The sequence below is a fragment of the Bos taurus genome, chromosome 15 (assembly GCF_002263795.3).
Source record: "Bos taurus isolate L1 Dominette 01449 registration number 42190680 breed Hereford chromosome 15, ARS-UCD2.0, whole genome shotgun sequence".
Taxonomy (NCBI): Eukaryota; Metazoa; Chordata; class Mammalia; order Artiodactyla; family Bovidae; genus Bos; species Bos taurus.
In genome coordinates, this window is record NC_037342.1 from 6,196,180 (window position 1) to 6,340,358 (window position 144,179).

The 144,179-nt window shown below is 40.7% G+C and overlaps 1 protein-coding gene across 1 annotated transcript; it reads left to right on the plus strand.

Annotated features, from left to right (window-relative positions):
• Nucleotides 1-28,607: 28,607 nt before the first annotated feature.
• On the plus strand, nucleotides 28,608-109,566 carry TMEM123 (transmembrane protein 123). The gene is made up of 12 exons (XM_002692936.5): nucleotides 28,608-29,244; nucleotides 34,074-34,130; nucleotides 37,399-37,452; nucleotides 42,741-42,800; nucleotides 46,808-46,864; nucleotides 50,824-50,880; nucleotides 56,236-56,295; nucleotides 58,345-58,401; nucleotides 61,313-61,369; nucleotides 102,586-102,927; nucleotides 104,042-104,195; nucleotides 107,014-109,566. The coding sequence occupies exons 1-12, from the start codon at nucleotides 28,608-28,610 to the stop codon at nucleotides 107,036-107,038; spliced, it is 1,617 nt and encodes a 538-aa protein (XP_002692982.2). The 3' UTR covers nucleotides 107,039-109,566.
• Nucleotides 109,567-144,179: the final 34,613 nt, after the last annotated feature.

Below are 144,179 nucleotides of genomic sequence, written 5' to 3' on the forward strand. Positions count from 1 at the left end.
ACAATCTCCTCTGTTTTCCAGATGAGGAGAGGGGAATCTAATATACTTTGAGTTTCTACTGTATGCTGTTAATTGTCAACATTTAAATATACCCAATTCCCAGGAAGGAATTCTAAATAGATATTAACATCCTGTTTCAAAACCTATTTCACAAAAAATACAAGGACCCCAGGTGTTTATGGTTGAACTTTTTAAAAATCTTTAAGGAACATTATACTGAATGTTATTTAGATAAGAATAAAACAGGACAGGGGCTGCCCTGATAGCTCAGTTGGTAAAGAATCCGCCTTCAATGGTGAAGACCCTGGTTTGATTCCTGCGTCGGGAAGATCCCCTGGAGAAGGGATAGGCTACCCACCCCATTATTCTTGGGCCCCACTTGTGGCTACGCTGGTAAAGAATCTGCCTGCAATTTGGAGACCTGGGTTCAATCCCTGGGTTGGGAAGATCCCCTGGAGAAGGGAAAGGCTACCCACTCCAGTATTCTGGCCTGGAGAATTCCATGGACTATATAATCCATGAGGTCACAAAGAGTCAGACACAACTGAGTGACTTTTACTTTCACCTTTCAAAACAGGACAGGCTTCCTAATTAATTTTTTAGAAGCCAGCATAGTAGGTCTGGAAAATGTCAGTTTTCATTCCAAACCCAAAGAAGGGCAATTTCAAAGAATGTTTAAACTACCAAACAGTTGCACTCATTTCACATGCTAGCAAAGTGATGCTCCAAATCCTTCAAGCTAGACCTCAGCAGAATGGGAACCGGAGAACTTCCAGATGAACAAGCTGGGTTTTGCAAAGGCCGAGGAACCAGAGATCAAATTGGCAACATTCGTTAGATCATAGAGAAAGTAAGAGAATTCCAGAAAAACTTCTACTTCATTGACTACACTAAAGCCTTTGACTGTTTGAATCACAACAAACTATGGAAAATTCTTAAAGTTGGGAATATCAGATCACCTTACATGCCTCCTGAGAAACCTGTATGTTAGACTCTAACCTCAGTTAGACTCAGACATGGAACAACTGACTGGTTCTAAATTGGTAAAGGAATATAACAAGGCTATATACTGTCACCCTGCTTATTTAACTTATATACAGAGTATATCACGTGAAATGCCAGGCTGGATGGAAACCCAACCTGGAATCAAGATTGCCAGGAGAAATATCAACAACCTCATATATGCAGATGATACCACTCGAAAGGCAGAAAGTAAAGAACTAAAAAAGAATCTCTTGATGAAAATGAAAGAGGAGAGTGAAAAAGCTGGCTTGAAACTCAGCATGAAAAAAAAACTTAGATTATGGCATCCAGTCTTTTCACATTATAGCAAATAGAAGGTGAAAAGGTGGAAGCAGTGACAGATTTTATTTCCTTGGGCTCCAAAATCATTGCAGACAGTGACCACAGCCATGAAATTAAAAGACACTTGCTCCTTGGGAGGAAAGCTGTGACAAACCTAGACAGCATATTAAAAAGCTAGAAGCATCATTTTGCCGACAAAGGTCCATCTAGTCAAAGCTATGGTTTTTCCAGTAGTCTTGTATGGATGTGACAGTTGGAACATAAAGAAAGCTGAGTGATAAAAAAAAAAAACGGTGCTTTCAAGTTGTGGTGTTGAAGAAGACTCTTGAGAGTCCCTTGGACTGCAAGAAGAGCAAACCAGTCAATCCTAAAGGAGAACAGTCCTGAACATTCATTGGAAGGACTGATGCTGAAGCTGAAGCTTCAATATTTTGACCACCTGATGCGAAAAGCTGACTCATTGGAAAAGACCCTGGTGCTAGGAAAGAGTGAAGGCAGGAAGAGAAGGGGACGACAGAGGATGAGATGGTTGGATGGCATCACCGACTCAATGGACGTGAATTTGAGAAAACTCAGGGAGATAGTGGAGGACAGGGGAGCCTGGTGTGCTGCAGTCCATGAAGTTGCAAAAAGTCAGACTCGAATTAGCAACTGAAGGACAACAGCAAATAGTAAAAGAAACTTGATCAATATAACATTGAAATTTCTAGTGCAATATTGTTAGTAAATACTGATGCAAAGGTGCTATACTAAACAGTTGTTAAAGTTCGTTCCTGACTTAACATTGATCAAGAACTTACTAAAAGCTGGCACCATTCACGGTCCCTTTGGCAGCCACATTTGTGCCACCTCCCCTTCTTCTGTCATTCTTGGCTCCAGAAGTAGGGAAGAAGCATAAGAAGAGCCAGTGAAAACACCTCGCTCTTCTGGCCTCAATGATGGAACCAGTGGTGTGTTCATTTTCCATGAAGAATAAACCAGTTTTCCCCAGAATTGTGCTAAGTATAGGTAGCAGGGAAGATGCCCTTTATCCTTTGTTGCAAGTCATTAGGACATGGTGCATATTGCCAGTAGCATACTCCCTAGAACATGAGAAAGATCTATCTAAAACGGGGACAAAACAAATCGAAACTTCAGAAAGACACAGAGATAGAGCAAGAATGAGAGCAAGAGTGCAAACGAAACCTCTCAACACCAGAATTCCCTGGACCAAGTCAACCCGACACCTTCTCTTCCCTTTCTCAGGCTTGGTTTCGTAAATCAACAGCTTCGTAACAGGTTTCATAAATCAATCCTTTTCAGGTTAAGGTAGTTTTGAAGCAGGAAACAGACAGACCCTGGGATAAACAGAGTTCATGCCCTGTGGACAGATACTCAAAGAGGAGCAGAGAGAGACGAGCTGACTCCTGCCCAGATAAAAACCACAGATTTCTCATTTTCAAAGTCAAGCAGACCTTCCCAACCACACATATTCAGAAAGGCTCCATAGAGGTCAAAAGAAAGGGAGTGTCACCTCACAGTAACTAATGTCAACCTAGCCACATGTCTCTTCCCTAGATTCCATCTTGGCTAAGAAATGCACATATGGGAGGACCCTGAGATATACCATATCTGAACACAGAACCCACAAAGCAAGATGATTGGCCCAAGGAAACTTGGAAGAAATGCCCCATAACTGTGATTCAAAATAACACAAGGGCGTGGCTCTCTCTCTTGAGCCCGCCTGCATGTCCATCTACATGTAGATTTTTTTCCTCCTAATAAGCACTATATTGTTTCACTACTTTCTGTTTCTGTATAGAAATTCATTTCTACACAGCTGCCAGGCCAGGGTCTTGTCACTGCTCACTGGTCCCTGGTGGTCTGCTGGCTAGGATTCACAACTTTCATTGCTGTGGCCTAACTTCAATCTCTTGCCAGGATCCAAAGCCCTGATTCAAGCCACTGCAGGCTGAAGCCACCTTGAATCAATTTGAGGTCCTTTTCTGTCATTTGCAACCCAAAAGCTTTCACTAACACAAATCTTCAATAAGTAGCTCACGTGATAGAAAGAGCAAGGGCTAAAGACTGAGACAAATATAGTTTTTCCAATTAATAATTATATAACAATTAGCCTCTCTGAACATCATTTGCCTTGTTTGCATCTGAGAATAAATACAGCCCACTCCTAGAGTTGGACTGTAAGCTTTAGAAGGACAGGAAACATGTCTACCTTTCTTCCTATGTCCTTCTCTCATGACCTGCCAAATGGGGGGAGGGCCCCGGGAAGACCAGAGAAATATAGTCATTTTCTCAGATTCCTTCAGCTTAAAATATTCAATATAATAAAATGTCATATTTTAGGATAGCATGTCCTAAACCTGGTCACTTGAAAACCAGAGTTTGATTTGGCAAATGTCCCCACAATTAAACCCAACTCACTGACCTTTTTGTGTTTCCGCTTTCACTTACTTTTTTAGCCTCTAAAATTGCTAATTTCCTCATCCATGTTTCTAAATGTCCTTTTGTTACAAGGAAGAACAAAATATGACACGTTGGGTCTGTTTCTTTTACTTTAGTCTTTGCTTCCTGTTGCCTTTGGATACTGTCTATACATAATTAAAAGATGCTTTCTCCTTGGAAGAAAAGCTATAACAAACCTAGACACCTATTACAATGCAGAGAAATCACTTTGCCAACAAAGGTCCATGTCATCAAAGCTATAGCTTTTCCAGTAGTCATGTACGGATGTGATTGTTGGACCATAAAAAGGCTGAGTGCCAGACAAGTGATGCTTTCAAACTGTGGTGCTGAAGAAGACTCTTTTGAGAGTTCCTTGGACAGCAAGGAGATCAAACCAGTCCATCCTAAAGGAAATCAATTCTGAATATTCATTGGAAGGACTGATGCTGAAGCCGAAGCTCCAATACTTTGGCCACCTGATGCGCAGAACTGACTCCTTGGAAAAGACCCTGATGCTGAGAAAGATTGAAGGTGGGAGAAGGGGACGACAGAGAATGAGATGGTTGGATAACATCACTGACTCGATGGACATGAGTTTGAGCAAACTCCAGGAGATAGAAAGGACGGGGAAGCCTGGCGTGCTGCAGTTCATGGGACTCCAAAGAGTTGGACACCACTAAGTGAATAAGGCAAGGAACAACAATAATACACGATGGGCTTCCTCAGGGAACCCTGCACCTCTGCCTGAATGTTAAACCAAAGTGCTTTGTTCATATCCTGACCCTGCCCACCTGTGAATGGCTGCAACTAAATAGAAATTAACACATTCCCTCCCTGAGGCTGGCCATTCTTGGAGATATTTGTAAGATTAATGGCCTTTTTACTTTACTTCCTCACCCTCTCCCACTCTGTGTTCTACAAAAGAAACTATCATCCAGACCCAGATAAGATGGTTATTTTGAGACACTAATCTCAAAGAAGATTAAGTTCCTCTGCCATCTTCTTGGTCTGCCAGTTTTCAAATAAAATCATTATTCCTTGCCTCAAGTCCCTTCTCCTGAATTATTGGCCTGTCACGCGGTGAGAAGAGTGAGCTTGGACTTGCTAACACTTTTATCCTTTATCCAACATTTTTATTGTAAGCATCAACCAAGATATCTATACTGCCATTTTGCCAGAAACAGAAGTCTCTGATTAGTAGTTCTACTTACTATTCTTATGGAGTTTCACTGTTTTCATTTCAAAAATGTTCCCTGTACTTAGTATTTTCTATATTATTGTAGAATATTTTAACATTTTGTGCACGCTAAGTCACTTCAGTCGTGTCCGACTCTTTGTGACCCTGTGGACTATAGCCCACAGTTTCCTCTGTCCATGGGATTCACTAGGCAAGAATATTGGAGTAGGTTGCCATTTCCTCCTCCAGGGGATCTTTCAGACCCAGGGATCAAACCCAGATCTCCTGCGTCTCCTGCACGGGTAGGTGGGTTCTTAACCACTAGTGCCCCCTGACAAGCTATTTTAATCTTTTAGTCCATATGATTTTCCTCCTCACGTTCATAATTAATTCATCTAAAATTTTGCAGATGTCTTAAAGTTTTCTAACCTTCGATTAAATCAAGTAAGTGGTCAGGAGCACAAGCAATTCTCATAAAATAACCAGTAAAGTAGAGTGGTTAAGAGCATGAATTCTGCACCAAACTTCCTGTGTTCAAATTCTCATTGCCACTTAGCTATGAGTGCTGTACCTTGAACTCCTTACGTGTAAAATGCAGGTGATAATAATGGTACCCTCCTGTTAGTATTAAAAAGAAAACCCACAGTCCCCAAATGGCATCACTTCTGCTAAAGACCATGATACCAAACCTAGATTTAACCTAACCCAACTACAGTTTCAACCTTCCCCTGAAATGTAATCTTAGTCACCCATCCGGGAATTTTCTGGTCAGTATTAAGGAGGTAATCTGTCCTAGTGGGTCCTCTCCATCCTCTCCCCACCCCCAAAAAGAATCTTTTCTTTTCTTGTGCTAACAGCTTCCTCACCCCACACTTCCTTCCATTTAGCACAACCTCTCAGAGTGCCTTTCTGTTTTCTAGATGGGTTGCTGCTGCCTGATCAGGACAGGCTGTCTCTGAGACCAGGATGCTTGTTCTAGCTAGCTAAGTGTCTAAAGGCTTCACTGACCCCAGGAATCTGACATGCTCATCTTCACCTCCGCAGCACCGTGTGTGGCCCTAACGCATAGCGGGTAGGCCATAGCTGTCTTCGGAATGTTGTAAAGGTTAGACAAATGAACATGTCAGTGAGTTAATGGATATGACTATGAAGATCAGGACAGAATTTTTTGACTGTGGCATCTTGCTTATGTGGTTACAGACAAGGTCTATGTGAAAACACCAGAAGATTTAAATCCCTCTCAAACTCAATATAAAACAGTAGCGAGATATGGCTGATAAATAATTATGATATAACCTTAAGTTCAGTTCAATCACTCAGTCGTGTCCAACTCTTTGCAACCCCATGAACCGAAGCACACCAGGCTTCCCTGTCCATCACCAACTCCTGGAGGTTACACAAACCCAGGTCCATCCGGTCGGTGATGCCATCCAACCATCTCATCCTCTGTCGTCCTCTTCTCCTCCCGCCTTCAATCTTTCCCAGCATCAAGGTCTTTTCCAATGAGTCAGTTCTTCGCATCAGGTAGCCTTGCTATTAAGTTAAAAAGAGCATGGTACTCAGAAGAAAAAAAGTTAGTAGGGGATTCTTCACTCCTATGGTCAGTTTCCCAAGCATTCCAAATGCCATTCTCAAATGCAAAGGAAACTGATCTTCCTTTCCAAGACAGACTCACATCCATTTGTCCTGTTTCCTCACGTGGTTTTCTCCCACCCATAAAAAATGCTTTCCTTCTCATCCTTCATTTCTTTATTGTCCTTCCTGGAATTTTCTGCTGTTCTACAATCCCAGGCCCCATGCTCCCAACTTTTCTCTACACCGCCCAAACCTCTGTTACAATGTTATGGTGCTTATCTTTTATAATTTGACATTTTCACTATTTTTGTCCTTGACTTCTTTACCAAAAAAGTATCAGCTGTAAAGCACTGATCAAAGGCAAGCAAATATCATTATTTTTATTGTACTTGCTTCCACGTACATTTCACAGCTATTAGATCATGATCTTTTAAAGGTCAGTAGTGACTGCAGTCATGAAATTAAAAGACGATTACTCCTTGGAAGGAAAGTTATGACCAACCTAGATAGCATATTCAAAAGCAGAGACATTACTTTGCCAACAAAGTTTCGTCTAGTCAAGGCTATGGTTTTTCCTGTGGTCATGTATAGATGTGAGAGTTGGACTGTGAAGAAGGCTGAGTGCCGAAGAATTGATGCTTTTGAAGTGTGGTGTTGGAGAAGACTCTTGAGAGTCCCTTGGACTGCAAAGAGATCCAACCAGTCCATTCTGAAGGAGATCAGCCCTGGGATTTCTCTGGAAGGAATGATGCTGAAGCTGAAACTCCAGTACGTTGGCCACCTCATGCGAAGAGTTGACTCATTGGAAAAGACTCTGATGCTGGGAGGGATTGGGGGCAGGAGGAGAAGGGGACGACAGAGGATGAGATGGCTGGATGGCATCACTGACTGGATGGACGTGAGTCTCAGTGAACTCCGGGAGTTGGTGATGGACAGGGAGGCCTGGGGTGCTGCGATTCATGGGGTCGCAAAGAGTTGGACATGACTGAGCGACTGATCTGATCTGATCTGAAGAGACTCTTGCCATTTACATTATTTTATTTCTCTTTAATTTACACAGTGTACCTAGTTAGTTGTCCTGGACAAGGAACAAATGTTGCTTGTCTGATGGCTGACTCATGTATATCTACAAGCCACAACAGGAGGATGTTAACACACTAGCAAGGAACAAGGGTGTATATATACTCCAAGCCAAGAGCCGGGTTTTTGAAACATCTCTTAGTACATAGACATACAGATATATTTTCTGATTACATATTCTCATGTACATAAATTGAAAGAGTTAACCAACTAAGAATATGAAGAGATAACTTCCAGAAAGGGAAATACAAATGGCTGATAAAATATACAGTGGTATGTCATCTTAGTTAATAAGAAATGCAAATGGAACAAAATGAGACACCATGATTTGCCTACTACATTGGCAAAAGTCAAAGACATAGATAATAATCAGTGTCAGCGACAGCGGGAATGCACATTTTAAAGAGCACTTTACAATACTGATAAAAATTTTGAAACACAGATTCCTTACTAAATAAGCCCACTTCTAAGAGCCTAGTCTTCAGAATAACTTTTTCCATATTGCCAGGATGTTGGCTGAAGAATGTCCTTTGTGTCATTAAATTTATATTAGTAGAAATCAGAGAAAATCAAAATATGTCAAAAATGAGATGTTCAAATAAACTATATTCATACTTCATGCTCTGATGCTTCATAGCCATCACAAAGAATGAAGCATATCTATGTGTGTAGACATGGGGAAATGATCACAGTATATTGTCAAATTAAAAAAGCAAGTTGCAAAGCAATGAATTTGGTATCATCTCTTTTTTTGTGGGAAAAAAATAAACATACGTTCTATGTTTCTATGTTCATATAAGTACCCAAGTTTCTACATAACTATATGCAAAAACAGAAGTAAAAACAAACCTACAAACAAAAACAAAGGTCTGAAATCTGAAAAGGAAAACACCCAGCTGCTAACTGTGGTTACTCCTGGGGAGGAAAAACAGGAAAGGCTTTGCCTTTTATGTATTTCTGTGTATTGTTGAAATTTTCTTTCAACATTAACTTTGGATTTTTTGAAATAAAATAATAAACTCAATTAAAGTAGTTATAAAATGTTTGAAGATTTAAGAAAGTGTTAGCGAGTCCAAGCTCCCTCTGCTTGCTGCACGATAGGCCAATGAATCTGAGAGAGAGGTGTTGAGGTAAGAAAGAGACTAATCAGGGAGCCAGCAGACTGAGAAGACGGCAGGCTAGTGCCTCAAAATAACCACCTTATTGGGGTCTGGATGCCAGGTTCTTTTATAGATCAGAGAGAAAGAAGCAATGAGGAACTAAAGACAAAAGGTAGAATAGAGAGGGAGAGGCAGCGGGAAAGTAAGGTGAAAGCGTCTTCAGTCTTACGAAACATCTCCAAGGGAATGTCCAGCCTTTGGAAGGGGTGTTTTAATCTCTTTCATTCACAAGTGGGCAGGGACAAACCGTCTCTCCTTGAGCTGAACAAAGGCACCTTAGTTTACAGTCAAGCAGAGGGGCGGCATCCTTCTGGCAAGCCACTGAATATGATTATAATAATAAAAACAAGTCAAAGAAACAGTCTCCAACATGGAGTCAGAATTGGCTTCCTCCCTGCAACAGACTATGCTAAAGTCTGACTGTGTGGATCACAACAAACTGTGGAAAATTCTTAAAGAGACGAGAATACGAGACCAGCTTACCTGCTTCCTGAGAAACCTGTATGCAGGTCAGGAAGGAACAGTTGGAACAACAAACTGGTTCCAAATTGGGAAAGGAGTATGTCAAGCCTGCTTTTGTGATGCTGCTTATTTAACTTCTATGCAGAGTACATCATATCCAGCCCAAATGCTGGGCTGGATAAAGCACAAGCTGGAATCAAGATTGCTGGGAGTAAGATCAATAACCTCAGATATGCAGATGACACCACCCTTATGGCAGAAAGTGAAGAAGAACTAAAGAGCTTCTTGATACAAGTGAAAGAGGAGAGTGAAATAGCTGGCTCGGGCTGAGTGAAAAACTCAACATGGAAAAAACTAAGATTATGGCATCTGGTCCCATCACTTTATGGCAAATAGATGGGGAAACAATGGAAACAGTGACAGATTTTATTTTCTTGGGCTCCAAAATCACTGCAGATGGTGACTGAAACCACGAAATTAAAAGACGCTTGCTCCTTGGAAGAAAAGCTATGACCAACCTAGACAGCATATTAAAAAGCAGAGACATTACTTTGCCATATTGTAATATTGCCATATTGCCAAAGGCCATATTGTCAAAGCTATGGTTTTTCCAGTAGTCATGTACGGATGTGAGAGTTGGACTATAAAGAAAGCTGAGTGCTGAAGAATTGATGCTTTTGAACTGTGGTGTTGGAGAAGACTCTTGAGAGTCCCTTGGACTACAAGGAGATCAAAGCAGTCAATCCTAAAGGAAATCAGTCCTGAATATTCATTGGAAGGACTGATGCTGAAGCTGAAGCTCCAATACTTTGGCCACCTGATGTGAAGAACTGACTCCTTGGAAAAGACCTTGATGCTGGGAAAGATTGAAGGCAGGAGGAGAAGGGGATGACAGAGGATGAGATGGTTGGATGGCATCACTGACTTGATGGACATGAGTTTGAGCGGCTCTGGGAGTTGGTGATGGACAGGGAAGCCTCATGTGCTGCAGTCCATGGGGTCACAAAGAGTCGGAGATGCTGAGCAACTGAACTGAACTTGATGACTGCAACAGAAGCAGTGATCAAATCTGCAAGAACTGCGTGCATGAATTATCTCTTTAAGTATTTTTTAGAACTCTGTGTTCAAAAAATTATTCACACATATTCATGTCAGTTGCTGAGACCTTAAGTGGTAGCATAAAAAGTCATTTCCATGTTGTAGAAGAGGTAAGAAAGGAACAAAAAGAATTAAGTTTCTTTCAACACTGTGGATGAAGAATGTCTCCTGTAATATCAGTAAACAAAAAATGCTGCAGTCACCAAGCCATCAGCAACTGCAGACACTCCCAAGTGTGTACTCTGAGGGAACTCAAGATGGGAAAGAACAGGGTACTGGCCCCAGACAGTTAAGATGCATATCAAAGGAATGATTTCAATGAGCCCAAACTCTTGCATCTTCCCCTATGCACATGAATGTGTGCTCAGTTGCTCAGTGTGTCTGACTCTTTGCAGCCCCATGGATGCCTGCCAGGCTCCTCTGTCCCTAGAAAAGTCCTATATTCATCAACTTGAGATGTCCGTGTTTTTTTTTTAATTAATAGTAATCTTCTGATGTTTCAACTACCTGGTTTTTGTAAAACCTCACATATCCTGGCTACTTCCTTACCTCTTCGGACCAATTCCTCAGAGCTATCTGAGAGTCCATCTCTCAGGTTTAAGTCCTCAGTAGGTACACCAAATAAAACATAATTTTCAACTTTTAGATTGTGTCTTTTTTCCTCAGTTGACAATATTTTCTTTAAAGAAATTGACAAACCAAGCGCAGGGCTCTCAGAAAAATTCACCTGATCATTGATTTGTGCTAGAGGCCACAAAATTTCACAGGAAACAGGCAAGTAGCAGAGATCAGTGAGGCCAGCTGGGAATAAGATACTAAAGGCCAGAGGGGCTGTTTGGAGAGCGTGTACTGCTTAAAGGTCATAGTGATTTCAAAACTCCAGCTAGTTAAGAGTTTGTATCTGGTATTACCAGATCTTTTAATATTTCAAAGAAAATCAGAAAACAGAATTTTTCATAGCAATGTTTCAGGAACAGGGGCCCCTTCCAGGGCCCAAGAGTGGGCTCTTGTTTAATACTTGGAAATGAATTGTCTGAATTCATGCTTACAAAGAAAGAGATTTTATTGGAAATGAACGTCCAGGTGCACAGAGCAATAGGGGAAGGGAACACAGGAGAACTGCTCGGCCACCTGGCTCACAGTCTCAGGTTTTGTGGTAGTAGGCTTCGTTTCTAGGTCATCTCTGACTTAGGGTTCTTCCCGGTTGCTTGTCCAGCCAAGATGGATTTCAGCAAGAAGGATTCTGGGAAGTTGGTAGGAAATACAGACTGGTGTTTCATCTCTGCATTTGACCTTTCCCCATTTTTTCCTGGTTGGTGGTAGGTTGTTAATTACAAGTTCCTTACCTGGACCTCCTGTTGTAAGACAACTCCTGTAGATGGTTAGGTAACTATTGTGCCTGGCCAGGGTGAAGGCAATGGCAACCCACTCCAGTACTCTTGCCTGGAAAATCCCATGGACAGAGGAGCCTGGTAGGCTGCAGTCCATGGGGTCCTGAAGAGTTGGACACGACTCAGCGACTTCACTTTCACTTTTCACTTTCCTGCACTGGAGAAGGAAATGGCAACCCACTCCAATGTTCTTGGCTGGAGAACCCCAAGGACAACGGAGCCTGGTGGGCTGCCGTCTGTGGGGTCACACAGAGTCGGACACGACTGAAGCGACTTAGCAGCAGCAGTAGCAGGGTGGGTAGTTTCAGTCAATGGTTCTCCTAACAGTAATAAACTCAACTTGTACATTTTGACAACCAATTCCTTTAAAACCTTAAAGCCTATGTTGGTAGACAGTGCACAAACCAAACAAAACACACCTCCTAGCTGGATTTGGCCGACAGCCTCCCATCTGCCATTTTTGGGTTTTACTGATTTCACAGAGTTCCAGTGGACTAATCCTAACACATCCTTCACCACCCAAATCAGTCCCCTCTTCTCTCACTAGCACTTTGGCCACTGTATTATAGAAAATTAGAGTTCAAAGATTTTTTTTTAAATCTTATTGAAATCTCTCAATTTCTTATGGTAGCAAAATATATACAACATAAAATTTGCCACTTTAACCATTTTATGTGTACAATTTGGTGTCATTAATTACATTCAGAAGGTTGTGCAACCATCATTACTACCTCTTTCCAAAGTTTTTTCATCACCCTAAACAGAAACTCTGTACCCATTAAACAATTAACTCCCCACTTCTTCCTCCCCCAGTCCCTGATAAATTCTAATCCATTCTCTGTCTCTTTGAATTTGCCTATTCTAGGTACCTCACAGAAATGGAATCATACAATATTTTTCCTTTTCTGTCTGTCTTATTTCACTTAGCATAATGTTTTCAAGGTTCATCCACATCACTGCATGTATCAGAATTTCAACTGAGCAATATTCCATTGTATGTTGTGATATTGTGATTTATATCAGGAAATAGGCATTGGGTTGGCCAAAAAGTTCGTTGGAGTTTTTCCATAAGATGTTACAGAAAAACCCCAACAAACTTTTTGGCCAACATGACATTTGATCTTTGTTCCCATTTCTAGCACAGGGGGTTTTAGAAATACTTGGCATCTTCTAAGCGGTGAGAGAAATAGATGCTTCATTTGTCATGTTAAAGAGGTGACTTTTGGAATGCAGGTCAGCTAAGACTGGGTGCTGGTTGCCAGGGCAACCAACCCTGTGATTGGGGGGTTGGCACTTTCAGCCCCTTAGCCTGACCTTCAGCTAGGGGAGAGGGGCTAGATGTTGAGTCATCACCACTGTCTATTGATTTAATCATTCATGACTATTTAATGAGGCCTCCATAAAAATTCAAAAGGACAGAGTTTGGAGAGTTTCAGCTTGGTGACTCTGCCGGAGATTGGTGCATCTGGAGAGGGCGTGAAAGCTCAGTGCCCTTTCCCATACCTTGCCTTGCACCCCTTCTGTCTGTTGTCCCTGGGTTATATCCTTTGATAAGAAAAACCATAATCTGGCACATAAAAGGGTTTCCTGAGTCCTATGAACCACTCAAGCAAATTAACCAAACCCAAAGAGGGGATCATGGGAACCTCTGATTTATAGTCAGTTGGTCACAAGCACAGGTAACAACCTGGACTTCTGATTGGCATCTGAAGGCCAGGGCAGTCTTGCACGACTAAACCCCTGACCTGTGGAATCTGGTTCTATCTCCTGGTAGGAAGTATCAAAACTGAGTTAAAAGACACCTAACTGGTATCAAAGCATTGTTTGTTGGGAAACTCTCTCTTGTCACCATGGAACTGTTTTCAGAACCATTTGTATGCATATAGCACATTTTGTTTACTCATTTCTCTTTGAATGGACACTTGGGTTGTTTCTACCATTTGAATATTGTGAAAAATGTTGCTGTGAACATTGATTTTAAAATATCTGTGTCCAACTTTTATTGTTTTGGGTGTATACCTAGGAGTAGTACTGTTGGGTAATATGAAATTCTATATTTGACTTTTTGAGGACCTGACAATCTGTTTTCCACACCAGTCACATCATTTTACATTCCTACCAACAATGCGTGTAAGTTCCTCATTTTTAAGATGAAGAAATCAAGGGCAAAACTGGTAAGATAGATAGCTTGACCATAGATACAGAAAGTCAACTACAGATCTTGTAGTAGCATGTGGCCATAGGCAGCCCCTGGCACACTGCCTTTGCTGTGTACAGTTAGCTCACTCTCTGTTACCAGGCAACGGTTACCATGAGACCATCAGTGGGCCCATTCAGCCAGCGTGAGTGGTGGCCATCAAGTGGAGAGCGAGGTAAGAGGCAGGTTCGGGCTTTCTCCCCAGGGTCATCCTGCTGGTGAGCTGGGGGCCCAGGGATAGGCTGGGGTCTGTGTTCTTCAGGGTTCCAGAGCCCTTGCCTAGGTCACCCCCTGGCTGGCCCAGGCCTTGAGTGGGTGGTAAACTTCTTCAGCAGCAGCAGTGTGCAAAGGATGTAGACTGTAGGACCTGGCCTGGGCAGGTTGAGAAGCCTGAGTGCCAGCTGAGTTGGGTGATTGACTCCCTCAACAATGACAGCTGGGCAAGGTCTGGGGACCTGGCCCCGAGGGAGCTGCCAACTGAGCTCTGCCTCTTCAGCCAGGGCTCATCCCTTAGAAGGGGAAACGTGTGCCTTGGGACCTTGCCCTTTCTCATCAGAACAGAGAGTAACATTTATTTGGTGGAGATGAATAGAAACACTCTTACCTGACCATGACCTCACCTCAATAAAAAAGGAACTGACACCGAGAACTTTGTTTGTAACAACTACATGCCCCTCCCTCGCCTTTTCTGTAAAAGGGCTTTGCTGAGAGCTTTCGGGGAGCTTGAGGTTTTTAAGGCATGAGCCACCCATCCCCTACAGGGTCCTCAACAAACCTTTCTCTGTTCCAAACTCCAATGTTTTGGTACTGTTCAGCCTCACTGTGCTCAGGCACACAGGCTTGTGCTTTGCTAACAAGCTGACAAGAGAAAGCAAGTATCTTGACTCCTAGTACAATTCTCTTTTAAAGGTTAGCTCCACTAGGATTTAACTCAGATGTTCAGGCTAATGACAGCACTATCTATACAAAGAGTAGGTCACTGGAAACAGATCAGTAGATATATTGGAGGAAACAACAACAATATTGGAGGAAAGAATTTGAATTAAGTTATGGGTTTTCCTCTCCATATGGAGAGAATTTTGTTTTGTTCTTCTTTAGGTCTAAGCTCTGAGAGAAGATAAAGTCATACTTGTCTTTAGCCTGATATCTAATTATAGAATAATGATACAAATATTTTTGTATCATTATTAGTCTTACCATTCTAAACTAAGGGCTTTAAAAAAATTCCTTGAAATGCAATAAATATTTGTTTTAGAGGAGTTGGAAAATTCAGAAAGGAAAAGAAAAGGGCACCTGTTGTTGTTCAGTTGCTAAGTCACGTCTGACTCTTTGCAACTCCATAGACTGTAGCACACCAGGCTTCCCTGTCCTTCAATATTCTCCCTGAGTTTGCGCAAACTCATGCCCATCGAATCAGTAATACCAACTAACCATCTCCTCCTCTGTTGCCCTCCTCTCTTTCTGCCTTCAATCTTTCCAAGCATCGGGGTCTTTTCCAGTGAGTTGGCTCTTTGCATCAGGTGCCCATAGTACTGAATCTTCAGCTTCAGCATCAGTCCTTCCAATGAAAATTCTGGGTTGATTTCCTTTAGAATTGACTGATTTAATCTTCTTGCAGTTTAAGGGACTCTCAAGAATCTTCTCCAGTACCACAACTCAAAAGCTTCAATTTTTTAGTGTTCAGCCTTCTTTATGGTAAAACATATACAGGTATCTGTACAATCTGTACATGACTACTGGAAAAACCATAGCTTTGACTATACAGATCTTTGTTGGCAAAGTGATGTCTCTGCTTTTTAATATGCTGTTTAGATTTTCCATAGCTTTTCTTCCAAGGAGCAAGTGTCTTTTCATTTCATGGCTGCAGTCTCCATCTGCAGTGATTCTGAAGCAGAAGAAAATAAAATCTGTTACTGCTTCTACTTTTTCCCCTTCTATTTGCCATGAATTGATGGTACCAGATGCCATAATCTTAGTTTTTTTCATGTTGAGTTTCAAGCCAGCTTTTTCACTCTCCTCTTTCACCCTCTTCAAGAAGTTCTTTACTTCCTCTTCACTTTCTGCCTTTAGAGTGGTATTACCATCTGCATATCTGAGGTTCTTGATATTTCTCCCAGCTATCTTGATTCCAGCTTGTGCTTCCTCCAGCCCAGCGTTTCTCATGATGTACTCTGCATGTAACTCAAATAAGCAGGGTGATAATATACAGCCTTGTCCTACTCCTTTCTCAATTTTGAACTAGTCAGTTGTTTCATTTCTGGTTGTAACTGTTACTTCTTGACCTGAATATAGCTTTCTCAAGAGACAGGTAAGGTGGTATTCCCATCTCTTTAAGAATTTTCCACAGTTTGTTGTGATCCACACAGTCAATGAAGCAGAAGTATGTATACACAGATATAGATATAGATACATAGATAGATATGTTTGGAATTCCCTTGCTTTCTTCATGATTCAACAAATGTTGGCAATTTGATCTCTAATTTCTCTGCCTTTTGTAAACCCAGCTTGTACACCTGGAATTTCTTGATTCATGTACTGCTGAAGCCTAGCTTGAAGGATTTTGAGTATAACCTTGCTAGCATGTGAAATGAGCAAACTGTATGGTAGTTTGAACATACTTTGGGATTGGAATGAAAACTGACCTTTTCCAGTCCTGTGGTCCTTGCTGAGTAACCTAGAGAGCCAAAAAAATAACTATTAACTTTTTAGTACTTTTTTCCAGGCTTTTCACCCCTAAATATGATGTTTTCGTTTGGTATATATGGTTGAAATCATAGAACCTTAAAGCTTAAGAAGATTATTACAATTTGGGAAGCAAGCTTAAAAACAGAATAAGGATAAATGAAGATTTCAAGGTTTAGAAAAGCACCCAGTATAGAGTCAGGACTCCTTCCTAGCAAGCCATGGCCCTCACTGTCTTAGGATGCTCCTTTTGGTGGTGTGTTCTTATTTACCTGTCCACATGGAAATGTGCCATTCATCTAAATGTATAAGATCCAAGGACATGGCCACACATTATACTATTTGTTTCTTCCTCCATGCCATGTAGAGTGCTACAAACACAGTAGGTCCTTAATAAAGAATTTCTGAATGCTTATTACTGATTTCAGACCATCTTCAAAGTTAACACTCCTCAGACTCTCCATTAAGGGTAATCGAACCCAGGACCTGCGGAGAAGGCAATGGCAACCCACTCCAGTACTCTTGCCTGGAAAATCCCATGGGCAGAGGAGCCTGGTAGGCTGCAGTCCATGGGGTCATAAAGAGTCGGACACGACTGAGCGACTTCACGTTCACTTTTCACTTTCATGCATTGGAGAAGGAAATGGCAACCCACTCCAGTGTTCTTGCCTGGAGAATCCCAGGGACGGGGGAGCCTGGTGGGCTTCCGTCTATGGGGTTGCACAGAGTTGGACACGACTGAAGCAACTTAGCAGCAACCCAGGACCTGCAGGACCCAGTCTTGTCAGGGCTTCACATTCTGTGACCTTTGGTTCAGTAATCAAAGATAATTTAAAGTCATCTGGGAGGCTTCCCTGGTGGCTCAGTGGTGAAGAAACTGCCTGCCAATGTAGGAGACATGGGTTCGATCCCTGGGATGGGAAGATCCCACATGCCTCAGAGCAACTAAGCCGGTGCGCCACAACTAGTGAGCCTGTATTCTGGAGCCCAGCAACGGCAACTACTGAGCACTCATACCATGACACCTGAAGCCCACATGCCCTAGAACTCATCCTCCAGCAACAAAAGAAGCCACCACAGTGAGAATGTACTAGAACTAGAGTGTAGCCCATACTCATGGCAACTAGAGAAAAGCTTATGTAGCAATGAAAACCCAGCACAGCCCATAAATAAAAAAATAATTAATTGATTTAAAATAAAAGTCATCTGAATCTTTACTTCCATTACTTCAATGCTATAGGAAATTCAACGTGTAACCCATAATAACACTTCTTAAAACCTCCTTTGCCCCATTCTCTTCACTTCAGTACATCTCAAGTCCATGGCTGACTTAAAGCCCCCATCTCAAAATCTTCAAAAGTTCTCTCTCAACTTCATCCCCTGTGATTCTTGGTTTCATGTTTCTTCCCCTTTAACTTCAATTTCTTCTTTATTTCAGCCAAAAATTACAGCCATTTATATCGTTTTGGTGTTCTCTTATTTCCTTTCCCTACTCTTATTTCTTCAGCTCAGCCCCTCTCTCCTCAGGCTCTGATTTTGCATCAGGAAAGCTCAGGATTGGAGCTGCACACTCAGCCCTTCTCTTGAAAGGAGACCCAGAAGTTAGGACCTGGGGACAAGGAGGCAGAGAAGGTGGGAGAAGCCATAAGTGTTTATAATGTACTCTCTTTTCTTTTATTCTCATCCCATGATGAAATTCTCATATATTATTTACTTGGGGTGGACTACATGAAAGTTCTTTGGAAAAATATGTGGCAAGTTGTAAAGGGAAAATGATGAAATTTTCTTTGATAAAGGAGGTCACTACCAACTCACCCTCTCCTCTTTAGAATGTCATCTTGAAGGTATATGATAGGCCTGAAAAGTAGGGTCTGATCTTTTGGTCTTAAAAAACAGTCACAGGACTTCTGACCCTTGAAACTGCAAACATTCCTCTGGGATTAGCTCAGAGGTCTCTCATGGGTATAATAAGATAATTACAAGGTATATCATCTTGTCTCTCAGAGATAAGTTTTCATTTTTCTCTTTTCTACTTTCTGCATATACCTGTGTGAAAATCTCTCCAAACTTGGTATTCACTGTTGTGATAGCTGATATGCATGTTATCACTGATAACACTTACTCAGTAGTAAATTTACATTCTCTCTTCTATACTGGTATAGAGCATGGGTTCCCAACCAATGCTAGCCCCTGGCCTGTTAGGAACTAGGTCACACAGAAAGAGGCGAGCGGCAGGCGACTGAGGGAAGCTTCACCCGTGTTTACAGCCACTCCCCACAGCTCCTTACTTGCATTACTGCCTGAGTCCCGCCTCCCTTGAGATCAGCATCATTCTCAGAGGAGTGAACCCTACTGCACTTGAATCATCCCCAAACCAAGACTCACCTCCCCATCTTTCATGGAAAAATTGTCTTTCACAAAACTGGTGCTTGATGCCAAAAAGACTGGGGATTGCTGGTATGAAGGGGTCTTTTGCTGGAGTCTTTGCTAACTTTCCCCAGCACTACGATATGGCCCTCCAAACAACCGTGACATCTATTTAACTATAATTCTTATTTGATCTCTTCCTCCAGTTCAGTTAATACCCAAAGTGCACTCTTGCCAAGTGACAGCAAACCTAGGTAATACCCAACACTACTCGACATGAGTCAACAGGTACCAACAGATAATCACCGAAACTTTTTGTTCTCCCCAGCTATCTCTGCGTGCATTTTTGACGGAGTTTGCTATAAGACTCCAAAGGACAGGAGGACAGTAGAACCGAATCAGAAAGTGTGGGTGAATATTGCAGGATAAGGGATATGGAGCTACCACTCATTTAGTTCTGAGGCCACAAAACTAGGATTCTGCCTTAGTTCTCTTTCCCCTCAAACAAAACATCCGATCGACTCCACACTCAACCCACATGCCCAATGCATTCAGTTCTTCCATTTTCACTACTTCTACCCTCGTTCAAGGCACCATGCACCAGCCTCCTAACTGAACTTCCTGTTTCTACTCTTGCTTGTCTCTATAGCAGCTGGTGTAACCATTTATAAAAATATAAGCCATAACATGCTACTGCTAACTCTTTAATGGTTTACATCATATTTAAATTAACACCCAACTCCTCACCTGAAAAGCCCCAAGCCTCATCTTACATCTCTTTGCTTCAGCCACACTTGCTTGCTTTCTGTTCCCCCAACACACCAAGCTTGTCTAAAATGTACTTCCCCCTGGTTTTCACATGACTGTTTTTAAGGACTCAGTTCAGTTCAGTTCAGTCACTCAGTCGTGTCCGACTCTTTGTGACCCCATGGACTGCAACACACCAGGCCTCCCTGTTTATCACCAACTCCCGGAGTTCACTCTAAGTCATGTCCATCGAGTCAGTGATGCCACCCGACCATCTCACTGAAGGACTCAGTTGAACTTTTACCTACTGAGAGAGGACTTACCTGTTTATTCTAAAGTAACTGCCCAGGTGTTCTCCATCACAATGTTGTGTTTTGTCCGCATGACACTTTTCTAGTTGTTTCTTGAATATATGTGTGTGTTTTCAATTGCTCAAACTTTTGTTGAATGAATGAATGGTGAGCCTTACTCTTCAGTTTCCTAGATGGGAGAGGAAACACTGAGCAAGAATTAAGAGTCTAAGAATTTTATATCAGATTTTTCTTTAACTTCCTCACAACAGCTATTTTATCTACTTCAAATTTTCCATCATTATTAACCCTTACTATAGAATGGCTTGGGGATTTAGGCAACTAACTCCATATGAAGGTTTGAAGAAAGAAAAACACCAAAGAATGGATACGTGGCAGTGACTTTAAACAGGAAAAGAAAGTCTGCCTATTCCTATAGCTTCCTATAAAGAAGAAGCAGTCAAAGTAAGAGCTGATGAACAACTTGGGACTAACATTGGAAATGCCCATGGAACTCTCCGGTGCCCACCACCTGAAGTTTCTGAACTCAGACCTCACCTTCCTACTGCCTCACACAACATAATCCTGCACACACGCATTCTGAACAGTCTCCATCACCACCACTCTCCAAACCAAATCCTTCAGATTCAGACACAGTTCTCCAATTCCTTTTCCTTTCTTTTTTTTCCCCTTTGGTGGGGGGCAGTGGGGCCCTGGGTCTTAGTTACTGCCTATGGGATCTAGCCCCCTGCATTAGGAACTCAGAGTCTTGGCCACTGGACCACCAGGGAAGTCCCTCCAATTCCTTTTTGAGAAGTCAGTCCTTAAAACCTTTAATCCACTAAGAACTTTCTTCTTCTTCTCTGACTTCCTTGTTTCAAAAGGAAAATCCAGTAGGAGTTCATTGGTCTTTCTTTGTTTTTGTTTTTTTTTTTTTTTTAACCATTACTTGTACATTTGGGTTTTGCTTTGCTTTGCTTTATTTTTACTTTTAAATATTTGTTGGAAGAACTGACGCTGAAGCTGAAGTGCCAATATTTTGGCCACCTGATGTGAAGAGCCAATTCGCTGGAAAAATCGTGATGCCGGGAAAGATTGGGGGCAGGAGGAGAAGGGGATGACAGAAGATGAGATGATCAGATAGCATCATCAACTCAATGGACGGGTTTGAGCAAATGCCAGGAGATGGTGAAGGACAGGGAAGCCTGGAGCACTGCAGTCCATGGGATGCAAAGAGTCAGACACAACTCAGTGACTGAACAGCAACAATTTTTACTTTTACTCTTGTCTTAATCTTAGAATTCTATATAGCATCAAACACAAAATACCAGTAAGAGTTTTTGTTTTGGTTAGTTTGGATTAATTGAACAGATTCACACTCTGGCTGCAGTTTGTACTCCGAAGGGAAAAAACACGAAGATAAAACTAAAAGGAGAGGGAAGAAGGAGGTGTGACAAAAAGAGGGGCTCGAATATATAAGGAAAGGAAGCAGGGGTACAAAAGAGGAAAGAGACCCCCAAAATCAGCTTTTATTGTGAAGACTTGATCACAATTTCTAACACGTTGTCAGTCTGCTAAAATGGAAGTTGACAGGAAATAGGCAGAATCAGGGAAAGGGCCACAGGCCAACTGACTCTCTTGTGTTAAATCTTTCCACTGCCTTGCCTTATTTGCAGTTACCTCTCAGTCTTAAAGTCAGGCAGATTCTGATTTGTTCTTCATGCAAGTATGGCTTTCTCCACAGATTTATTTATATATAGGTAGAAAGTAATAATCATCTGTGGACATCGAACCAGATGAGCCTTCCTCTCTCACCTCTTTCTTTTTACAAATAAAAATTTAGTGTGGGATATACATAAGTTTCGGTGGGAAAGCATGAACTCTCAGTAACTTTCACATAGTCATAATAGAAGCAGTTTCTGTCATTCCTCTCCAGAAATTAACTCACTCTGAAACCACTCACTGGATCTATCATTTTATGTGACAGGTAGATCACGATTATTCACTGCTATTTCCTAGAACCTAGCACAGTGTCTGGTACATGTCATGTGTGTAGTAAGTTTTTGTATATTTTCTGACAGAGTGAAAGAATAAATGGTAGTTCTAATCTCTGGTACACCCCTGAGTGATCTTAAATCAAAGATACAGACATATGGGAAATACAGGATGGTGTTTTTGAAAAGGACATAACTGAGGGAGAAGAGTACCAGAGTTTTGCTGCTCTGTTTATCTCTATCTAAAATTCATTCCATGAATAACTGAATGCCTTCTATGTGACAGGAAGTGTGTTATACCTTGAGGTACAAATATAGAGACTCGGACCCTGGCTCCAATGTGTGCTTTTCCATTATCCCATCATAGCCTCTAATCACATGCTCTTAGATACTAGGCTGTAACTGTCACTCTATCTGTCTTGCCAATATACTGAAATTTCTGTTAGGACCCAGCCCATCACACAGCAAGCACTAAATAACAGCTGGTAAAGCATCTAATGGAGATCATAGCCTCCCAAGGGAAGAGGACATATTCAACCATATAAAGTCAGGATTCTTAGTTGTGAGAAAGAAAAGCTGACTCTGGTTGAGACAGCAGAAAAGGAGCATGTTGAAGATACTGGATGGCTCTCAGAATTATTGGAGGGTAAAGAGAATCATCACAGAGGTTAGGCCTGCAGAAATGATGCCCAAAACCAGCAGAACCAGACCAGTGAGGAAACCGTCTCCATTGCAGCTCCCCGCCAATGCCACTTCTGCATCAGAAATTCAGTCTTGCAACCCTTGAGAAACTGCTGCTGTTGCCATGGCTGCCAACAAAGTCAGCCACCTCTAGAGTTACTCTATCAAATGCCAAAGAACCAGAGAGCATCCCTTGTTCACGGAAAGGCAGGCTGAACCCGGATTGTGAAATGCTTGGACAGATGGGCAGACATCAGCACAGCTTATTCCTAAACCAGATTCCCCAATTAAATGGGGGCAGTGCTAGTCACTGTCCTGTCTGACTCTTTGCAACCCCATGGACCATAGAACGCCAGGCTCCTCTGTCCATGGAATTCTCCAGGCAAGAATACTGGAGTGGGTAGCCATTCCCTTCTCCAGATGATCTTCCCCACCCAGAGACTGAACCTGGGTCTCCCACATTGCAGGCAGATTCTTTACCATCTGAACCACTGCTGCTGCAGCTGCTGCTAAGTCGCTTCAGTCGTGTCCAACTCTGTGTGACCCCATAGACGGCAGCCCACCAGGCTCCCCCATCCCTGGGATTCTCCAGGCAAGAACACTGGAGTGGGTTGCCATTTCCTTCTCCAATGCATGGAAGTGAAAAGTGAAAGTGAAGTCGCTCAGTCATGTCCGACTCTTCGGGACTCCATGGACTGCAGCCTACCAGGCTCCTCCGTCCATGGGATTTTTCTAGGCAAAAGTACTGGAGTGGGGTGCCATTGCCTTCTCCATCTGAACCACTAGGGAAAGCTAAATATGCAGTGCTTGCTTTTGGTATTTGCACATATGGTTGAATCAACAGATGAACGTCTGTAAATTCAGAACAGATTGCCCCAGTTAACCTCTATGATTAGTCATGTCTACAGTTCAGTCAGTAGAGTCACTCAATCATGTCCAACTATTTGCGACCGCAGTATGCCAGGCCTCCCTGTCCACCCTGTCCATCACCAACTCCTGGAGTTTACCCCAAATCAGGTCCATTGAGTTGGTGATGCCATCCAACCATCTTATCCTCTGTCATCCCCTTCTCCTCCTTGCCCTCAATCTTTCCCAGCATCAGGGTCTTTTCCAATGAGTCAGCTGTTTGTGTCAGGTCGTCAAAGTTTTGGAGTTTCAGCTTCAACATCAATCCTTCCAATGAACATCCAGGACTGATCTCCTTTAGGATGGACTGGTTGGATCTCCTTGCTGTCCAAGGAACTCTCAAGAGTCTTCTCCAACACCACAATTCAAAAGCATCAGTTCTTCGGAGCTCAGCTTTCTTTATAGTCCAATTCTTACATCCACACATGACTACTGGAAAAACCATAGCCTTGACTAGATGGACCTTTGTTGGCAAAGTAATGCCTCTGCTTTTGAATATGCTATCTAGGTTGACCATAACTTTCTTTCCAAGGAGTAAGTGTCTTTTAATTTCATGGCTGCAGTCACCATCTGCAGTGATTTTGGAGCCCCCCAAAATAAAGTCTGACACTGTTTCCACTGTTTCCCCATCTATTTCCCATGAAGTGATGGGAACGGATGCCATGATCTTCGTTTTCTGAATGTTGAGCTTTAAGCCAACTTTTTCACTCTCCTCTTTCACTTTCATCTAGAGGCTTTTTAGTTCCTCTTCACTTTCTGCCATAAGGATGGTATCATCTGCATATCTGAGGTTATTGATATTTCTCCCAGCAATCTTGATTCCAGCTTGTGCTTCTTCCAGCCCAGTGTTTCTCGTGATGTACTCTGCATATAAGTTAAATAAGCAGGGTGACAATATACAGCCTTGATGTACTCCTTTCGCTATTTGGAACCAGTCTGTTGTTCTATGTCCAGTTCTAACTGTTGCTTCCTGACCTGCATACAGGTTTCTCAAGAGGCAGGTCAGGTGGTCTGGTATTTCCATCTCTTTAAGATTTTCCACAGTGTATTGTGATCCACACAGTCAAAGGCTTTGGCATAGTCAGTAAAACAGAAATAGATGTTTTCTGGAACTCTCTTGCTTTTTTGATGATCTAGTGGATGTTGGCAATTTGATCTCTGATTCCTCTTCCTTTTCTAAACCAGCTTGAACATCTGGAAGTTCATGGTTCACATATTGCTGAAGCCTGGCTTGGAGAATTTTGAGCATTACTTTACTAGTGTGTGAGATGACTGCAACTGTGTGGTCGTTTGAGCATTCTTTGGCATTGCCTTTCTTTGGGATTGGAATGAAAACTGACATTTTCCAATTCTGTGGCCACTGTTGAGTTTTCCAAATGTGCAACATATTGAGGGCAGCACTTTCACAGCATTATCTTTCAGGATTTGAAATAGCTCAATTGGAATTCCATCACCTCCACTAGCTTTGTTCATAGTGATGCTTCCTAAGGCCCACTTGACTTCACATTCCAGGATGTCTGGCTCTAGGTGAGTGATCACACTATCGTGATTATCTGGGTCATGAAGATCTTTTTTGTACCATTCTTCTGTGTATTCTTGCCACCTCTTCTTAATATCTTCTGCTTCTGTTAGGTCCCTACCATTTCTGTCCTTATGTCTAAATTTCTTGAAGAGATCTCTAGTCTTTCCCATTCTATTGTTTTCCTCTATTTCTTTTCCTTTTTTTTTTTTTTTTCTATTTCCTCTCCACATCCAAGGTAAGGAGTGGCGGCTCCACTTTGCTGGAGCAACTGTGAAGAGATACTCCACGTCCAAGGTAAGAAAAACCCAAGTAAGACAGTAGGCACTAACAGCGGGAATCAGAGGGCAGACAGACTGAAACCACAATCACAGAAAACTAGCCAATCTGATCACATGGACCACAGCCTTGTCTAACTCAATGAAACTAAGCCATGCCGTGTGGGGCTACCCAAGACGGATGGGTCATGGTGGAGAGGTCTGACAGGATGTGGTCCACTGGAGAAGGGAATGGCAAACCACTTCAGTATTCTTGCCTTGAGAACCCCATGAACAGTATGAAAAGGCAGAAAGATAGGACACTGAAAGATGAACTCCCCAGGTCGATAGGTGCCCAATATGCTACTGGAGATCAGTGGAGAAATAACTCCAGAAAGAATGAAGGGATGGAGCCAAAGCAAAAACAACACCCAGTTGTGGATGTGACTGATGATAGAAGTAAGATCCGATGCTGTAAAGAGCAATACTACATAGGAACCTGGAATGTTAGGTCCATGAATCAAGGCAAATTGGAAGTGGTCAAACAGGAGATAGCAAGAGTGAACATCGACATTCTAGGAATCAGCAAACTAAAATAGACTGGAATGGGTGAATTTAACACAGATGACCATTATATCTACTACTGTGGGCAGGAATCCCTTAGAAGAAATGGAGTAGCCAGCATGGTCAACAAAAGAGTCCAAAATTCAGTACTTGGATGCAATCTCAAAAATGACAGAATGATCTCTGTCTGCTTCCAAGGCAAACCATTCAGTTCAGTTCAGTTCAGTTCAGTCACTCAGTCATGTCTGACGCTTTGCAACCCCATGAACTGCAGCATGCCAGGCCTCGATGTCCATCACCAACTGCCAGAGTCTACCCAAACCCATGTCCATTAAGTTGGTGATGCCATCCATTCATCTCATCCTCTGTCATCCTCTTCTCCTCCTCCTCTCAATCTTTCCCAGCATCAGGGTCTTTTCCAATGAGTTAGCTCTTTGCATCAGGTGGCCAAAGTATTGGAGTTTCAGCTTCAACATCAATCCTTCCAATGAACACCCAGGACTTATCTCCTTGCTGTCCAAGGGACTCTCAAGAGTCTTCGCCAACACCACGGTTCAAAAGCATCAATTCTTCAGCACTCAACTTTCTTTATAGGCCAACTCTCACATCCATACATGACTACTGGAAAAACCATAGCGTTGACTAGACAGACCTTTGTTGATAAAGTAATGTCTCTGCTTTTTAATATGCTGTCTAGGTTGGTCATACTATCACAGTAATCCAAGTCTATGCCCCAACCAGTAATGCTGAAGAAGCTGAAGTTGAACAGTTCTATGAAGACCTACAAGACCTTTTAGAACTAACACCCCAAAAAGATGTCCTTTTCATTATAGGGAAGTAGGAAGTCAAGAAACACCTGGAGTAACAGGCAAATTTGGCCTTGGATTACAGAATGAAGCAGGGCAAAGGCTAGTAGAGTTTTGCCAGAAGAATGCACTGGTCATAGCAAATACCCTCTTCCAACAATACAAGAGACAACTCTACACATGGACATCACAAAATGGCCAACACCGAAATCAGATTGATTATATTCTTTGCAGCCAAAGATGGAGAAGCTCTATACAGTCAGCAAAAACAAGACCAGGAGCTGACTGTGGCTCAGATCATGAACCCCTTATTGCCAAATTCAGACTTAAATTGAAAAAAGTAGGGAAAACTACTAGACCATTCAGGTATGACCTAAATCAAATCTCTTATGATTATACAGTGGAAGTGAGAAATAGATTTAAGGGACTAGATCTGATAGAGTGCCTGATGAACTATGGACGGAGGTTCGTGACATTGTACAGGAGACAGGGATCAAGACCATCCCCGAGATAAAGAAATGCAAAAAAGAAAAATGGCTGTCTGAGGGGGCCTACAAATAGCTGTGAAAAGAAGAGAACCGAAAAGCAAAGGAGAAATGGAAAGATACACTCATTTGAATGCAGAGTTCCAGAAAATAACAAGGAGAGATAAGAAAGCCTTCCTCAGAGATCAATGCAAAGAAATAGAAGTCATGTCTATAATAAGAGACTGAACCTGAGATCAGAAAGTATACAATCTCTCATAACATATTTTATGCAATTTAACTGCAATATCAAGGCCTTTATGTCATGAAATCTGGGTCAGGTACCAAAAGAACCAACAACATTTAGATCTGCAACATTTATAGTGTTGGGGTTTGGGTGTGGCTGGATCTTATGTGCCCTGGATCCTTCTCAACTGAGGGTTTCCCACCCAAATCAGGACTCAATTTTTGTCATTCTCTTGCATCAGCCACAGGTTACTACAGGTTATTTCACAGTTCTTAGCAGAAACAAAATGCAGACTTTAGGAGTACTGCAAGTCAAGACACGTGAGTAGCACTGGCTCCAAGGGCTGAAGAGACACTTAGGCAAAAACTATGCAGAACAGGTTATTCCATCCCAACTGGGACAGCAGACTCCTTCTCCAAGGAGAGAACAGACTAGGTTAGAAGTGTGCAAACTCGGTCTTGCCGGCTATACTTTCCTCTGAATAGCTACCAATTCTTTCGTGTCCCCTTGCCGCCATCCCCTCCACCCCCCCACCAGAGTCCACTTTAATAACTGCTTTAGGCACGGAAGCTGTCTAGAGAAGCCGGGAATCTGTGAAAGAAGATGCGGTATAATTTGGGGTATAGAGATCATGGATGATTTACGTATAAAGTGAGTGAAGTCGCTCAGTCGTGTCCGACTCTTTGCAACCCTATGGACTGTAGCCCACCAGGCTCCTCCACCCATGGAATTTTCTAGGCAAGAGTCCTGGAGTGGGTTGCCATTTTCTTTTCCAGGGGATATTCCCGACCGGGGGATCGAACCCGGGTCTCCCGCATTGCGGGCAGACGCTTTACCGTCTGAGCCACCAACGAATCACAAACGTAAACGAATTTGTCTTTTCCACCCCCCGCCCCATCTCAGAAAAACAACAACAAAAAAAAACCCTCTGACGGCACAGGACCCCTCAAAGGGGATCCCATCTACTCCAGCTTCTTTCCTGGACCTCCCTTTACGCCTCCCTCGCCCAAGGCTTCTCCCTGTCACTCGAAGCCGCAAGCATCCCCTGCACCCCACCAGAAAACTACTCTTCAAAGACTTCCTTCCGAGCCCAGCAAAGCCCGGCGCGCTCGCTATCCGGAGAGGCAGCAGGTGCTCGCTTTTTTCCAAAAAAAACCGAAACTGCCATTTCCGGGGGAAAAAAAAAAAGGAACTTGATGAAGCGTTCTGGGGCTCGAAGACACGCGCGGGAAGGGGAGGTGGCGAGGAGAGCCCCGCGCGCCCAATCGCAAGCCCCGCCCTGTCCCCGCCCCTCCGCCTCCGCCCCCGCCCCGTCCCTCCGCCTCAGCCCCTCCGCCTCGGCCCCGCCCCCCCGCCTCGGCCCCGCCCCTCCGCCTCGGCCCCTCCGCCTCGGCCCCGCCCCTCCGCCTCGGCCCCGCCGCCTCGGCCCAGTCCCCCCGCCTCAGCCCTCCGCCTCGGCCCCGCCCCGCCCCCACGTCTCGGTCCCGCCCCCTCAGCCCCCCCCCCCGCCCCGCCCCGAGGCCTCGGCCCCGCCCAGCCCCACCTCCTGGGCCGGCACGCGACGCCCCCTCCGGGCCAGGTTCCCGCGCCCGATTTGGTGTTTGGGGGGAGGCGGCGGGAGGGGCGGTGTGCGCGGCGGAAGGGGAAGGGGGAGGGGAAGGGGAGCAGGCTCTCAGCCGTGCCGCAGCCGCTCGGTGAGGACCCGCGAGGCCTCGGCGTCCCGCCTCGGAACAATGGGACTCGGCGCCCGAGGTTTCCTGACGTTGCTGGCCCTGGGGGTCGTGCTGGGGGTGGCGCTGCTGAAGGTTTTCACGGACAGCGCGGACCCCGAGGGTGAGTGGCCGCGGGGTCGCCCACGGCCCGCGAGCCTCCCGGCTGGCTGTGGCCGCGCGGAAAGTTGTGCGAGTGTGGGGACGAGCGCGCGGCGGCCGTGCGCGGGCCTGAGGGCGGCGGGGGGCGGCCGGGCGGCCTCGCGCCCCGCGGGGCCGCCGGCTGACTGGGCGTCTGGCCCTCTCCTCAGCTCCGGGGCTCGCCGCGGTCGCGGCCCGAGGGCGGCGAGTCACCTGTTGCGCTACCGACGACCGGCCTGCAGCGCGGTTGTTACAGCCTTTCCCCGAAGTTAACGTTTCTCGGGGAGGTTAGAGTTCCTCTCAGGCTTCCTTTTGTAAACGGTTAGGGGGACTGGAAAATATGTCTACCGACTCCTGAGCAGACGTGTCTACCAGTTAGTTGTGAACCTTTCAGCGTTTTCTGGCGTCTCATTGCCTCGTGTAAAATCAAACCAATTATGCATATAGTCTTAAGGACCCCAGACGCCTCAAGTTTGCACTTTGGGGCTCATGTGGCAGGTTGGGAGCTTCGGGGGCATGCGGCCAGCCCTCCCGGGCGCAGGTGATGCTCGCGCCCTTGTGGATGGCCGCTCCCGGTCCCTCGTGTACCGTAAACAGCGGTCGAGGCGCATCAGCTCTGCCGCCTTGAACAGCTGCGCGGATGTTAGGAGTTCAGGACACCGCCAGTAGAGTCATGACAGAATGATTTTGACCTTTCGCTCCTGGGGGAAGGGAGGTGTCCCTTTAGGCCCTTGGCCTTTTGGGGACTTTTTCGATAAAGCGGCGAAAGCTGGGATTTCCTGTGTAAATTCTGTTTTCTCTTTGTCAACTCTAATAGAAGTCAGATAACTGGTTAATGATCAGTAAACCACAGTGAGTTAGTTTAAAGACCCAAGCTTTTCATGGCTTTTAAATTCTATCCACTGTATATTTAGCTTTACATTAGTTTTATCCAGCAGTTTGCAAAACCAGGTAATTCAGACACAACGCCTACTTTTGCTAGAATAATCTGGGTGAATCAGACAACGATTTTCGTTTGTTTTGCTGAATTTTTTTTTTGCTTTGCTGAATTGCACATGTGACAGACTAGCTTTGTAGACCACATTTTGAGATCATTTAAGGAAAGAAGATCAGTAAAAGCATGTCCATCGTATTTTCAATATTACGAGGTGTTTGATTGTAAAAGTGAACAGTCTAAAGAGTATAACTTGGTGCTAATTTTATACCAATATTTATGTCAGTAGGTCTCCATTTTTTATGTTACTTTGTGAAAGTATACGTTTTTATTGTTTCTCTGAATTACTGAGTAGAGAAAAAGTGTCCTTGCTTTTCTTTTCCCCTCATAACAGATTTTTTTTGTCCTAATTTAATACTCACTTTTTGACAGTTCTGTTTATTACCTGATATCTCACTAGATGTTAACGCTGTTTGAAAAATTTGGGATGCTCTACTATGTGAGAGCCTTGATTTCATGAACTGGTATAACCAATGTGAGTGGGAATCCATTTCTCCAGACTATAATGTCACCTTGAAACTAAAGGAAGGTTCTATAAAGGAAATCTCAAAAGAACTAAATGTTGTTCTAGTGTTTATAGGTAATCTGTAATCCATTTAAAGTGTCATTATGAAATACAGTGATTTTTGTCATACTAGAGTTCTGTAACTAATTTTTACTAGACACTTTCATCTCACTCTGTGAGCTTCTGTGCTAATTGAGGTCCATACCTCATCCCATTGGATCCTTCCAGTATTATACCCATTTTATAAATGAGGAAATTGAGGCTTAGAAGTTACCTAACTTGTGCAAAGTGAAACAACTAATAGATGTTTGATTTCAGAGGCCAGAATCAATCTTTCAACCATTTTCCACTAAGCTACATTGTGTGATGTTGACTCTTCAAGCAATACTGTCATTGCCCAGAATATTGTGGGAAAAAATAAAAAGATTACTGAAATTCTACTTTTAAGATTTTCTTCAGTCTGCTGCATAATTTCATAAATATTTTCGCTGAAGGAGGAGGGATAGTATGAATAAGTTAGCAAGCCAGCAAACAGGATAGAACGTGGTAGTACAATGAAAGATATAAGGGAGGGGAAAGCTGTTAGTCAGGACTGTTAGCAGTAGCAAGTGACAGAAACCCACCTTAAACAAGCATAGGGGAAAGGAAGGACTTCAATGACCATGAACTGAAAAGTCTAAGGGTTGAGGTAGCTTCAGAAATGCTGCCTTCAAGAGTTCAAAGAGGTTGCTAAGAGATGGCCATTTCTAACACTAGATTACATCTGTCAAACCTTAGGCAAGCCCTAAAGTGTTCTTAGCCTGTAGGGGGAATCCAAATAAGAGGAACTTTCTAAAGTGATTCAGTTCAGTTCAGTTCAGTCACTCAATCGTGTCCGACTGTTTGTGACCACATGGACTGCAGCACGCCAGGCCTCCCTGTCCATCACCAACTCTCGGAGCCTACTCAAACTCATGTCCACCGAGTCAATGATGCCATCCAACCATCTCATCCTCTGTCGTCCCCTTCTCTTCCCACTTTCAATCTTTCCCAGTGTCAAGGTCTTTTCAGATGAGTCAGTTCTTCACATCAGTTGGCCAGAGTATTGGAGTTTAAACTTCAGCATCAGTCCTTCCAATGAATATTCAGGACTGATTTCCTTTAGGATGGACTGGTTGGATCTCCTTGCAGTCCAAGGGACTCTCAAGGGTCTTCTCCAACACTGAAGTTCAAAAGCACCAATTCTTTGGTGCTCAGCTTTCTTTATAGTCCAACTCTCACATCCATAAAGGACTACTGGAAAAACCATAGCTTTGACCAGATGGACCTATGTTGGCAAAGTGATGTCTCTCCTTTTTAATATACTGTCTAAAGTGATTGCCACACTTCAAAAACCACCATAATGGGTAGCCAATTAGGAGATGAAATTAATCTTTAATGATTCTGGGCCACTTTATGAACTTAATTCCATTTAGAGTAGTATTGTGCTATATAATACTTGAGTCTTTTTTTGTCAAGTAAAGCATCTACCTCCTTGTACCTAGATTGTCCAAGACATTCTTTATTTCAGCTTGCACACAGTGGGTACTTAATAAGTATTTTTTGAAAAAAGGTGAAGAGCTTAGAAGATAGTTTCTGCCTTCTTCCTCAAGTCAAAAAAAGAGAAAAAAGTAAAGCACCGGTCATAAGAGTGACAACAGCAGGGAGAGAAAAACAGGAGGCTCTTGTAATCTGGGCAAAAGATGAAGACATGGGGTAATGGGGATAAGTGGGTGGAGTCTAGATCTACTTGGGGTGTGGAACTGAAATCATTGCTAATGGATTGGATGGTGGAGTGAGGAAGAAGGAAGACTCAAAAGATAACTTCCTGGTGTTAGAGTTGAGCAACCAGCAATGCAACAACTGGGAACAACTGCCAACTTCCAGAGGGCAGAAGCAGGTTTATCGTAGAAAATCAACACTTCCAGTTGGCACTCTCATGTACGCACTTTGGAATCAAACAGCCTGGTCCACATCTGAGGCTCCACCGCTTACTGGCTGGGTGGCCAGAATCTGCCTGAAGGCAGGAAACCCTGGTTTGATTCCTGAGTGGGAAAGATCCCCTGGAGAAAGGGATCGGCTACCGACTCCAGTTTTCATGGGCTTCTCTGGTGGCTCAGGTGGTAAAGAATCCACCTGCGGTACAGGAGACCTGGATTCAATCCCTGGGTTGGGAAGATCCCCTAGAAGAGGACTTGGCAACTCACTCCAGTATTCTTACCTGGAGAATCTCCGAGGACAGAGGTGCCTGGTGGGCTACAGTCCATGGGATCACAAAGAGTCAAACACAGTGGAGCAACTAAACACAGCTGGGTGGTCCCCTGTGGGTCTTCCTATGGGTCTTCTGTCACTGCCTAGCTGTGTTCCTGTCGCAGAATTGTTTTGGGGGTTAGATGGGCTAATGCAGGTTACATGCTCCCCACAAGGCCTGGCATGTAGTAAGCCCTTCATAGTATTGTCAGTTATTTGCTACCTGCTGCTAAATACATCTAAATACATAGCCTACTGACCTTGATCTTTTTCAGGTTTAATCTTCACACCATAGTCTTGGGATAAATGCATTATGGTTCCAGCAAAAGGAAGAAATTTGCACACAGAGTAAAGATAGCTCCATCAGAATTGTTATTGCTTACTTTCTTTGTACTTGGGAGGTTTTTGCTGTGGGGAGGGCCTTCTTTGGAAGTACACAATAGCATACTTGCTCGCCTCCCATGTAATATATGTATTTAATCTTCCCTTATACAAAGATCCAAGGTGAATAATGCACCCTGAAAAGTTGCGGAGCATAGAATTCTTCCAAACTTTTTCCAAATTTTAAGTTACTAGTTAAAAATTCAAAGAATTATATCAACAATGCTTCCAATTTTATGTGAAAACCCTAACCCACTTCATCTTCTCTCCATTGTATGAAGTTAGGCATGCTGGTGCACAAGACCTTGGGCACTCATTAGTAGTAAGGGTGATCCACTCTCCTCAGAAGAGCAAAGTTGTCTGTAGTAGAAATTCCTCATAACCACATGGCCTCCTGTCCAAACTATTTTATCAGTGGCTGGCACATAGTAAGTACTAGGTAAATGTGTACATTAGCTATATGTTTTCTGTCTTAAAAAATCTAGTAATATAGATCTAGATTTATGAACAGTATAAGGCACATTTCATAGAAGCAGTGCAAAAGTAGAACTTCCTGCAGAATAATCTACCCTGCCACCCCTCAGGGGCTGAAAGAAACATATTGCCAGTACCCTTATTAAATATTGATGGCCGTTATTCACAGGATATTTCTTTGTTTTTATAGGATCTGTAAGTCAGAAGAATCTTATGTCTGTAGAAAATTCCAATGATAACCAACAAGGTGAGTTTAACAAGGTCAGAAGACGGATTATCTGCCTAGCGTACATAAAGTAATATCAGCTAGTCCAGTGCATGTAAACTGGTACACTGACCTGTCTTAACCATGATTTGTGCGTTTGTGAATACTTAAAGCCTACCATCAAAGGCTTCCCTTAGTAGGCATCAGGAAATGATAGTTCACTGGATTCACCATCTTTCTCAGTTTAGCAAAGTTTTCAGTAAATTTTAGAACTATTAATAAAAAAAATGCTGGAATTTATTACTGAGTTTTCAAGCACATTTTTAGGTATGACATTTTGCACTCTGCCTATGAATACGAACTAGAATTCATAAATCTGCTGATCTTGCTGGTGGAAGAAATCACTTTAAGCTGGTCAGCCATGACAGCCTTAATTTGCCTTGGTGGACTCTAAGGAGACCCTGCTTATATTTCACCCATCAGTTAGATTTCAATCCACACCATTGCTTCCTTATTAAAACAATAGATGAGGCTTTTTTTCTTCTGCTTTTAGTTTAGGACAGATGGATTTCTTCCTTGATTTTCTGTATTAACATGGAAGCATAGGAACCAGACTAATGTTATAATAATAGTACCATCAACGCATGTTTCTTCTAAGTGATATTTAGTTTATCTTCTCACTGCCTTTATTAAGAGTGACAGAGGTAGAAACTTAAAAAAGGTATACAAATCCTATCACTGAACCCATTTTTTCTACTTTTATTCAACAAATATTTATTAAGTGTCTTTAATGTGTGGACACAGTACAAAAGGGACCAAGCTCTGACTTCTTGGAGTTTTTCTTTGTTTTTTGTGTTATTTTATTGTTGAAACATGCACGTAACATAAAATTCACAACGTTAGCCATTTTTAAGTGTACAGGTGGCATTAAATACATTCACAATATTATGCAATTTTTTTTGAAGATATTTTTATTTTATAGCTGTGACTAGATGGACCTTTGTTTGCAAAGTAATGTCTCTGCTCTTTAATATGCTATCTATATGGTGATTGCCAGACTTCAAAAGCCACCATAATGGGTAGCCAATTAGGAGACGAAATTAATCTTTAATGAATCTGTGCCACTTTATGAACTTAATTCCATTTAGTGAAGTATTCTCCTGTAATACTTGGTCTTTTTCTGTCATGTAAAGTATCCGCCTCCTTGTACTTAGATTGTCCAAGACAGTCTTTATTTCAGTGCTTGCACACAGTAGGTACTTCCTAAGTATTTTTTGAAAAAGGTGAAGAGGTCTTAAAACTAGAAAGTGCTTAGAAAGAAGGCAGTTTCTGCCTTCTTCCTCAAGCCAGAAAAAGGAAAAAAGGAAAGTATCCATCATAAGAGTGACAACAGCAGGGAGAGGAAAACATGAGGCTCTTGTAATCTGGGCAAAAGATGAAGACATGGGTAATGGGGATAAGTGGGTGGAGTCTAGATCTACTTGGGGTGTGGAACTGAAATCATTGCTAATGGATTGGATGGTGGAGTAAGGAAGAAGGAAGAATGAAAAGATAACTTCCTGGTGTTAGGGTTGAGCAATCACCAATGCAACAACTGGGAACATGAGGGCAGAAGCAGGTTTATCGTAAATCAGCACTTTGATTTGGCACTCTCATGTACACGCTTTGGAATCAAACAGCCTGGTCCACATCTGAGACTCCACCGCTTACTGGCTGGGTGGCCAGATTCGCCTGCAAGGCAGGAAACCCTGGTTAGATTCCTGAGTGGGAAAGATCCCCCTGGAAAACAGGATCGGCTACCCACTCCAGTATTCATGGGCTTCCATGGTGGCTGAGATGGTAAAGAATCCACCCGCAGTGCAGGAGACCTGGATTCAATCCCTGGGTTGGGAAGATCCCCTGGAGGAGGACATGGCAGCTCACTCCAGTATTCTTGTCTGGAGCATCTCCATGGACAGAGGTGCCTGGTGGGCTACAGTCCACGGGATCGCAAAGTCAGACACAGCGGAGCAAATAAACACAGCTGGGTGGTCTTCTATGGGTCTCCTGTGGGTCTTCCTATGGGTCTTCTGTCACTGCCTAGCTGTGTTCCTGTCGCAGAATTGTTTGGGGGTTAGATGGGCTAATGCAGGTTACATGCTCCCCACAGGTCCTGGCACTTTTAAGCCCTTCATAATATTGCCAGTTATTTGGTACCTGCTGCTAAATACATCTAAATATATGGTCTACTGACCTTGATCTTTTCCAGGTTTAATCTTCACACCATAGCTTTTTGGGAATAATGTACTATGGTTCCAGCAAGAGGAAGAAATTTTCTCACACAGTAACGATAGCTCCATCAGAATTGTTATTGCTTACTTTCTTTTTACTTCAAAGGTTTTTTTTGAGGGGAGGCCTTCTTTGTGAAAAGTACACAATAATACACTTGCTCGCCTCCCATGTAATATGTGTTTTTAATCTTCCATTATGTAAAGATCCAGGGTAAATAATGCACCCTGAAAAGTTGCTTAACTGAAGCGTAGAATTCTTCCAAACTTTTTCCAAATTTTAAGGTACTAGTTAAAAATTCCAGAGAAGACAATGGCACCCCACTCCAGTACTCTTGCCTGGAAAATCCCATGGACAGAGGAGCCTGGTAGGCTGCAGTCCATGGTGTCACGAAGAGTCAGACCTGACTGAGCGACTTCGTTTTCACTTTTCACTTTCCTGCAATGGAGAAGGAAATGGCAGCCCACTCCAGTGTTCTTCCCTGGAGAATCCCAGGGACAGGGGAGCCTGGTGGGCTGCCGTCTTTGGGGTCGCACAGAGTTGGACACAACTGAAGCAAATTAGCAGCAGCAGTTAAAAATTCAAAGAATTATCTTGAGAAGGCTTCCAACTTTACATGAAAACCCTAAGCGACTTCATCTTCTCTCCGTTGTTTTATGTTAGGTGTGCTGGTGTACAAGACCTGGGCACTCGTTAATAGTAAGGGTGGTCCACTCTCCTCAGAAGAGCAGAGTTGTCAGTATTAGAAATACCTCATAACCACATGGCCTCATGTCCAAACTATTTTTCAGTGGCTGGCACATAGTAAGTACCTGGTAAGTGTGTACATTAGCTATATGTTTTCTGTCTTAAGTAATCCAGTAATAGAGATCTAGATTTATGAACAATTTCAAGGCCTGTTTCATAGAAACAGTGCAGAAGTAGAACATCCTGTGGAATAATCTACCCTCCCAACCCACATAGGCTGAAAGAAAAACATTGCCAGTATCCTTAGTTAAATATTGATGTCCTTTCTTCACAGAATATTTCTTTGTTTTTATAGGAACTGCAGACAATGATTCTAAATCTCCAGAAAACTCCAAGGATAACCAAGGAGGTGAGTTTAAAAAGGTCAAAAAACGGATTATCTGCCTAGCATACATGAAATAGTAACAGCTAATCAAGTACATGTAAGCTGGTACACTGACCTGTCTTAACCATGATTTGTGCGTTTGTGAATACTCAGAGCCTACCATCAAAGGCTTCCCTTAGTGGGCATCAGGAAATGATAGTTCACTGGATTCACCACCTTTCTAAGTCTAGCAAAGTTGTGAGTAAATTCTAAAACTCTTAATAAAAACATACAGAAATATATTACTGAATGTAGAAGCACATTTTTAGGTATGACATTTTGGGCTCTGCCTATGAATATGACTAGAATTCATAAATCTGCTGATCTTGCTGGTGGAAGAAATCACTTTAAGCTGGTCAGCCATGGCAGCCTTAATTTGCCTTCAATCCACCCCCTTGCTTCCCTATTGAAACACTAGATGAGGCTCTTTTCTTGTGCCTTTAGTTTGGGACAGATGGATTTCTTCCTTGATTTTCTCAATTAACATGGAAGGATAGGAACAAGACTGATGTTTTATAGTACCATAAACGCATGTTTCTTCTAAGTAATATTTAGTTTATTTTCTCACTGCCTTTATTAAGAGTGACGGGGGTAGAAACTTAAAAAGGTACAAAAATCCTATCACTGGACCCATTTTTTCAACAAATATTTATTGAGTGTCTCTAATGTGTGGGCACAGTACAAAAGGGACCAAGCTCTGACTTCTGGGAGTTTTTGTTTGTTTTTTGTGACATTTTATTGTTGAAACATACGCATAACTTAAAATTCACAGAGTTAGCCATTTTTAAGTGTTCAGTTCAGTCACTCAGTTGTGTCCAACTCTTTGCAACCCCATGGACCACAGCACGCCAGGCCTCCCTGTCCATCACCAACTCTTGGAATCCACCCAAACTCATGTGCATCGAGTCGGTATTGCCATCCAGCCATCTCATCCTCTGTCGTCCCCTTCTCCTCCTGCGCCCAGTCTCTCCCAGCATCAGGGTCTTTTCCAATGAGTCAACTCTTCGCATTAGGTGGCCAAAGTACTGGAGTTTCAGCCTCAGCATCAGTCCTTCAAATGAACACCCAGGACTGATCTCCTTCAAGATGGACTGGTTGGATCTCTTTGCAGTCCAAGGGACTCTCAAGAGTCTTCTCCAACACCACAGTTCAAAAGCATCAGTTCTTTGGTGCTCAGCTTTCTTCATAGTCCAACTCTCACATCCATACATGACCACTGGAAAAACCATAGCCTTGACTAGATGGACCTTTGTTGGCAAAGTAATATCTCTGCTTTTGAATATGCTATCTAGGTTGGTCATAACTTTCTTTCCAAAGAGTAAGCATCTTTTAATTTCATGGCTGCAGTCATCGTCTGCAGTGATTTTGGAGCGCAAAAAAATAAGTCTGTCTCTGTTTCCACTGTTTCCCCATCTATTTCCCATGAAGTGATGGGACCAGATACCACCATCTTAGTTTTCTGAATTTTGAGTTTTAAACCAACTTTTTCACTCTCCTCTTCACTTTCATCAAGAGGCTTTTGAGTTCCTCTTCACTTTCTGCCATAAGGGTGGTGTCATCTGCGTATCTGAGGTTATTGATATTTCTCCCAGCAATCTTGATTCCAGCTTGTGCTTCTTCCAGCCCAGCGTTTCTCATGATGTACTCTGCATAGAAGTTAAATAAGCAGGGTGACAATATACAGCCTTGACGTACTCCTTTTCCTGTTTGGAACCAGTCTGTTGTTCCATGTCCAGTTCTAACTGTTGCTTCCTGACCTGCATATAGGTTTCTCAAGAGGCAGGTCAGGTGCTCTGGTTTTCCCATCTCTTTCAGAATTTTCCACAGTGTATTGTGATCCACACAGTCAAAGGCTTTGGCATAGTCAATAAAGAAGAAATAGATGTTTTTCTGGAACTCTTGCATTTTCAATGATCCAGCGGATGTTGGCAATTTGATCTGTGGTTCCTCTGCCTTTTCTAAAACGAGCTTGAACATCTGGAAGTTCACATTTCACGTACTGCTGAAGCCTGGCTTGGAGAATTTTGAGCATTACTTTACTAGCATGTGAGATGAGTGCAATGGTGCAAGTACTTTAAGCATTCTTTGGCATTGCCTTTCTTTGATAATACACTTTCTTTTTAAGTGTACAGGTGGCATTAAATACATTCACAATGTTGTGCAGTGTCATGGGGATTTTTTATTAAATTTTTATTGAAGTACAGTTAATTTGCAATGTTGTGTTCATTTCTGCTGTACAGCAAAATGACTTAGTTATATGCATGTATACATTCTTTTCATTTTCTTTTCCTTGTGGTTTATTGCAGAATAGTGAACGGAGTTCCCTGAGCACCGTTGTTGTTTCTCAGTTCTGTATGTAACAGTTTGCATCTACTAACCCCAGACTCCTAGTCCCTCCCTCCCAGGCCCAGGCTCCCCCTGGGAAACCCTATGTCTGTTCTGTATGTCTGTGAGTCTGTTTCTACTTCATAGATAGGTTCATTTTTGTCATATTTTAGATTCCACATATAAGTGATTTGTTGTTGTTGAGTTACTAAGTTGTGTCTGACTCTGTGACCCCATGGACTGAAGCATGCCAAGCTTCCCTGTCCTTCATCTCTCCCAGGGTTTGCTCAAACTCATGTCCATTTAATCAGATTACTGATTAATCAGTGATTAACCCATCCAGTCACTTCATCCTCTGTTGCCTCCTTCTGCTTTTGCCTTCAATCTTTCCCAGCATCAGGGTCTTTTCCAATGAGTCAGCTCTTTGCATCAGGTGGCCAAAGTATTGTAGCTTCAACATCAGTCTTTCCAATGAACATTGAGGGTTGTTTACTTTAGGATTGACTGCTTTGATCTCCTTGTAGTCCAAGGGACTTTCAAGAGTCTTCTCGCAACACCACAGTTAAACACCATCAATTCTTTGGCATTCAGCTTTCTTTATAGTCCACCTCTGACACGCATACATGACTACTGCAAAAACCATAGCTTTGACTAGACAGACTATTTTTTGCAAAGTAATGTCTCTGCTTTTTAATATGCTATCTATAAAGTGATTGCCAGACTTCAAAAGCCACCATAATTGGTAGCCAGTTAGGTGATGAAATTAATCTTTAAGGAATCTGTGGCACTTTATGAACTTAACTTAATTCCATTTAGTGAAGTATTCTGCTGTAATACTTGGTCTTTATTTGTCATGTAAAGCACTTGACTCCTTGTACTTAGAAAGTCCAAGACAGTCTTTATTTTAGTGCTTGAACACAGTGGATACTTCATAAGTATTTTTTGAAAAAGGTGAAGAGATCTTAAAACTAGAAGAGCTTAGAAAGAAGGCAGTTTCTGCCTTCTTCCTCAAGCCAAAAAAAGAAAAGGAAAGCATCTGTCATAAGAGGGACGACAGCAGGGAGAGAAAAACAGGAGGCTCTTGTAATCTGGGCAAAAGATGAAGACATGGGGTAGTGGGGATAAGTGGGTAGAGTCTAGATCTACTTGGGGTGGGGAACTGAAATCATTGCTAATGGATTGGATGGTAGAGTGAGGAAGATGGAAGAATGAAAAGATAACTTCCTGGTGTTAGGGTTGAGCAACCAGCAATGCAACAACTGGGAACATGTGGGCAGAAGCAGGTTTATTGTAGAAAATCAGCACTTCAATTTGGCACTCTCATGTGTGCACTTTGGAATCAACAGCCTGGTCCACATCTGAGAATCCACCACTTACTGGCTGGGTGCCCAGAATCTGCCTGCAAGGCAGGAGACCCTGGTTTGATTCCTGGGTGGGAAAGATCCCCTGGAGAACGGGATCGGCTACCCACTCCAGTATTCATGGGCTTCCATGGTGGCTGAAATGGTAAAGAATCCACCTGTAGTGCAGGAGACCTGGAGTCCATCCCTGGGTTGGGAAGATCCCCTGGAGGAGGACATGGCAGCTCACTCCAGTATTCTTGCCTGGAGCATCTCCATGGACAGAGGTGCCTGGTGGGCTACAGTTAACGGGATCACAGAGTCAGACACAGTGGAGCAACTAAACACAGCTTGGTGGTCTCCTATGGGTCTTCTGTCACTGCCTAGCTGTGTTCCTGTCGCAGAATTGTTTGGGGGTTAGATGGGCTAATGCAGGTTACATGCTCCCCACAAGGCGTGGCATGTAGTAAGACCTTCGTAATATTGTCAGTTACTTGCTACCTGCTGCTAAATACATAGTCTACTGACCTTGATCTTTTTCAGGTTTCATCTTCACAGCATAGTCTTTTGGTATAAATGGATTATGGTTCCAGCAAGAGGAAGAAAATGGCAAAAAGAGTAAAGATAGCCTTATCAGAATTGTTATTGCTTACTTTCTTTGTACTTGGGAGTTTTTTGGGTTGGCGGAGGCATACTTTGGTGCTGCTGCTGCTAAGTCGCTTCAGTCGTGTCTGACTCTGTGCAACCCCATAGGCGGCAGCCCACCAGGTTCCCCCGTCCCTGGGATTCTCCAGGCAAGAACACTGGAGCGGGTTGCATTTCCTTCTCCAATGCATGAAAGTGAAAAGTGAAAGTGAAGTCGCTCAGTTGTGTCTGACTCTTAGCGACCCCATGGACTGCAGCCTACCAGGCTCCTCCGTCCATGGGGTTTTCCAGGCAAGAGTACTGGAGTGGGGTGCCATTGCCTTCTCCAGGGCATAGTTTGGGAAAGTACAAAATAACATACTTGCTCGCCTCCCATGTAATATATGTATTTAATCTTCCATTATATAAAGATCCAGGGTGAATATTGTACCCTGAAAAGCTGCTTATCTGGAGCATAGAATTCTTCCATACTTTTTCCAAATTTTAAGTTACTAGTTAAAAATTCAAAAAATTATATCAAGAAGGCTTCCAAGTTTACATGAAAACCCTAAGCCATTTCACCTTCTCTCCATTGTATGAAGTTAGGTGTGCTGGTGCATAAGACCTGGGCACTCGTTAATATTAAAGGTGGTCTGTTCTCCTCAGAAGAGCAGAGTTGTCAGTAGTAGAAATTCCTCATAACCGCATGGCCTCATATCCAATCTATTTTATCAGTGGTTGGCACATAGTAAGTACCTAGTAAGTGTTACATTAGCTACATGTTTTCTGTCTTAAAAAATCCAGTGATGCAGATCTAGATTTATGAACAGTTTCAAGGCATGTTTCATAGAAGCAGTGCAAAAGTAGAACTTCCTGTGGAGTAATCTACCCTGCCACCCCTTGGGGCCAAAAGAAACATATTGCCAGTACCCTTAGTTCAATGTTGATGGCCGTTCTTCACAGGATATTTCTTTGTTTTTATAGGATCTTCAAGCCAGAATAATCCTCAGTCTGAAAGAAACTCCAATGGTAACAACCAAGGAGGTGAGTTTTATAAGGTCAGAAAACAGATTATCTGCCTAGCATATATAAAGTAATATCAGCTAGTCCAGCACATGTAAACTGTACACAGGCCTGTCTTAACCATGATTTGTGCGTTTGTGAATACTTAAAGCCTACCATCAAAGGCTTCCCTTAGTAGGCATCAGGAAATGATAGTTCACTGGATTCATCATCTTTCTCAGTCTAGCAAAGTTGTGAGTAAATTCTAAAACTATTAATAAAAACATACTGGTATTACTGAGTTTTCTAGCGCATTTTTTTGGTATGACATTATGTCCTTTGCCTATGGGTATGAACTAGAATTCATAAATCTGCTGATCTTGCTGGTGGAAGAAATCACTTTAAGCTGGTCAGCCATGGCAACCTTAAGTTGCCTTGGTGGACTCTAAGGAGACCCTGCTTATATTTCACCCATCAGATAAATTTCCATCCACGCTGTTGCTTCCTTATTGAAACAATAGATGAGGCTTTTTTCTTGTGCTTTTAGTTTGGGACAGATGGATTTCTTTGTTGATTTTCTCAATTAACATGTAAAGATAGGAACCAGACTGATGTTACAAATAATGGTACCATCAACGCATGTTTCTTCTAAGTGATATTTAGTTTATCTTCTCACTGCCTTTATTAAGAGTGACAGAGGTAGAAACTTTAAAAAGGTACACAAATCCTATCACTGGACCCATATTTTCTACTTTTATTCGTAAATATTTATTGAGTGTCTTTAATGTGTGGACACAGTACAAAAGGGACCAAGCTATGACTCCTTGGAGTTTTTCTTTGTTTTTTGTGTTATTCTATTGTTGAAACAATCACATAACTAAAAATTCACAAAGTTAGCCGTTTTTCAGTGTAGAGGTAGCATTAAATACATTCACAACGTTGTGCAGTGTCGTGGAGATTTTTTAGTAATTTTTTATTGAAGTGCAGTTAATTTACAATGTTGTGTTCATTTCTGCTGTATAGCAAAATGACTTACTTATATACATGTATACATTGTTTTTTATTTTCTTTTCCATTATGGTTTATTTCAGAAGAGTAAATGGACTTCCCTGTGCACTGTTGTGTTTTCTGAGTTCTGTATGTAACAGTTTGCATCGAGTAATCGCAAACTCTTAGTCCCCTCCTCCCCGACCCCTGCTCCCCCTTGGAAACCCTAAGTCTGTTCTGTATGTCTGTGAGTCTGTTTCTACTTCAAACATAGGTTCATTTGCTCCATTTTTTGATTCCACATATAAGGGATTTGTTGTTGTTTAGTCACTAAATTGTGTTTGACTCTGTGACCACATGGACTGCAGCATGCCAAGCCTCCCTGTTCTTCATGTCTCCTGGAGTTTGTTTAAACTCATGTCCATTTAATCAGATCACTGATTAATCCGTGAGTAATCCATCCAATCACCTCATCCTCTGTTGTCCCCTTCTGCTTTTGCCTTCAATCTTTCCCAGCATCAGGGTCTTTTCCAGTGAGTCAGCTCTTTGCATCAGGTGGCCAAAGTATTGTAGCTTCAGCATCAGTCTTTCCAATGAATATTGAGGGTTGATTTTCTTTAGGATTGACTGGTTTGATCTCATTGCAGTCCAAGAGACTCTTACGAATCTTCTCTTGCACCACATTCAAAAGCATCAATTATTTTGTGTTGAGCCTTCTTTATGGTCCAACTCACATCTGCACATGACTACTGCAAAACCATAGCTTTGACTAGGCGGACCTTCGTTGGACCTTTTTAAAAAGCTAAGTATAAACTGATTGCAGACTGCAAAAGCCACCAGCCACCATAATGGGTAGCCAATTAGGAGATGAAATTAATCTTTAATGAATCTCTGTCACTTTATGAACTCAAGTCCATTTAGTGAAGTATTCTGCTGTAATACTTGGCTTTTTTTGTCAGATAAAGCACTCGCTTCCTTGTACTTAGATTGTCCAAGACACTCTTTATTTCAGTGCTTGCACACAGTAGGTATGTCATAAGTATTTTTGAAAAAGGGTGAAGAGATCTTAAAACTAGAAAGAGGGCAATTTCTGCCTTCTTCCTCAACGCAGAAAAAAGAAAAAAGGAAAACATGCATCATAAGAGTGACAACAGCAGGGAGAGAAAAACATGAGGCTCTTGTAATCTGGGCAAAAGATGAAGACATGGGGTAATGGCAATAAGAGGGTAGAGTCTAGAACTACTTGGGGTGTGGAACTGAAATCATGCTAATGGATTGGATGGTGGAGTGAGGAAGAAGGAAGAATGAAAAGATAACTTCCTGGTGTTCGGGTTGAGCAACCAGCAGTGCAAGAACTGGGAACGTGCGGGCAGAAGCAGGTTTATTGTAGAAAATCAGCACTTCGATTGCCACTCTTATGTGTGCGCTTTGGAATCAAACAGCCTGGTCCACATCTAAGAATCCGCCGCTTACTGATGGGTGGCCAGAATCTGCCTGAAAGGCAGAAGACCCTGGTTCGATTCCTGGGTGGGAAAGATCCCCTGGAGAAAGGGATTGGCTACCCATTCCAGTATTCACGGGCTTCCATGGTGGCTGAGATGGTAAAGAATCCGCCTGCAGTGCAGGAGACCTGGATTTGATCACTGGGTTGGGAAGATCCCCTGGAGGAGGACATGGCAACTCACTCCAGTATTCTTGCCTGGAGCATCTCCATGGACAGAGGTGCCTGGTGGGCTACAGTCCACAGGATTGCAAAGAGTCAGACACAGCGGAGCAACTAAACACAGCTGGGTGGCCTCCTGTGTGTCTCCTGTGGGTCTTCTGTCACTGCCTAGCTGTGTTCCTGTCGCAGAATTGTTTTGGGGGTTAGTTGGGCTAATGTAGGTTACATGCTCCCCACAAGGCCTGGCATGTAGTAAGCCCTTCATAATATTGTCAATTATTTGCTGCTGCTGCTGCTGCTAAGTCGCTTCAGTCGTGTCCAACTCTGTGCGACCCCATAGATGGCAGCACATCAGGCTCCACCGTCCCTGGGATTCTCCAGGCAAGAACACTGGAGTGGGTTGCCATTTCCTTCTCCAATGCATGAAAGTGAAAAGTGAAAGTGAAGTCGCTCAGTCGTGTCCGACTCTTAGCGACCCCATGGACTGCAGCCTACCAGGCTCCTCCGTCCATGGGGTTTTCCAGGCAAGAGTACTGGAGTGGGGTGCCATTGCCTTCTCCTAAATACATCTAAATACATAGTCTGCTGACCTTGATCTGTTTCAGGTTTAATGTTCACACCATAATCTTTTGCGATAAATGCGTTATGGTTCCAGCAAGAGAAAGAAATTTGCACACAGAGTAAGAATAGTACCATCAGAAATCTTATTGCTTGCTTTCTTTGTACTTGGGAGGCTTTTGTGGTGGGGGAGGTCTTTGGGAAAAGTACACAATAACATACTTGCTCGCCTCCCATGTAATATATATATTTAATCTTCCCTTATGCAAAGATCCAGGGTGAATAATGAACCCTGAAAAGTTGCTTAACTGAAGCATAGAATTCTTCCAAAGTTTTTTCCAAATTTTAAGTTACTAGTTAAAAATCCAAAGAATTATATCAAGATAGCTTCCAACTTTACGTGAAAACCCTAAGCCACTTCATCTTCCCTCCATTGTATGAAGTTAGGCGTGCTGGTGTACCAGACCTGGGGCACTCGTTAATCATAAGGGTGGTCCACTCTCCTCAGAAGAGCAGAGTTGTCAGTAGTAGAAATTCCTCATAATCACAAGGCCTCATGTCCAAACTATTTTATCAGTGGCTGGCACATAGTAAGTACCTGATAAGGGTTACATTAGCTATATGTCTTCAGTCTGAAAAAATCGAGCGATGCAGATCTAGATTTATGAAGTTTCAAGGCATGTTTCATAGAAGCAGTGCAAAAGTAGAATTGCCTATGGAATAATCTACCCTCTCGCCCCCAAGAGGCGAAAGAAACAAACAAAAAAAAGAAGCATAATGCCAGTATCGTTAGTCCAATATTGATGGCCGTTCTTCACAGGATATTTCTTTGTATTTATAGGACCTCCAAAACAGCAGAATCTTCAGTCTGCAGGAAACTCCAATGATAACCAAGGAGGTGAGTTTAAAAATTTCAGAAAACAGATTATCTGCCTAGCATACATAAAGTAATATCAGTACATGTCCAGTACATGTAAGCCTGTGCACTGATCTGTGTTAACCATGATTTGTGCATTTGTTAATACTTAAAGCCTACCATCGGGCTGCAGTTCATGGGGCCTCTAAGAGTCGGACATGACTGAGCGACTTCACTTTCACTTTTCACTGTCATGCATTGGAGAAGGAAATGGCAACCCACTCCAGTGTTCTTGCCTGGAGAATCCCAGGGACGGGGGAGCCTGGTGGGCTGCCATCTGTGGGGTCACATAGAGTTGGACACGACTGAAATGACTTAGCAGCAGCAAAGCCTACCATCGGCTTCCCTTAGTAGGCATCAGGAAATGATAGTTCAGTGGATTTACCATCTTTCTCAGTCTAGCAAAGTTGTGAGTAAATTCTAAAACTATTCATAAAAACATACTGGAATTTATTACTGAGTTTTCTAGCACATTTTTTGGTATGACATTGTGCGCTCTGCCTATGGATATGAACTAGAATTCATAAATCTGCTGATCTTGCTGGTGGAAGAAATCACTTTAAGCTGGTCAGCCATGACAGCCTTAATTTGCCTTGGTGGACTAGTTGAAGACCCTTCTTATATTTCACCCATCAATTAGATTTCAATCCACCCACTTGCTTCTTATTGAAACAGTAGATTAGGCTTTTTTGTTATGATTTTAGTTTAGGAGAGATGGATTTCTTCCTTGATTTCCTGAATTAACATGGATAGATAGGAACCTGACTGATGTTATAAATAATAGTACCATTAACGCATGTGTCTTCTAAATTATATTTAGTTTATCTTCTCACTGCCTTTATTAAGAGTGACAGAGGTAGAAACTTTAAAAAGGTACACAAATCCTGTCACTGGACCCATTTTTTCTACTTTATTCAACAAATATTTATTGAGTGTCTCTAATGTGTGGACACAGTACAAAAGGGACCAAGCTCTGACTTCTTGGAGTTTTTCTTTGCTTTTTGTGCTATTTTATTGTTGAAACATACACATAACGTAAAATTCACAATGTAGGCATTTATCAGCATAGAGGTGGCATTAAATACATTCACAACGTTGTGCAGTGTCATGGACATTTTTTAGTAATTTTTTATTGAAGTGCAGTTAATTTGCAGTGTTGTGTTCATTTCTGCTGTACAGCAAACTGACTTAGTTATATACATGTATACATTCTTTTTATTTTCTTTTCCATTGTGGTTTATTCCAGAATAGTAAATGGAGTTCCCTGAGCACCATTGTGGTTTTCAGTTCTATATGTAACAGTTTGCATCTACTAACCCCAGACTCCTAGTCCCTCCCTCCCAGACCCAGGCTCCCCCTTGGAAACCCTATGTCTGTTCTGTATGTCTGTGAGTCTGTTTCTACTTCATAGATAGGTTCATTTGTACCATGTTTTATATTCCACACGTAAGTGATTTGTTGATGTTTAGTCACTAAGTCGTGTCTGTGTCTGTGACCCCATGGACTGCAGCATGCCAAGCTTCCCTGTCCTTCATGTCTCCCAGAGTTTGCTCAAACTCGTCCATTTAATAGATCACTGATTAATTAGTGATTAATCCATCCAGTCACTTCATCCTCTGTTGCCCCCTTCTGTTTCTGCCTTCAATCTTTCCCAGCATCAGGGTCTTTTCCAATGAGTCAGCTCTTTGCATCAGGTGGCCAAAGTATTATAGCTTCAGCATCAGTCTTTCTAATGAATATTGAGGTTGGTGTTCTTTAGGATTGACTGGTTTGATCTCCTTGCTGTCCAAGGGACTCTTAAGAATCTTCTCCGGCACCACATTCAAAAGCATCAATTCTTTGTGTTCAGCCTTCTGTATGTTCTGACTCACATCTGTACCTGACTACTGTAAAAACCATAGATTTGACTAGACGGACTTTTGAAGGCAAAATAATATCTCTGCTTTTTAGTAAGCTATGTATAAAGTGGTTGCCAGACTTCAAAAGCCACCATAGTGGGTAGCCAATTAGGAGATCAAATTAATCTAATGAATCTGTGCCACTTTATGAACTTAATTCCATTTAGTGAAGTATTCTGCTGTAATACTTGGTCTTTTTTTGTCACGTGAAGCACCCACTTCCCTGTACTTTGATATCTAAGACATTCTTTGTTTCAGTGCTTGCACATAGTAGGTACTTCCTAAGTATTTTTTGAAAAAGGTGAAGAGGTCTTAAAACTAGAAACAGCTAGAAGGAGGGCAGTTTCTGCCTTCTTCCTCAATCCAGAGAAAAGAAAAATGGAAAACATCCATCATAAGAGTGACAACAGCACGGAGAGAAAAACAGAAGGCTCTTGTAATCTGGGCAGAAGATGAAGACATGGGGTAGTGGGGATAAGTGGGTAGAGTCTAGATCTACTTGGGGTGTGGAACTGAAATCATTGCTAATGGATTGGATGGTGGAGTGAGGAAGAAGGAAGAATGAAAAGATAACTTCCTGGTGTTCGGGTTGAGCAACCAGCAGTGCAAGAACTGGGAACATGTGGGCAGAAGCAGGATTGTAGAAAATCAGCACTTCGATTTGGCACTCTCATGTATGCGCTTTGGAATCAAACAGCCTGGTCCACATCTGAGACTCCACCACTTACTGGCTGGGTGGCCAGAATCTGCCTGCAAGGCACGAGACCCTGGTTCGATTCCTGGGTGGGAAAGATCCCCTGGAGAAAGGGATCAGCTACCCACTCCAGTTTTCATGAGCTTCCATGGTGGCTCAGATGGTAAAGAATCCGCCTGCAGTGCAGGAGACCTGGATTCGATCGCTAGGTTGGGAAGATCCCCTGGAGAAGAACATGGCAAGTCATTCCAGTATTCTTGCCTGGAGAATTTCCATGGACAGAGGTGCTTGGTGGGCTACATTCCACGGGATTGCAAAGAGTCAGACACAACGGAGCAACTAAACACAGCCGGATGGTCTCCTATGGGTCTCCTGTGGGTCTTCCTGTGGTGTTCTGTCACTGCCTAGCTGTGTTCCTGTCGCAGAATTGTTTTGGGGGTTAGTTGGGCTAATGCAGGTTATATGGTCCCCACAAGGCCTGGCATGTAGTAAGCCCTTCATAATATTGTCAGTTATTTGCTACCTGCTGCTAAATACATCTAAATACATAGTCTACTGACCTTGATCTTTTTCAGGTTTAATCTTCACAGCATAGTCTTTTGGTATAAATGGATTATGGTTCCAGCAAGAGGAAGATTGGCAGACCAAGTAAACATAGCTTCTTCAGAATTGTTTCTGTGTACTTTCCTTGTACTTGGGAGGTTTTTGGTGTGGGGGCGGCCTTCTTTGGGAAAGTACACAATACCATACTTGCTTGCCTCCCATGTAATAATATGTGTTTAATTTTCCATTATATAAAGATCCAGGGTGAATAATGCACCCTAAAAAGTTGCTTAACTGAAGCTTGCATTCCTCCAAATTTTTCCATATTTTAAGTTACTAGTTAAAAATTCAAAGAATTATATCAAGAAGGCTTCCAAGTTTACATGAAAACCCTAAGCCACTTCATCTTCTCTCCATTGTATGAAGTTAGGCATGCTGGTGTACCAGACCTGGGCACTCGTTAATAGTAAGGGTAGTCCACTCTCCTCAGAAGAGCAGAGTTGTCAGTAGAAATTCCTCATAACCACAAGGCCTCATGTCCAAACTATTTTATCAGTGGCTGGCGCATAGTAAATACCTGGTAAGTGTTACATTAGCTACATGTTTTCCGTCTTAAAAAATCCAGTGATGCAGATCTAGATTTATGAACAGTTTCAAGGCATGTTTCATAGAAGCAGTGCAAAAGTAGAATTTCCTGTGGAATAATCTACCCTGTCACCCCTCAGAGGCCAAAAGAAACATATTGCCTGTACCCCTAGTTCAATATTGATGGCCGTTCTTCACAGGATATTTCTTTGTTTTTATAGGATCTCCAAACCAGAATAATGGTCAGTCTGAAGAAAAGCCTGGTGGTCAAAAAGAAGGTGAGTTTAAAAAGGTCAGAAAACGGATTATCTGCCTAGCATACATAAAGTAATATCAGCTAGTCCAGTACATGTAAGCCTGTACACAGGCCTGTCTTAACCATGATTTGTGTGTTTGTGAATACTTAAAGCCTACCATCAAAGGCTTCCCGTAGTAGGCATCAGGAAATGATAGTTCACTGGATTTACCATCTTTCTCAGTCTAGCAAAGTTGTGAGTAAATTCTAAAACTATTAATAAAAACATACTGGAATTTATTACTGAGTTTTCTAGCACATTTTTTGGTATGACATTATGCACTCTCTGCCTGTGGATATGAACTAGAATTCATAAATCTGATCTTGCTGGTGGAAGAAATCACTTTAAGCTGGTCAGCCATGACAGCCTTAATTTGCCTTGGTGGACTAGTTGAAGACCCTTCTTATATTTCACCCATCAATTAGATTTCTATCCACCCACTTGCTTCTTATTGAAACAGTAGATTAGGCTTTTTTGTTATGATTTTAGTTTGGGACAGATGGATTTCTTCCTTGATTTCCTGAATTAACATGGATAGATAGGAACCTGACTGATGTTATAAATAGTACCATCAACGCATGTGTCTTCTAAATTATATTTAGTTTATCTTCTCACTGCCTTTATTAAGAGTGACAGAGGTAGAAACTTTAAAAAGGTACACAAATCCTGTCACTGGACCCATTTTTTCTACTTTATTCAACAAATATTTATTGAGTGTCTCTAATGTGTGGACACAGTACAAAAGGGACCAAGCTCTGTCTTTTGTGTTATTCTATTGTTGAAACACACACATCACTAAAAATTCACAGAGTTAGCCATTTTTCCGTGTTGAGGTGGCATTAAATACATTCACAATGTTGTGCAGTATCATGGAGATTTTTTAGTAGTTTTTTATTGAACTACAGTTAATTTACAATGTTGTGTTCATTTCTGCTGTATAGCAAAATGACTTACTTATATACATGTATACATTGTTTTTTATTTTCTTTTCCATTATGGTTTATTCCAGAAGAGTAAATGGAGTTCCCTGTGCACTGTTGTGGTTTCTCAATTCTATATGTAACAGTTTGCATCGACTCACCCCAAACTCTTAGTCCCCCCCTCCCCAACCCCTGTTCCCCCTTGGAAATCATAAGTCTGTTCTGTATGTCTGTGAGTCTGTTTCTACTTCAAACATAGGTTCATTTGCTCCATTTTTGGGTTCCACATATAAGGGATTTGTTGTTGTTTAGTCACTAAGTTGTGTCTGACTCTGTGACCACATGGACTGCAGCATGCCAAGCCTCCCTGTTCTTCATGTCTCCTGGAGTTTGTTCAAACTCATGTCCATTTAATCAGATCACTGATTAATCCGTGAGTAATCCATCCAATCACCTCATCCTCTGTTGTCCCCTTCTGCTTTTGCTTTCAGTCTTTCCCAGCATCAGGGTCTTTTCCAGCGAGTCAGCTCTTTGCATCAGGTGGCCAAAGTATTGTAGCTTCAGCATCAGTCTTTCCAATGAATATTGAGGGTTGATTTTCTTTAGGATTGACTGGTTTGATCTCACTGCGGTCCAAGAGACTCTTACGAATCTTCTCTTGCACCACATTCAAAAGCATCAATTATTTTGTGTTGAGTCTTTTTATGGTCCAACTCACATCTGCACATGACTACTGCAAAACCATAGCTTTGACTAGGCGGACCTTGGTTGGACCTTTTTAATAAGCTAAGTATAAAGTGATTGCAGTCTTCAAAAGCCACCATAAAGGGTAGCCAATTAGGAGATGAAATTAATCTTTAATGAATCTGTGGCACTTTATGAACTTAAGTCCATTTAGTGAAGTATTCTGCTGTAATACTTGCTCTCTTTTTGTCACGTAAAGCACCCACCTCCCTGTACTTAGATCATCCAAGACATTCTTTGTTTCAGTGCTTGCACACAGTAGGTACTTCCTAAGTATTTTTGAAAAAGGATGAAGAGATCTTAAAACTAGAAAGAGCTTAGAAAGAGGGCAGTTTCTGCCTTCTTCCTCAAGGCAGAAAAAAGAAAAACGGAAAACATCCATCATAAGAACGACGACAGCCGGGAGAGAAAAACAGGAGGCTCTTGTAATCTGGGCAAAAGATGAAGACATGGGGTAATGGGGATAAGAGGGTAGAGTCTAGATCTACTTAGGGTGTGGAACTGAAATCATTGCTAATGGTTTGGATGGTGGAGTGAGGATGAAGGAAAACTCAAAAGATAACTTGTGTTAGGGTTGAGCAATCACCAATGCAACAACTGGGAATATGGGCAGAAGCAGGATTGTAGAAAATCAGCACTTCGATTTGGCACTCTCATGTATGCGCTTTGGACTCAAACAGCCTGGTCCACATCTGAGAATCCACCACTTACTGGCTGCGTGGCCAGAATCTGCCTGCAAGGCACGAGACCCTGGTTCGATTCCTGGGTGGGAAAGATCCCCTGGAGAAAGGGATCGGCTACCCACTCCAGTTTTCATGGGCTTCTCTGGTGGCTCAGATGGTAAAGAATCCGCCTGCAGTGCAGGAGACCTGGATTTGATCACTGGGTTGGGAAGATCCCCTGGAGGAGAACATGGCAACTCACTCCAGTATTCTTGCCTGGAGCATCTCCATGGACAGAGGTGCCTCGTGGGCTACAGTCCACAGGATTGCAAAGAGTCAGACACATTGGAGCAACTAAACACAGCTGGGTGGTCTCCTATGTGTCTCCTGTGGGTCTTCTATCACTGCCCAGCTGTGTTCCTGTCGCAGAATTGTTTTGGGGGCTAGATGGGCTAATGCAGGTTACATGTTCCCCACAAGGTGTGGCATGTAGTAAGCCCTTCATCATTTTCTCTATTATTTGCTCCCTGTTGCTCCAGTTCAGTCACTCAGTCGTGTCTGACTCTTTGTGACTCCATGAATCGCAGCACACCAGGCCTCCCTGTACATCACCAATTCCCGGAGTTCATTCAAACTCATGTCCATCGAGTCGGAGATGCCATCCAGCCATCTCATCCTCTGTCGTCCCCTTCTCCTACTGCCCCCAATCCCTCCCAGCATCAGGGTCTTTTCCAATTAGTCAACTCTTCGCATGAAGTAGCCAACGTATTGGAGTTTCAGCTTTAGCATCAGTCCTTCCAGTGAACCCCCAGGACTGATCTCCTAATTTAGGATGGACTGGTTGGATCTCCTTGCAGTCCAAGGGACTCTCAAGAGTCTTTTCCAACACCACAGTTCAAAAGCATCAATTCTTCAGTGCTCAGCTTTCTTCCTAGTCCAACTCTCACATCTGTACAGGACCACTGCAAAAACCATAGCCTTGACTAGACAGACCTTTGTTGGCAAAGTAATGTCTCTGCTTTTGAATGTCTCTGCTATCTAGGTTGGTCATAACTTTCCTTCCATGGAGTAAGCATCTTTTAATTTCATGGCTGCAGTCACCATCTGTAGTGATTTTGGAGCCCAGAAAAATAAAGTCTGACACTGTTTCCACTGTTTCCCCGTCTATTTGCCATGAAGTGATGGGACCACATGCCATGATCTTCGTTTTTTGAATGTTGAGCTTTAAGCCAACTTTTTCACTCTCCTCTTTCACTTTCATCTAGAGGCTCTTTAGTTCCTCTTCACTTTCTGCCATAAGGTTGATGTCATCTGCATATCTGAGGTTATTGATATTTCTCCCAGCAATCTTGATTCCAGCTTGTGCTTCCTCCAGTCCAGTGTTTCTCATGATGTACTCTGCATAAAAGTTAAATAAGCAGGGTGACAATATACAGCCTTGACGTACTCCTTTTCCTATTTGGAACCAGCCTGTTGTTCCATGTCCAGTTCTAACTGTTGCTTCCTGACCTGCATATAGGTTTCTCAAGAGGCAGGTCAGGTGCTCTGGTATTCCCATCCCTTTCAGAATTTTCCACTGTTTATTGTGATCCACACAGTCAAAGGCTTTGGCATAGTCAATAAAGCAGAAACAGATGTTTTTTCTGGAACTCTCTTGCTTTTTCCTTGATCCAGCGGATGTTGGCAATTTGATCTCTGGTTCCTCTGCCTTTTCTAAAACGAGCTTGGACATCTGGAAGTTCACGGTTCATATACTCTTGAAGCCTGGCTTGGAGAATTTGGGGCATTACTTTACTAGCGTGTAAGATGAGTGCAATTGTGCAGTAGTGTGAGCATTCTTTGGCATTGCCTTTCTGTGGGATTGGAATGAAAACTGACGGTTTTCGGTCCTGTGGCCACTGCTGAGCTTTCCAAATTTGCTGGCATATTGAGTGCAGCACTTTCACAGCATCATCTTTCAGGATTTGAAATAGCTCAACTGGAATTCCATCACCTCCACTAGCTTTGTTCGTAGTGATTTTTTCAAAGGCCCACTTGACTTCACATTCCAGGATGTCTGGCTCTAGGTGAGTGATCACACTATCGTAATTATCTGGGTCATGAAGATCTTCTTTGTACAGATCTTCTGTATATTCTTGCCAACTCTTCTTAATATCATCTGCATCAGTTAGGTCTATACCATTTCTGTCCTTTATCGAGCCCATACTGACCTTGATCTTTTTCAGGTTTAATCTTCACACCATACTCTTTTGGGATAAATCGATTATGGTTCCAGCAAGAGGAAGAAATTTGCACAGAGAGTAAAGCTGCTCCATAAGAATTGTTATTGGTTACTTTCTTTGTACTTGGGAGGTTATGGGGGTTGGGGAGGCCTTCTTTGTGAAAAGTACACAATCACATACTTGCTCGCCACCCGTGTAATATATGTGTTTAATCTTCCCTTATACAAAGATCCAGGGTGAATAATGCACCCTGAAAAGTTGCTTAACTGAAGCATAGAATTATTCCAAAGTTTTTTCCAAATTTTAAGTTACTAGTTAAAAATCCAAAGAGTTATATCAAGAAGGCTTCCAAGTTTACGTGAAAACCCTAAGCCACTTCTTCTCTCCATTGTATGAAGTTAGGCGTGCTGGTGTACCAGACCTGGGCACTCGTTAACAGTAAGGGTGGTCCACTCTCCTCAGAAGAGCAGAGTTGTCAGTAGAAATTCCTCATAACCACAAGGCCTCATGTCCAAACTATTTTATCAGTGGCTGGCACATAGTAAGTACCTGGTAAGTGTTACATTAGCTACATGTTTTCCGTCTGAAAAAATCGAGTGATACACATCTAGATTTATGAACAGTTTCAAGGCATGTTTCATAGAAGCAGTGCAAAAGTAGAATTTCCTGTGGAATAATCTACCCTCTCACCCCCCAGAGGCTGAAAGAAAAAAAAAAGAAGCATAATGCCAGTATCGTTAGTCCAATATTGATGGCCGTTCTTCACAGGATATTTCTTTGTTTTTATAGGATCTCCAAAGCAGAATAATCCTCAGTCTGGAGGAAACTCCAATGGTAACAACCAAGGAGGTGAGTTTTATAAGGTCAGAAAACGGATTATCTGCCTAGCATACATAGAGTAATATCAGCTAGTCCAGTACATGTAAGCCTGTACACAGGCCTATCTTAACCATGATTTGTGCGTTTGTGAATACTTAAAGCCTACCATCAAAGGCTTCCCTTAGTAGGCATCAGGAAATGATAGTTCACTGGATTTACCATCTTTCTCAGTCTAGCAAAGTTGTGAGTAAATTCTAAAACTATTAATAAAAACATACTGGAATGTATTACTGAGTTTTCTAGCACATTTTTTGGTATGGCATTGTGTGCTCTGCCTATGGATATGAACTGAATTTATAAATCTGCTGGTCTTGCTGGTGGAAGAAATCACTTTAAGCTGGTCAGCCATGGCAACCTTAAGTTGCCTTGGTGGACTCTAAGGAGACCCTGCTTGTATTTCACCCATCAGTTAGATTTCAATCCACGCCATTGCTTCCTTATTGAAACAATAGATGAGGCTTTTTTCTTGTGCTTTTAGTTTGGGACAGATGGATTTCTTTGTTGATTTTCTCAATTAACATGTAAAGATAGGAGCAGACTGATGTTATAAATAATAGTACCATCAATGCATGTTTCTTCTAAGTGATATTTAGTTTATCTTCTCACTGCCTTTATTAAGAGTGACAGAGGTAGAAACTTAAAAAAGGTACACAAATCCTATCACTGGACCCATATTTTCTACTTTTATTCAACAAGTATTTATTGAGTGTCTTTAATGTGTGGACACAGTACAAAAGGGAACAAGCTCTGACTTCTTGGAGTTTTTCTTTGTTTTTTGTGTTATTTTATTGTTGAAACATGCACATAACATAAAATTCAAAATGTAGTCATTTATCAGTGTAGAGGTGGCATTAAATACATTCACAGTGTTGTGCAGTGTCATGGAGATTTTTTAGTAATTTTTTATTGAAGTACAGTTAATTTGCAATGTTGTGTTCATTTCTGCTGTACAGCAAAATGACTTAGTTATATACATGTATACATTCTTTTTATCTTCTTTTCCATTGTGGTTTATTGCAGAATAGTAAATGTAGTTCCCTTCTGTCACCGCCTAGCTGTATTGCAGAATTGTTTGAGGGGTTAGATGGGCTAATGCAGGTTACATGCATTAGTACATTACTACAGGCATGGCATGTAGTAAGCCCTTCGTAATATTGTCAATTATTTGGTACCTGCTGCTAAATACATCTAAATACATAGTCTGCTGACCTTGATCTCTTTCAGGTTTAATCTTCACACCATAGTCTTTTGGTATAAATGGATTATGGTTCCAGCAAGAGGAAGAAATTGGCAGACAGAGTAAACATAGCTTCTTCAGAATTGTTTTTGCATACTTTCTTTGTACTTGGGAGGTTTTTGGTGTGGGGGCGGCCTTCTTTGGGAAAGTACACAATAACATACTTTCTCACCTCCCATGTAATAATATGTGTTTAATCTTCCATTATATAAAGATCCAGGGTGAATAATGCACCCTGAAAAGTTGCTTAAGTGGAGCATGAATTCCTCCAAACTTTTTCCAAATTTTAAGTTACTAGTTAAAAATTCAAAGAATTATATCAAGAAGGCTTCCAAGTTTACATGAAAACCCTAAGGCACTTCATCTTCTCTCCATTGTATGACGTTAGGCATGCTGGTGCACAAGAACTGGGCCACTCATTAATAGTAATGAGGTCCACTCTCCTCAGAAGAGCAGAGTTGTCAGTAGTATAAATTCCTCATAACCACATGGCCTCATGTCCAATCTATTTTATCAGTGGCTGGCACATAGTAAGTACCTGGTAAGTGTTACATTAACTGTATGTCTTATGTCTGAAAAAATCCAGTGATGCAGATCTAGATTTATGAACAGTTTCAAGGCATGTTTCATAGAAACAGTACAAAAGTAGAATTTCCTGTGGAATCACCTACCCTCTCACCCACCAGAGGCCAAAAGGGAAAAAAAAAAAAGAAGCACATTACCAATATCGTTAGTTAAATATTGATATCCGTTCTTCACAGAATATTTCTTTGTTTTTATAGGATCTCCAAACCAGAATAATGATCAGTCTAAAGAAAAGTCCGATGGTCACCAAGGAGGTAAGTTTAAAAAGGTCAGAAAACGGATTCTCTGCTTAGGATACATAAAGTAATATCAGCTAGTCCAGTACATGTAAACTGGTACACTGACCTGTCTTGACCATGATTTGTGCGTTTGTGAATACTTAAAGCCTACCATCAAAGGCTTCTCTTAGTAGGCATCAGGAAATGATAGTTCACTGGATTCATCATCTTTCTCAGTCTAGCAAAGTTGTGAGTTAATTCTAAACTATTAATAAAAACATACTGGAATGTATTACTGAGTTTTCAAGCACATTTTTCGGTGTAACATTGTGTGCTCTGCCTGTGGATATGAACTAGAATTCATAAATCTGCTGATCTTGCTGGTGGAAGAAATCACTTTAAGCTGGTCAGCCATGGCAGCCTTAAGTTGCCTTGGTGGACTCTAAGGAGACCCTGCTTGTATTTCACCCATCAGTTAGATTTCAATCCACGCCATTGCTTCCTTATTAAAACAATAGATGAGGCTTTTTTCTTGTGCATTTTGTTTGGGACAGATGGATTTCTTCGTTGATTTTCTCAACTAACATGTAAAGATAGGAGCAGACTGATGTTATAAATAATAGTACCATCAACGCATGTTTCTTCTAAGTGATATTTAGTTTATCTTCTCACTGCCTTTATTAAGAGTGACAGAGGTAGAAACTTAAAAAAGGCACACAAATCCTATCACTGGACCCATATTTTCTACTTTTATTCAACAAGTATTTATGAGTGTCTTTAATGTGTGGAGTATGTCATGAGAAACGCTGGACTGGAAGAAACACAAGCTGGAATCAAGATTGCCAGGAGAAATATCAATAACCTCAGATATGCAGATGATACCACCCTTATGGCAGAAAGTGAAGAGGAACTAAAAAGCCTCTTGATGAAAGTGAAAGTGGAGAGAGAAAAAGTTGGCTAAAAGCTCAACATTCAGAAAACGAAGATCATGGCATCCGGTCCCACCACTTCATGGGAAATAGACGGGGAAACAGTGGAAACAGTGTCAGACTTTATTTTTCTGGGCTCCAAAATCACTGCAGATGGTGACTGCAGCCATGAAATTAAAAGACGCTTACTCCATGGAAGGAAAGTTGTGACCAACCTAGGTAGCATATTCAAAAACAGGGACATTACTTTGCCAACAAAGGTTCATCTAGTCAAGGCTATGGTTTTTCCTGTGGTTATGTATGGATGTGAGAGTTGGACTGTGAAGAAGGCTGAGCGCCAAAGAATTGATGCTTTTGAACTGTGGTGTTGGAGAAGAGTCTTGAGAGTCCCTTGGACTGCAAGGAGATCCAACCAGTCCATCCTGAAGGAGATCAGCCCTGGGATTTCTTTGGAAGGAATGATGCTAAAGCTGAAACTCCAGTACTTTGGCCACCTCATGCGAAGAGTTGACTCATTGGAAAAGACTCTGATGCTGAGAGGGATTGGGGGCAGGAGGAGAAGGGGACGACAGAGGATGAGATAGCTGGATGGCATCACTGACTCAATGGATGTGAGTCTCAGTGAACTCCGGGAGTTGGTGAAGGACAGGGAGGCCTGGCGTGCTGCGATTCATGGGGTCACAAAGAGTCGGACACGACTGAGCGACTGATCTGATCTGATCTGATCTGAATGTGTGGACACAGTACAAAAGGGAACAAGCTCTGACTTCTTGGAGTTTTTCTTTGTTTTTTGTGTTATTTTATTGTTGAAACATGCACATAACAAAATTCAAAATGTAGTCATTTATCAGTGTAGAGGTGGCATTAAATACATTCACAGTGTTGTGCAGTGTCATGGAGATTTTTTAGTAATATTTTATTGAAGTACAGTTAATTTGCAATGTTGTGTTCATTTCTGCTGTACAGCAAAATGACTTAGTTATATACATGTATACATTCTTTTTATCTTCTTTTCCATTGTGGTTTATTGCAGAATAGTAAATGTAGTTCCCTTCTGTCACTGCCTAGGTGTGTTCCTGTCGCAGAATTGTTTGGGGGGTTAGATGGGCTAATGCAGGTTACATGCTCCCCACAAGGCGTGGCATGTAGTAAGCCCTTCGTAATATTGTCAATTATTTGCTACCTGCTGCTAAATACATCTAAATACATAGTCTGCTGATCTTGATCTCTTTCAGGTTTAATCTTCATACTATAGTCTTTTTGTATAAATGGATTATGATTCCAGCAAGAGGAAGAAATTGGCAGACAGAGTAAACATAGCTTCTTCAGAATTGTTTTTGCATACTTTCTTTGTACTTGGGAGGTTTTTGGTGTGGGGGCAGCCTTCTTTGGGAAAGTACACAATAACATACTTGCTTACCTCCCATGTAATATATGTGTTTAATCTTCCATTATATAAAGATCCAGGGTGAATAATGCACCCTGAAAAGTTGCTTAAGTGGAGCACGAATTCCTCCAAACTTTTTCTAAATTTTAAGTTAGTAATTAAAAATTCAAAGAATTATATCAAGAAGGCTTCCAAGTTTACGTGAAAACCCAAAGCACTTCATCTTCTCTCCATTGTATGACGTTAGGCATGCTGGTGTACCAGACCTGGGGCACTCTTTAATAGTAATGAGGTCCACTCTCCTCAGAAGAGCAGAGTTGTCAGTAGTATAAATTCCTCATAACCACATGGCCTCATGTCCAATCTATTTTATCAGTGGCTGGCACATAGTAAGTACCTGGTAAGTGTTACATTAACTGTATGTCTTCTGTCTGAAAAAATCCAGTGATGCAGATCTAGATTTATGAACAGTTTCAAGGCATGTTTCATAGAAACAGTACAAAAGTAGAATTTCCTGTGGAATCATCTACCCTCTCACCCACCAGAGGCCACTAAAAAAAAAAGAAGCATATTGCACATATCATTAGTTAAATATTGATATCCGTTCTTCACAGAATATTTGTTTTTCTAGGATCTCCAAACCAGAATAATGGTCAGTCTGAAGAAAAGCCTGGTGGTCAAAAAGAAGGTGAGTTTAAAAAGGTCAGAAAACAGATTATCTATCTGCCTAGCATACATAAAGTAATATCAGCTAGTCCGGTACATGTAAGCCTGTACACAGGCCTGTCTTAACCATGATTTGTGTGTTTGTGAATACTTAAAGCCTACCATCAAAGGCTTCCCTTAGTAGGCATCAGGAAATGATAGTTCACTGGATTCACCATCTTTCTCAATCTAGCAAAGTTGTGAGTAAATTCTAAAACTATTAATAAAAACATACTGGAATTTATTACTGAATTTTCAAGCACATTTTTCAGTGTGACATTGTGTGCTCTGCCTATGGATGTGAACTAGAATTCATAAATCTGCTGATCTTGCTGGTGGAAGAAATCACTTTAAACTGGTCAGCCATGGCATCCTTAAGTTGCTTTGGTGGACTGGTTGAAGTCTCTTCTTATATTTCACCCATCAGTTAGATTTCAATCCACCTCCTTGCTTCCTTATTGAAACAGTAGATTAGGCTTTTTTGTTATGATTTTAGTTTGGGAGAGATGGATTTCTTCCTTGATTTTCTGAATTAACATGGATAGATAGGAACCTGACTGATGTTATACATAATAGTAACGCATGTTTCTTCTAAGTGATATTTAGTTTATCTTCTCACTGCCTTTATTAAGAGTGACAGAGGTAGAAACTTAAAAAAGGTACACAAATCCTATCACTGGGCCCATTTTTTCTACTTTTATTCAACAAATATTTATTGATTGTCATGGATATTTTTTATTAATTTTTTATTGAGCTACAGTTATTTTACAACGTTGTGTCCATTTTTGCCATACAGCAAAATGGTTTAGTTATATACATGTATACATTCCTTTTTGTTTTCTTTTCCATTGTGGTTTATTCCAGAATAGTAAATGGAGTTCCCTGAGCACCATTGTGGTTTTCAGTTCTAAATGCAACAGTTTGCATCTACTAACCCCAGACTCCTAGTCCTTCCCTCCCCGACCCAGGCTCCCCCTTGGAAACCCTATGTCTGTTCTGTATGTCTGTGAGTCTGTTTCTACTTCATAGATAGGTGCATTTGCTCCACATTTTATATTCCACATGTAAGTGATTTGTTGATGTTTAGTCACCAAGTTGTGTCTGTGTCTGTGACCCCATGGACTGCAGCATGCCAAGCTTCCCAGTCCTTCATGTCTCCCGGAGTTTGCTCAAACTCTTGTCCCTTTAATCAGATCACTGATTAATCAGTGATTAATGCATCCAATGACTTCATCCTCTATTGCCCCCTTCTTCTTTTGCCCTCAATCTTTCCCACCATCAGGGTCTTTTCCATTGAGTCAGCTCTTTGCATCAGGTGGCCAAAGTATTGTAGCTTCAGTATCAGTCTTTCTAATGAATATTGAGGGTTGATTTTCTTTAGGATTGATTGGTTTGATCTCCTTGCTGTCCAAGGGACTCTTAAGAATCTTCTCCGGCACCACATTGAAAAGCATCAATTCTTTTGTGTTCAGCCTTCTTTATGGTCCGAGTCACATCCACCCATGACAAGTGGAAAAACCATAGCTTTGACTGTGTGGACCTTGGTCAGTGGAATGATGTCTCTGATTTTCAGTATGCTTTCTAGGTTTGTCATACCTTTTCTTCGAAGGAGCAAGCGTTTTTTCATTTCAAGGCTGCAGTCACCATCCTCAGTGATTTTGGAGCCCAAGAAAATAAAACATCACTGTTTCTGCTTTCACCCCATCTATTAGCCAAGAAGTGATGGGACCAGATGCCATGATCTTCGTTTTTTGAATGTTGGGTTTCAAGTCAGCTTTTTCACTCTCCTATTCCACTTTCACCAGGAGGCTCTTTATCTTTAGTTTTTCACTTTCTGCCATAAGGATGGTGTCATCTGCATATCTGAGGTTATTGATATTTCTGGAAATCTTGATTCCAGCTTGTGCTTCATCCAGCTCAGCATTTCGCATGATGTACTCTGCATAGAAGTTAAATAGGCAGGGTGACAATATACAGCCTTGGCATATTCTTTTCCCAATTTTGAACAAATCTGTTGTTCCATGTCCAGTTCTCACTGTTGCTTCTTGACATGCATACAGGTTTCTCAGGAGGCAGGTAAGGTGGTTTGGTATTCCCATCTCTTAAGAAATTTCCAGTTTGTTGTGATCCACACAGTCAAAGACTTTAGCATAGTCAGTGAAACAGAAGCCGATGTTTTTGGAATTCCCTTAACTTTTTCTATGATCCAGCAGATGTTGGTGATGAGAAATTGGTTACAGGGAAAAATGAGGTATTTCCAGTATCATGAACAGATTGAAGTTTCTAATGATAGATCCAATGGTCAGAGAAGTTCCCCGTTTTGCGGTAGTTTGGGAAATGCCAATAAGGGCATTGTCTTCCTAAGAACGAGAGAAAAAGGTATACTGGCCTGGTTCTGTCAGCTGTCTCCTTCAGATGTCGTCTGCTTCATTTCTTAGAGGTCTTTGTTTTCAAGTCACCAGTGCAAGTCCACTCTGGGTTTGATGCTTTCTTTACATGTGATGTGTTAATCCAAGAGTATTTCTTTTGGAATTTGATGACATAAGGTTGGTTAACAGTACCTGATTGAGGCCTTTTCAGTGGGATTGAAAGGAGTCTTTCTAGAGATGAAATTTCCAGACTGCAGAGTGTGGTGTCTGAGGTTTCGTCTCTCAGGAATACACTATGAACAGATTACTGAAGTTGGTTATTTCTGTGACATACATTTTAAGAGACTAACTAGATTATGACTGATAACATCATACCAGGATATATCAGAATTTTATAAAATTTCTGGAACATTTATATAAATAACATTCACCATGCATTATAACCTAAGAAGGTTTATCATCACTTATTTAACAGTGCTTCCCATATAGTTTAACGTGCCAAATGAACCTAATTAGTTTGATTTCTCTTTTTGTAAGAAAGAAAACAAATCTTTTGAGATGTTGTAGGAGCCCTCTGGAAATATCCAGTGTTACTTTCAGGTCAAAAAGAGTTTATTTAGAGTTTGATCTTGGGGAAGTTTGTCAAAAACATCAGAAGCGTTCAGACATCTGACTAAATATGATCACAGATTATTATAAATCAATACTTTATTACCTAAGAAGGTTACATAGTTCTGAGCAAAATTTAGCTCTTTTAAAATTGGAAAGACTTTGTTTTCATAAGTAAAAACAAAGATCTGATTGAGATAACATGAAGCACAGAAAAATAATTTTGGTAAAACACAAAATCTTTGCTTTGTAGACAAGAGTACTTAAAAGGTAAGAAAGAAAACTTTCATAGAATTTTCTCAGAAGCAGATCATAGTCCAAGCAAACTTTGGTCTTTTAGTAGATGATGGAAAATTAAGTTCCAGTTTTACATAAGTACACTATTGATATTAAAGCTTATTTTTTTCAAACCCTTACAACAAATTCGTTCAATCTTACCCACCTTGATCACTCATAAAATTCCTTTCCCAGATTCTCTTTCCAAAATCCTACAACTTTCATAATACCCCTTCAGATTTTATTCTGTGTTTTTCCTCTTTCCCTTTCTGAAATGATAAGCCTGCTTTAGGACAGTTATTTTCTTTTATTTCAACAAAAATACATCTCTTATACCTTCTTTTACCATCCTATTTTTCTTATATATGAAGATTTTTCACTTACTATTTCTTGTAGCTTTAATTATGTTAAAGGATTAGAATTCTTAACCCCTGGTAACCTTGGTTTCTAATAAAGCATTCTTTAGTCAATTTATGAATACCCTTCATAATTTCTAGAATCATGCTTTCTCATAGTACAGTTCTTTTAGCATGGCACAAAACATGTTTACTAAGAAAACCAAATATCTTTAGTAACTCTGTCAAAGAAAGCCAAAACTGGATAAATCTGTGTTCAGTATTTACTTTTTCAGTGTTTTTTCTTATTTGAAAATGATTCAGATATTCAATGAGTTTAACTCATTATTTAGCTGAATTTAACAAAATTTTAAGGTTCTAAGGTACCAGAAGATTTAGGGAAATTTTTAAAAGTTTACCTAAAAGCTATTCTGTGTACATCTATTTAATTTACTTGTTTTTTAAAAATTATATTTACATGAATTATGAAAGTCTGATCATACCGTTATTTTTCTTGCTGAATTATCGTTAAAGGTCAGTGCAGTACTTTGAAAACAGCTTCAGGCTTGATCCCTGGATTGGGAAGATACCCTGGATTAAGAAATGGCAATTTACTCCAGTATTCTTGCCTGGAAAATTTCACAGATAGAGGAGCCTAGCAGACTGTAGTCCAATGGGTCACAAAGAGTCAGACATGACTGATCACACACATACACACACGTTAGAGTCCATGAGATAACTTTAAATGTTCCTTCTAGCTCAGGGTATTTATCTTGAGGGCGAAAAAGCATTGCCTCAAATTTTTTCCTGAAGAGACCAGATAAATACAGCTATTATAAAAATGTTTTGTTTATTGTGTAAGATTTTTGCATAACTGTTTTATCCCTTTGATATATCTCTGAAGCTTGAAGATCCTTATGCAACCTGTTGGATTTGTTTTTTTAATTGGACATAATGCTTAGTGGAAATTAACAATAGTTACTGGTCAGTATGTAGCCACATTGGCTTAACACTGGAGTGGGTAGCCTATATCCCTTCTCCTGCAGATCTTCAGGAATCGAACCAGGGTCTCCTGCATTGCAGGCAGATTCTTTACCAACTGAGCTATTAGAGAAGCCACCAAGACTTCCTGGTGGCTCAGACGGTAAAGCGTCTGTCTACAATGCAGGAGACCCGGGTTTCATTCCTGGGTCAGGAAGATCCCCGGAGAAAGAAATGGCAGTTCACTCCAGCACTATTGCCTGGAAAATCCCATGGACAGAGGAGCCTGGTAGGCTACAGTCCATGGGGTCGCAAAGAGTCAGACACGACTGAGCGACTTCACTTTCACTTTAATGCTTAGTATTTTGTTTTGTTAGTAACATTTCTAATTGTAGAAAAATTGTCATTTGAACATACTGTTTACCAATTTATTGGGTGCAATTTAGTGTAGTTTATTTGGCACCAGTCCCAAAAGGAAAACAGTACCTTTGAGAAATCCTGTATGATGTGTTCTCTAGGAATGTACTGTTGGCAAAAGAGGAGACTGCCAGCAGTACCACTTAAAACATGTATCTGTATCACTGTTACATTGGACTCACCATATTGAATTCAGCAAATCCAATTGTTCTCGATTTTGTTTGTTTGTTTTTGGTCTCCATCTGAGTTCTGTGAGTGCTTTCTATGATTTATTCATCTTGGCACCTAACACTATATGGAACCAAGTACATATTTTGTAGTTGCTGATTTACAAAGAACCACTGTGTATGTTTTTCAGACTTGACTGGTCCGTGCTCCAATCTTATCTGTTATTCTAGCTGGATTTTTTTGTCTGTAGAGTAAGATAGACACTTGAGGTCAAAGAAACAGGAATTAAGGTTACTTTTTAACTGTACCACAGAGTTACATGTGATGGTTTTATTTTTTAGTATGTTCTAATAATTATTTGAAGACAGACATACTTTTGACATTCTTTTCTACAGGGACTTGTTTGATGCTTCATCTACTTAGAAAATAATTTCCCCCATTTCATGTATAGTCTGAGAGCATATTGTTTAGAGTCTGTGGATGGACAGATTTATCCTTCCTGTGCAAGAAAGGCACAGGCCCAGATTGTTTTTCATAACAGGTTTTGGGCAAGGAAATGTAACATAGTCTAGAATGGACAGTAGATATCAGAACAACAGTTCAGTATCAGTCAGGATACAGGAGCATTTTTCTTGATCAGCTAGGATTAATGCTTCCCCTAAAAGGGGATTCTCAGGTTCAAGGTACCACCATCCAGTCTGAAGCTCTTTTCTTGGGCATAATTTTACAAAGCTGTATTCAAAGCATTTGACCTCCCTTAATGTTCTCGCCATACATGATTGCCTTTGGCTTGGTACAGTTGCTTGGGCTACTCTAGTAGGGTTGGCTTTATCGACAGATCCGACAGGACCATAGCAGTTTTGAACAGATGCACCTGGTTTGAGTGTTAGATTTCTGCAGAAGAGGGTAGTGGAAATTTGGGAACAGCTTACTCAAATAATTATTCAAACTTTTACCCCCAATGAAAACACTAGAAGCCTTACTGATGTGGAAAGAATTCATCAGGTACATAATCTCATATTCCTCAGTACCTTCCTTTATTTCCTTTAGGTAAAATGGTTTATGTATGAAAGAAACATTAGATGGAAACTTCCAGTTAGGTTGTAAGCTGCTATAAGACAGGAACCAGATGACCTGACAGGTTACCTCAGATGCAGATGGTGTTAGATGGACAGAGATGTAGATATAGATATTGTTATTTCTAACCAGAGAGTTGACATAGGAAATAGTTTCTCTGAGTACTCCGAAGGTTACTGTGTACTTAAGGAAGTGCTTCAACTCCTCAAAGACTTTGTTTTGTTCAACTCATGTTTATGAGATTGCATTTGAAAATTGCTGATAATTTTTAACATCATTAGATTTTGTAGGAATGTAGATTTCAAGGAATGTAGAGTGGGAAATCATTATGTTCAGTTTCAGGCTGAGTCACTAAGTCATGTCTGACTCTTGCAACCCCATGGACTATAGCCTGCCATGCTCCTCTGTCCATGGGGCTTCTCCAGGCAAGAATACTGGAGTGGGTAGTCATTCCCTTCTCCAGGGGATCTTCCAAACCCAGGGATCAAACCTGGGTCTCCTGCATTGCAGGAAGATTCTTTACTGACTGAGCTACGAGGGGTGGGGACATACAAACTATGAGATAATCAACTGAAGGTGATTTCAGATCGTGATTTTTAGAAACAAACAGGATATTATGTGTGTGTGGTGGAGAATGACTGAGGAAGGGCTGCTTCAGACCGGGTGGTCTGGGAGGACCTCTCTGAGGTGGGGTCATCTGAGCTGAGCCCTGACTGACAGGAAGGAGCTGGCCCTGCACATAACAGAAGGAAGAGCATTGCAGGCAGAAGGAATAATTCGTGCAGGTGTGAAAAAGGAGTGAATCTCTGTGTCATGTGGCCGGCATGCAGCCATGGGTGTGCACTTATTACGTACAGGAATTATGAAGTGGGAATACAATGTTTAATATGAAAGAGTTGTATTTTGAAACATCAAAAACATAGTAGAGCACACTTCAGAAGAAGAGGCCAGAAATGTGGATTCTGGCTACTTCATTAACTTTTCTGGGTCTTTTTTGTTGTCGTTCGAGTCGAGGTAGGTGTTAGTTCTTTAGGCATAAAATGTTACGGTGATTCTAAACCACAGTGCACCTTCATATTCTCTGTACTTTCAAGACAGCAGGTATAGTAATAAATTGGAACTGTTCTGGTGCTTTCTTTCCTGAAGTGTGCTGCTATCCCGAAGTTATAATTAGGAGCCAGATGAAAAGCTTCCAATTCAGATCAAGAACTGTTGCTTGTACTTGATTGTGATGTGAGCTTTAAAAGGGAACAGCAGATGTTTAACAGTTAAGTCATTTTAAGGGTTAGAGGTATGGGGCTGGGTAACCAGCCCGCTGTATGAGTTCTGGGAAAACCCAGGAAATTGTGGATGTTAGCTTGGGTTTGTGGGGGCCATGAGGTCGTGATAAATGGAGGTTAGGAGAAAGAAACGGTGCAGGATGCACATGCACTGAGAATTCAATGCAGAAATCCCAGAAATCCTGAGAAATGCGAAACAGCAACAGAAATGAGAAAAATAAAGGAGCAGTTTTTAATACTTTTGTTCCTTTTCACAGATGGTGTAGAAGATAAGCATAGGTGTCCTCTCCCCCCAAAAGTAAACCTAGGGCAGAAAGCCAGATACCAGACCCTCTGTTCCTATTGTCTTTCAGTATGCCCACGAGGGTCTGACACAGTGAGTGCCCAGTGGGTCCTTGCTGAATCTGAATTCTAGTTTGAATAGGAGAATGAACTTACATGTCATTGAATACACGACACTCATTTTTTTAGCTTGCTCTGGACTCTCATGTCATCTTTCAGACAAATATTATTGACTTATCTATTCAGTCATGTACAGTAATACATAGAGATTGCTCAAGAATAACTTTCCCAGATGCATAGTATTAAAAAAAAAAAAAAAGACTTTGATGTACTGATTATAGAATTAAGCAGTAGTTGGTATCAGGTAAAGCGTCTGCCTGCAATGCGGGACACCCGGGTTTGATCCCTGGGTTGGGAAGATCCCCTGGAGAAGGAAATGGCAACCCACTCCAGTACTCTTGCCTGGAAAATTTCATGGATGGAGGAGCCTGGTAGGCTACAGTCCATGGGGTTGCAAGAGTCAGGACATGACTGAGCGACTTCACTTTCACTTTCACTTTGGTATCAGGCATTCATCTTTTTGTTTGTCAGTATCTTCTTTTTCTCCTTAATATTTTAATTTTGTTTACAACTTATTATAAAATATGAGTAATGTATGTACATAATTTGAAAGTTCAGAGAGTATTTGAAAATATGAAATACATAATACCTGCCTTCCTTTCTCTGTTGAGTCCCACTGACTCCTTTTCTCAGATGTCCTTTAATGGTCAAAAGCCAGACTCATTATTTCCATCCAAAGATCTATATTTCATGTCTCACTTGAATGACCAACCATTTGTATATAAAGCAAGAAATTATTACCAGTTTTGCATGTATTCTTCCAAAAGACACTTTAAAAGTGAAAGTGTTAGTTGCTCAGTTGTGTCTGACTCTTTGCGATCCCACGGTCCGTAGCTCACAGGGATCCTCTGTTCATGGAATTCTCCATGCAAGACAGTTTAAGCCTAATCCATATATAGCATATGTGTTTTTAACGAACATGAATGGATAAGCACATGAAGGTGTGAAGCACACCTTTCCCTGCTCAGCTCATCCTTCCTGGTGGCTACATGGTATTCCACGGTACAGATGCAGCACAGCTGATTCTCCCAGGTCCCCACTGAGGGATGTGTAGGTTATTTTCAGTCTCTGCTCATTTAAGCAGTGCTGCAGTGAGCATCCCTCCTGTTCTGTGCTGGCTTCCCTCTGCTAGGGCCCCTGTAATGCTCTTTCCAAGTGGTGGAACTGCTGAGTCAGATTGTGCATGTATTTTAATTGATGTTTTGCTAAATTTTCTTGCAAGGAGATTACACTAGTTTACTCCCACAGGCAGTAAAAGGTGCTTGTTTTCCACAGCCTCAACAGCACTGGGTAATAGCAAATATTTTAATATTTGCCAATCTAATATGTGATTAATGAAGTCTCCTTGTTTGGAGTTACAGTGCTTTAAATAAGTTTAGAATATTTTCATATTGGTTTTGAAGGGGCTTGGTTCTTTTTTAAAAAAAACAGCTTTACTGAGATATAAGTCACTCATTTCAGGTGTATAATTCAGTGGTTCTTAGTATATTCAGGTATGTGCAACCATCACCAGTTAATTTTGGAATATTTTCATTGCCTCAAAAAGAAATTCTGTGCCCTTTAGCAATCACCCCCCTTACACCCATCTCACCCTGACCGCTCAGTCCCTAAGCAATCATTTATCTAGTTTCTATTTCTAGATTTCCTTATTCTGGACTTCCATATGAATGGAATCATTTTAGTATGTGGTCTTTTATGATTGACTTCTTTCACTTATGTTTTCAAGATAATGTGAGTTGTAGCAAGTTGTCAGTACTTCATTCCCTTTTATGGCTGAGTAATGTTCCATTGTACAGAGATACCATATAATGCTTCTATATTCACCCCTTGGTGGACATTTAGGCTGCTTCAGCCTTTTGACTGTTATGAATAGTATTGCTATAAACAAGTGTGCAAAATTGATGGGTCATATGGCAACACTGTGCTTGATGAACTGCCAGGCTGTTTTCCTAAAAGGCTGTCCCATTTCACATTCCCACTAGTAGTGTGCACTGTCAGGATTTTGATTTCTCTACATCCTTTCCAGCACTTTTAAACTTTTTGATTCTAGTCATCCTAGTAGGTATGAAATAGTATCTCATTGTGGTTTTGATTTGCATGTCTTTGTTGACTAATGATGTTGAGCATCCTTCATGTGTTTATTAGTCATTTGCATATCTTCCTTGGAAAAATACCTGTTTTTTTTAGTTTGAAGTGTAGTTGATTTACAGTGTTGTGTTAATTACTGCTGTACAGCATAGTGATTCAATTGTATTGTTTAGTTGCTAAGTTGTGTTCAACTCTTTTGCAAGCCCATGGACTGTAGCCCACCAGGCTTCTCTGCCCATGGGATTTTCCAGGCAAGAATACTGGAATGGGTTGTCATGTCCTTCTCCAGGGGATCTTCCTGACTCAGAGACTGAACCTGTGTCTCCTGCATTGGCAGGCAGAGTCTTCACCACTGAGCCATCAGGGAAGCCCTGATTCAGCTTTGCATACATACATATAAATTCTTCTTTTACATGTTCTTTTCTATTATGGCTTATTGTAGCATACTGAATATAGTTCTCTGTGCTACACAGTAGGACCTTGTTGTTTATCCATTCTATATATAAAAGCTTATATCCGCTAACCCCAACCACCCATTTCAAAATATTTAATTATTTTGCCCATTTTTAAATTATTAAATTTTTTCTGATTATAAAAATAATTCTTGTGGAGACTTTGGAAACTACAGCAAAGTATTTTTTAATTATTCCAATTACTCCCACCAAGCACATTTAATTTTTTTTAGACTCAGAGTTGATATATAGGCACAGTTTCTTAAACGGAAACTAACACTCTTCCACAAAACATTTTATTATGGTTTCAAGTTACAACAGGAGAACAACTAGTTGAGAAGTGACACTTTTAGCCTATTACCTGTTACGATAATAACTTACTTATTGCTCAGTAAGTTTTGGTTTGACTACTTTTTTCACTCTACAGTGAATTTGATTTGCCAGTTTTAGTGTTTTTCACCCCAGTGTGTGTGCCCTGTTGTATTTGGGGGAAGATACAAAGAGAAAAGTAATTGTTTTGCTGTTAAGTGAACTTGGATTAGGTACTTAACCTCTCTGTGCTTTGGTTCCTTTTGTAAAAATAGAACTGATAAAATAATACAGATCTTCTAATGGGGTAAATTACAAGTAAAGCACCTGACTTTAAAACAGTACCTGGCACAAATTAAAAACTAAATAAATATGTTCCTCTTTGCTCTCCAGCCATGATGGTCCTTTTTTTTTCATTGAAATATAATTAATTTAAAATGTTATGTTAGCTTCAAGCAGGTGTTTAGCATAGTAATTTGGTATTCTTCTACATTAAGAAATGTTCACCACAGTAAGTCTAGTTATCATCTGTCACTATACAAAGCATTTACAATATTATTGATCATATTCGCTGTGCTGTACATTATCTCTTCACGACTTACTTTATGACGAGAAGTCTGTGCCTCTTAGTCACCCATTTCGCTCATTCCTCTGCCCCTCTTCCCTGTCACAGCCGGTTTGTCCTCTGTGCCTGTGAGAATGGGCCTTTTTGATCCCCAGCTGTGCTCTCTGCCCCAGAACCTTGGCATATGCTGCTCTCACTCCCTCAGGCACTCTCCATTCCCATCTCCGCTTCTGCCTGCTGAACACCCATTCTGCCCTCAGGGCTCTGCTCTGGCCTCACCTCCTCCTCGGGGGAGTAGTCCTTGACCTGTGCTTACAGGCCTCCCGAGGACCATATCTGTCTGTGTTAGGCTTTAGTGAAGACTGCCTTCTCAGCTGAAAAGTCATCTTCCTCAGCACCACATTGCCAGTGTCCAGCTCAGGCCTGACACATTTTTGTTGAAGCAAAGGACGAGTGAATGCTCTGGGAGGAGTCTAGTTTCTGTGCTTGCTACCCCAGCCTTACCTTCAAGGTTGGTTGGGAGTCCTTTGATCACAGTAAATCACCGTCTGCTCTCTACATACTTCTCTAATGGGATGCAGGGCTTTTCACTTTACAGTTGGGAAGAACAGGCTTACATGATGGTAGGACCGTTGCCATAATTCTGTCACTGTGTTCCTGGGCAACTCCTGTCTTTGCTCTTGTTCCCATGAAGCCCCTCCAGCCAGGCCCTGATCAGTGAGGGGTGTGGGGAAAGGGGGTGGACAGGGGCCTTCAGATCCATGAGGACAGAGCAGAGCTCGCCAGGCTCAGCAGGGCCACACTGTGCTCAGTCTTTCTGACGAGTCAGGGGTAGTCAGGTCATTCAGCCCTGGTGACCTCCTGCAGGAGGGGACCATCTGTGCTTTGTGTGATGCAAGAGGTCATAGCGGTGATGCAGGGAGGAGGCGTTGGGTTTACTCATGTTGGGGGATGGGAGGGGTTGCCCAAGTCCCTTAGGGAGTATGGGTTTGACAGTAATGTAGTGGGAAGACATTGCAGGGTTTTAAACAGATTAGTTCAAATGGATGGTGGGCCAGGATGCTACTGGTGGACATGAAGACAGATTGTGCTGATAGGCTGACTGTGGCAGGTGAGAGGAAGTGGGGACTGGTGGCTGGGTATTCGAGTTTGAGCTCAGATGTTGTACTGGCCCAGGCAAACCCAACAGCTGGCCACCACGTGTCCAGGCAGTTACTACAGGAGAGGAGTTAAAAATGAGAATGGCTGAGAGATCCCAGCAGGCTGGATCTCTGTCCAAAGATGTGAGTGTCCAAAAGAGTGTCCAAAGATGGAGAGCCTCGTGACGAAAGACAGAGGGAAGAGCACAGACAGAGAAGTGGGGGGTGAGGAGAACCCCACTTTGTATGTTTCATTGTCTTTGAGAAGGTTGAGAGTTAGGGGTGACAGTGTGAGAATTAGGCAGTTTTAACTTCCTACATGAGCCAGGTTTGGGGGGTCTTTACAGGGTAAGTCTTAGAAATTGTCATCTAGTATTAATAGTTACATTACTGCATTTTATTGTTTTAAATTATCAAACCTTAGAACTAGAAGTAACCTTTGAGCAGTTTTTCTTGTTATTAGTACCACATTCTAACCAACTGAGCAACCTGTCATTCCCTCAGTTGTATGATTTTTTTTTTTCTTTTGGTTATTTAACCTGTTTGTGCTGGGAACTATGGATAATGGTTAGTTATGTGAAAATTATAAACCAAGAAGTACCATACAGTCCTAAAGTAAACATCCAAACTTAACCAGAGAGGAGAAAGTATTGAGTTTCTGACTTTTTCCAGTTGAGTTTAGCTATTTAGTTTTCTTGTGAGTTGTATAATCCAAGTTTTGCCATGACTTCATCCTTTCTAGTCACAGAGTTTGTGTTTCACAAAGTAGCCTTAAGATTCAGCAATCTGCAGAAACTGTGACACACCAAGGCTATTACATGCTTACCACAGCATAATTGTCTTGATGAGACGACATGATAACAAATGTATGTGTGGCTGTCTCTGTGAAGAGGTTAATCTCTCTGTGTTAAGTTTTCTGAGGATGATTCTGTTTATAACTAGACTCTAGATCATGCTGACCCAGGATAAACTTTTTAGACTAAGTGCTTTAAATGATGCTAAGTCTCTGTAAGTTCAGTGAGTCTGGCTACATCTGGGATCCACACTAGTTTACCAGTGAAAGTTGCTATATATAAGACGTAAAACTTCTGCTTAGTAGAATGCTATGATTTTAACAATTTACTTTAGAATCAAAACTTAGAGTCTAGTTGACTCAGTGTAAGTATTGTAACATTGCAGCACACAGGAATTCATATTCGTTAGCTTAGTCAGAAGTTCATAGAGGGGTGTGAAAGTCTATTTCAAAAAGAAAAGTCTAATTTTAGAAGCTTCTACTTTACACACCAGAACTTTCGTTTCAATAAATAGCTTGGGTAATTTTCTGCTGGCACAAGTTGAAAAGTACATTCTGTTGGAAAGGAAAAAAGAAAATAACCTGATGAGAAACTATAAGCCTGTCTATGAAGCGAAGGAACAGGAAGAAGAAAGTAAACACCACAGATTTAATTTTCATATTTCATATTTCCTGTTACATGTATTTGGTTGCAAGCAACAAAAACCAACTCCAGCTAAGCACTTAGGCAAACAAGAAATTGTTGGACACAGATGGGGTCATTCACAGAATCAAAGAGAAAACAGTGAACAGCTAGACCTAGCACTAGGTATTTTAAGGGCAGGAGTGGACAGAAAGAATCTTTTAAGGAGTGGTCAAAATGACTTTCAGCTCTTTTCCATTCTATTGTACGCTGCTTGAGTTTCAAATTTGTGGGAAGATCTGATTGACCAAATTTGAGTCATCGCCTACCCATTGACAGTCCCTCCAAACTGCATGGAGGGTAGAACTGAGGGGTCTTTAAAGGAAGAGTGGAAGCTATTATAAAAAGTGAGGACCAGGAGCTAGACAAGGGAAAAACAGTGAATGTTCACTACGCCAGCTGCGTAGCCACGGTCAGTAGTAGTGATTCTGCCCGACTAGAGTAAGAGCCAGATAGTTACTATCTTTTTCTTCAGAAACAGCTCTTGTCAGCTTTGTATTCATACGTGAACTGTGGTGAAAATATTATGCCACTTTGAATTGGAGAGGGATCATTTCCCTTGAATTTCAGAATATCTTTTTCATTTAGCTTTATAAATTGTCCAGATGACCAGTAATTTCTGATATGGAGTAAAAATAATCTAGAATCACTTTTCTTGTTTGCTTCAATTTTTTTTTCCAGAAAGTTCTTATACTTGAAGTATGTGTTGCCAGAAAGTTATCATGATAATTCTCAGAAGGTATATGTGTATTCTTCTTTTCTACATCTCCATGTAGAGAGAATATTCTTTGTCTTCCTGAATGAACTGATAGATTGTTTACATTTAAAGTCTATTTCCTAGGATTTCCCTGGTGGTCCAGTGGTTAAGAATCTGCCTGCCACTGCAGGGGACACAGGTTCAATCCCTGGTCCAGGAAGCTCCACATGCCGTGGGCCAACTAAGCTCATGCTCCACAGCTGCTGAGCCTAAACTCTGGAGCCTGTGCTCCACAGTAAGAGAAGCCACTACGGTGGGAAGTCTATGCACTGCAGCTGGAGAGTGGCTCCCCTCGCTGCAACCAGAGAAAGCCCATGCAACACAGCAAAGACCCAGGGAAGCCAAAAGGAAAAAATGAAGAATTGTTTTTTTAAAGTCTATTTCCTTAGAACTTACACCCACCCTATTCTTGTTCTGCCACTTCTACCTTTCTCCTTGTCACTCATAGTTCTTGTCCCCTAGTTGGTCAGGTACTAAGGGACCTGGGGCAGCTTTTGTGAAACTCAAAACAATCAAAAAGCCCATGGAACAAGAACTAATTGAAATATGTTGGGGTAACATTGTGCCATTAACCTTGAAGAGCAGTGGCCGCTGCTCAGTGCTGCCCCACGGCCACGAACTCGGCAAGCGCCCCAAGGTGACCAGGTATGGTCGGTTTATGTGGGCCTGTCCCAGAGGTAGATGGTCTCACCCAGGGTGAGTGAGCGTGCACACAGGGGACTGTTCAAGGTCTCTGAGCACAAGTGGGCCCTCCAGTCCATGAGGAAAAGGGTGGGGATCCCCACTGTGCCAAGAGGAAGAGGGAGGGTGAGTAGCCCTAAGGAAACCGGTTGCAGAGAAAGACTGAGCCGCCTTCCTCCCAGTGCACACCAAGACCTTTACAGGGACAGAGAGGCAGGTACTGCTTAGGACATTAAGCCAGCTGTGAATAATAGTGTTGGTCAGCACTCTAGCTTGATACAGGGTGTGGATAAGAGACATGTAGTAAATTCCAACCACAGACTGAAGGTTGTGAAAAGAGAACCTGCTAAAGACCAAAACCTTGCAGCTTAATTCTGCAAGTTAAAGCATTCCACAGTAGACAGTAACACATTCACAATTAGAAGACTTCGTTCGGCTTGGTGACATCCCAACTTATCTAGACTAGCACATAACTGGTTGTATATGCCCAGACACAAAGCTGTTTATCCACAGCTGGCTATTCAGTTAATAAATAGCTTTGTGACTAGGCATATACATCAGTTATTTGCTATTTATAGTAATTAGGATATTGCCAAACAAAATAGAAGTTTTCTAATCGTAAATGTATTAGTCATATTTTAATCAATAAGTAGGGAATAAAACAGCCTTTGTAAACACTAGGCCACATGCTCATTCAGTCTTTATCATCATACTCTAGTAAGTAATTTTGCTTTCAGTGTTAAACAATAACAACAAAAGGCATAACAAAAGGCGTACCAAAATCCTCACATACCTTGGGTGTAAACTTTCCTGGGGTTTTCCATTATTAATGAAGTCAAAGACAAATTTTATAACTTCCTTGAGATAGCTAAAACTTACATAGCAATCTCTGTATGTAGGGATATTAGAGTATTAAAAGAAACTGACCTTTCTTTATTTTCTACTCAAAACAGGATTTTGGTTAAATGCAATTTTTGTTTTTTAAAATCTCATAAAATCTCATATATGCTCTGTCCATCCCACTAGTTAGTTGCAAGACAGTTGACCTCAGGCAAAGTTAAGTCCCTCTGGAAGTTCATTGCCTAGAGATAGGGAGACAGTTTACTTGATATTGACACTGTTTAGTTAGAAATAAGTAAAAGTGTCTCAGTAGATCAGTGGAAATTGATTATGATAGTAGATTAAGAGGTAGAAACTTCGTTTACCTTAAGGAAAACATAAATACTAATATCACTGAAATATGAATAGGAAAAGAGTGGAAAATAAAGCATAGAACTAATTCTAACCGACAGAAGTTTTATGGAGATTACTGAGGTAAACTATGAGGAGCTTTCAACACTTAAATTCTCCTTACCCGTTTTAGCTTTTTAAAATTATTGGCTCCTGTTTTTACCAATCTGAGTTTTCATTAGTCTTCCTTTTTTTTACACAGTTAGAAGGAAAAGAATTGAAATTTTTGTGCCTCAGTTTTCTCCTAGCACTTCTTTCTAAGGTTGTTGTGAGGGTTAAGTGAGTTGATACACGTAAAGGATTTAGAACAGTGCTTGGCACATCATAAATGCTATATATATATGGATTATTATTATTGTTAAGAATGATCCAGATGTTCAAGAGTGAGAAGTCAGAGTTCTAATAGAATGCTGTAGTTACTTAGGGGCTTTCCAGATGGCTCAGTGGTAAAGAATCTACCTGCCAAGCAAGAGATGCGGGTTTGATCCCTGGGTCAGGAAGATCCCCTGGTTTGATTCCTGGGTCGGGAAGATACCCTGGAGAAGGAAATGACAACCCACTCCAGTACTTTTGCCTGGAGAATCCCATGAACAGAGGAGCCTGCCAGGCTACAGTCCATGGGGTCGCAAAGAGACAAGATTTTGTGACTAAATAACCACATGGTTACTTAGACTCAAAGCTATAAAAACCTAGCTGACCTTTCTGTCAGAGTTCAGTGATAATTCTGCTATATAAGCCTCTGATATTCTTTTCTTACATCTACTCATCAAAGGTTCCTTTTGAACCTAATATGTGTTAGGCAGTGTGCCGGACTCTGGGAGTTGTAGAGACCAACTGGATATAGACACTGTCTTTATGATACTTGGAATTTACTTCCAAAAGTAATAAGAACCAAAATAGCTATAATCAAAAATGTGCTTAGTAGAAAAACACACTCGAAGGAGGGAGAGATTACTTTCAGTTAGGAAAACCTTGAAGGAAATAGCATTTGAACATGCCTATGTGGACGTGGCATTCACAAATGGAGTAAGGAAGAACAGATTTGTCATTGGAGGACACGATGTGAGGAAAGATGTGGGGAAGGGACGGGATCTGGGCTGGACGACGGTCCAGGCTGTCTTTATGTCATGCGTTCCCTGTTGTGAATTGAGGGTGAGGGTGGTGGTTGTAACAATGGTAGCCTCTGGCTGCCAAGCATCTTGCGGTTCTTCACCCTTGTTATTGAATTCTGTGTGATAACCAGATGAGTTAAGTATTGTTTTCCCTATTTTAGAGATGAGGAAATGTTGTACACTTAGAAAATAATTGCATGACTGTTTGAGCGTAGGAAGGAAAGTGAAAGTGTTAGCCGCTCAGTCATGTCCACTCTGTGTGACACCACAGACTGCAGCCCACCAGGCTCCTCTGTCCATGGGATTCTCCAGGCAAAGAGTACTGGAGTGGGTTGCCATGCTCTCCTCCAGGGATCTTCCCGACTCGGGGATCGAACCTGGGTGTCTTGCATTGCAGGCAGATTCTTTACCATCTGAGCCACCTGGGAAGCCCAGGAGTTGGTTTGAAAATGAGGGGTTTCTTTCTGACATACCTGGCTGCCTCTTCAAAATCTCCAGGGATTGATTGACAGATAATTAGATACATATTCTACCATCTTGAGAATACCAATTGATACAGCTTAGAATTTTCTTCCGGAGAAGGCAATGGCACCCAACTCCAGTACTCTTGCCTGGAAAATCCCATGGATGGAGGAGCCTGGTTGGCTGCAGTCCATGGGGTCGTGAAGAGTCAGACATGACTGAGCGACTTCACTTTCACTTTTCACTTTCATGCATTGGAGAAGGAAATGGCAACCCACTCCAGTGTTCTTGCCTGGAGAATCCCAGGGACGGGGGAGCCTGGTGGGCTGCCGTCTATGGGGTCGCACAGAGTTGGACACGACTGATGCAACTTAGCAGCAGCAGCAGCAGAATTTTCTTCATTACTGCTTCTGAATTTTCATCAGATTTTTCTGCCCCCGGTGTTTCCCAGAAACCCAGGGTTTGTCTGTCTTTCCCCAAGACCTTTTTTAAAAATGTAGCAAGTGAGCATGCAGTCTGTGCAGAGTGGGATGGTTGGAGGGAGCACTCATTCTGGCTGAAGTGACGGGGTCCTGCATCTACAAGCCTGACCCTGTCCCATTTCCGTATCAGATAAATAGCATTATCTGTGTAATCAAGTTCTAATTCAGAATGGAATTCAGGGTCTGTGTGCCTTGGCTCCATGCACTTCCTGGCTTTGTTTCCAGATCTGTAAAACATCAGTAAAAATACTTCTGTATGCCTTGAGGTTTATTGTGGGGTAAAGTAAAAATCAGTACATGGAACAGTTCATCAGCTGCTTACTGCTTTATTGTTTCTATAATCATAGTCTTGTGAGGCAGTTATATCCTCAGAGGCTTCTCGATACATAGGGGTCTTTGTTCCTGCACTCTAGTGGCTTCAGATGGCTTATTTTAGCTTCTCCTTTTTTCTAACAGACTCAATTGTCATGTCTTTGTATTGGCATTATGCTTCCCTCTGATACCCACTCCTCCCTTTATTTGCTGCTTTTAATCAGCAGTCAACTAGGAAACCACAGAATAGAACTTGTTAGCAATATGTCTAAAATTAAAGTAATTTTGTTCTTTTGCACAAGGGCTGAGAGGAAGTTTTCTTAAAATCTCAGTTGGTTTAAAATTTCATGTTTATTTTTGAAATCTTTTTTAAGTTCTTAAGCATTTTTAGAAATTAATAATGCTTGCACTTAATCCTTTAAGCAATGCAAAAGTGTATAAGATAAAAAAATATCTGATGCCTCCTCTCCCTTTCCCTTTTCAGTAACTCCCTAGAAATAATCACTATTTGTGGAATGAATATACAAAATAGGCTCATGATGTTCTGCACCTCGTTTTTTTGACCAAACTATTAACCTTTTTGTATTAGTACATCATTGGTTGTGTGCACACGTGCTAAGTCACTTCAGTCGTGTCTGACTCTTTGCGACCCTGTGGACCATAGCCCACCAGGCTCCTCTGTCCATAGAACTCTCCAGGCAAGAATACTTGGGTGGGTTACCATGCTGTCCAGGGGATCCTCTGGACCCAGGGATCGAACTGCATCTCTTTATGTCTCCTGCACTGGCAGGCAGGTTCTTTACCACTACCGCCATCTAGGAGGCCCACATTATTGGTTATTGCTGCATAACAGAACCCCCAGGACTTAGTGGTTTGACTGTATATATTACCTCAGTTCCTGTGGGTAAAGAGTTCAGTAGAGGCTTAGCTGGGTACTTTGCTGAAGGTTTCAGGGTTTCCCTAATAGCTCAGTTGGTAAAGTATCCACCTGCAATGCAGGAGACCCCGGTTCGTTTCCTGGGTCAGGAAGATCCACTGGAGAAGGGATAGACTACCCACTCCAGTATTCTTGGGCTTCCCTTGTGACTCAGCTGGTAAAGAATCTGCCTGCAATGTGGGAGACCTGGGTTCGATCCCTGGGTTGGGAAGATCCCCTGGAGAAGGAAAAGGCTACCCACTCCGGTATTCTGGCCTGCAGAATTGCATGGACTGTATAGTCCATGAGGTTGTAAGGAGTCAAACACGACTGAGAAACTTTCACTTTTCACTGAAGGTGGATTTGAAGTTGCAATACTGGAGGCTTGAGTGGGACTGAAGGCACCACTCTAAGGTAAACTAACTGACAGACAGGAGGCCTCAGTTCTTTCTACATTGCTTTGCTTGAGCATCTTCACAGCATGGTGGCAGGCTTCCCAAGAGTGAGCTCTCTAGAGATTCACTGGATCCTAGAGAGAGCCATGGAGAAGGCAGTGGCACCCCACTCCAGTACTCTTGCCTGGAAAATCCCATGGACGGAGAAGCCTGGTAGGCTGCAGTCCATGGGGTCGTGAACAGTCAGACACAACTGAGCGACTTCCCTTTCACTTTTCACTGTCATGCATTGGAGAAGGAAATGGCAACCCACTCCAGTGTTCTTGCCTGGAGAATCCCAGGGACGGCGGAGCCTGGTGGGCTGCCGTCTCTGGGGTCCCACAGAGTTGGACACGACTGAAGTGACTTAGCAGCAGCAGCAGCAGCAGAGAAAGCCAAGTAGAAGCTATCGTTTTTATGACCTAACCGCAGAAGTTATAGTTTTGACATACTCTTTGCTAGAAGCAGGTTTCTAAATTAGGTCCACCTAGAAGGAAACGGAAATAGAAATAGTGTAGGAAGTGCTTTGAAACAGTAAATTATAAACAAATCTACAATAATTTCAGGATAATGGTTACTTTGAAGGCACTGCATTTGATGAAGGTGCACAATTTGAGGGAATTTCTTAACTGACAATTTTATGTCTTTATCAGACTAATGAGAACACAGATGTTCTTAACCATGAAATGTTCTTAAACATTGCTTAATGGAAATTTAGAGAGGCTCTCGATTTTTAAATTCTGACCTCTTATTTTAGTTTCAGCTTACATGTATTTGCATATTGATGGTGATTTTAGTGCAGTGAAGATAGTCAGTGGTAAAATTAAAACCTAAAGTAAATGCAGTAGGCTCTGGAATTCAGGAGGATTTCCATTAACAGACAATGAGCAAACCAGTGGAAAGTTCACCAGGCTTGAAGAAGTCCAACAACCTGTGTCAGGGTCTGTTCATCACTGTATGTGACAGTGATTTGGAGCATTTACTTAACTGGAGTCAGTTTCTTATCAATAAATTGCAGGGAACAAGCCCACTTCTCATGCTGTTATACAGATCACATGAAATATTTTTCATTAAAAATATGAAATATTTAATTTTTAATATGAAATATATCCAGCTACTGGCACACAACAGATCCTCAGTATTTTCTTCCTACTTGCACAGATTATTTCCTCTTGATTCTGGTTCAGTGTCTAGCATTTTAGCAAGTGTGTATTTTTAGTAATTGCAAGTTTTGTATTTTTCTTTTGTTGTGCAAGAAAAAATGTTCAGTATTCAATACTAAATTTTCTAATGCCTTTATACAATGAGCTAAAATCATTTAATAGTGGATGGTAAACTGTACAATTGCCATCTCTAGGGATTTCTTTTTGCTGACATTTGAGCAGTGTTTTTTTGCTGACTGAATATCTCTTTGTGGTGGTGCTTTGAGCTCGTTAACAACTAAATTCTTATGTGGCAGCTGCACATTACACATGCTTATTCTCCGTTTTCAGACCATAAATCTTCTATGACTGAGTGACAGCACCACCTGCATAGTCTTTTGAGGTTGCAGATATAGCTTTAATAATGTTATTTCAAAATAGTCCAGATATGTTTTCTCGTACATTTTAGCACAACTGGGACAATGAAATGGTATTTCAGAGTATGAGAAATTATTGTTATTTTTTGTGTGTATTTTACAATGCAGACAGATGGTAGAATTTCCTGTATGTAGGATTGTATAACATGTAGAACATCCAGAGCATTCGGTACATACATAGCTGGGGGTTATTAAATACTGAGAGTAATTTTGAAAATGTTCATGTTATTTTTTCTCCCTAAAATCTATTTTCTAGCTTATTCTTAGCAAAACACGTTGAATGAAGGTCATTAGGGCAATGACACAGTCACTCACTCATCCCGACAGAGCTTTTTGCTTTGATGGCACTACTTTTCATGACTGGTAGCCAAACACAGTGCTTGAAAACAGAGGCTCTTGGGCCGAACTGCCTCAGTTCACATCCTGGCTCTTCCCTTCCCGAGGTTGTTCTCAAGTCACTGAGCCTCTCTATTCCTCAGTTTCATCTATGAAATGGGGATGAGCATAAAATCTGCCCCTTAAAGTAATATGAAAATTGCTGTTTACAAAATACTAAAGCAGTGTCTGGTTCATAATGGGGACTGTTCAAATGTTCATTAAGTAAGCATATTAAATAAGTACAGCAGACAGACAGCTGTAGAGCATAGAGCACACAGGACTGGGCTCAGCTCTGCGAGCTCATCCCAGATCGGATCAGTCCCCAAACAGTAAGACACTGTCCTTTCAGTCAGATTAGTCATACAAGCTCATAAGGATAAGGAGTATAAATCATCAATGAATGACGCTTTCCCTTTGGCTTAACCAAACCAGAAGCCTAGGGGATCAGCCTGTGTCATTTTTCAGGGCAGAGGGCTGGTGGGACAGGGGTAGGGAGGGATCTGGAGGGACAGACAGAAAATATCCATCACAGTTTCTGAGACAGAGTGCATATTTATATATAATGCATATATAATATGTAGATACGTGCATATTTCTGTATAAAATTTCCATTATCTTCCCATGTATTTTCTAATTCTCCACAGAAAGAAATTTGATCTCAGCATGAAAGTCTCAGTCACTTAAAGCATATTTCAGCATTACTATTCCCTGGCTTAAAACAATGGAGGAACACAGTTCATTTTCTATTTAATCCAAAAAAACCATTCCAAGCCTGGTAGGAAATGTTGAAGAGCTGATAGATAGAATTGATAAATACTACCTCCTATTTAGAAATGCCAGCAGAATTGTTTCTTCAGTCCTTATACCAAATGCTTCTAATCTGCACCAGTAATTTCTTTTCATAAACAGAACAGAATTGAATCTGTTCATAAATTCAACAGAACATGTTGAATGAGGTTTTTAAAGTACTTCCTATGCCTAAATCAGTCATTTCATTTTTCTTCTACTAGAGCCCCATTGAGCTCACTCTGATGTTCATGTCTTCAGTGGGAGGTAAAGGTGATATACAGTATTCTGAATAACAAAAGTAGTTAATTGAACATTTCAAAGCAATCGCTATATAACAGACTGGACGCACAGTTGCCTTGGGGAATTGAGGTAGCTGGGAGGCGACAAATGAGCAGGCTTTAATTCTCTTAGTCATTGTTCCTGGAGGACCATTTTAAATTTCTGCATTCTGGAGAAGGAAACTCACTTAACCTCACAGCATTGTGTTAATTCTGTGTTCAGGCACACAGGGGACATGATTAGCCTCGATTTGACAATTAACATTTGGTCAGTCAGTCAGTTCAGTCTCTCAGTGGTGTCTGACTCTTTGCGACCCCATGGACTGCAGCACTCCAGGCTTCCCTGTCCATCACCAACACCCAGAGCATCCTCAAACTCCAACCATCTTATGCGATTGGACATTTGGTAGCTAATAAGTAATGATTCAGGGCATGAGGAAACACATTTTTGTAACACCCAAAATTATGTTTTACATAGGAGAACTTTAGCTTGCCTATGGTTGGAAGCCATTTTTTTTTTTTTCCCCTGAGTTTGAACCTTTGAATTTAATGAGGGCTTGCTCACACTTTCTCTCATTCACCAGCTAGGAATTTAGTTTTCTCATATTTGCAAAGCAGGATCAACTTTAGTCCCAAAACACTGTGTGGTAGGCAGAATTCTAAGATGACCCTCCAGTGACCCTCTCCCTCTGTCTAATTCTCTCACTTGTGAATATCAGCCATCATTCCTATCACAGTTACAGAAAACTAACCAATCTGATCACATGGACCTCAGCCTTGTCTAACTCAGTGAAACTATAAGCCATGCCAAGTAAGGCCACCCAAGACAAACGGGTCATGGTGGAGAGTTCTGACTAAACATGGTCCACTGGAGACAGGAATGGCAAACCACTTCAGTATTCTTGGTTTGAGAAGAACTGTATGAAAAGACAAAAAGATTAGGACACTGAAAGATGAACTTCCCAGGTCTGTAGGTGCCCAATGTGCTACTGGAGATCAGTGGAGAAATAACTCCAGAAAGAATGAAGAGACGGAGCCAAAGCAAAAACATCACCCAGTTGTGGATGTGACTGGTGATGGAAGCAAGGGCCAACGCTATAAAGATCAGTATTGCATAGGAACCTGGAATGTTAGGTCCATGAATCAAGGCAAATTGGAAGTGGTCAAACAGGAAATGGCAAGAGTAAACGTCAAAATTTTAGGAATGAGCAAACCAAAATGACTGGAATGGGTGAATTTAACTGAGATGACCATTATATCTACCACTGTGGGCAAGAAGCCCTTAGAAGAAATGGAGTAGCCATCATAGTCAACAAAAGAGTCCTAAATGCAGTACCTGGATGCAATCTCAAAAACGACAGAATGATCTCTGTTCGTTTCTAAGGCAAACCATTCAATATCACAGTAATCCAAGTCTATGCCCCAACCATAGAAGCTGAAGTTGAACAGTTCTATGAAGACCTACAAGACCTTCTAGAACTAACACCCAAAAAAGATGTCCTTTTCATTATAGGGGACTGGAATGCAAAAGTAGGAAGTCAAGAAACACCTGGAGTAACAGGCAAATTTGGCCTTGGATTACAGATTGAAGCAAGGCAAAGGCTAATAGAGTTTTGCCAAGAGAATGCACTGGTCATAGCAAACACCCTATTCCAACAACACAAGAGAAGACTCTACAGATGGACATCACCAAATGGTCAACACCGAAATCAGATTGATTATACTCTTTGTAGGCAAATGTGGAGATGCTCTATACAGTCAGCAAAAACAAGACCAGGAGCTGCCTGTGGTTCATTCTGATCATGAATTCTTATTGCCAAATTCAGACTTAAATTGAAGAAAGTATGGAAAACCACTAGACCATTCAGGTATGACCTTATTCAAATCCATTACAATTATAGAGTAGAAGTGAGAAATAGATTTAAGGGACTAGATCTGATAAGCGTCCCTGATGAACTATGGACAGAGGTTCGTGACATTGTACAGGAGACAGAAGTCAAGACCATCCCAAAGAAAAAGAAATGCAAAAAAGCAAAATGGTTCGTGACATTGTACAGGAGACAGAAGTCAAGCCCATCCCAAAGAAAAAGAAATGCAAAATGGCTGTCTGAGGAGGCCTTACAAATAGCTGTGAAAAGAAGAGAAGCAAAAAGCAAAGGAGAAAAGGAAAGATATACCCATCTGAATGCAGAGTTCCAAAGAATAGCAAGGAGAAATAAGAAAGCCTTCCTCAGTGATCAGTGCAAAGAAATAGAGGAAAATAATAAAATGGGAAAGACTGGAGATCTCTTTAAGAAAATTAGAAATACCAAGGGAATATTTTATGCAAAGATGGGCTCAATAAAGGACAGAAATGATATGGACCTAACAGAAGCAAGAAGATATTAAGAAGAGGTAACAAGAGTACACAGAAGAACTATACAAAAAAGATCTTCATGACCCAGATAACCACGATGGTGTGATCACTCACCTAAAGTCAGACATCCTAGAATGTGAAGTCAAGTGGACCTTAGGAAGCATCACTGCAAACAAAGCTATTGGAGGTGATGGAATTCCAGTTGAGCTATTTCAAATCCTATAAGATGATGTTGTGAAAGTGCCATTCTCAATATGCCCACAAATTTGGAAAACTCAGCAGTGGCCACAGGACTGGAAAAGGTCCGTTTTCATTCCATTCCCAAAGAAGGGCAATGCCAAAGAATGCTCAAGCTACCGCACAATTGCACTCATCTCACACACTAGCAAAGTAATACTCATAATTTTCCAAGCCAGGCTTCAATAGTATGTGAACCAAGAAATTCCAGATATTCAAGCTGGTTTTAGAAAAGACAGAGGAACCAGAGATCAAATTGCCAGCATCCATTGGATCATAGAAAATGCAAGAGAATTCCAGAAAAACATCTATCTCTGCCTTATTGATTATGCCAAAGCCTTTGACTGTGTAGAGCACAGCAAACTGTGGAAAATTCTTCAAGAGATGGGAATACCAGACCACCTTACCTGCCTCCTGAGAAATCTGTTTGCAGGTCAAGAAGCAACAGTTAGTACCAAACATGGAACAACAGACTGGTTCCAAATTGGGAAAGGAGTCTGTCAAGGTTGTATATTGTCACCCTGCTTATTTAACTTCTATACAGAGTATATCATACGAAATACTAGGCTGGATGAAACACAAGCTGGAATCAAGATGATCAGGAGAAACATCAGTAACCTCAGATACACAGATGATACCACCCTCATGACAGAAAGTGAAGAGCTGCTAAAGAGCCTCTTGATGAAAGTGAAAGAGGAGAGTAAAAAGCTGGCTTAAAATTCAACATTCAAAAAATGAAGATCATGGCATCTGGTCCCATCACTTCATGGCAAATAGATGGAGAAACAACGCAGACAGTGACAGACTTATTTTCTTGGGCTCCAAAATCACTGCAGATGGTGACTGCAGCCATGAAATTAAAAAGACGCGTGCTTCTTGGAAGAAAAGCTATGACCAGCCTAGACAGCATACTAAAAAGCAGAGACATTTCTTTGCCAACAAAGGTCCATCTAATCAAAGCTATGGTTTTTCCCATAGTCATGTATGGATGTGAGAGTTGGACTCTAAAGAAAAGTGAGCACCAAAGAATTGATGCTTTTGAACTGTGGTGTTGGAGAAGACTCTGAGAGTCCCTTGGACTACAAGGAGATCCAGTCAGTCCATCCTAAAGGAAATCAGTCCTGAATATTCATTGGAAAGAGTGATGCTGAAGCTGAAACTCCAATACTTTGGCCACCCAGTGCGAAGAACTGACTAACTGGAAAATACCCTGATGGTGGGAAATTGAAGGCAGGAGGAGAAGGGGACGACAGAAGATGAGATGGTTGGATGGCATCACTGACTCAATGGACATGAGTTTGAGTAAGCTCCGGGAGTTGGTGATGGACAGGGAAGCCTGGCGTGCTGCAGTCCATGGGGTCGCAAAGAGTCAGACGTGACTGAACTGAACTGATGATTAGTGATGTGGAACACTTTTGATCTGTTGGCCAACTCTGTCTTTTTGGGGAAAATATCTATTCAGATTCTCTGTGTTTTAAATGAGATTATTGATTTTCTTGCTGTTGAGCTATATGACTTTATATAAATTGGATATTAACCTCTTAACATATATGATTTGCAAACATTTTCCTTCATTCAGTGGTCTGCGTTTTCATTTTGTTAATGGTTTTCTTTGCTGTGCTGAAGCATTTTAGTTTACTGTGGTCCCACCTGTTTATTTTTTGCTTTAGTTATCTCTGGTTTTGGTGTCAAATCTCAAAAACCATAGCCAAGCCTTATGTGAAGGACTTTATTACCTGTGTTTTCTCAGATGTTTTATGGTTTCAGGTCTTACATTAAGTACTACCAAGTCTTTACTGCACTTTGGGTTAATTTTCTGTGTGTGGTATAAGATAGTGGTCTAGTTTCTTTCTGTTCCATATCGTTATCCAGTTTTCCCATCACCACTATTGAAGAGATTGTCCTTTTCCCTTTGTATTGATATATTCTTGGTTTCTTTGTTTTAAATTAATTGGCCATATTTGTATGGTTTCTAGGCTGTCACTTCTGTTGATACGTGTTTGTTTTTATGCCAGTACCATACATTTGATTACTGCAGCTGTGTAATTGGTTTAAATTTGGACAGTGTGGTGGCTCCAGCTTTGTTGTTACTTCTCAGGATTGCTTTGGCTACTCAGGATCTTTTGTGAGTCTATATAAATTTTAGCATTATTTATTCTGAGAAAAATACCATTGAAATTTTTATCAAGATTGCATGAATTCTGTAGATTGCTTTGGATAGTGTGGATATTTTAACAATATTCTTCCAATTCATGATCACAGAGTATTTTTCCATTTATTGGTATCTTCTTTAATTCTTTTCATCAGTGTCTTATAGTTTTCAGTGTACAGGCCTATTACCTACTTGGTTAAATTTTTTCCTAGGTATTTTATCTCTTTCATGCAATTGTAAATTGGATTGGTTTTAGTTTCTTTATGTGATAGTTTGTTATTAGTGTATATAAATGCAATAGATTTTTATATATTTTATATTCTTGAACTTTACTGAATTTGTTTATTTAGTTCTAACAGTTTTCTGTGGTGTCTTACGGGTTTTCTGTTTATAATACCATATTATCTGCAAATAGTGACAATTTTACTTCTTCCTCTCTAACTTGGATGCCTTTTATTTCTTTTTCTTGCCCATTTGCTCTGACTAGGACTTCCAATACTGTGTTGAATAAAAGTGGTTAGAGTGGGCATCCATGTCTTGTTCCTGATATTACAGAAGTTTTCAGTGATGCGTATGTTAGCTATGGTTGTGTCATTTATGGCCTCTACTATGTTGAGGCACATTATGGCCTCTCTTCTGTTGAGACACATCCATAAATGAATGTTGAATTTTCTTAAATGCTTTTTCTTCATCAAAGGCTAGCTACTCCAGTATTCTGGCCTAGAGAATTGTAGGCCACACTTTATAGTCCATGGTGTCGCAAAGAGTCAGACACGACTGAGCAACTTATACTTACTTGCTATTGAGATAATCATATGGCTTTTATCCTTCATTTTCTTAATGTGGTATATAACATTGATTGATTTGCAGATGTGGAATCATACTTGCATCCCTGGAATAAATCCCACTCGATTATAATCTATGATTCTTTTCATATATTGTTGAATTCAGCTTGCTCATATTTTGTTGAGGATGTTTACATCCATTTTCATCAGTGATATTGCCCTGTTCTTTTGTTGTGGCATCTTTGTCTGATTTTGGTATCAAGGTAATTTTGACCTCTTAACACTTTATTGACTGGAGATGTGTTACTACATCTTCATTTATCAAACATTTATCAACCAGAGACATATCACATATCAGTACGTTTTTAGAGAGTGATACAGTTAACATCACTGTGTGAAGTTGTTAGAGCTTAAAATTGATCAAGAATTCATTATGATTATCATCAATAATCATACAACTTATAATTATTATCATTCACATTTTGTTCCATTAGCTTTTGGTTTCAACCTTGTGTATGTTATAATAAACATAAGATTTTCAAAAATGATGCAGTGAAAAATTTTGAGTGAAGAATATTTCAGTAAATTTTATGCAGATACTTTCTCTGATTATCTGAGTAACATATACTAATGTCTCAGAAAATGGTAGTTCTTCAGAGAATAGTTCTGATTCACATATGATGAGTAGACCAACAAAAATACAAAAAACCTTACTGATTGATTTGACATGGCAAGTGAAAATGAAATGGTGCTGGAGAATGCTCCAATGCTTCTACAGAAGAGTGGATTGGAGACAATATTTTACAACAATTAAGAGACTTTACAGGTGTGTCAGTTGTAACTACTGAGTGTAATAACCCACAAAGTGTTAGTGAAATGACAGACTTAAATTTTGGCCAGTCAAAATAAAAATCACTGGCCACAGGTGTTTCTGCAAAAATCCCCCAGTCAACAATGAGTTAAAATTAGCTTTTAAATCTTATCTCTTCTGTTTTTTGGAAGAGTTTTAGAAGGATTGATGTTAATTCTTCTTGAATATTTGGCAGAATTCACCAGTGAAGCTGTCATGTCCTGAACTTTTGTTTGTTAGGAGGTTTTATTACTGAATCAGTGTCCGTATTAGTATTTGTTCTGTTCATATTTTCTATTTCTTGAGTCAGTCTTGGAAGATTTTATGTTTCTAAGAATTTATCTGTTTTCTCTTGGGTTGTCCAATTTGTTGGCATATAATTGTTCATAGTGGTCTCTGAAAATTCTTTGTATTTCTGTGGTATAAGTTTTTGATGTCTCTTATTTCTGACTTAATGTTTGAGTCTTCTTTTCTCTTGATGAATCTAGCTAAGTTTGTCCATTTTTTGTTCATCTTCTCAAAGAGAGAAACAACTCTTGATTTCACTGATCTTTTCTGTTACCTTTTTAGTCTTTATTTCATTTTTCTACTCTGATCTTTGTTATTTTATTGCTTCTACTGACTTTGAGTTTAATATTTTTTTCTAGTTTCTTTAGGTGTAAATTTAGGTTGTTTATGTGAGTTTTGTTTTTTGTTTGTTTCTTGAGGTAGGCATTTACAGCATTTCACTGATAGAGCTCTTCTGCTGCGTTCCATAAGGGGCTTCCCAGGTGGCACTAGAGGCAAAGAACACACGTGCCAGTGCAGAAGACATAAGATACGCTTATTCGATTCCTGGTTCAGGAAGGTCCCCTGTAAGAGGGCATGGCAATCCACTTCAGTATTCTTGCTTGGAGAATCCCACGGACAGAGGAGCCTAGCAGGTTACAGTCCATGGGGTCACAAAAAGTTGGATACGACTGAAGCAATTTAGCATGCATGCATGAATTTTGGAATCCTATATTTCCATTTTCATATGTCTTAAGGTATTTTTTTGTTTCCTCTTTGACTCATCGGTTGTTCAGTAGCATGTTGTTTAATTTCCACATCTTTGTGCATTTTCCAGTTTTCTTCTGTAATTGAATTCTAGTTTCCTACCATTGTGATTGGAAAGGATACTTGATATTATTTTAGTCTTCTTAAGTTTGTTAAGAACTTGTTTTCTGGTCTAATAATATGATTTATCCCAGAGAATTTTCCATGTGCACTGAGAAGATTGTGTGTTCTATTGCTTTTTGGATGGAATGTTCTGTACTAGTTTTGTTAAGTCTTTTATGTTCTAACTTGTCATTTAAGGTCAATGTTTCCTTATTGATAGTCTGTCTGATGGATGGTCTGTCCATTGATTAAAGTGGGATATTAAAGTCCCTCTTGTTATTGTGTTGTTGTCTTATTTTTCCCTTTAAGTTTGTTAATGTTTGCTTTGCTGTCTTATTTTTCCCTTTAAGTTTGTTAATGTTTGCTTTATATACTTAAGTGTTCCTATGTTGGGTGCATAAATATTTGCAAATATTTTCTTATTTGGTTGACACCTTTATCATTATGTAATGCCCTTCTTTGTCTCTTATTACAGTCTTTGTTTTAAAGTTTACTTTGTCTCATGCAAGTATAGCTACCCCAGCTTTGTTTATATTTCCATTTGAAGGGCATATCTTTCTCTGTTCCCTCTCCTCAGTCTCTCTGTGTCATTATACCTGAAGTGAGTCTCTTGTAGGCAGCATACAGATGGGTGTTTTTTTAAATCCATTCATCTACTCTGTCTATATCTTTCAATGGGAAAATTTAGTCCATTTACATTTAAAGTAATCATTGATAAATATGGACTTATATTTCCATTTTGTTAACTATTTTCTGGCTCTTTTGCAGTTTCTCTATTTCTTCTTTTTGTTCTCTTTTGTGGTTTGATGACATACTTTAGTGGTATGCTTTGATTCCTTTCTCTTTATCTACTACAGGTATTTTTCTTTGTGGTTACCATGAAGCTTACATATAACAGCTTATTTATAACATTCCCATAAGTTTTCCCATAAGTCCCTTAAAATATCTTCATTTTTTTGACTCTTTTTTCTTTTTGCTGCTTTGATTAAGAGAGTCCCACTGTCCTGTCCTTGAGTTCACTGATCCTTTATTTATTCTGCTGTTAAACCTCTTTATTGTATCAGTTATTTTATTCTTCAGCTCTGTGTCTCTTGTTCATACTTTCTTATATTTTCTCTTTATTGAAGTGTGCTCATCCATTTTTCTCCCAAGTTCAGTGAGAATCTTTATGACAGTTATTTTGAATTTTCTATCAGGTAAATTTTTTATCTTTGTTTCATTGAAGTATTTTTCTAGTGTTTTATCGTGTTCTTAACTTTGGAACATATTCCTACTTCTTCCTTTTCCTTCACTCTCTGTCATGGTTTCTATGTATTAGATAAAACAGCCATCTGGCCCAGACCTGAACGAGTGGATCCTTGTAGGAGATGAACCTTGTTCAGTCCTGCCCTAGCTCGTGGTTCTCTCTCAAACCTTTTTGTTTGTTAAGTAGTCTGTTTACTTTTAATGGATGCTAATAGCTGAGGGTGTGCCAAGACATGTCAGCATAGGAGAGGATCTCAGTGAGCACCGATTGGAAGCCAGACCCGCAAGTAACAGCTTTCAGAGTATGCCAATATATGCAGCCCTGCAGGACCACAAACACAAGCCCCACAGGCAACTAGAGCTGGGTGATCTGGAGCTGTCCCGCGGCAGCATCACAAAAACTGGGGCATCAGAAAAAATATGTAGCCTCCTTTGCAGAAGATCTTGAAAACCTTGGGTTAGGCAGAGAGAGGGGGGAAAGATGGTGTCCTCCAGCCTTCATCCCCTCGGAGCACCTTTGTGGGCCTCTAGAAGTGTGCCAAACCTGAAACCTGCCCCTCGGGCCAGAGCGCCTCCTCTCAGAAAGTCAAATGTGTTTCCGTCTGCTGTCTGTGCAGTTCTCTGTGGGTGGCAGTCCTCCAGGAACTACCTTTCATTTGTTACAGTCCCACGGGATCTAGGAACATAAGTGTCCCTGGCCTCCAGAGCCAGGTGCTCAAGGGGTGTCCCCTGGGGAGCAGCCACAAAAAAACAGGGCACCAGACACACGTCCATGCCAACTCCAGGATATACTCCAGGTGCTCTGGAGTGTGGCAGAGGGGAAACATGAAGATAGGACCCACCCCAGGTCTCCGGAAAGGACTGTGGTCAGCTCTTCGATTTGTGTTTAATTAGAAGTCTGCCCTTCAGGCCCAGCGATAAGAGCCCTCTGGGCGTGTACCCGGTCCTGTGGCCACTGCTGGGTCTTCCAAATTTGCTGACATAATGAATGCAAAACCTTGATGGCATCCTCCTTTAGGGATGTGAGTAGTCCTGCTGAAATTTCATCACATCTACTAGCTTTATTAACTAAAGCAGTGCTTCTTAAGGCCCACTTGACTTTGCACTCCAGAATGTCTGGCTCTGGGTGAGTGACCACACCATCGTAGTTAATCTGATTCATTAAGATCTTTTTTATACAGTTCTTCTGTGTACTCTTTCAGTCTCTTCTCGATCTCTTCAGCATCTATTATGTCTCTGTCATTTTTAATCCCTTACTGTGCCATCTTTGGGCGGAAAGCTCCCTTGATGTTTCCAATTTTCCTGAAGAGATCTCTAGTCTTTTCCCTTTTGTTGTTTTCTTCTGTTATTAAACACTGTTCGTTGAAGAAGGCCTTCTTGTCTCTTCCAGCTGTTCTCTGAAACTGCATTTAATTGGATGTACCTTTCCCTCTCTCCCTTACTTTTCACTTCTCTTCATTCTTTGGCTATTCATAAAGCCTCCTCAGATAACCACTTGGCCTTCTTGCTTTCCTTTTTCTTTGGGATGGTTTTGTTCAACGCCTCCTGTACAGTATTATGGACCTCTGTCCATAGTTCTTCTGGCACACTGTTAACTAGATCTAGTCCCTTAAATCTATCATTACCTCCACTGCAGATTCAGACAGGATTTGATAGAAGTCATACCTGGCTAGCCTAGTGTTTTTCCTAGTTTTCTTTAGTTTAAGCCTGAATTTTGCTACAAGAAGCTGATGATCTGAACCACAGTCAGCTCCAGGTCTTGTTTTTGCTGACTGTATACAGCTTCTCCATCTTCAGCTACAACGAATGTAATCAGTTTGATTTTGGTCTTGACCATTTGGTGATGTCCGTGTGTAAAGTTGTTTCTTGTGTTGTTGAAAAAGAGGATTTGCTATGACTAGTGCATTCTCTTGGCAGAATTCAGTTAACCTTTGCCCTGCTTCGTTTTGTTCTGCAAGGCCAAGCTTGCCTGTGACTCCAGGTTTATCTTGACTTCCTACTTTTGCATTCCAATCCCTGATGATGAATAGAATATCTTTTTTAGGTGTTAGTTCTAGGAGGTCTTCTAGGTCTTCACAGAACTAATCTACTTCACGTTCTTCAGCCATCAGTGGTGGGGCATAGACTTGGATTACTGTGATGTTGAATGGTTTGCCTTGGAAATGAGCTGAGATCGTTCTGTCATTTTTAAGGTTGCACCCAAGTACTGAATTTCAGACTCTTTTGTTGACTGTGAGGGCTACTCTGTCTCTTCTAAGGGATTCTTGCCCACAGTAGTAGATATAATGGTCATCTGAGTTAAATTCACCCATTCCCGTCCATTTTAGTTTGCTGATTCCTAGGATGTCGATGTTCACTCTTAGCATCTCCTGCTTGACCACTTCCAATTTTCCTTGATTCATGGACTTAACATTCTATTCTAGGTTCCTGTGCAATACTGTTCTTTGCAGCATTGGATTTTACTTTCGTCAGCAGACACATCAACAAATGAGTGTCTTACAGCTTTGGCCCAGCTGCTTCTTTCATTCTGGGGCTACTGGTAATTTTCCTCTGCTCCTCCCCAGTAGCGTATTGGACACCTTCAGGCCTGGGGGGACTCATCTTTGGTGTCCTATCTTTTTGGCCTTTTGTGCAGTTCATGAGGTTCTCATGGCAAGTATACTGGGTGGTTTGCCATTCCCTCCTCTAGTGGATCATGTTTTGTCAGAATTCTCTGCTATGACCCATCCGTCTTGAGTGGCCCTGCACAGCGTGGCTTGTAGCATCATTGAGTTAGTCAAGCTCCCTCGCCACAACAAGACAATGATCCATGAAGGGGTATACAAAGGTAGTTGAAATAAATCCAGACTCTGAAGAGGATGAGTACTTTTACTTGGTGCTAAAAAACAGGCTGCTTCATAGTGTCCTTGGTCCTGCTGTGATAGAAGGCGGCTGGCTGGTGTTAGAAACGCTTGGAGTATCCCTTTTTTCTTTTTTGGATGTTTGTATCAGTGAACTGAAAATATCTTCAATAGCATCCTCTTCACGTGCTGTGATTCCGGCAGCAGTGGTGATAATCGTGGAAGTAGGTGTGTTCTGAGCATCTCTGCATCAGTGGCACAGCGCCCCTCATCGCCACAGGTACCTAGTCCGTCTCGTTCCTCTCCCTCTAAGTGCGGCAGCTGCTGGCACGGAGGGCACATGGTGCCCTCACTGCAGGCCTTCGCCTCCTCTTCCTGTGATTGTTAGCTGAAACCAAGAGTTAAGGTCAGGACATTTTTATAGCTCTGACTGAAATCTATAGATGATCTCAGGTTTTACTTAAGCAAGTTTTGAGAGTGGTTTGACAAGTACTGACTGACTGAATTTGTCTCAAAGATCTGAGTTTCAAAGATCTGTGAAAGGAACCAGCTTAGCACAGCCACCAGTCTCTGTTGCCCAGAGACACGTCTTGTTAGAAATGCAAGAACTGTGATCCTGAGTGCATTCGTTTGCCAGGGCTACTACAGGAAAGGGTGGCATAAACAGCAGAGATGGATTGTCAGATTGTCGACAGACTGTCAGATACATCCTCCTGAGGGCTGATGACAGAGGTCTGTTCCATGCCTGTTGCCTCATTTCTGGTGTTTCGCTGGCAAGCTTTGGCTTTCATTGGCCTCTTGGAACCACCACCCTGATCTCTGTCTTCATTTTCACATGGTGTTGCTCCTGTATGTTTGTCTGTCTCCAGATTTCCCACTTTACAAGGTTACCAGGTACTTAAGCCTCTTCCCGATAACCTCATTAACCTCATTTTAACTTGATTATAATCCTCTGTGAAAATCCTGTCTCCAAATAAGGCGACATCCTCAAGTACTGAGAATTAGGGCTTCACCATATGAATTTTAAGGGGACACAGGTCAACACATAACACTAAATAAGTGTTGACAACTGTGTGCCCCCTATACCCTGTCCCGCAGCTCCACCTGCGTTCACTTCAGTTCAGTCGCTCAGTCGTGTCCGACTCTTTGCAACCCCATGAATTGCAGCACGCCCGGCCTCCCTGTCCACCACCAACTCCCAGAGTTCACCCAAACTCATGTGCATTGAGTCAGTGATACCATCCAGCCATCTCATCCTTTGTCGTCCCCTTCTCTTCCTGCCCCCCAATCCCTCCCAGCATCAGAGTCTTTTCTAATGAGTCACCTCTTCACATGAGGTGGCCAAAGTACTGGAGTTTCAGCTTTAGCGTCATTCCTTCCAATGAACACCCGGGGCTGATCTCCTTCAGAATGGACTGGTTGGATCTCCTTGCAGTCCAAGGACTCTCAAGAGTCTTCTCCAACACCACAGTTCAAAAGCATCAATTCTTCAGTGCTCAGCTTTCTTGACAGTCCAACTCTGACATCCATACATGACCACTGGAAAAACCATAGCCTTGACTAGACAGACCTTTGTTGGCAAAGTAATGTCTCTGCTTTTGAATATGCTATCTAGGTTGGTCATAACTTTCCTTCCAAGGAGTAAGCATCTTTTAATTTCAAGGCTGCAGTCACCATCTGCAGTGATTTTGGAGCCCAGAAAAATAAAGTCTGTTTCCACTGTTTCCCCATCTATTTGCCATGAAGTGATGGGACCAGATGCCATGATCTTCGTTTTCTGAATGTTGAGCTTTAAGCCAACTTTTTCACTCTCCTCTTTCACTTTCATCAAGAGGCTCTTTAGTTCCTCTTCACTTTCTGCCATAAGGGTGGTGTCATCTGCATATCTGAGGTTATTGATATTTCTCCCGGCGATCTTGATTCCAGCTTGTGCTTCTTCCAGCCCAGCGTTTCTCATGATGTACTCTGCATATAAGTTAAATAAGCAGGGTGACAGTATACAGCCTTAACGTACTCCTTTTCCTATTTGGAACCAGTCTGTTGTTCCATGTCCAGTTCTAACTGTTGCTTCCTGACCTGCATACAGATTTCTCAAGAGGCAGGTTAGCTGAGGTGTTATTGACGGTATGTGTGCTCAGCTTGTTGAACGAGTTGTAGTTAGTAGGATGTCTGTCTTGTTCAGAATGAAACCAAAAGGAATAGCACTGTGATGAGTGGGATTCCTCTCTCTGGCAGCCCAGGCCCTGTAGGGGGGCTGCACTGCGGCCCCCGTCCTTGTTCCCCCTTCTCCCCTCACCTCTGCTGTTTTGACCTCATGGAAGCAGGCCTGAAGGGGCTTGGGGAGAAGCCCGCTGGGATGTTTGCAGCCGGTGGAGGTGCCCCTGGGTGCAGATGTGATTCTTGGGGAGCTTCTGGAGAGACCCTCAGCTGGCGCTTCCCCCGCCAGTCTCTGGATGCCCTGGGACCTCCCCCTTGCTGGCCCTCACACTCCACTCCCTTCAGTCCAGTTCAATTCAGTCGCTCAGTCATGTCCAACTCTCTGCAACCCCATGGACTGCAGCACGCCAGGCCTCCCTGTCCATCGCCAACTCCTGGAGTTTACTCAGGCTCATGCCCATTGAGTTGGTGATGCCATTCCCGTGGCCCCCGCTGTTTGATGTCCCACCTCTCTGCTGGATCTCTCCACCCCTCTGTGCAGAACTCTGTGCGAAGCTGTCGTGTAAAGCAGCCCCGTGCTGGCTGTGTTCCACAGGGCCTGATTTGCTTCATGGGAAGCAAGCACCTTTGTTGTCACTGGAAGCAAGAATCAACTCCCAGAGTAGCCTTTTTAAACTCTGCTGACAGGTAGAGACGGCTCACCCATGGCCTCTCGCCTTTAGAGTTACTTTTCAGGCCGGAGTAAGATCTCAGTGTTTGTCCCTTCAGGTCCAGTGGATGCTGGGCCTGCTCTTCAGGTGATTCCCTTGAAGCCTTCCCAACTTGGCTTGAGGGCAAGGGTTTGTGTTCCCCTCTTTTACTCCGTGGGCAGAGGTGGGGGTGGACAAAGAGCACACATCACACTTTCCAGTAACATACCCTCCTTGGGCCTTTGTACCCTCTTTTGTCTTGTTTTAACTTGATGTTTTTGTACTTTCTTGGATTGAGATACATAGTTGATATATAACACATTAGTTTCAGGTATACAGCATAATGATTTGATACTTGTCTGTATTGCAAAATGATCACAGTAAGTAACATCTATCATAATATATGTAAGAATTTGTATAACATCTGTCATCATATTTAGTTACATTTTTTTCTTGTGATGAGAACTTTCCAGGTCTCTTAAAGACTCCAATACACAGTGTGGTATTAACTAGAGTCACCATGTGTTTTACATCACATCCCCATGACTGACTCACTTTATAACTAGAGCTTGGTCCCTTTGATGCCCTTCGCTCATGTCACCCGCCCTCCACATCCTTACAACTTCTGCTTCTCAGAGGCTGCGGAGACTGAAGGGCTAACACAGCAGAGCTTAACCCTTCCCAAGCTCTGCGTGCATAGTCTGTTCTTCCGACGTCTCTGCAGGTGTTCACTGTGCCTTGCCATGGAGGACACTGGCCAGTCACTGAACAGTTCTGGGAGAGGGAAGACGCCCAGATGCCCTTGGAGGGATGGTCTCATTTGTAGAGGAGCCCAGAGGACCATTCACTTATATTATAGACGGGGGTCGGGGGAGTGACTCACTGAATGTGAGCTCTGACCTTGAAGAGAGCTTCCTTGCATTGCAGCTAACACATTTAAACATCACAGAACACACCTTAACGTGAAACTTATTTGCCTGTTTTGTCAGGCAAAATTTGTAGAAAATTTTAGCTGCTTAGTCATTTCTTTAACACATTTGGATTTTCCTAATGAACTAACCTGACAGGTCCCTGTTTTGCCTGTGTGACTTTGTACAGTATCTGTGAAGAATATCTTATTATGGCCGGGAGAAGAGAGTAGGCTCTGTGTGTGTGTGTGTGTATAATCCAAAAGCAGCATTGTGTTCATTGTTCCACTCTGCAAAGATCATTCTGTTCTAAAGATATGATATAAACAATGGTTCTTTGCTGTATTTAATTTCACTATAATAGAATTAATTCAGTAGATTAAAATAACAGTTGATTATTTGAATGCTAAAGTACATTACTTATATCTGTAGAGCATTTTAATTGATTAATAAAAGATTAGTTCAAGTTCATAGCATTTCTATCATCTACTTGAATAATGATAATTTATTAGTCTATATAATACAAAAGTTTTTGTATTATCACCAATGCAGTGGACATGAACTTGGGCAAACTTCAGGAGATGGTAAGGGCCAGGGGGGCCTGGCGTGCTGCAGTCCATGAGGTCACAAAGAGTCAGACACAACTGGGCTACTGAACAACAACAACATAATATAGAAGTACTAATTCCTTTTGTCTTTTTTTAGAAATCAGATAATATTCAGTAGAAGAGATCACACAATAAAGACCCAGAGTTCAGAAAAGGTGATAGGAATTTAAATAGTAAAAGCTGATGGCCAGACAAGAAGCACTATTAAAACCAGCCTTTAAAGCTGAAAATAAATATTTGAATTCTTTGAATAAAAAGTCCAGAATAATTGTGAAAGATAGGGTGATAGTACCTGAAGTCATGGCTTTTGGGTGTGACAGGGACCCTGAAGGCCTGATGCTGCTGTCGGTGGAGACGGCAGCCCAGGGGCGAATTCTTTCCACTTGGTTCTTGGCCAGAGAGAGTGAAATGAGAAAATGCAGGCAACATAGCAACTCCTAATCCTACAGACACAAAGAAATAAGTTGCAACCAGTCAGTCCTAAAGGAAATCAACCTTGAATATTCATTGGAAAGACTGATGCTGAAGCTGAAGCTCCAATACTTTGGCTACCTGATGCGAAGAGCTGACTCATTGGAAAAGACCCTGATGCTGGAAAAGATTGAGTGCAGAGGAGAAGGGGGTGGCAGATGATGAGATGGTTGGATAGTATCACTAACTCAGTGGACATGAGTTTGGCAAACTCAGGGAGATAGTGGAAGACAGAGGAGCTGAACAACAACAATAGGGCAAAGAGAGATTTTTGATTCCTTGGATAGTATATAGTAAAATAGTATTTATTATGCTTCCTTCATGGCTCAGACAGTAAAGAATCTGCCTGCAGTGCAGGAGACCCAGGTTCGATCCCTGGGTTGGGAAGATCCCCTGGAGAAGGGCATGGCTACCCACTCCAGTATTCTTGCCTGGAGAATTCCATGGACAGAGGAGCCTGGCAGGCTACAGTCCATGGAGTCACAACGAGTCAGACACGACTGAGCAAGTAACACACATTTATTTAGTAAATTATAAATAACTAAAGTATCTTTAGTTGTAAGTATCAGTTAGGTTATGGTGTTACAATGAAGATAGAATATGAAAAAATATTAAGACAGAAATGTTTGCTTTTGGCCATAGGGCATTTTATACATAGATATTTAGTATTTATTTTTTGGTAATAGTGCTTACTTATTTCCAGTTGTTTATTTTAAATTAACATGAATGGTTTCCCCTTATAAAACTGGCTTTTGCATATTTTAAGCTTTCCAAAATATTTTTAGAAATATGTTTCCAACGATGGAAAATTATTACCACTATGAGATTTCCAACCAACCATGTTCTGCAATGTTATTTCACTTCTAATGTATCATGGGAGGTTGGTTTTACTCTTATAAAGAGTGTCCCACTTATGCTCACATCCACTTCAGGCGGTTAGAAGCATGCAGCTACTGTTTGTCCCCAAAGCCTTTTGGAAGAATGTGGCAGGGAAACTTTAAACTTTAAAAACCCTTTTACATCCATTGGTTTAATAATCTTTTCAACTAATACTGTGACATAAAGTATGGCATATTCAGACGGAGGTGGTTAAGACACTGTCCCTGTACTGAAAGAGCTCCGTCTTCTGGGTTGGGTCTCCTTCCCCTTCCCCACCTCCACGCCCCACCATATGGTCACAAAAGTTCCTAACTCTATGTAAACCCAGGCTTGGTTCCTTTTGAATATTTTTCTGTTTTGAGACATTTTATGGCTTATTGCTGTGTACTGCAGAGTATTAGTAGACTAAGTATCTTCATGCTGCTGTGTTTGTTAAACGTTTTCCTTTATGTGTGACCATGAAAGGCAGTGAAGTGGAAGCTTGATTATCCGAGTCACAGCTCTTGCTTTAATGTTTCTATATCTTCTCATAGACCCACAGGGACATCCAGGCCATAGACATGAACCTCCCAACGTCAGTATGAAAACATCAACTGCTTCAGTTTCCCCAGTCTCAAAGAATGTGACCACTACCACCTTGAAAGACATAGGAAAATCATCATCAGAAACTAAAGATTCCCCAGCTTCAAATCATGGGACATCCACCACCTCGACACCCTTTGCAACATCTAAAATGATAACACCAGTGGTCTCAACAAATATGACTTCTACCACCTTAAGGTCTACACCCAAAATAACAAATGTTTCACAAAATACATCCCAGGTATCAGTATCCACAGTGCCCACAGCCCACAATAGTTCTTCATCAGTAACAGGTATGTATAAAATGGACCTGTTTTTCCCTATGCTGAAAAATAGTTGTTAAAATGCTGCATTTATACCATTCCATTCTGTAAAATGTAGAAATTTAGGCAATTATTTCTCATTTCCTATATAAATTAGTTGTAGAGATCAGGAAAAGAGTTGATGTAGTAACTATCTTGTTCCTTTAAGAAATTAGCTTCTAAGTTAATCATGCCAAATAATGACTGTATAAGATCCATCTGTAAATAAATAAATTATCCTAATGGAATTTTATTTTGCATGATTTAAAAACTTGTCATACCTTTAATTTTTTGTACCTCACTCTAGAAGGGAATTAGGTAGGGTCAGTCTCCATGATTCTAAACCTAAATCATGGTGAACTTCGGTTTTAATCCACTTGTGCCATAAAGATATTTTTTAATGGTATTAGATATAGTCACATATATATTATTAGTCTCAGCACTCTTTTTCTTCATTTGTCTAAAATATAATGCCTGTGAAACCTGGAATTCAAAAACCTTAAAATTCTCATTAAGTTATCCAAAGTTGAACTTCTCTTTAAAAGCTGTTGATTACATTTACCAGAACGAATATCAGACTTTATGGTTTCTTTTTTGTGTTTTTATATACTTTTATTCTGAATAGTTTCTCTTCCTTATTACTACAATTTATGTATTGACTTCACAAAATTAAAATAGTTAAAATTCACAATTTGTTCAAAAGGAGGAATTTCAGTTAGAAACATTTATTCAAATTGGATCCAGTTTCAGGATTACAGCTGTTACCCAGACAAGTTTTGTTTAGGGCATGAACTCTTAAAGAGAATTCATAAAAGAATTCCCCAACTCGTGCTGCCTTGGATGGTTTTGGTAGCCCATCCAAGTCCAGTCTCGCATTAAGATCTTGGGACTGCATGCAGTGGGGGTTTCTTTAATAAGGGATGTGTTGGGTCAGCTGAAGAAAACTAAAGCCAGGCAGTCACTAGACACAAAACCAACTGAAGAGCAACTTCATGTCCTTCTTATCCCCAAGTCAGAGTGCTTACATGGAAATTCAGAATGTTTTAGTTGATTACAATGTATTTTAAAAGCACTAAAACCTGTTTTTTGTTTTGTTTTCTTCTAGTCACAACAACTATTATTTCTAAGGAAAATAAAGGATCAAAATTTGATACTGGCAGCTTTGTTGGTGGTATTGTATTAACATTGGGAGTTTTATCTTTTCTTTACATTGGATGCAAAGTGTATTATTCAAGACGAGGCATTCGGTATAGAACCATGTAAGTTTTGATTGGCCAGGACTTTTATTGTTATTATTAGTTCTTTATTTAAATATCATGACAAAATATAAGAGTAGAGCCAGTGTTCATCTCAGTGATTAATAATTCATAGATTTATGACTTATATTCCTATTAATCCTTTGTGCCTAAAGCAAATTGGGTACAAGCTCATGATTATAATTATTTGCAAATGAAAATGGATGTATATACCTGTAAAAATGATTGTATTTTATTAGTGTGCCATCCTTTTTCTTTTTTTAACCGGAGACCCAAGTTTAATCAGCCTTTTTCACATGCTTACACCTCTAATCACAAGAAATACCGTATCAGGTCTCCTGAGGCTGTTGACTTAGTGCTGCCGACAAACGTAAGACACACTAAAGTAGCATCCTCAATAAAAACATGATTTCTCCTTTCTGTGACAAAGGAAATAAAGAAATTCTGACAGCCTCATTTTCCCTGATAATGAGTTGTTAGTATAATATATATTATCAGTTAATCTGTAGTAAAACCATCTTTTCAAGTGAGCTTTATCAACAAGTCTTCAACAACAAACCATGTCATTCTATAGAGCTGATGGTTTTTAGAGGTATCATCTCCCAATTTTTGTTACTACAACAAAGTCCTTTTGGTTTTTCTTTTGAGTCTTATATGTACAAGAGTGAATTTATTCTTTTGATTGTTCAGTTCAGTCACTCAGTCATGTCCAACTCTTTGAGACCACATGAACTGCAGCATGCCAGGCTTCCCTGTCCATCACCAACTCCTGGAGTTTACCCAAACCCTGTGTCCATTGAGTTGGCGATGCCATCCAGCCATCTCATCCTCTGTCGTCCCCTTCTCCTCTTGCCCTCAATCTTTCCCAGCATCGGTTAATGTATATATAAAATAAATACCATAGAACACATGGCATTTTCCAAAATTTAAGTTGTCATATGTCAATACATATGTGTCCCATAGAGTTCCATGTCAGAAACATTTGGGAAATGCTGATTGAGCACAGTAAAATTCTGTAAGCCTTTGATATGTTGATGTACATTTTGAATTTCTAGGAGGAAATTATAATATCGAAATAAGTCTCAGATTTTTCACTGAACTAAGAAAACCAGACTTTAAAAAATACTTAAATTGTAACTTACCTTCCATGTATAGTAGCCATCATATCCAGCTTACTTTAAAAGAATATCAAGGTGGTGTTTTGTCAGATTAAAGCACATTCAGAAACATTCATTCTTCCTCTTGTAGCCTAGCCTGTAAAAGAAGAAGGAAAAAAAAAGGAAACTAACTAAATCAAGTTAATTCTAAAAATGCTTTAACATTTGAAATATTTTTTAAAACCACTCTGTTCCTAGAAATATTTATCATCTGGCTTTTTTTTTGTGCGTGTGGTAAATTTCAGTTAAACAAAAGGCACATTTTGATTAAATTTAATACGTCTCCTCTTTTATAATATCAGTATTTATTGATATTCTTGAGACTATAAAACTATGAAGGAACTAAATTTAAGTGTGCTGTTTTCATTTTAAAGTGCCTTAACTACGAAGTATGTAATTTTAGCTTTATGGGTCAGCTTTTTTGTCACAGTACATGACCACATAATGCTGCATGCCCTGTGGAGGACATCAGGGCCAGAGTCCCCATAACTGAGGGAACTGTGTGGTGTATAAGGTGGTGTGACTCTAGAAGTAGTCTTATTCATATCACACAGTAGCTAGTGAAAACACTTTATTTCATTGAGTCTCAGAACACATTTTTGTTTTTGTGTTTTTCTACATTTTAACACCTCTGAAGTAGATGAATGTTACAGTCTATGGGATGAGAAAGCATTGTGTTGTAGTTTAATTGGCCATGTTTTTCTTGGTGCTACACTTTTTTTTAAAGTGTATTTTAAAGCCATTCATTCCTTTGAAGTTATAAACAATGACATTCCATAAATAAAGACTTACTATTTTCCCATTAAGGAAACTGAGACCAGTATCTAGTAATTATGAGCATTTCTAATTTCCTTTATTGGATAATAACACTGATTAAAGTGTTAGCCACTCCAGTGTTCTTGCCTGGAGAATCCCAGGGACGGGGGAGCCTGGTGGGCTGCCGTCTATGGGATTGCACAGAGTCAGACACGACTGAAGTGACTTAGCAGCAGCAGTAAAGTGTTAGCTGCTGTGTTTCTTAGGGTTGCATGGATAGACGGTGGAGTGATGTGGTAAGAGATGGGGTTGGGGCAGACAGACTTAAATTTGAGTCTGGTTCTGTTGACTAGCGGGGTGCCTGCCTACATTCATGTAAACGGTGTAGCACAGTGTCTAGTAGTCAGGATGAGAGTCCACAGGCTTACATGCTTGCTTAGCTTCTGATCTTCTGCAAAATGGAATTGATTGATTAAATACCTACCATTGTCCACACACACACACACACACACACGTTTTTTTCAGCGCCCTCCTTCTGCTTAGGGCTACTGTGATGACTGAAAGAGATATGGGTGCAAAGTCTGTAGCAGAACACCTGGCACATAGTAGATGCTCATAAAATGATTGTTCTGGTTATCTTCTTTTTAAAAGAGGTTTATAATAGCTAATTGATGAAAAGTTACAGCCACTGTAGAGCAGAGATTTGAGTGTAGATCCATTTTGCAACCTGAATACGCTGCTTGAATCCTTAACCACTATAGTATACCAGGTACTTTTGCTTAAGAAAACACAAAGCAATACAGTTTTGATTCTGAAGCTAGAAATTATTCATTTCTTAAAAATATGAACTATAAGTATTTTGATACAATATAAAACACAAAGTAATTTTAACTTTTGATTTATTACAGTGATGAACATGATGCCATCATTTAAGGGACTCCAAGAACCAATGGAAGGAAGAGCGATACAGCCCTATCAGCTCATTTTGATTTATTACTTTAATACAGTATTCTTTTCTTGAAAATAGCATAAACAGGCCATGCATATAATATACAGTGTATTATATAAATATGTAAAGATTCCTCATGATTATTAAAGGAAAAAGGTTTTGGTTTGGGGGTTTTTAATGAACATATGGAGCATATAGTTAATGCAATGGTATTATATTCAGTTTTAGAAAATACATAGTAAGACAAACAAGTCTGGTTTTACTTTTCTGTGGCATTGGTCACATAGGCCAGTAATTGGAAAGCATCATCACTGAAGGGTATGATGCCATCTGGTCATTCAGATAAGGAGCTTGTCTCAGCACTAAGGATTCTGATGTCTTTGTTAGTCATACAAAGAATCTCAGTGCTAATAACAGCTGGATATATCCTAATTACCATTGCCACATAGCAGAAATTATATGAATAAGCCACGTCTTAAGCATAATTTTAGTTTATTGTCTCTTCAGAAACCATCAATATTTTCTATATTTAAAGTTAGTTATATTGTTTAGAACAAAATACATGCCCTCCCCCACCAAAAAAAAAAAAATTAAAACTAGAAACAGTATCTGGGCTCATCCTTGTTAGAGAACCATTGGAGAGCCTGTATTTTTCTTTTGCGCTTTCAATAGCAGTTGATGTAACTGCCTTTTTTCCCCTCTGTAATTGCAGTGTTTAACATAATAATGTTTTAAAGACTTAGTTGTTAGTATTAAATAAATTAGATTATTTGCTACTGTGAGAACACTGTCATCACTGGAAATTGCTTTATTTCATGTTCAGTTGTTAATTTTATATTTAGTGAATATTTTTAACAGATGGAGAACTGCTTTCAATGTTTAGAAATGGTTAACATAATGTAAACAGACCTAGCTTTAAAAAAAAAAAAAAGACCTTTAGATGATTTCCACAGCAACACTTAGCACTCTTTGGTCCAAATGAGAGGTAAGTGCTGTGTTTGCCAAGCCGGGGGCTGTGGGGCTCCCCTCGGGCTGCTACACCTGTAGGTGCACTCCGTCAGTGTCACTCAGAGATTTGGGGAAATAGCGTTTTTACACTAAAACACCAGCATATTTTGGAATAAATTCTTACACAGTTTAAAACAGGAGTTTTTAAGACTGGACATTCCTGCTTCCATATTTGGGTCTTCTCTCAACTACTCCTCTTCTCCCCTGCTGAGGAGGAGGCACTTTCAGATGTATTATGTTAATGGAGAGAAAAAGCATAATATTGTAAAGACAGCAGTATTAGCCAACATATTTTGGAGTGTTTTCAGATTTACAGTTTATATTCCAGCACTCAAAACTCAGGGTCAAGTTTTAACAAAAGAGATACTTAGTCATACTACGTACTAACATACTGTTTCTTCTATCTTAGACAGTCAAAGTAAATCACACCAATTTCTGACAGCCCAGAAATGAGCTAAGAAGTCCTAATAAATGTGTACGTTCATTTAGGAGGAATTAAACGTAACTTTTGTGCAGAGAATCAAGAATTCTGATATGAAAGGATCATTTCTACTCACTGTGTATTGTGGCCAACTGACATGATGAATAATAAGAATTATCCAAAATATGGATGTGACAGGATGGGTGGATGTGACACATGCAGTGTGGAAGGAGAATTATGAAACATGTGTTTGCCTTAGTTTGAAAAGAGATCTGGGCTGATAGAGAACTTGTATGTTACTAACTTAGCCATTACTGGTCCTTTAACCACTGCTTCACTTTTTTGCAAAATATACTGAAGACACGTTTTATAGTAAAGAAGGCTTTTTAACCTTAACTTGTCTTCTGAATTCTTGATATTTCAGTACTTCAAGTCAGTCAGAACTTTGTAGACAGGCCTGAAATTTTCTTGAATACTTGTTTCTTAGCACTTTGAAAATATAAAACCACTTTTTAAGTACTGAATGTCATTATTTGCCTTTAAAATTTCCTGTGCTTGGGGCTTGAAAAAATTTAGTTATGTCTTTTTCTGTATATAAGTTGTATAATTTGTTACTTTCAAATATCAGTAGTTCAATGCAATCAGGTTTTGGGGTTTGGGGTTTTTTTTGTTTATCTGCAAAAAATAAGGGAAACAGCTATATAAACCAGTATTTCACTTTGGAGCACATTTCCTAAGTATAAATTTATCTTCCTCATTATGTTTACTTCAGCAAATGTTCAGTTTCATTTGCATTCTTTAAGAATGTATTTACTTGAAGATAAAAGCAATTCAAATATATGTTTAAATATTAGGTAGAATTCAACCTATGATTTTTAAATTTCCTTGGATAGTCCATACAATAAATAATACAAATACAGTTAATGAGAGCTGGCAAAATTAGAGTGATAATTTTGTATTTTTCAGGAAAAAATTATAAAGCAAATTTCTGTTACATTTTTTCTTTTTATTATAAGGACCAACTTTTGGTATTTCCTTGTTACTGAGATCTATTTTTAGAATAAAATTTTGTTCTTTATCAGAGAGTAGTGTGTGGTTTTGCTTCATTTTTATCAAACTCAGGAGAAACTAACAGAAAATGCCCAAAGTGAAAAGGCAGATTGTTGTGCGATCGCCTGGCCCAGCGGCAGGCTCACGCGGAAGCTTGTTACGGTAGATCCCAGCCCAGGTCTGCTGAATCCGTCTCTGGGGTGGGGCCCGGCAGTCCTGTCAGGTGATTCTGAACACCAGAGTCTGAGAGGCACTGCTCAAAGGACTTTCATTTAAAGCCATTTATTTTTATTCTTCTGGGTAGAACCTTTAAAACAAGTATATCTGTTGTAGAAATTTTAAAATTACCATTCCTGATATAAATCAACTGCAAATGTATTAACATACGGTTTTTCAACACTTTTTCTTTACAACTGGATATAATTTAACTTTATCGAAAGGATGACTTGGCTTCCCAGGTGGCACTAGTGGTAAAGAACCACCTTCAATGCAGGAGACATAAGAGATGGGGGTTCTACCCCCAGGTGCGAAGACCCCCTACAGATGGGCACGGCAGCCCGCTCAGAGAATCACATGGACACAGGAGCCTGGCGGGCTACAGTTCATAGAGTTGCAGAGTCAGACATGACTGAGCGACTTACCACACATGCAAGGAAGACTTAAATATATATTGTTACAGAGGGGAAGGGCTTCCCTGGTAGCTTGGACGGTAAAGCGTCTGCCTACAGTGCGGGAGACCCGGGTTCGATCCCTGGGTTGGGAAGATCCCCTGGAGAAGGAAATGGCAGCCCACTCCAGTATTCATGCCTGGAAAATCCCATGGACTGAGAAGCCTGGTGGGCTACAGGCTCTACAAAGAGTCAGACATGACTGAGCGACTTCTTTTCACTTCACTTCACTTCAACCAAGGGGAAAAGGTGCAGTCTGCAGAAAATTCTTTATATAATAAAAAGTACTCCTACAGTAATATTTGTACATAATTCTTCCTCCGTCCCCATCATTACTTCAGCTTCACTCTGTGCAGAGTTATGCCCCCAGCGTCAGGCTTGAATGTGTGTCTTATTTAGGTAAACAATGGTATGAGGATAGATACAATAAACATCACATTTGTCGAGGAAAAAATGCCCTTTTAAGGTTCAGCTTATCATTTTTTAAAAGATTGAAGTATCTTATACATACAAAAAAAATGCCGTGTGTCATCACCAAGATGGCAACATAGATTGTTCCTGACTTCCTCTCACACCACTTACATGAAGCACAGCTAGCTAACAACTGTTGTGCGCTGAGAGAAGCCTGGAACACAGGAGTGAGGCTGACGCATCCCCTTGCACCACAGACACCAAGAAAGACCACACTTAAAGGTACAGAGGAGGGGCTACATAGTGACTCACTGCCCCTCCCCTAGGCCAGCACCACACCTTACCAAGAGGTCTCCCTGAGCTTAGAGTTACCCCATTTGGAAGAGAAAGCCCAGAGTGGACATCCAGTTCCCCCAGCACTAAGGGTCACTTCTTTGGAGCACCCACTCGTCTCACCCCATGGGAACTGCAAGGAAATCTGGGGGGGCTTGACCACTGGGAATCCAACAGAGAAAAGGAGAAGGCTTGCAATAACCAGCACTCAGAACGTGGCAGGTGAAGTCGACCAGCAACCTGCAAGTGTTGTAGTCCCAGCAGCTTTGCTCATCTGCAGAATCAATTTAGTGACACAGTCTAACCTGGGAACTTGATGAGGTGCAGGTCTGCCTGATTTGGGTCCTCAAAGGGATTTGGCAGCCCCGGAACGTGGTCTACTCTCACTCCCAGAAAGCTGAGGCATACCCTGGCCCACTGCTGAAATGGAAAAAAAAGAAAAACATATAACCTGCCAAACTAACTCAGAAGAAATAAAAAATTTGCACAGACCATTTATTAATAAGGAGACTGAATGGGTAGTCAAAAATTCCCAGCACTAAAAATACCAGGACCAAAGAGCTTCACTGGAGTATTTTACAAAACACTGAAAGAACTAAATCATTATCAAAGCTCTTATTAAAAAAAAAAAAAAGAGGAAGGAATGCTCCCAAATTGGTTTTATGAGGCTCGCATTACTGTAATACCAAAGTCAGAAAAGGCTACTACCAGAAAGAGAACTATAGGCCAATATCCCTGATGAATATAGTTGCAAAAATTCTTCATAGAGTATTGGCAAACTGAATTCAGCAACACACACAAAAAAGATCATTCACCGTGATCAACTGGGACTTTTATTTCTAGGATGTAAGGATGGTTTAACATATGCAAATAACTCTGTGATTCATCACATTAATAGAATGAAAAAAATATTTCAGACACAGAAAAAGCATTTGAAAATCTCAACATCCGTTCATCTTAACATAATTAAAGGAATGTACCTCAACATAATAAAAGTTATATACGATAGGCCCACAGCTAACACACTCATTAGTGAAAGGTTGAAAGCTTTCCCTCTAAGATAAGAACAAAACAAGAGGGAGGTCTCTGGTGGTCAGGTGGATAAAATTCCATGCCCCCAATGCAGGGGGCCTGAGTTTGATCCCAGGTCAGAGAACTAGATGCCATATACCACAACTAACAGAGTTTGCAAGCTGCAACTAAACATTCCGCATGCCTCAACGAAGATTGGCAATCCATGTGCTGCCATTAACACCTGCTGCAGCCAAATACATATTCCAAAACTTATTAAAAAAAAAAAAAGAACAAGACATGGGTGCCCACTTTGACCACTCCTATTCAACAAAGTTCCAGAAGTCCTAGCCGGAGCCATCAGGCAAGAAAAAGAAAAGGCAACAGAATCAGAAAGGAGGAAGTAAAACTGTCCCAGTTTGCAGATGACATGATTTTATATATAAAAGAACTTAAAGACTCCACCAAAAAGCTTTTATTTTGTTAAATACAGACTATGGACAAAACATAAATCTTTTTTAAAAATGTATAGGCTGCACTGGGTCTTCATTGCTCTGTGCGGGCTTTATCTAGTTGAGGCAAGTGGGGCTACACTCTAGTGCAGAAGCTTCCGTGGTGGTGGATTCTCTTGTTACAGAGTACAGGCTCTCGGCTCGCGGGCCTCAGAGGTTGCGGCACATGCGCTTACTCGCCTCCCAGCATGTGGGACCCTCCCAGATCAGGAATCCAGTGTGTCCCCTGATTTGGCAGGTAGATTCCTAACCACTGTGCCACCAGGGAAGCCCCACGAAAAAGCTTTTAGCTCTATTCAACAAACTCAATAAAGTTTCAGTTTACAAAATAACATTGAAAAACAGTAGTTTTCCTATACACCAATAAGGAATTATCTGAAAAATAGATAAATGGTCCTACTTACAATAGCATCAACAACAAACAAATACCTAGGAATAAATTTAATCAGGAGATGAAAGATCTCCACTCTGAAATTATAAAACAGTGATGACAGAAATAGAAGACACAAATAGATGGAAATATAGCCTGGGTTGGAAGAATTAATATTGTTAAAACATCAGTACTACCAAAAGCCATTTAGAAATTCAGTGCAATCCCTACCAAGATTTAAATGGCATTTTTAACAGAGGTAGAAAACAATCCCAAAATTTAGATAGAACCACAAAGACTACAAACAGCTAAAGCAATCCTGAGAAAGCAGGGCAAAGGCTAATAGAGTTTTGTCAAGAGAACGCACTGGTCATAGCAAACACCCTCTTCCAACAACACAAGAGATAACTCTGCACAAGGACATCACCAGATGGTCAACACTGAAATCAGACTGATTTTATTCTTCACAGCTGAAGTTGGAGAAGCTCTATACAGTCAGCAAAAATAAGACTGGGAGTTGACTATGGCTCAGATCATGAGCTCTTTATTGCAAAATTCAGACTAAAATTGAAGTACAGAAAACCACTAGACCATTCAGGTGTGACCTAAATAAAATCTTTTATGATTATACAGTAGAAATATAAATAGATTAAAGGGATTAGATGTGATACACTGAGTGCCTGAAGAACTATGGACAGAGGTTTGTAACACTGTACAGGAAGCAGTGATCAAAACCATTCCAAAGAAAAAGAAATGCAACAAGGCAAAATGGCTGTCTGAGGAGGCCTTACAAATAGCTGAGAAAAGAAGAGAAGTGAAAGGCAAAGGAGAAGGAGCAAGATATATCCAACTGGATGCAGAGTTCCAGAGACTAGCAAGCAGAGATAAGAAAGCCTTCTTAAGTGAAGAATGCAAAGAAATAGAGGAATGGGAGAAATAGAATGGGAAAGACTAGAGATTTCTTCAAGAAAATTAAGAGATACCAAGAGAACATTTCATACAAAGATGGGCACAATAAAGGACAGAAACAGCGAAGACCTAACAGAAGCAGAACAGATTAAGAAGAGGTGGCAAGAATACACAGAAGAACTGTATAAGAAAGGTCTTACTGATCCGGATAACCAGGATGGTGTGGTCACTTACCTAGAGCCAGACATCCTGGTATATGAAGTCAAGTGGGCCTTAGGAAGCATTACTACAAACAAAACTAGTGGAGGTGATGGAATTCTAGCTAGGCTATTTAAAATTATAAAAGATGATGCTTTTAGAGTGCTGCACTCAGTATGCCAGCAATTTGGAAAACTCAGCAGTGGCCACAAGATCAGAAAAGGTCAATTTTCATTCCAATTCCAAAGAAGGGAAATGACAAAGAATGTTCAAACTACCATACAATTGCACTCATTTCACACACTAGCAAGGTAAAGCTCAAAATCCTTTAAGCTAGGCTTCAACAATACATAAACAGAAAACTTCCAGATGTACAAGCTGGATTTAGAAAAGGCAAAGGAACCAAAGCTCAAATTGCCAACATCCATTGGATTATGGAAAAAGCAAGAGAAATCCAGAAAACATCTGCTTCATTGACTACGCTAAAGTCTTTGACTGTGTGGATCACAACAAACTGGAAAATTTTTTAAGAGATTGGAATACCAGACCACCTTACCACCTCCTGAGAATGTATGCAGGTCAAGAAACAACAGTTAGAACAAGACACGGAACAATGGACTGGTTCCAAATTGGGAAAGGAGTCTGTCAAGGCTGTATACTGTTGCCTTGCTTATTTAACTTATATGCAGAGTACATCATGCGAAATGCTAGGCTGGATGAATCACAAACTGGAATCAAGCTTGCCGGGAGAAATAACAATAACCTTAGATATGCAGATGAATCACCCATATGGCAGAAAACAAAGAAGAACTAAAGAGCCTCTTGATGAAAGTCAAAGAGGAGAGTGAAAAAACTGCCTTAAAATTCAACATTCATAAAACTAAGATCATGGCATCTGGTCCCATCACTTCATGGCAAATAGATGGGGAAACAGTGGAAACAGTGACAGACTTTATTTTTATGGGCTTCAGAATCACTGCAGATGGTGACTAAAGCCATAAAATTAAAAGATGTTTGCTCCCTGGAAGAAAAGCTATGACACACCTAGATGATATATTAAAAAGCAGAGACATCGCTTTGCAAACAGTGGTCCCTATAGTCAAAGCTGTGTTTTTTCCAGTCATGTACAGATATGAGAGTTGGACCATAAAGAAGACTGAGCACTGACGAATTGATGCTTTTGAACTGTGGTGCTGGAGAAGAGTCTTGAGAGTCCCTTGGACTGCTCGGAGATCAAACCAGTCCATCCTAAAGGAAATCAGTCCTGAATATTCATTGGAAGGACTGATGCTGAAGCTGAAGTTTCACCTGATGTGAAGAACTGACTCATTTGAAAAGACCCTGATGCTGGGAAAGATTGAAGGCAAAAGGAGAATGGGACGACAGAGGATGAGATGGTTGGATGGCATTGTTGACTCAATGGGCATGAGTTTGAGCAACCTTCAGGAGACAGTGAAGGACACAGAAGCCTGGTGTGCTGCAGTCCATAGTGTTGCAAAGAGTCGGACATGAGTGAATGACTGAACAATATATGGTAAAGTAATATTTGACAAAGGAGCCAAGAATTCTCAATGGAGGTGTGTCAGTCTTCAATAAATGGTGCTAGAGAATTTGGAGATTCACATGTAAAGAGTGAAATTAGATCCCTATCTTAACACTCCTCACAGAAATTAACTCAAATGGATTAAAGACTTAAATATAAGACCTGAAACCATAAAACTCCTAGAAGAAAACATAGGAAAGAACCTCTTTGACATGGGTCTTGGCAACAATTATTTTTAATATACCACAAAGCAAAAGCAACAAAATAAAAAATAAACTGGTGGGACTACCTCAAACTAAAAAGCGTCTGCAGAAGAAATGATCAACAAAATGAAAAGACAATCTATCGAAAAGTATTTGCAAACCATATATGTAACAAGGGGTTAATAGCCATAATGTATAAAGAACTCTTGCAATAACAGCAAAAAAAAAAATTAATTGGAAAGGAACTGAACAATATAGAGGTTCCTCAAAAAATTAAAAATAGAACTATCATGTGATCTAGCAATTTCACTTCTGGGAATGTATCCAATGGAAATAAAAACACTACGTTGAAGAGATATCTGCACCCCCATGTTCATTAGCAGCATTATTTACAATAGCCAAAATGTAGAAATAATCTAAGTGACCACTAATGGGTGAATGGATAAAAAAGCTTTTGGTGTGTATATATATATATACATATATATATATATATATGTATATATATATATACACAACAGCATACATGGACTTTGAGGACATTATGCTAAGTGAAATAACTGGACAGAGAGAGACAAATGGATATATCACATATATGCAGAATCTAGAAAACAATAACACAAACTCACAGGAAAAGAGTCGATTTGTGGTTACCATAAGTGAGGTGTGGGGGGAGGGGCATTTGGATAAAAGGTCAAAATGTACAAACTTCAGGGTATAAGGTAAATATATACTAGGCATATAATTACAACATGACTAAAGTTCACCACTGTTGTATGATATCTAAGAAAGTTGTTCAGAGTAAATCCTAAGAATTCTCCTTCCAAGGGAAAAAGAAATTCTTTTCTGTCAGTATGAGATGGTGGATGTTAACTAAACTTATTGTGGTAATCATTTCACAGTGTATGTAAGTCAAATAATTATTCTGTGAACTTTAAACAGACAGTGTCATACATCAACTATATCTCTATAAAACCGTATCAGTTCAGTTGCTCAGTCGTGTCCGACTCTTTGTGACCCCATGAATCGCAGCACGCCAGGCCTCCCTGTCCATCACCAACTCCCGGAGTTCACTCAAACTCACGTCCATCGAGTCAGTGATGCCATCCAGCCTCTGTCGTCCCCTTCTCCTACCGCCTTGACTCTTTCCCAGCATCAAGGTTTTTCAAATGAGTCAGCTCTTTGCATCAGCTGGCCAAAGTATGGAGTTTCAGCCTCAGCATCAGTCCTTCCAATGAACAACCAGGACTGATCTCCTTTAGAATGGACTGGATAGACCTCCTTGCAGTCCAAGGGACTCTCAAGACTCTTCTACAACACCATAGTTCAAAAGCATCAGTTCTTCAGCACTCAGCTTTCTTCACAGTCCAACTCTCACATCCATATGTGACCACTGGAAAAACCATAGCCTTGACTAAATGGACCTTTGTTGGCAAAGTAATGTCTCTGCTTTTGAATATGCTATCTAGGTTGGTCATAACTTTCCTTCCAAGGAGTGTTTTTTAATTTCATGGCTTCAGTCACCATCTGCAGTGATTTTGGAGCCCCCAAAAATAAAGTCTAACACTGTTTCCACTGTTCCCCATCTATTTCCCATGAAGTGATGGGACCAGATGCCATGATCTTAGTTTTCTGAATGTTGAGCTTTAAGCCAACTTTTTCACTCTCCTCTTTCACTTTCATCAAGAGGCTCTTCAGTTCCTCTTCACTTTCTGCCATAAGGGTGGTGTCATCTGCTTATCTTAGGTTATTTCTCCCGGCAATCTTGTGCTTTCTCCAGCCCAGCGTTTCCCATGATGTAGTCTGCATATAAGTTAAATAAGCAGGGTGACAATATACAGCCTTGACATACTCTTTTTCCTATTTGGAGCCAGTCTGTTGTTCCATGTCCAGTTCTAACTGTTGCTTCCTGACCAGCATATAGGTTTCTCAAGAGGCAGGTCAGGTACTCTGGTATTCCCATCTCTCTCAGAATTTTCCACAGTATATTGTGATCCACACAGTCAAAGGCTTTGGCATAGTCAATAAAGCAGAAATAGATGTTTTTCTGGAACTCTCTTGCTTTTTCCATGATCCAGAAGATGTTGGCAATTTGGTCTCTGGTTCCCCTGCCTTTTCTAAAACCAGCTTGAACATCTGGAAATTCACAGTTCACGTACTCTTGAAGCCTGGCTTGGAGAATTTTGAGCATTACTTTGCTAGTGTGTCAGATGAGTGCAATTGTGCGGTAGTTTGAGCATTCTTTGGCATTGCCCTTCTTTGAGATTGGAATGAAAACTGACCTTTTCCAGTCCTGTGGCCACTGCTGAGTTTTCCAAATTTGCTGGCATATTGAGTGCAGCACTTTCACAGCATCATCTTTCAGGATTTGAAATAGCTCAACTGGAATTCCACCACTTCCACTAGCTTTGTTTGTAGTGATGCTTTCTAAGGCCCACTTGATTTCACATTCCAGGATGTCTGGCTCTAGGTGAGTGATCACACCATCGTGATTATCTGGGTCATGAAGATCTTTTTTGTACAGTTCTTCTGTGTATTCTTGCCACCTCTTCTTAATATCTTCTGCTTCTATTAGGTCCATACCATTTCTGTCCTTTATTGAGCCCATCTTTGCATGAAATGTTCCTTTGGTATCTCTGATTTTCTTGAAGAGATCACTAGTCTTTCCCATTCTATTGTTTTCCTCTATTTCCTTGCATTGATCTCTGAGGAAAGCTTTCTTATTTCTTCTTGCTATTCTTTGGAACTCTGCATTCAGATGCTTATATCTTTCCTTTTCTCCTTTGCTTTTCACTTCTCTTCTTTTCACAGCTATTTGTAAGGCCTCCCCAGACAGCCATTTTGCTTTTTTGCATTTCTTTTCCATTTCTTCAATTTCAGTCTGAATTTGGCAATAAGAAGTTCATGATCTGAGCCACAGTCAGCTCCTGGTCTTGTTTTTGCTGACTGTATAGAACTTCTCCATCTTTGGCTGCAAAGAATATAATCAATCTGATTTTGGTGTTGACCATCTGGTGATGTCCATGTGTAGAGTCTTCTCTTGTGTACATAAATATACAGCACAATGAATAATCATAAAGTGAACAGACCTCTTTAACCCCCACCCAGATCAGAGACAAGAATATTACCAACACTTTGGAAGTTCCTCTTTTGCCCCTTCCCAACCACACTTCCCTCCTTCTCCTCTGAGGTTAACAAGTGCTTGTCTTTTAGCATCATAGATTAGTACTGCCTGTTTAAGAATTTCATGTGATAGAATCATGCTTCTTTTCATCTAGATTCTTTCAGTCAATGTTTGTGAGATTCATTCATATTACTTACTGTAAGTAGTCACTAATTTATGTTCATTGCTGTTTAGTATTCCATTTTGAGCATACTGATTTTTTCATCTACTGTACATTTGGGTCTTCAGAATTTGACTTATACAAATAACATGGGTATGAACTATTTATACATGGCTATTGATGCAAATTTGTAAACATTTCATTTAGGTATATACCCAGGACAGGAACTGCTGGGTCAGAGGCTTTGTGAGTATAGCTGAGCTGCAGTAGAAAATGCTAAACTCTTTTCAAGGTGGCTCAGTTTGCAGCCCCATGGTAGCCTAAGAGTTCTTATTGTCTCATGTTTTTGATTTATCAGGCCTGAATTTCAGTCATCCTGGCAGGTGACAGTATCCCACTGGGTGGGATACACCCAGTATCACCTGGGTGTACCTTGCATTTCTCTGATAACTACTGATACAAGATTACACACCTTTTCATTTGTTTTTTGGCCATTTGGCTATACTCCTGGGATGTGCCGATCTGAGTCTCTTGCCCATTTTTTGATAGGCTTTCTTATGTATAATTTTCTATATATCCTTTTTCTGTTTTTTAAAAATTTTATTGGAATATAGTTACCTTACAATGTTGCATTATGTACTATACAGCAAAGTGAATCAGCCATACATATCCTCTCTGTTTTGTTTTCCTTCCAACTTAGGGCACCACAGAGCGTTGAGGAGAGTTCCCTATGCTGTACAGTAGGTTTATATGTCCTTGATGAAAGTTTCAGTCAGTAATACATTTACAAATGTATCTCTCCAAATCCATTTAATAAATATAGAAAAATTAAATTTTTGTTCTATGCAAAGTGTATAATTTAAAGAACAAATAGCATATTTTCATTAAATATGTTTCTGGCAAAAGAGATATTTGTTATTATCCCTGAAATTGTCCTGTATTGGAGTGCAGTGACTGACAACTTCCAAGAAGAAATGCATAATATTATAAAAAGAAACATTTGATAAATATGAATATTTTATATCTGCTCTGCTGTTGTGTGATCATAGATGCACAGGTTCATTAATAAGTTTGTAGCAAACGGAGAACACAATAGATATCTCTGGATACAAATAGCGGATAACTAAGAAGAAACTGAGTTGGAGATCTGAGATTAACTCCTAGATTTTCACTGAGTAGAGAGTGCTCAGCTTCCTCCACTTCTCCTACAGCAGCACCACTGCACCCACCATCTGCCCCTTCATATATCCATCCATCCCAACACTTTTCCATTTCATCTGAAGAAGAGATAGACTTCTGCCCCAAAATACCTACATATATCACCCCCCAGCTACTCAAAGGCCTTGTCTATTTTTATTAATAAAATATCATAATCATTATTTACTAATTTCTAAAGCTCAGCATTCAGAAAATGAAGATCATTGCATCTGGTACCATAACTTCATGGGAAATAGATGGGGAAACAGTGGAAACAGTGTCAGGCTTTATTTTGGGGGGCTCCAAAATCACTACAGATGGTGACTGCAGCCATGAAATTAAAAGATGCTTACTCCTTGGAAGTAAAGTTATGACCAACCTAGATGGTATATTCAAAAGCAGAGACATTACTTTGCCAACAAAGGTCCATTTAGTCAAGGCTATGGTTTTTCCAGTGGTCATGTATGGATGTGAGAGTTCGACTGTGAAGAAAGCTGAGCGCCGAAGAACTGAGGCTTTTGAACTGTGGTGTTGTAGAAGATTCTTGAGAGTCCCTTGGACTGCAAGAAGATCCAACCAGTCCATTCTAAAGGAGATCAGCCTTGGGTGTTCTTTGGAAGGAATGATGCTAAAGCTGAAACTCCAGTACTTTGACCATCTCATGCGAAGAGTTGACTCATTGGAAAAGACTCTGACGCTGGGAGGGATTGGGGGCAGGAGGAGAAGGGGACGACAGAGGATGAGATGGGTGGATGGCATCACTGACCCGATGGACATTTGTCTGAGTGAACTCCGGGAGTTGGTGATGGACAGGGAGGCCTGGCGTGCTGTGATTCATGGGGTCGCAAAGAGTCGGACACGACTGAGCGAGTGAAATGAACTGAACTAAGAGCCAGTTAAAGTGCTACCTGTTTTATGCAGAACTTTTCCCATGCCCCCAGGCCTGCTCTTTTTCTTCTGTTACGTGTCTTCTGATACTGATGCTTCAACGTGTTGACAGGATGGCACACAGCAAAAGGATTTTCAAAACATGTCATATTCTGCTACTTTTACTGCAGGATTAAGAAGGAAATATCTAGGAACTACAAATGCTCTGCACCAAAGGAAGTTAGGAAAAAATCAACTGAGCTACAATACTTCCTAACTCATTCTGTGAATGAGTATCATTTGGTGTCATTATCCTGATACCAAAGCCAGACAAACTCACCACAAGAAAACTACAAACCAATATCCCTTATGAATATAAAGGCAAAAATCTTCAACAAAATATAAGCAAACTGAATCCAACAACATATTAAAAAGATTATACACCACAATCAAATGGGATTTATCTCATGAATACAAGGATGTTTCAACATAACAAAATCAATCGATGTAACATACCAAATTAATAGAACAAACGTGGAGGGGATCATGTGACCATCTCAATGAAGAAAAAGTATTTGTTAATAGCCAACATCTTTTATAACACTCAGATAACTAGAAATAGAAATGACTTCATCAACCTGGCAAATGTCATCTATTAAAAAAATAGATAAAAAGAGCTAATGTACCCAATAGTAAAAGATTGAAAGCTTTCCCTCTAAGGAAGCCCACTTTCATCACCGATGTTCAACATCATGTTGAAAATTCTAGCCAAAGCAATTAGGTAAGAGAAAAAGCTTCAAAATTGGAAAAGAAGACAATCCCTATTTATAAATGTCATGATTCTATATATAAAAATTCCCAACAAATAAACAAGGAATATAGAGCTATTAAATTCACAAAGTTGTAAGGGTATGAGACCAATACACAAAAATCAGTTGTGTCTCTACATACTAACAATAAACAGTTCAAAATGACATTAAGAAAACAGCACCCAAGAGAATAAAACACCTAGGAGGAAATTTAACCAAGAAAGGGAAAGTCTTATACACTTTTCAAAAACTTTGCTGATATTAAAGACCTAAATAACGGAAAAAATCCCCATGTTCACGGATGAGAAGATTTAATATTGTGAAGATGGCAACACTACCCAAGGCAATCCACAGATTCAATGTAATCTGTATTGAAATTCTTGGATCACAAGGGGCCACAAATATCCAAAACAACATTGAAAAACAAGAACTAAGTTTGAGGATCACACTTCCCAATTTAAAAACTTACTAGGAGGCTACAGTAATTAAAACAGTGTGGTACTGGCACAGGATAGACGTATCAGTATCAGTTCAGGTGCTCAGTCGTGTCTGACTCTTTGCCATATGGTAGACTGCAGCAAGCCGGGCTTCCCTGTCCATCACCCACTCCTGGAGCAACACGGTAGACTGCAGCAAGCCAGGCTTCCCTGTCCATCACCAACTCCTTGGAGTTTTACTCGAACTCATGTCCATAGACTCAGTGATGCCATCCAAACATCTCATCCTCTGTTGTCCCCTTCTCCTCCTGCCTTCAATCTTTCCCAGCATCAGGATCTTTTCCAAGGAGTCAGTTCTTCACATCAGGTAGTCAAAGTATTGGCTTCAGCATCAGTCCTTCTAATGAATATTCAGGACTGATTTCCTTTAGGATGGACTGGTTGGATTTCCTTGCAGTCCAAGGGACTCTCAAGAGTCTTCTACAACACCACAGTTCAAAAGCATCAATTCTTCAGCACTCAGATTTCTTTATAGTCCAACTCTCACCTTCATACATGACTACTGGAAAAATCATAGCTTTTTAAAAAACTAGACAGACTTTTGTTGCCAAAGTAATGTCTCTGCTTTTTAATATGCTGTCTAGGTTGGTCATAACTTTTCTTACAAGGAGCAAGCGTCTTTTAATTTCATGGCAGCAGTCACCATCTGCAGTTATTTGGGAGCCCCCCAAATATAAAGTCTGTCACTGTTCCCATTGTTTCCCCAACTATTTGCCATGAAGTGATGGGACTGGATGCCATGATCTTAGTTTTTTGAATGTTGAGTTTTAAGCCAGCTTTTTCACTCTCTTCTTTCACTTTCATCAAGAGGCTCTTTAGTTCTTCACTTTCTGCCATAAGGGTGGTGTCATCTGATTATCTCAGGTTATTGTTATTTCTCCTGGCAATTTTGATTCCAGCTTGTGCTTCATCCAGCCTAGCATTTCACATGATGTACTCTGCATAGAAGTTAAATAAGCAGGTTGACAATATACAGCCTTGATGGATTCTTTTCCCAATTTGGAACCAGTCTGTTGTTCCATGTCCAGTTCTAACTGTTGCTTCTTGACCTGCATACAGGTTTCTCAAGAGGCAGGTCAGCTGGTCTGGTATTCCCACCTCTTTTTAGGATTTTCCAGTTTGTTGTGATCCACACAGTCAAAGGCTTTGGCATAGTCAATAAAGCAAAAGTAGATGTTTTCCTCAAATTCTCTTGCTGTTTCAGTGATCCAACGAATGCTGGCAATTTGATCTCTGGTTCCTCTGCCTTTTCTAAATCCTGTTGATGCCTGGCTTGGAGAATGTTGAGCATTACTTGGCTGACGTATAAGATGAGAGCAATTGTACAGTAGTTTGAACATTTTTGGCATTGCCTCTCTTTGGGATTGGAATGAAAACCTGACCTTTTCCAGGACAGACATATACACCAATGGAATTGAATTAAACATCAGGAGTAAACCCTTAATCTATGGGCAATTAAGATGTCTGTGTGTGTGCTCTGCACCCTTGAGAGCAAGTTCCCATTTTTAAAAATTTTATATTTTACATTAAAAATATATTTGCCATGTAATTTTTATGAGAGAACCCGATTCTATTCTCTTTGCAAATTTCCATTACTTAGTACAATATTATTAACTATAACTATAGTCATTATGCTGTACATTGTATCTGTATTCATCCAAAATGACTGCAGTTTTGTGCTCTTGACCAGCATCTCCCCAATTCTCCCACTTCCTTCTTCCTAGGTCCACAATTCATCTGACTTCTTTAGATTCCACATACAAGCAAGATCATGTTTTGTTTTTTTTGTGCCTGGCTTATTTTACTTAGCCTAATGTTACCCAGGTTCATTCATGTTGCAAATGGCAGGATCTCTTTCTTTTTCAAGACTGAAATATATTATGTATATAAAATCTCTCACAATTTTTAAATCCATTCTTCATTGAATGGACACTTAGGTTGTTTCCACATCTTGCCTATTATGTATAATACCACAATAAATGGGAGAGGCGATAACTCTTCAAGGTACTGATTTCATTTCCATGGTTGATATACCCAGAAGTGGGACTGCAGGGTCATGATAACTTTATTTGTGGTTTTTTGAAGAAACTTCATAGTGTTTTCCACAATGACTATACAATTTACAGTCCCACCAAGAGTGCACAAGGGTTCCCTTCACATTCTCACCAACACTTGTATTGTCTATTTGATAGCAACCATCCTAACAGGGGTGTGTTGCTATCTCATTGTGGCTTTGATTTGTATTTCTGATGATTAGTCATGTTGAGCACCTGTTCATTTACCTATTGGCTATTTGTATGTCTTCTCTGGAAAGAGTCTGTTCAGTTCCTCTGCCCATTTTTAATTGATACGTTTGCTTTTTGCTAGTTGTATAAATTCCTTATTTATTTTGGACACTATCAGATATATGGTTTATAAATATTTTTCCCTCTTCATTTTGTCGACTGTTTCCTTTGCTGTGAAGTAGCATTTTAGTTCGGAGAAGGCAACGGCACCCCACTCCAGTACTCTCACCTGGAAAATCCCATGGATGGAGGAGCCTGGTAGGCTGCAGTCCATAGGGTCACTGGGAGTTGGACACGACTGAGCGACTTCCCTTTCACTTTTCACTTTCATGCACTGGAGAAGGAAATGGCAACCCACTCCAGTGTTCTTGCCTGGAGAATCCCAAGGACGGGGGAGCCTGGTGGGCTGCCGTCTCTGGGGTTGCACAGAGTCAGACATGACTGAAGTGACTTGGCAGCAACAGCAGCAGCAGCATTTTAGTTTGATATTGTCTCACTTGTTTATTTTTTCTTTTGTGTCTGAATTTTAGATGTCATACCCAAAACATTATAGCCAAGAATAATGTCAAGAAGCTTTTTCGCTACTTTTTTTTTCCCACTCAGAAGTTTTACAGTTTCAGGTATTATGTTTAAGTCTTTGATACATTGAGTTATTTTTGTTAAGGTGTATGATATGGATCCAGTTTTATTCTTTTGAATGTTGATATCATTTTCCCTATACCTTTTATTGAAAAGACGGCCCTTTTCCCATTGTGTATTCTTCACATCCTTGTCAAAAGCTAGTTGACTGTGTTTGTGTATGCTAAGTCATTTCAGTCATGTCTGACTCTGCGACCCTGTGGACTATCTGCCAGCTTCCTCGTCCATTGGATTTTCTAGGCAAGAATACTGGAGTGGGTTGAAATGAACTCCTCCAGGGGATCTTCCCAACCTAGGGATTGAACCTGCACCTCTTATATCTCCTGCATTGAAAGGCATGTTCTTTAGCACTAGATCCATGCTTCAGTTTATCAAGATGGCTTTAGCAAATTAAGGGTTTGGGTTTTGTTTTATTTTGTTTTTGTGGTTCCATACAAATTTTAGAATTTTTTTCTATTTCTATGAAAAATGTCACAGGAATTTTGATAGAGATTGCATTGAATCCATCCATGTCTTTGGGTGGCATGAACATTTTAACAATATTAATTCTTCCAATTCATGTACACAAGATATATTTTCATTTTTTTTTTAAAAGTTTTTCCTTCAATGATCAATTGATCTTAGATAAGGGTTCCAAGGGCATTCAATGGCGAAAGAATAGTCTCTTCAACAAATATCCAGTTGTCCCTGTTCAAAAATGCAAAAGAATGGAGTTGGACCCTCACCTCATACCACATAGAAAAAATAATTCAAAATGAATCAACAATTTAAATATAAAAGCCAAACCATAAAACTCTTAAAACAGGAATATCTCTTATGACTCTGAATTTGGCAGTGGATTCTTAAATTAACACCAAAATCATGAGCAACCAAAGAAAAACCAGATAAATTAAACTTCATCAAAATTAAAAACCAGGGGAGTTCCCTGGTGGTCCATTGATTAAGAATGCACCTTGCAATGCAGAGGATGAAAGTTTGATCCCTCATCTGGGAACTAAGACCCATGTGCTGCAGGGCAACTAAACCCACACACCACAGCTACTGAGCCCATGCACTCAAGAGCCTATGCTCCACAAGAGAAACCCACGTACCACAACAAAGAGCCCTCACATTGCAGTGAAGACCCAGGGCAGTCAAATAAATAAAAATCAATTCAAAATATCTCACTGAGTTAAATACAAAACAAAAAATATATAAAACATTAAAAATTAAAAACCACTCACCACTACTATTCAACATAGTTTTGGAAGTTTTGACCACAGCAATCAAAGCAGAAAAAGAAATAAAAGGAATCCAGATTGAAAAGAAGAGGTAAAACTCTCACTGTCTGCAGATGACATGATCCTCTACATAGAAAACCCTAAAGATTCCACTAGAAAATTACTAGAACTAATCAATGAATATAGTAAAGTGGTAGGATATAAAATTAACACACAGAAATCCCTTGCATTCCTATACACTAACAATGAGAAAACAGAGAAATTAAGGAAACAATCCCATTCACCACTGCAATGAAAAGAATAAAATACTTAGGAATATATATACCTAAAGAAACAAAAGACCTATATATAGAAAACTATAAAACACTGGTGAAAGAAATCAAAGAGGACACAAATAGATGGAGAAATATACCATGTTCATGGATTGGAAGAATCAATATAGTGAAAATGAGTATACTACCCAAAGCAATCTATAGATTCAATGCAATCCCTATCAAGCTACCAACGGTATTTTTCACAGAATTAGAACAAATAATTACACATTTTGTATGGAAATACAAAAAACCTTGAATAGCCAAAGCAGTCTTGAGAAAGAAGAATGGAACTGGAGGAATCAACCTGTCTGACTTCAGGCTCTACTACAAAGCTACAGTCATCAAGACAGTATGCTACTGGCACAAAGACAGAAACATAGTTCAGTGGAACAAAATAGAAAGCCTAGAGATAAATCCACGCACCTATGGACACGTTATCTTTGACAAAGGAGGCAAGATTATACAATGGAGAAAAGACAATCTCTTTAACAAGTTGTGCTGGGAGAACTGGTCAACCACTTGTAAAAGAATGAAACTAGAACACTTTCTAACACCATACACAAAAATAAACTCAAAATGGATTAAAGATCTAAACATAAGACTAGAAACTATAAAACTAGAGGAAAACAAAGGCAAAACATTCTCCGACATAAATCAGAGCAGGATCCTCTATGACCCACCTCCCAGAATATTGGAAGTAAAAGCAAAAATAAACAAATGGGACCTAATTAAACTTAAAAGATTTTGCACAACAAAGGAAACTATAAGCAAGGTGAAAAGACAGCCTTCAGAATGGGAGAAAATAATAGCAAATAAAGCAACTGACAAAGAATTAATCTCAAAAATATACAAGCAGCTCCTGCAGCTCAATTCCAGAAAAATAAAAGACCCAATCAAAAAATGGGCCAAAGAACTAAACAGATGTTTCTCCAAAGAAGACATACAGATGGCTAACAAACACATGAAAAGATGCTCAACATCACTCATTATCAGAGAAATGCAAATCAAAACCACAGAAGTACCATTTCACGCCCAGTCAGAATGGCTGCTATCCAAAATTCTACAAACAATGAATACTGGAGAGGGTGTGGAGAAAACGGAACCCTCTTACACTGTTGGTGGGAATGCAAACTAGTACAGCCACTATGGAGAACAGTGTGGAGATTTCTTAAAAAACTGGAAATAGAACTGCCATATGACCCAGCAATCCCACTGCTGGGCATACACACCGAGGAAACTAGAATTGAAAGAGACATGTGTACCCCAATGTTCATCGCGGCACTGTTTGTACCGCCAGGACATGGAAGCAACCTAGATGTCCATCAGCAGATGAATGGATAAGTGTGGTACATATACACAATGCAATATTATTCAGACATTAAAAAGATTACATTTGAATCAGTTCTAATGAGGTGGATGAAACTGGAGCCTATTATGCAGAGTGAAGTAAGCCAGAAAGAAAAAGACCAATACAGTATACTAACGCATATATATGGAATCTAGAAAGATGGTAAAGATAACCCTATATGCGAGACAGCAAAAGACACACAGATGTATAGAACAGTTTTTTGGACTCTGTGGGAAGAGGGCAAGGGTGGGATGATTTGGGAGAATAGCATTGAAACATGTGTATTATCATGTGAAACGGATCACCAGTCCAGGTTTGATACATGAGACAGGATGCTCGGAGCTGGTGCACTGGGATGACCCAGAGGGATGGTATGGGGAGGGAGGTGGGAGGGGGGTCCAGGATGGGGAACACATGTATACCCGTGGTGGATCCATGTCATTGCATGGCAAAACCACTACAATATTGTAAAGTAATTAGCCTCCAATAATTTATATTAAAAAAAAAAACCCAAAAAACAAAAATTACATTGTCTTCATTTTGAACTAAGTGAAAAAAAAATAAAAAACCAAACTTTTGCACCAAGGACATTAGCAAGAAAGTAAAAAGATAAGCTTCAGTCGTGTCCGACTCTGTGCGACCCCAGAGACGGCAGCCCACCAGGCTCTCCCGTCCCTGGGATTCTCCAGGCAAGAACACTGGAGTGGGTTGCCATTTCCTTCTCCAATGCATGAAAGTGAAAAGTCAAAGAGAAGTCGCTCAGTCACCTCTGACTCTTAGCGACCCCATGGACTGCAGCCCACCAGGCTCCTCCGTCCATGGGATTTTCCAGGCAAGAGTACTGGAGTACGGTGCCATTGCCTTCTCCAAAAAAGGGTCTACTATACAGCATGCATTATATAAAGAACTCCTCAACAAAAAGACAAGCAACCCAACTGCAAAGTGGACAAAGAGCTTGAATAGACATTTCTCCAAAAATACATTAGCCATTAGAAAAATGCAAATGAAAACCATAATACGAACCAATTCCACATCCATGAGGACAGCTATAAAAAAGAGAAAGAAAACAGAAAAAACCAAGTGTTGCAGGGAATGTAGAGAAATGGTATCCATTGTGTATTGCCTGCTTGTGGGAATGTAAAATGAATGGTGCAGCTGCTGTTAAAAATAGCCTGGCAGTTCCTAAATAAGTTAAACCTATTCCAGGTACATAATCAAAAGACCTGAAAATAGGTATCCAAACAAATACCTGTAGAAGAACATTCATAGCAGCACTACTCACAGTAACCAAAAAGTAGAAAGTACCCCAAGTCCACCATTAGATGTATGGATAAACAAAATAGTATATATGTTCGTTGTAGTATTCACTTCAGTTGCTCAGTCATGTCTGACTCTCTGCGACCCCATGAACCACAGCAAACCAGGCTTCCCTGTCCATCACCAACTCCCAGAGTCCACCCAAACCCATGTCCATCGAGTCGATGATGTCATCCAACCATCTCATCCTCTGTCGTCCCCTTCTCCTCCTGCCCTCAATCTTTCCCAGCATCAGGGTCTTTTCCAATTAGTCAGTTTTTCACATCAGGTGGCCACAGTATTGGAGTTTCAGCTTCAGCATCAGTCCTTCCAATGAATATTCAGGGTTGATTTCCTTCAGGATGGACTGGTTGGATCTCTCTGCAGTCCAAGGGACTCTCAAGAGTCTTCTCCAACACCACAGTTCAAAAGCATCAATTCTTTGGTGCTCAGCTTTCTTATAGTCCAACTCTCACATCCATACATGACCACTGGAAAAACCATAGCCTTGACTAGACAGACCTTTTTTGGCAAAGTAATGTCTCTGCTTTTTAATATGCTGTCTAGGTTGGTCATAACTTTCCTTTCAAGGAGTAAGAGTCTTTTACTCATCCATAAAAAGGAATGAAGTACTGATACACGCTATAATGTGATGAACCTCAAAAACATTATGCTAAGTGAAAGAAGCCAGGCACAAAAAGCCACATATTGACTCCATTAATATGAAATATCCAAAATAGATAAACCCAGAGACAAAAAGCAAATTGCCAGGACAATGGGGAAGAGGGTATGGAGACTGACTGCTTCAACAGGACAAGATTCTCTTTTGGCTTTAGTCATCTACATAAGTTGCAACCCCCTTCTCCATTTTTTAGCACAAATATTATCTTTTATATTATTTATGGTGTTTATGAATTGAACGTCAAGTCCCATCAACTAGCCTTCCCAAACTCCTTTAAATTCAATTCTGCCACTATATTATTCTTTATAACAGCTATAATCACATAACTACTCTGCTGAGAAAACAATAGCTCTTCATCACCTTTAGAATGATATCTAGACAGCAAAGCTCAATATCTGTATCTTTTTAAATCTGGTTCCCATCCTAACTTCTTAAACTTGCTTCCCATTATTTATTCTCATTGACCCTGTAACTACTCACTTTTTCCAAAAAAATACTTCATGCATTTTTATCTTTCTTCGGATTTTTCCCTCTGCCTGGAAAATACTTCCCAACACCTCTGTTCTCCAACTTTATAGACTTTAATCCTATTTAATCTTCAATACCCAGTTGATTACTACCCTAGTTAAGATTCTTCTTAAAAATCCCCAGAGCACTTTATCTGAACCTCTTTTATAGCAATTATTTTCTACTTTGAATTAAAATGTGTTTCTCAGGGCCTCAGTGCCTCTGTCTTCTTCCTTTGCACCCCTGTGCTTTATATATGCCGAACCTGTCACCAGTTTCCATGCCTGCCCCCAGGCTTCTTCGCCTTTGGCATCTGCATATATCCTAATTATTCCAAATTACATTGTTCTACAAATTACCTTCTCAATCACAATAGCTTCAAAATGAATAAGTTTCCTCAAGAGACAGTGAGTTCTGGTGGAAACAGATTGTACATGTAATCACCTGAAGTGCTATCGAGATTATATATATCAGATACTGAAAGTCTTAGTAGTTCAGCTGTGTCTGACTCTTTGTGACCCCATGGACTGTATAGCCCACCAGGCTCCTATGTCCATGGAATTGTCCAGGCAAGAATACTGGAGTGGGTAGACATTCTCTTCTCCAGGGGTTCTTCCCAACCCAGGGACTGAACCTGGGTCTCCAGCATTGCAGGAAGACTCTTTACATTCTGAGCCACCAGGGAAGCCCCAAATACAAGATAAGGACAGAGAAAATCTTCAGTTTCCTTGTAACTTTGAAACCAAGATTATGATTTCTGTTTGCATAGAAAAATCATGGAGTATGTATCTACAGACTTTGAAAAGTAAGGAAAAGTAAAGATCTTCAAGGCATATTGCCAAATGAAAAAAAACTTGAAGAAACTCATACTATCTATGCACATGTATATATGCGCAACCACACACATTAAATACATAGCAAATTTAAAGGTGATTAGCCCTATGAAGAACATTGAAAGTAGCAGTAAGGAGAAATTAAAGAGGACTTGTGCATTTTATTTTACTTCATATACTTTCAACATGGGATAGCTCTGCGCCCGCGCAGCCATGGCTCCTTGAGTGGCAACAAGAGAGTCCGAAATGCAGTACTTGGATGCAATCTCAAAAACGACAGAATGATCTGTTTGTCTCCAAGGCAAACCATTCAATATCACAGTAATCCAAGTCTATGTCCCAACCAGTAACGCTGAAGAAGCTGGAGTTGAACGGTTCTATGAAGACCTACAAGACCTTTTAGAACTAACTCCAAAAAAAGATGTCCTTTTCATTATAGGGGACTGGAATGCAAAAGTAGGAAGTCAAGAAACACCTGGAGTAACAAGCAAATTTGGCCTTGGAATACGGAATGAAGCAGGGCAAAGACTAATATTTTTGCCAAGAAAATGCACTGGTCATAACAAACATCCTCTTTCAACAACACAAGAGAAGACTCTACACAGGGACATCACCAGATGGTCAACACCAAAATCAGATTGATTATCTTCTTTGCAGCCAAAGATGGAGCAGCTCTATACGGTCAGCAAAAACAAGACCGGGAGCTGACGGTGGCTCAGACCATGAACTCCTTATCTCCAAATTCAGACTTAAATTGAAGAAAGTAGGGAAAACCACTAGACCATTCAGGTATGACCTACATCATATGATTTATGATTATACAGTGGAAGTGAGAAATAGATTTAAGGGCCTAGATCTGAAAGATAGAGTGCCTGATGAACTATGGAATGAGGTTCGTGACACTGTACAAGAGAAAGGGATCAAGACCATCCCCATGGAAAAGAAATGCAAAAAAGCAAAATGGCTGTCTGAGGAGGCCTTACAAATCGCTGTTTAAAGAAGAGAAGCGAAAAGCAAAGGAGAAAAGGAAAGATATAAGCATCTGAATGCAGAGTTCCAAAGAATAGCAAGAAGAGATAAGAAAGCCTTCCTAAGCAATCAATGCAAAGAAATAGAGGAAAACAACAGAATGGGAAAGACTAGAGATCTCTTCAAGAAAATTAGAGATACCAAGGGATCATTTCATGCAAAGATGGACTCGATAAAGGACAGAAATGGTATGGACCTAACAGAAGCAGAAGATATTAAGAGGTGGCAAGAATACACAGAAGAACTGTACAAAAAGATCTACACGACCCAGATAATCACGATGGTGTGATCACTGACCTAGAGCCAGACATCCTGGAATGTGAAGTCAAGTGGGTCTTAGAAAGCATCACTACAAACAAAGCTAACGGAGGTGATGGAATTCCAGTTGAGCTATTCCAAATCCTGAAAGATGATGCTGTGAAAGTGCTGCACTCAACATGCCAGCAAATTTAGAAAACTCAACAGTGGCCATGGGACTGGAAAAGGTCAGTTTTCATTCCAATCCCAAAGAAAGGCAATGCCAAACAATGCTCAAACTACCGCACAATTGCTCATCTCACACGCTAATAAAGTAATGCTCAAAATTCTGCAAGCCAGGCTTCAGCAATATGTGAACCGTGAACTTCCAGATGTTCAAGCTGGTTTTAGAAAAGGCAGAGGAACCAGAGATCAAATTGCCAACATTCACTGGATCATGGAAAAAGAAAGAGAGTTCCAGAAAAGCATCTATTTCTGCTTTATTGACTATGTCAAAGCCTTTGACTTTCACAATAAACTGTGGAAAATTCTGAAAGACATGGGAATACCAGACCACCTGATCTGCCTCTTGAGAAATTTGTATGCAGGTCAGGAAGCAACAGTTAGAACTGGACATAGAACAACAGACTGGTTCCAAATAGGAAAAGGAGTACATCAAGGCTGTATATTCTCACCCTACTTATTTAACTTTTATGCAGAGTACATCATGAGAAACGCTGGACTGGAAGAAGCACAAGCTGGAATCAAGACTGCCGGGAGAAATATCAATAACCTCAGATATGCAGATGACACCACCCTTATGGCAGAAAGTGAAGAGGAACTAAAAAGCCTCTTGATGAAAGCGAAAGAGGAGAGTCAAAAAGTTGGCTTAAAGCTCAACATTCAGAAAACGAAGATCATGGCATCCGGTCCCATCACTTCATGGGAAATAGATGGGAAAACAGTGGAAACAGTGTCAGACTTTATTTTGGGGGGCTTCAAAATCACTACAGATGGTGACTGAAGCCATGAAATTAAGACACTTACTCCTTGGAAAGAAAGTTATGACCAACCTAGATAGCATATTCAAAAGCAGAGACATTACTTTGCCAACGAAGATTCGTCTAGTCAAGGCTATGGTTTTTCCTGTGGTCATGTATGGATGTGAGAGTTGGACTGTGAAGAAGGCTGAGTGCCAAAGAATTGATGCTTTTGAAGTGTGGTGTTGGAGAAGATTCTTGAGAGTCCCTTGGACTGCAAGGAGATCCAACCAGTCCATTGTGAAAGAGATCAGCCCTGGGATTTCTTTGGAAGGAATGATGCTAAAGCTGAAACTCCAGTACTTTGGCCACCTCATGCCAAGAGTTGACTCATTGGAAAAGACTCGGATGCTGGGAGGATTGGGGGCAGGAGAAGGGGACGACAGAGGATGAGATGGCTGGATGGCATCATTGACTCGATGGACGTGAGTCTGGGTGAACTCCGGGAGTTGGTGATGGACAGGGAGGCCTGGCGTGCTGCTATTCATGGGGTCACAAAGAGTCGGACACGACTGAGTGACTGAACTGAACTGAACTTACATACTTTCAATTTTTTACAAGTATCTATTCACATATTCAGTTCAGTTCAGTTGCTCAGTCGCGTCCGACTCTTTGCGATCCCATGGACCACAGCATGCCAGGCCTCCCTGTCCATCAACAACTCCCGGATTTCCTCAAACACATGTCCACTGAGTCGGCGATGCCATCCAACCATCTCATCCTCTGTCGTCCCCTTTTCCTCCTGCCCTCAATCTTTCCCAGCATCAGGGTCTTTTCAAATGAGTCAGCTCTTTGCAATAGGTGGCCAAAGTACTGGAGTCTCAGCATCAGCATTAATCCTTCCAATGAATATTCAGGACTGATTTCCTTTAGGATGGACTCATTGGATCTCCTTGCAGTCCAAGGGACTCTCAAGAGTCTTCTCCAACACCACAGTTCAAAAGCATCGATTCTTCTGTGCTCAGCTTTCTTTATAGTCCAACTCTCACATCCATACACTACTGGAAAAACCATAGCTTAGACTTGACGGGCCTTTGTTGGGAAGCTAACGTCTCTGCTTTTTAATATGCTGTCTAGGTTGGTCATAACTTTCCTTCCAAGGAGTAAGCCTCTTTTAATTTCATGGCTGCAGTCACCACCTGTAGTGATTTTGGAGCCTCCCCAAAATAAAGTTTATCATTGTTTCCCCAACTATTTGCCATGAAGTGATGGGACCATATGCCATGATCTTAAGTTTTCTGAATGTTGAGTTTTAAGTCCACTTTTTCACTCTCCTCTTTCACTTTCATAAAGAGGCTCTTTAGTTCTTTGCTTTCTGCCATAAGGGTGGTGTCACCTGCATATCTGAGGTTATTGATATTTCTTCTGGCAATCTTGATTCCAGCTTGTGCTTCATCCAGCCTAGCATTTCACATGATGTGCTCTGCATATAAGTTAAATAAGCAGGGTGACAATGTTCAGCCTTGACAGATTCCTTTCCCAATTTGGAACCAGTCTGTTGTTCCATGTCCAGTTCTTGACCTGCACACAGATTTCTCAGGAGGCACATCAGGTGGTCTGGTACTCCCATCTCTTTAAAAATTTTCCAGTTTGTGGTGATCCACACAGTCAAAGGTTCTGGCATAGTCAATAAAGCAGTAGATGTTTTTCTGGATTTTTTTTTTTTTTTCTGATGACCCAATGGATGTTGGCAATTTGATCTCTGGTTCCTCTGCCTTTTCTAAATCCAGCTTGAATACCTGGAAGTTCACAGTTCATGTAGTGTTGAAGCCTGGTTTGGAGAATTTTGAGGATTACTTTGCTAGCATGTGAGATGAGTGTGATTGTGTGGTAGTTTGAACATTCTTTGGGACTGGAATGAAAACCGACCTTTTCCAGTCCTGGGGCCACTGGTGAGTTTTCCAAATTTGCTGGCATATTGAGTACAGCACTTTCACAGCATCATCTCTTTAGATTTGAAATAGCTCAGCTAAAATTCAAGTATTACTTGGCCTTTAAAAAACAGAGTACAGGAGGAGCCAAGATGGCGGAGGAGTAGGACGGGGAGAACACTTTCTCCCCCACAAATTCATCAAAAGAGCATTTAAACGTCGAGTAAATTCCACAAAACAACTTCTGAATGCCGGCAGAGGACATCAGGCACCCAGAAAAGCAATCCAACTCTTCGAAAGGAGGTAGGGAAAAAATATAAAAGACAAAAAAACAGACAAAAGAGGGAGGGACGGAGTTCCGTCCCGGGAAGGGAGTCTTAAAAAGAGAGAAGTTTCCAAACACCAGGAAACCTTCTCACTGCCGAATCTGTGCCGAGCTTTGGAAGCACAGAGGGCAACATAACAGGAAGAAAAAATAAATAAGCAATTAAAATTCGAAGATTGCGAGTCCTACGGTAACTCCCCCAGCGGAGAAGCAGCGCAGACGCCTGCACACGCCATTAGCAAGCGGGGGTTGGGCAGGGAGGCGCAGCGCGGGCTGCATCACTTAGAGTAAGAATCTGGCCTGAATACCCTGAGCACTATCTGAGCGAAATAATTTGGGCTAGCAAACCAGACTGTGGGATATCTACCACGCGAAAAGCCAGCCCTAACCTAAGACCGCCAGGCCCGCGCACGGAACAAAGAATTGAACAGAGATAGCCGGCTGCAGACCTTCCCCCTCCGGTGATAGGCAGCCAGAGCCGGAAGGGGGCAATCGCAGCCCCAGAGAGACATTATCTATAAAACTGTAAGCAGGCTTCTTTGCTAACTAAAACTTTTTGGGGGTCTGGACGGTTAACATCTGCCTGAGAAGGTGCGCCGGTTTTACACCCAGATAACCGAGTGGCGGGGAGGCGATAAGTCACAGCATTGGCGCTCGCCAAACACCTCATCACTTGAGCTGCTCGGACCTGGGAAGAGCACAAAACTCAGGCCCAACTGAGTCTGCGCCTCTGAGGACTACCCGAGTGCCTGAACCTAAGCGGCTTGGACCTGGGAGGTACATGCAACCCAGGGCCAGCCTCGGATTGTTCCCAGCGGAATAACCTAGAGCCCGAGCAGTGTGGGCAGGGAGGCTACACGTGCCGTGAGCGGGGGCAGACCCAGTGTGGCTGAGGCACTGCGAGCGCACGCCAGTGTTATTTGTTTGCAGCATCCCTCCCTCCCTCCCCACAGCGCGACTGAACAAAGAGAAGAAATACAGCTCCACCCATCAGAACACCGACACAAGCTTCCCTAACCAGGAAACCTTGACAAGCCACCTGTACAAACCCACACACAGCAAGGAAAAGCCACAATAAAGAGAACTCCACAAACTGCCAGAATACAGAAAGGACACCCCAAACTCAGCAATTTAAACAAGATGAAGAGACAGAGGAATAGCCAGCAGATAAAGGAACAGGATAAATGCCCACCAAACCAAACAAAAGAGGAAGAGATAGGGAATCTACCTGATAAAGAATTCCGAATAATGATAGTGAAATTGATCCAAAATCTTGAAATTAAAATGGAATCACAGATAAATAGCTTGGAGACAAGGATTGAGAAGATGCAAGAAAGGTTTAACAAGGACCTAGAAGAAATAAAAAAGAGTCAATATATAATGAATAATGCAATAAATGAAATTAAAAACACTCTGGAGGCAACAAATAGTAGAATAACAGAGGCAGAAGATAGGATTAGTGAATTAGAAGACAGAAGGGTAGAAATAAATGAATCAGAGAGAATAAAAGAAAAACGAATTAAAAGAAATGAGGACAATCTCAGAGACCTCCAGGACAATATTAAACGCTACAACATTCGAATCATAGGGGTTGCAGAAGAAGAAGACAAAAAGAAAGACCATGAGAAAATACTTGAGGAGATAATAGTTGAAAACTTCCCTAAACTGGGGAAGGAAATAATCACCCAAGTCCAAGAAACCCAGAGAATCCCAAACAGGATAAACCCAAGGCGAAACACCCCAAGACACATATTAATAAAATTAACAAAGATCAAACACAAAGAACAAATATTAAAAGCAGCAAGGGAAAAACAACAAATAACACACAAGGGAATTCCCATAAGGATAACAGCTGATCTTTCAATAGAAACTCTTCAAGCCAGGAGGGAATGGCAAGACATACTTAAAATGATGAAAGAAAATAACCTACAGCCCAGATTATTGTACCCAGCAAGGATTTCATTCAAGTATGAAGGAGAAATCAAAAGCTTCTCAGACAAGCAAAAGCTGAGAGAATTCTGCACCACCAAACCAGCTCTCCAACAAATACTAAAGGATATTCTCTAGACAGGAAACACAAAAATGGTGTATAAATTCGAACCCCAAACAATAAAGTAAATGGCAACGGGATCATACTTATCAGTAATTACCTTAAACGTAAATGGGTTGAATGCCCCAACCAAAAGACAAAGACTGGCTGAATGGATACAAAAACAAGACCCCTACATATGTTGTCTACAGGAGACCCACCTCAAAACAGGGGACACATACAGACTGAAAGTGAAGGGCTGGAAAAGGATTTTCCATGCAAATAGGGACCAAAAGAAAGCAGGAGTAGCAATACTCATATCAGATAAAATAGACTTTAAAACAAAGGCTGTGAAAAGAGACAAAGAAGGTCACTACATAATGATCAAAGGATCAATCCAAGAAGAAGATATAACAATTATAAATATATATGCACCCAACACGGGAGCACCGCAGTATGTAAGACAAATGCTAACAAGTATGAAAGGAGAAATTAACAATAACACAATAATAGTGGGAAACTTTAATACCCCACTCACACCTATGGATAGGTCAACAAAACAGAAAATTAACAAGGAAACACAAACTTTAAACGATACGATAGACCAGTTAGACCTAATTGATATCTATAGGACATTTCATCCCAAAACAATGAATTTCACCTTTTTCTCAAGCGCACATGGAACCTTCTCCAGGATAGATCACATCCTGGGCCATAAAGCTAGCCTTGGTAAATTCAAAAAAATAGAAATTATTCCAAGCAGCTTTTCTGACCACAATGCAGTAAGATTAGATCTCAATTACACGAGAAAAACTATTAAAAATTCCAACATATGGAGGATGAACAACACCCTGCTGAATAACCAACAAATCACAGAAGAAATCAAAAAAGAAATCAAAATTTGCATAGAAATGAATGAAAATGAAAACACGACAACCCAAAACCTGTGGGACACAGTAAAAGCAGTCCTAAGGGGAAAGTTCATAGCAATACAGGCACACCTCAAGAAACAAGAAAAAAGTCAAATAAATAACCTAACTCTACACCTAAAGCAACTAGAAAAGGAAGAAATGAAGAACCCCAGGGTTAGTAGAAGGAAAGAAATCTTAAAAATTAGAGCAGAAATAAATGCAAAAGAAACAAAAGAGACCATAGCAAAAATCAACAAAGCCAAAAGCTGGTTCCTTGAAAGGATAAATAAAATTGACAAACCATTAGCCAGACTCATCAAGAAACAAAGGGAGAAAAATCAAATCAATAAAATTAGAAACGAAAATGGAGAGATCACAACAGACAACACAGAAATACAAAGGATCATAAGAGACTACTATCAACAATTATATGCCAATAAAATGGACAACGAGGAAGAAATGGACAAATTCTTAGAAAAGTACAACTTTCCAAAACTCGACCAGGAAGAAATAGAAAACCTTAACAGACCCATCACAAGCACGGAAATTGAAACTGTAATCAAAAATCTTCCAGCAAACAAAAGCCCAGGTCCAGACGGCTTCACAGCTGAATTCTACCAAAAATTTAGAGAAGAGCTAACACCTATCCTGCTCAAACTCTTCCAGAAAATTGCAGAGGAAGGTAAACTTCCAAACTCATTCTATGAGGCCACCATCACCTTAATACCAAAACCTGACAAAGATCCCACAAAAAAAGAAAACTACAGGCCAATATCACTGATGAATATAGATGCAAAAATCCTAAACAAAATTCTAGCAATCAGAATCCAACAACACATTAAAAAGATCATACACCATGACCAAGTGGGCTTTATCCCAGGGATGCAAGGATTCTTCAATATCCGCAAATCAATCAATGTAATACACCACATTAACAAATTGAAAAACAAAAACCATATGATTATCTCAATAGATGCAGAGAAAGCCTTTGACACAATTCAACACCCATTTATGATAAAAACTCTCCAGAAAGCAGGAATAGAAGGAACATACCTCAACATAATAAAAGCTATATATGACAAACCCACAGCAAACATTATCCTCAATGGTGAAAAATTGAAAGCATTTCCTCTAAAGTCAGGAACAAGACAAGGGTGCCCACTTTCACCATTACTATTCAACATAGTTTTGGAAGTTTTGGCCACAGCAATCAGAGCAGAAAAAGAAATAAAAGGAATCCAAATTGGAAAAGAAGAAGTAAAACTCTCACTATTTGCAGATGACATGATCCTCTACATAGAAAACCCTAAAGACTCCACCAGAAAATTACTAGAACTAATCAATGATTATAGTAAAGTTGCAGGATATAAAATCAACACACAGAAATCCCTTGCATTCCTATACACTAATAATGAGAAAACAGAAAGAGAAATTAAGGAAACAATTCCATTCACCATTGCAACGAAAAGAATAAAATACTTAGGAATATATCTACCTAAAGAAACTAAAGACCTATATATAGAAAACTATAAAACACTGGTGAAAGAAATCAAAGAGGACACTAATAGATGGAGAAATATACCATGTTCATGGATTGGAAGAATCAATATAGTGAAAATGAGTATACTACCCAAAGCAATCTATAGATTCAATGCAATCCCTATCAAGCTACCAACAGTATTCTTCACAGAGCTAGAACAAATAATTTCACAATTTGTATGGAAATACAAAAAACCTCGAATAGCCAAAGCGATCTTGAGAAAGAAAAATGGAACTGGAGGAATCAACCTACCTGACTTCAGGCTCTACTACAAAGCCACAGTTATCAAGACAGTATGGTACTGGCACAAAGACAGAAATATAGATCAATGGAACAAAATAGAAAGCCCAGAGATAAATCCACGCACCTATGGACACCTTATCTTTGACAAAGGAGGCAAGAATATACAATGGATTAAAGACAATCTCTTTAACAAGTGGTGCTGGGAAATCTGGTCAACCACTTGTAAAAGAATGAAACTAGAACACTTTCTAACACCGTATACAAAAATAAACTCAAAATGGATTAAAGATCTCAATGTAAGACCAGAAACTATAAAACTCCTAGAGGAGAACATAGGCAAAACACTCTCTGACATACATCACAGCAGGATCCTCTATGACCCACCTCCCAGAATATTGGAAGTAAAAGCAAAAATAAACAAATGGGACCTAATTAAACTTAAAAGCTTCTGCACATCAAAGGAAACTATTAGCAAGGTGAAAAGACAGCCTTCAGAATGGGAGAAAATAATAGCAAATGAAGCAACCGACAAACAACTAATCTCAAAAATATACAAGCAACTCCTACAGCTCAACTCCAGAAAAATAAATGACCCAATCAAAAAATGGGCCAAAGATCTAAATAGACATTTCTCCAAAGAAGACATACAGATGGCTAACAAACACATGAAAAGATGCTCAACATCACTCATTATCAGAGAAATGCAAATCAAAACTACTATGAGATACCATTTCACACCAGTCAGAATGGCTGCGATCCAAAAGTCTACAAATAATAAATGCTGGAGAGGGTGTGGAGAAAAGGGAACTCTCTTATACTGTTGGTGGGAATGCAAACTAGTACAGCCACTATGGAGAACAGTGTGGAGATTCCTTAAAAAACTGGAAATAGAACTGCCTTATGATCCAGCAATCCCACTGCTGGGAATACACACTGAGGAAACCAGAAGGGAAAGAGACACGTGTACCCCAATGTTCATCGCAGCACTGTTTATAATAGCCAGGACATGGAAGCAACCTAGATGTCCATCAGCAGATGAATGGATAAGAAAGCAATGGTACATATACACAATGGAGTATTACTCAGCCATTAAAAAGAATACATTTGAATCAGTTCTAATGAGGTGGATGAAACTGGAACCTATTATACCGAGTGAAGTAAGCCAGAAGGAAAAACACCAATACAGTATACTAACGCATATATATGGAATTTAGAAAGATGGTAATGATAACCCTGTATACGAGACAGCAAAAGAGACACTGATGTATAGAACAGGCTTATGGACTCTGTGGGAGAGGGAGAGGGTGGGAAGATTTGGGAGAATGGCATTCAAACATGTGAAATGTCATGTATGAAACGAGATGCCAGTCCAGGTTCAATGCACGATGCTGGATGCTTGGGGCTGGTGCACTGGGACGACCCAGAGGGATGGTATGGGGAGGGAGGAGGGAGGAGGGTCCAGGATGGGGAACACATGAGAAGTAAAGGAATAAAAAATTTAAAAAAAAAAAAGATTAATAAAATATTGAAAATATCATAGTAGATAAAATTTAAATTAGAAATATGATGAAAAAGTGTATTGTAAGAAAGTAGAGGGAAAGAAGGTAACTCTTAAACCCTATTGAATAAATATTTCTGGAAAATAGATGGAGCAAAAAAATTGGAAAAAAAAAAAAAACAGAGTACAACAAAAAACACTGAATGGAGTCCAACGCTGTGACTCAGTTTATCTGGGTCTGATGTCAAAGGAGACGTTTGCCACTTAGGGATGAGACCAGCGACACTGTCATCAGCACTGCCTGCTAACAGAGAACACACAAGTTCTTATGTGTAGCCCCGCATTAGACTCCAATATAACTTTGTGAGGGATAAGAAAGGCAGAAACTGACCCTCAAAGAAAAGCCAAGGATCAAATAGAGTTATAAAGGGCTGGCTAAGAACCTTGTTTAATGGTAGAACTGAGCTTAGAGGTAAAGTCTTCAGATTTGAAATTCTGGGCTCTTTTCACAATACCACAAAATATGGTCACTTGGCTTACAAGATAACTATCCAATTATCTTGGATAATTATCCAATTTTACCTTATGTCATCAGAACTGCTAAGGATTAAAAGTGCCAAGGATTCACTGGTTAAAACCTGTTGGACACAATTATACCATAATATAACAGTATGTCTCTTACTTATCTATTATTAGCATGGTTTTTCTGTTTCCACTGAGTTAATCATGTCTTTCCCAACTGACCACCCAAAAAATACTATCTGTTGTGGGTTTGTGGAGCCCAATAATAAAAAATACTTCTTTTACCCAAGTGCAGAAACAATAAAGGGTAAAGTGATCATTCATAGATTTGCTGTTGTTGAGTTGCTCAGTCGTGTCCAACTCTTTGCGACCCCATGGACTGCAGCATGCAAGGCTTCCCTGTCCTTTACCATATCCCTGAGTTTGCTCAAACTCACGTCCATTGAGTCGGTGATGTCATCCAACCATCACATCCTCTGTTGTCCCCTTTACTCCTGCCTTCAATCTTTCCCAGCATCAGGATCTTTTCTAATGAGTCAGCTCTTCGCATCAGGTGGCCAAAGTATTGGAGTTTCAGCTTCAGCATCAGTCCTTCCAATGAATATTCAGGGTTGATTTCCTTCTGGATTGACTGGTTTGCTTGCAGTCCAAGTGTCTCTCAAGAGGCTTCTCCAACACCACAGTTCAAAAACATCAATTCTTCAATGCTCAGCCTTCTTTATAGTCCAACACTCACATCCATACATGACTACTGGAAAACATAGCTTTGACAAGACAGACCTATGTCTGCAAACCAATGTGTCTGCTTTTTAACATGCTGTCTAGGTTGGTCATAACTTTTCTTACAAGGAGCAAGCATCTTTTAATTTCATGGCTGCAGTCACCACCTGCAGTGATTTTTGGAGCCCAAGAAAATAAAGTCTGCCAGTGTTTCTATCGTTTCCCCATCTATTTGCCATGAAGTGATAAGACTAGATGCCATGATCTTGTTTTTTCAATGTTGAGTTTTAAACCAGCTTTTTCACTCTCCTCTTTCACTTTCATAAAGAGGCTCTTTAGTTCCTCTTCGTTTTCTACCATAAGAGTGGTGTTATCTGCATATCTGAGGTTATTGATATTTCTCTAGCAATCCTGATTCCAGCTTGTGCTTCATTCAGCCCAGCATTTCTCATGTATTCTGCATGTAAGTTGAATAAGCAGGCTGACAATATAAAGCCTTGACAGATTCCTTTCCCAATTTGGAACCAGTCTGTTGTTCCATGTCCAGTTCTAACTGTTGCTTCTTGACCTGCATACAGATTTCTCAGGAGGCAGATAAGGTGGTCTGCTATTCCCATCTCTTGAAGAACTTTCCACAGTGCTGGTACACAGTGGATACTGAGTACTATTTTAGCACAGTAGTTTTAAAAATGATCTAATCCCCTCTTTAAATTCCTTCTATAATGGCAGGGAGAATCTTTCTCTTATT

Coding starts and splice junctions, on each gene's coding strand:
- TMEM123 (XM_002692936.5), top strand. CDS start 28,608: ATGAAGCGTTCTGGGGCTCGAAGACACGCGCGGGAAGGGGAGGTGGCG. Junction 37,453..42,740: donor CTCCAAGGATAACCAAGGAG/GTGAGTTTAAAA, acceptor TTGTTTTTATAG/GATCTTCAAGCCAGAATAAT. Junction 58,402..61,312: donor GTCCGATGGTCACCAAGGAG/GTAAGTTTAAAA, acceptor TTGTTTTTCTAG/GATCTCCAAACCAGAATAAT.